We start from the raw sequence: 117,601 nt of genomic DNA on the forward strand, positions 1-117,601 counted from the left end.
ATGAAAAGTATTAGAAATATAAAATAATGCTGACTATGCGATTTTCTCATTTATTTGTGGATTAGCAATGTAATATTTTTTTGTCTTTGTTCTTTTTTCTCCCTCTTTTTGCCCATCTTTATGCTAGGCCTGCCTTCAGTACTTCAGATTTTCTCTTGCTCTGTGTTTTTTATTTCTGTCTGTTCTCTTCAAATATCCCTCTCACTTTACACAGTCATCTTTTTCTTTAAATAGCTCACTGAACTGTAACTGTGTAGGAATTGATTAGGAGTACATCAATGGCTTGGTGCTCCACAGGGAACTGCTGAGGGCCAAGTTATCACTATGCTCTGACACAGCTGGTTCCTGTTGAGTCCTAGACAATGTATACGTAACATTAGTGTAGACAAGCAATAAGCAGTGCTATGAGACCTTTGCATTTTATGGCTTTTACTAGTATTAGGGCAACATTAGGTAAAAATATGTATGTAAACAAAACAAGAGAAAGCACAGTAGTGGCACCTGTGAAAATCACTGCATTCCTGAATAAGCTGTTTTGCATCTTGAGGTCCTAAGGCTACCTGTGGTCTACAGTGTTTTGTTGGCTCTGAGGCACCTATGTGGTTGAAAAATTAATAAGTGGTGGAGTATTTTCATACACACCACACAAATGCAGAAATTACTGCTATTTGTTTAGGTAGACAATGAAATAAGTGCTTAGTTACAGCAAAAGAACTGTGTTTCTACTGTAACCACAAGGAAAAAACTGGGCTTTTCTAGATTGATGTCATTTTCTACTTCTGTAGAATGTTTTAACACAATAAATGTAGCATGATATACTACAGCAGAGTATTGTAAGGAATTATAGGTTTTTAAGTAATTAAATGGAGAAATAAAGAATAATGTTAAATCCATCCCTCTTTGATTTTCTAATTTGAAATAATGGGCTGGGGATGGGTTTATTGCATGATCCATTTCTGTTCAAGTGAAAAGATGAAACACAGGTTTGTTTTGGCCACTTCTAAAAGTGGTTATTAACATCATTTACACAAATGGTCTTTATCAAATTATTAAAAAAATGAGTGCATAATGTCATATAACAACAGTTTAATGAATAAGAGAAGCTATTTTGTTGTAGAAGAGTTGTTGCATGGTATAATCTAAGGAGGCTGGAGAATCATGGAAAGAGAACAATATCTGATTACATGAGACTTTTGGTTGCACTGAATTCTTCTACCATCAAAAAAAAAAAAAAATCCATTTATGAAAACATAGAGAAAAAAGATATAGTAAGAAGCACTTTCAAAAACTTTACTAGTGTGATGGATTATTTTAGCAATCTGGGCTCATTTTATTTTCAAAACTAATTCTTAATAGTCACGACTAACAAATTGCAAAGCCTTCCTGGTTGAACTTGATTGTCATCACTGTTTAGTCTTATCTTGCATAATTATTTATTATTTAGTCTGCGCTGGAGATTACTTTCAGTAATACTTATGCTTAGTAAGTATTAATATGCAGCCACATGCCTATGCACAATACCATAAACTTCACTTCCTCTATTTCATGTCAGAGCAAACATACTTACATAGGGGCGTTTGTCTTATTTTGGTATTTTTAGATCTACCCTGCTATCTGTGCCATTGGAAAATAGTTATTAAAAAATCAGAGATAAAAAGAAATTTAATATTACAAATAAATTACACAACATAAGGCTAATATAACAAACCTGAATTGGAAGAAGGAATTTGAATTATTTATTTATTTATTTTTACTTCAATTAAGTAGAAAAATAGGGGTTGAAAAAAGAGCATAAGGAATTCCAGGATATTGTCTGATTTTGCTTTTAAATGCTCTCGCACATTTACATTTTCTTGCTTTGTAAGATGCAATTGTCCATGTAAAACAATTTGTTCTGAACATATGGCAGTAGAAGGATAGAAAACCCACCAGAATAATCCTGTGTATCACCAGGGGGATTGTTTGAAATGACATATGGCTAACACCTATGAAGACAAAAACAAAATGAAAGAATTCTGACAGACTTGGAAAATCCATCACGCTTCTTGTGTAGAATCATTAGCTTAAGTTACTAGCTTGTAAAAAAATGTCACCAGGATTTAGTGAAGATAAAACAATTTTGGCTCCTAGGTTGTGAGATCAAGTGACTTTTCATTTGTTCAAAATTTTAGCTTTAAATTGAATTGAGCTGTTTGTCTTGCTATATTTCTCTATCCATACCAGATATGTAATTAAATTCATCAGGTTAAAATTAAGCAGACAGACCACATTTCATTCCACAATTTAAGATGCATTTAGGTAAAAAGGAGTATGTGGACAGCTCATAGGTGTTCCATAGAGAAACCTAGCTCCTTAGTTCAACCTTTCTTCTGACTCTTTCTGAACCAAAATAATATTTAATTCCAGTTAAATATTAAATGATATTTAATGCACTAAAGTGCTTCTATTCCATTTTGGCAGCTACACTGTGTAATGATCCCCAAAGGAAAATGGTGGCCAATATGCTGAAGAAGGTGGCATCTTAAATTGCCCAAGTTGTTTGGTTAAGTGTTTAAATGTCAAAGTCTGAACATCATTCACAAGGATCTCCTTGTCAGCTGAACTACAGCTGCTTATCTTACAAAAGTAACTTGTTTGGTTGTCATATTCCATTTTGATTTGTTCATGTTCCAGTACATTTATACATATGCATTTATACCTCACTTTTACCAAGGATAATAACTTTTTATTAAGGATAATAAGATGTGTTTAAACAGATGTGGACAAGTTTTACACATAACAATTTCTACATACTTATCCCAAATAAATTGTATTTCATGGCCTAGCAGAGACACCTCCCTGGTTTATTGTATGAATTAAATAAATGAATTTTATCTTCATTCTTCTCCTTTCATTATGAGTTTGTGTGGTACTTAATGCTGCAGTGGAGGGAGATAGTCTGACATAAATGCTCTCAATCCACTTCATTTACCTTTAAAAGATTGCACAACCCAGCTCCTAACAGCTAAGACAAAATAACTGCTTACTATGTAAGTTGTTCAAAATACAATACAAAATACAACCCAAGTGATAAACCGTGAGCAGAACCAAAACTATAGATAGATATTTTAAACCTATAGTTCTTAAATGTACAGTATGCAAATATTTCATATTTTCCTATTATTGTAAGGTGTAAAATAAGTTATTTTCTCTAGGAACTAGGAAAGCTGATTTACAAATTATAACTATATCATCACTATAATCATAACAATAACTATACCATATTAAACAAGCATTATAATTAAAAATCTGTGCAAATAAAGAAATTAGCTGCCTAGAGCTTGTGAGATTTTTGGAAATACTGCTAATTATCTGTCCAAACACTTTATGGAAAATGTAGTAGAATTTTTTCATTCTCTTTTCCTGCTAATTTTTTTCCACTGTGTCAAATGCTGAAGTTTCAGTAAGCCTACCAAGATGACTGTGCTGTGTTTTCCCTTAAAATTGCATACAGCATGCTGCAGTTTCCTACCATAAAGTTATCTATGATATGAATCTTCTCTGAAAAGAAAAGTGTTAGTCTGTAGGGATTGCAATTCTTGTAACTGTCAAGAAGTTTAAAATGTTTCTTAGATTAAAGCAGATGTTCACTTATACTTGAGGATGGTTGAATTTTGATGGATTAAAATATGTATTTTCTGAAACAAAAATAAAGTATATGTGTGAAGTTTATGTGTTCTGTTCTCATTAAGAAATCGTAGCCTAAAAACTGCAAAGTCCAGCACTGATTCAGGTTTTAGAATATTTTAAAAGAAACACTTGGAATGCTGCAGCACTGCAGATCTATTTCTTTCTCCTTTGATACATTGCTCATAACAAAGAATGAACAATTAGATCAGTAGTTTATTTTAATTATATAAATAAATAATAACATGTAAATCTTTTGATTTACTGCTACTTCAGTGGCCAAAGATGTCACTTAATACTTTGTGTTACTTACAGCCAAAGACTACTAGTCCTCTATATCCCTTCTCTAAATATTGTTTTATTTTTCCTTTTGTAAATCTTCTTTCTCTTTCTCATTTCAGAAAGTTTTATCTTTTTTTTTGAGTCATGTTAATAAATAACTTTACTTTTGACTGTACTAGGCCCTATAATTGCTAACAAAACTCATATGGTTTCATCAGTGGACTTAACCCTGTCTCAAGTTGTACTTTATTCAGTGTTTACTGGTGCTGCCTCTTTGCAAAGACAAGTGTCATACAAAGGTTTAATTGTTCCATACTACATTATACATACAACATTTTTTACTTTTTTTTCTTAATAAAAAGGAGAAGGAAAATGCAGTCTTTATTATCTGTAATGTTCCTTGCTTGCATAGTTACATTTTGAACCCTTAGCAAACACTATTCCTTTCATTCATGCAATGCTTTTTTGCCCCATTTACACCGGTTTTTCTTAAGAGGAAAATTTGAAATTTTGTTACTAAATTGGGCTGAAAAACAGAGAATTTAAATGCTAGAACTGCACATTAATTCATCTTGCCAAAGATTGATCTCTATGCATAGTATGAATGAATAAAACATTGTGAAGTATATCATACAAAATAAATAAATAAATAATTTTTAAAATCTCACTTCTACTAAATCATGACTTTCTTAGAAACATTGTAACTGTATCCCATCTTTCCCATCACAGTACCCTATTCTGAAACTTTTTCCTTTTCCCAGTGTTAGAATCAAAATACACTTTCTGACCCTTGTATGTATAGTATCATAAATCTTTTATTAAATCCAGGCCTTTTATTCCCAAGTCATATTAAAAAGGTTAAAAACTTAATTTATGTCAATATCCTGAACTAATTAAATTTGAAATCAAGTAAGATAGCCCCTAAGTTTTACTGAATCTCAATTCAAACATTTTTTTGATGGAGAAATTCTGCTTCTGCAGAATAATAACAGTTTTGAATTTGGATTCCTGTTTAATTCCCTTCATGGTATGTAGCATTAAATTATCCTAAGAAATGAGAGTTTCTCTGTTCAGTAAAGACCAAATTTGGACTAAATCCATAAACAAACACTATCATAAGAGATGTGTTGATATTTTCAACATTTTAATCGAAATATGAGTCTTTCTACAAGAAGGGTCCCAGTTGATGGTCTCAGCATTTGTCTCATTCTGCTGTAGCTCATCTCTGTGTTGTTATTGTACATGACAATGATTGCACCTGAGCAGAAAGTGAATAAGCTTTCCCCAGTTGCTGAAGTCCAGAAGTGCAAGGATTACTTCTATGATGCAGTTATTATGGTCATCCTAGCAGGTGAAATGAGAGATTGGATGTGGGAGTAATATAATTTGACAGCTCTTTTCCTCTTGTAAGCTTCAGTGAGATGAAGAAGGTCTAGGGTGTAATGGTGGAGCCATTCCATCTTTACTGAAAATATTGGGAGTGGGGAAACTCAAGGTGACAGATTTAAAAATTGTGTCAATTAACTAGTAGGCTTGACATAAAAATCATACAGATGGAAAGATACCTAAAATACTATCATCTTAGGAGGAATTCATTTTGATGTTTCAAGAAGATACAAGTCATTTCAGAGCAAAAGATTACAATGTTAATTAAGGAGAGTGTTTCAAAGCAGAGTTGAACAGAAGAGCAGAAAAATATAAGTCTTCATCAGGTGATGCCATTAGTTGAAATGATCTCTGACATTCATTAAAAGCATTGTTTGAAGAACTTGGATATTTGCAGTCAGAAAAAGAAATTGAAATGGCCTTCAATAGGGTATTTAAAAACAGCAGCTGGAGCAGTCCATGAATAAATGGCTTACAATTCTCTGTAATTTTCTGATTTAAGACAAGAAATATATATTGACTCAGAACTCCAGGGAATGTGGTATTAATAGCCATAGTGGGACTGAAGTATTCTTAGCTGGAACAAGAAATAAAAGACTACAAAGATCACAAAAGAATTAAAAGATTTTATTTATTTATTATTTTTTTTACCTGTTAGAGAAAAGTTATGTTGAATTATGTGAGGATACTCATTTCTACAGTATATTTCCCTTAATTTTTGGACAGAGGAATTTTTTTCTTTCTTTCTCAATCACTTTTCTTTAAAATTTGAATAAGGCTACTTATTTATTTCTAGAGGCTGGCAGGAGAAATTCACAGCCCTGTAAAGTCCTTGAGTACTAGCATGATACCTACATCAAAGCATGAGTGTTGAGTGGATAAATGGATGGGTAGATGGATGGGCGTTTTACACTGACATTAAAAACAATTCAGTATATATTTTGTATGCTTGTAGACAATACAGAAATTGGAAAGCAAAGTGAGCTGATTATTAAAAAATGAAAGAATTCAACACCCCTGAAGGATGGGCATCTGTGAAGGCTTCAAAGAGTGCTTCTTGATTACAGATAAGTGATTCTGGGGTAGTTCACATCACCCACGGTATTTCAGCACATAGAATTTTTCTTCTTCAAATAAATTTTATAAGGGTTAGATAATTTTTGCTTTGTTCTCTGGGATTCAGACATTTATGTGGATGATGTGAATTTGAAATGGTTCAGGCAGAAGAGAATGACTTTCTCTGCAGTATTTTGCTTAGAAAATAAAAATTAAAAAAACCTCAACAAACAAACAAACAAAAAACAGAATCAACATGTTTCAAAAGAGTAACATAACCTTATAATCAGGGAAGAGTAAGTCCCGGAGATACACGGGATTTAAGGTACAGTTCCATTCACCTAATTTCCTTTCTGGCTACTTCTAAGTAATTGCTCTTTATTCATTCTTGTAAATACCCATCTGAAACAAATATTTTTCTGCATCTTTATCCCAAGTGTTGCCGATAGAGCCTACAGCTCTGCTTTAGGGCACACTTTATGAAGCTCAGCATCATGGCTTCCAACACACTGGGTTTGAAATTACTTTTCTGTATGCAATATGAAATCACAGTCTCAATCTCAGAGCTGGGCTGGTCATTTACATTATTACTTTTGTTACAAAACACCTTTGGTTAAAGGTGAACTAGTAGAAACTTTTACACTCTGCAATTGCATACTTTGTATGTTCTGATAAAACTGTATTCCATGTTGCACTACAGGTACTACTAGTAGTACTATTATTTACATATGAACAGGTGTGTCTTTCCCCTGTGCCCTAAACCCAACTCTATCAAAAGCAACTCACTTCCTGTAGTAGAAGAAATGGAAAGGAACAAGAACTATGTGCTTCAAAGGAAAGTCATAGTTACCAAAGTGTAGTAGTGAATAGTTAGCCTATCTAATCACAGACATTTCACGTTATCTATGGCATTCTGAGTATATTTCTTTTATTAAGTCTTTTTTGTTTAACAGTGTACCAGTCTCCCTGTCCGAATTGAGTTACAATTACAATTACAATTACAATTACAATTGAGTTACAGCTGTGTGTTGTTATAAAATGGAAAGTTTCTGCAATAGTTACAAGGTCCCAGTGTCATTTTTTGAATCATCATTAGTCAGTCACAACTAATGCTCTGTCTGTAAATCTCAAAAGCTGATTCTGAGTCACTTTGCCAAGGAAGCATGATGTGATTACATTTGAAATGCTATGGTCATCTTACATCCTCTGAGACTGTGTTCCAGAAATGGCCTTAGTACTAAGCTGTTAGAAAAGCCGTGGATCTGCCAAAGGTTACGTATGCTGGAAGAAGACACTTGCTCTGTGACTGCACCCTCCCAGATTTTGGAAGGTAGAGTAAGTGAACTCAATTCCCAGAACAGATAAGGGGAACTGAGATGCCTTTTAAAATAAAATATTTTTATTTAGGTGTTTTACATACATTAGTTAAATATACTTAAATTAAAACACTTAAGTAAATGCTTTACTTCAAACGTCTACTTTAAAAAGACTACAAGTAGAGGAAAATTAAGATGTTTTTTCATCATTTTGTCACAATTGAGGTCTATAAAATTCAGCAAGTTCAGAAGGTATTGATTTATTTCAAGTTAAAATCTTCTGAGACATCAAAGTACTGTTTTTCATTATGGTACACACTGACCCCTTCAACATGACCTCTAAGTACTTCTCTTCAGAAACAGCTATTCAAAAATCCCCTAGTCCTTTTCAAGAGTATGAAACTTTACATCTCTGTAAAAGGTTCCTGATGCAATCTGGAAATACCTTGCTAAAGCAGTAAAAAACTATTTAGATATTTTTAACATATTACAATTCAGGCCAATGGACTAATCTCTACCTCTCTTTTTACACTTTTCAGGAGGGAATCTGTGGTTTCAGAAATTGCTGTAAAATATGCAGCTTAACTTTCTTATTATCAGTTTACCAAATCCTTATGTATCATTCAGAAATATGAAAGAAGATACCTAGTCTTCTTGCTAATTTCCAGCATGCAGGAAGTATCTGGTGCCCAAAAGAGTAAAGATGATTCACGATGAATTATGAGGTATCATTAAAGGAGTTTGAGTGTGTTCTTTAGTGACAGAAAAATATGTATTTATAAAAAAATTTACTGACACCTATCAGAAACATAAGTCAATAGGGAAATAGATAAAGGATATACGAGGATAGTTTCACATGCTTATTAAAACATCTGCATATATATAGAAGTAAGTAAACATACACATAAAAGTATGTAGTGTCTAGAACAGAGTACCACAAGAATCTGACAACATACAGCTCTGCATTGCAATAGGAAACTGTTATATATTATATATTTGTAAAAGTGCTGAGGACTACAGACTTTCAGAATGTATTTGATCTGGAGTTCAGCCAGAAAACTGAGGTTTGCCACTTTCATATGCATCCTAAAAGAGCATGTGCAGTGATTTCTGTGTGGTAAAAGAAAAAGCTAGTTAGACAGCAAGGCATAAACACTTTCAATAACCACAGCAAATGGCACATATTTTCCTATGTATCTCCTTGAACTCAGTCTAGATTTAGTTTTCCTTTGTTCCTAGCTTTTTGTTGTACTTTTTATGTTCAAAGGAAAAATCTTGACTATTAGTGATAGAGCACTGTTTCCTCCAAGGTGTTTCTCAGTTGTTTTTGGTGAGAAGCAACAGGCTCAGTCCAGGTTTCTGAGTCTTAACATTAAAAAAAAATGAAATCTCACAACAAACATTATGCTACTAGAAGACTGATGTTCTGATTTTTGGAGGACTGGAAAAGGCAGAGAGAATAATTAGTTTACTGCAAAATAGCGAATATTAATTCACCATCACAAAGAATTTGGCGTGTATAATTGGTTGGTTGAGTTTTTATTTTTGCTTTTCTTAAAAATAACTGACTACTGGCTTTCTTATTTTCTGGAAACAAGCCTTTTTTTTTTTTAATATTTTGGATTACATTTACATTTTTACTGAGAGAACAAGAAATAAAAAATTCTGAGCACTAGGTCACATTATGACTTCTGTATTACACATTCTTGGCAGTCAGAGGCTTGTCATGATCTTCTCTCCATCTGACACCTGACATCTGCTTTAACACAGGAAGTTGAAAGCTTTCAGACCTCTAAAACTAGCTACACAAATACAGGTATTTATCAATATTTTCTATTATTTGCAATCCAGAAAATTATCTGCAGTTTATTTTGTTCTGATTATAAACTCTGTCATTTTGGAATCTTTGATATCCTCTTCATGTTATGTGATCTCTCCAATCTTTGGATAGCTCACAATGAATCAGTAAAATACCATGCAATGTCTCCTACTGCTTAACTACCTAGCATGCCTCTAATTATAATTACATTGCCATATTTTATGATCTTTCCTCCTCAAAAAACAAATATATTAATGTTTTCTGTTGTACTTTCTTAAAATAATTAGTGCCTTTCATGAGTTTTGCTTCCTGATAGGAAAATCTGTGCTTTGAAAATACTGTCAGAACTACACTTCCCCCCCGACCCCTCCCAGAAAAAAAAGGGTCTTGTTCACAATTATGCCTTTTTCAGGCCTACTGTCTGACTCTGAAATAAAACATAAAAGTCATGAAATAGCTGAGTAGAAATTGTGGCTGTGTAGAAATAAAAGTAATTTCTAGAGGGAATGCATGGGCACATGGCACTTTTTGAAAGAAATGAGTCCGATCTCCCTGTCACAACATCTTCCAGGATTCACCTCTTTCTTTCATGTATTCATGTTTTATGACAAGTTCTGCCTTTCAACCTCTACACTAGAAAACTATGAGAGCAGTTTCTTCAATCTGAAATATACATAGAAGTTATTTTGTAGTAAGGAACTACCTTCATGCTGTCATGAGCTCCCATTGCCATGAATGTTGCACTGCAGAAATGTGGAACAATAGACAGTGAAAACAAATTAAAACGTCACCTGCTGTGGAAATCTGTAATTCCTTTTCCTCTGTACACAGTGGCTGTCTAATAGCTGATCATCAGTGCTTAACTCCACAAAGTAACACTAAAGCAAAATCATTATTCTAGATATGCGCAAACACATACAAAACAAATTTGTATGTCATTTCTTGTTATACAGCTTCAGGCATAGCTGCCTTTGGCTATCACTGAGAAAGCTCTTTGGATCTGAATGTGATACCAGTGGTACAGCGGTCAGATAATTGTCCAATTTTAGAGGAGATACAACAGTTACATGAAAAGGTGGTGCTACTCTTTCTGCATTATTCTCATCAAGAGCTTTGATTTTGATTGCAGAAGGGAAAAAATGACATCAACAACAACACTATTAGTGTAAACAACTATAATGTTTCCATCCTACTTTAAAAAAAGGTTTTAAAAAAAAAAAGTAAAAGCAGAAATAAAGTGAAAGGCAAATGGAAAGACAAAAGGAACAGGAAGAGAAAGAGAAAGGCAAAAAACTACAAAGGGAAAATGAAAGAGAAAATTAAGAAAGGAATAAAAGAAAAAGTGATAAAAGTAAGAAAAGGGGAAATCTGAAAAGAGAGAAGTGCAAAAACAAGAAGAAAAAAGGGGGATCTTCAACATCGCCATTTTCTGTCACCTGCTATCAACATTGCCTTTCCAAAACAACAAAACAAAAACAAAAACAAAAACAAAACAAAACCCAAACAAATAATAATTAAAAAGTGAGAAACAAATCTAGAATACTGTGAATTTGAACTTCTAATTTCAGATCAACTGAACCTTTTGAAAACTGAAATGCATAGCTTTTGCTGGACTAAGGAATCTGGAGCCTGGTGTAATACTCCTTGAACTTCTGTGCAGGCTTCTCCTTCATTACAAGGAGACTGCATTAGGCCCATGGAAGCCTTTGTTGTTTTGGCATCTCATGTTGTTTTCCTATTTAGCACTGAATTTTCAGAAATAAAGGATTAAAGATTAGGAACACTACCAAGAAAAAATTGACTGTGCAGATGATGAGGATTGTAAATTGTGTCAATGTGTGCTGTAAAGCTGCTCACAGCTCTCACATAAGCTGCAGAGATGTATCTTGCATCTCCAGAAAGGATGCATTCTCTGCCGCAATTTTAAAAAGAAGTACTTATCAAGCTATGTATTGTTCAATCACACAAATACTTCTTTTCTCTCACTTTCCAGAAATATATTTTTGCTCATTCTATTAGAATGATAATGCTTATCAAAGCTAAGCCCTCAGCAGAGTGATGAGCATCTTATCTGAATGTGGAGCACATGTATAGTCACTGCACAAAGCATCATTTTTATCTTTGTATGTCCCCTGGATGTTTGCTGTAATCATCCAGCAATACCATATTCAACAGTAAAATAGAAGTAGAAGAAACACTTGTAGATTGGAATCTTGCATTAAAAAAAGAAACGAGAGGGAGACTTGAACCTTTTTGATATGTGTTGTACATTTTGTACACATACACAGATACAGACACAGACACACGAGCCAGGCACTGAATGGGCTGTTTGATATTTAATCTGAATGCAGCTGTTTAGATATTTGTTTGGTCTCTATCTGAATTTTTCATTAAAAATATGTGGTTAACAGCAGCCAGCCTGATTTGCATGTGAGTATGTCTGATTTGTTCACCGCTATGCCTCCTGTGTCCTACATCTTAATCACATCCAGGCACCCGCCCCATTACATTACCAGAAGGGAAGTGATGGACATCCCTTGACTCTCTTCATGACCCCCTGATAATCCTGTTTCACACACAGGCTCCCTGCTGTATGAAACACAAAAGCTGCCACTGTAGTTCTTTACTTCCAGTCGATATTCTGACAGACTTGATCTAGCAAATTAGTATGCTGTGGTAGGGGCACGACAAAAGACCCTTTTGACACACTCTGAATCGATACAAAGGCCAACAGAGAGCCATTTCACTGTAGTTCTGTTATTTTTCCCCTTTTGATGACCCTTCTTCTTCTTCTTCTTTTTTTTTAGCTTGCATGACCTTGTCAGATTTAAAAACATAATGTTAGAAAAGTCATCCTTGCACAGGAGAAGAAAAATCTGAACATGCAGAAATACAAGAATATCAGTGTAAAATTAAAATACAGCTGGATCAGAGGAGTAAAGGATTTCTTCTGTAAATTTGTTTGTCCTTCCCACTGCTAAAATCTCTACATGCTTCTGGTGTCAAACCAGAGAAGTAAACAGACTGTTCTGATCATGAATGCTGAAACACATCTGAATATTATTCTTTTTTATAATTGGGTGAACAGCTTAGTGGATTAAAACAGATGTCTAACTCATATTTCTTGGTATCAGTGATCTTGTAATAGCTCCTTGTGTCTTACAATTCAAAAAATTGCAGCCACCTTTACTTAATACTCAGTTGTTTATGTTGTGAACTTGAACTGAATTTATGCTGATTTGCAAAGAAAAAATACTTTTCAGCATGTGCTATATATAAAAAAAATCTATAAAATACAGCATGATTTATATCTGAAAGTTTATCTGCAGATATGATACTTGTTCAAAATGATGGTTTGCTCTTACAGATGCTTCAGATTTAAATGACTTGCACTTTTGAGTTACATTACTCTGTGCATTTCTCTGGCTCTGTAGGAATTACTCACTTGTTCAGAGTCACTGTCATTTTAATTAGGTTTATTCCTTTATGAATTTAATCACTTTTACGTTGACCAAGTCCATATAATAGTTTTACATGTTACTCTTTAGGAAACAGACGTAAAGATGATAACTATTGATCTCACAATAGATAGTTATGTGTAACTACATCTAGGTACATGTAGATGCTAAGAGCTTTATCATCATCTTAGACATGCAATTATGTCATAATAAAGCCTAATGCTTATAATTTACATGCTTTTATGTATTTCTTAAAGAATGATCCATCCTCTTAAAAGGAAAAACAAGCATTCAGATAATCTATATTTATTTTTCAAACTAATAGATCAAATAAATGCCTACTCAAAGCTACTTTTTAAACCTGATTTTCAAATTTAAAATTTTCAAGCTGAAAGAAAACTTATGTCAATAAAAATGAGATATTTTGAGCTTTAGAAAGTACTTTACTGTAAATCACAAAGAAACATTTTCCAAAAATACAGGTGCACAAATTACTCCTAGTATTTGCTGCATAGTATGTACATTTGACCTCTGCAGCACTTCAGCATTTTTCAACACATAAACCTTGTTTTCTCGAATAGACCTACTATGTAGACACAGGGGATAAAGCATATTGTGCAAGAAATTCAGGCCACTTCAGACAACACAACTTGAGAACAGAGGCAAAATTATACTAGCTGTTGCCATTTCTCTAGCTGCTTTATCTAGCCCAAGATTATCAAATTCAAACACAGCACCCTCCCCACAAGGCCCCCAAAGCCCAAAGAGTGACACACACAGCTAGTAGAAACCAGTGGCCCATGAAAGAACTTTTAGCATTTACTCCACCTCTGATCCAAATTGTGAGGGAGTTCTGATGGGAAATATATAATGTTTCACTGAGACAGAACATCCTGAATGAACATAAATATAACAAAAATGTTTATGAAGCAAGAGCAATCCTTAATACTATCTTAGTATCCATTTGTACATGATTTTTATGAGGGCCATATTTGCAGAGCAATATGTTGCACTGTAACTCCAAATCATTAAGATGGAGTACTGTTAATATGTACAGCACTCCTCTGAAACATATAAATATTCTCCCTTCTAGGAAAAAGAGCCCACAGTATATCGCAATCATTTTAGAAGAGGTCAGGCTATCAGCTGCAGTATGGCTTCATATCAGCAGTGACAACAGATGCATCTCGCCAATGGGATTCTCTTTTAAGTAAATAGGATTCACTTTCTCCTGTAGATAACAACCAACAGAAACAAATATGGGTATTTGCCTCAAGCTGAGTATCCAAAATGTTCAGTGGCAGGAGAAGCTCTCAGATACAGTGCCTCTACTGTAATAAATCTGAGGTGGTAGAATTGACTTATTACTTTTAAACAGCATGATTTACAATTTCATTTGTTTTGTTTTTTTTTCAACTCAAGCCAAACCTGGGTTTACAAGCAGCTTGCCTCAGAAGCTTGCAGAATGACTAATGTAGGATCTGGAAAGAGGGAAGAAAGATAGGCAAAAGGAGGAGGGTAAGCCCTGGCATTATTTCTTTATGCTCTTGTATTTTAGAGCACACTTTATTGTACAGATCTAATAAGGGACAGGCTGCCACTCCTCCCTTTGTTCCTTCCTTAGCCTTCTTCTTTGAAATCCACCTTTTGTAATTTACTCTCACAGGGTAACTAACAGGTACCATCTCTTTTTTCTTAACTGTGATTTTGTATCACAAAAACATGACCTCTTGCTTTGTCTTTGACTAATTCTACCACTCCAAATTCTGCCTCCTCCCTTGGGTAGGACAGTGTTATATTTTCTGTCTGTAAGGCAGGACAAGGAACTCCATCATACAGAGGAATAAACAAACAAACAATCAAAAAACCTAAAACTCCCATACAGTTCTGTTCTGACATACAGAGGGCAAGTAGCATATCAGAGCACTTAAAAATGCTTCAAACTCTTCATAAGTACACAAAACAAATTGGTCAGGTCTGTGAAATAAATATGCTTCCATCATTACGAGTGAGTTAATATGTCCTGAACATTTTCGGAAATAACCCCAGCTGCCATGACTAGTAGACATCTGTAATACTGATAGGAAGGTAACAGAAAGGATGCTTTTTGGGAAAGCTGTCTGGTCATTGTTTCTGTGTCAGGGAACTGTCTGGGATATATTTTTTTGTCATGGGCCAGAAATATAGAAGGAATAGTTGTAATGTATTGACAGCATGGATGCTGACAAGATCTTGCAACAAGCAGTATTTCTGGGCATTATTTAATGGTGTACATATTATCTGATATTCCTATAACTCATCTAATCCTGGGCTTTTGCACTTCAAGTAATATTTCCCAGGTGGCTCTCCTAGACTATTTTTTCACATTTCTGAATAAAAAAAGAGAGGAAATGTACCCAGTTAGAAATACATCTATAAGTCTCACTGTGATTTACCAGGAGTTTCACGTCTCAGTAGCTCTGCTGACTTCAGGACAGTCAGTTCTGATTTGTTTTTGCTTGAAATCAGAATCAGCCCACTACTCACTAATACCCACTGCATGAGCATCAATTTTTAACTTCTGTAAACCAAGAAGGAGACTGTGTGTTGGAGCTTGTCTTCTCTTCAACTAATCACTGACCTCAGAGAGAACTTCACTGAGATAAAGATAGAAGAATTAAACCCAGGAAATGTGAAGGCTATTATTTCATTTAATGGATAAAGGTAATGTGATATGGTATTCCCATAAATATGTATTTTCAAATTAGTGTATTTGCACTTACTTTTTGCCTCTTCTGCTATATTATTACTATCTGTATATTTATACAGCAGTCATATTTACCTCACCTAAGTACATCATAGTTTACCTCTAGCATGCTGCCTGTACAAGAGGAAGGGAAATCGTTCCAGCTTAAACCTTTCACTTCTTGAGAGACCTTTTTCTACAGCTTCAATAAATGAATCATGATGTTTATTTTATTCTCATCCCGGAATCTCAAGCAACTGACACAGTGTGTAGTCAGTTAAATGCCAACCTCTATTAATAGGAACATGTAAACATAATCCAATATTTAAAAAACAAACACTCAAGAGCTGCTGTCTTGCTGTACTTCTAGAATAAGCTCCTCAGCTGGTATGAATCTACATGGAGAAAGCACAAAACATGTGTCTATGGAGAAGATACAGTTCAGTTTTTTAATTGATAGTATTTGCAGTGAGCTTTGCTAGAGCACACAGATGAAAGCCTCAGACTGACCAGAAGAAATCAGGAAACACTGTCAGAGTTACTTTTAAAACAGATAAAAATTGTGAGTCCCTTCTGCTTATCTGCAAGATTTAGGGAGGATGAGAGGCTGGGAGGAAATAGAAAGACAGACAGTAAGGAGGGGAAAGGCAACAATAATGAGGAATCACCATTTCTTGCCAGTATTCTCAAGCACTCTTGATTGTATTTTTACAGTTCACAGTACAGTTTCCTCCTTACCATAATCTAATTGTGCATCAGTCCACAGTTTGGGTACTGTTAGCATGCTGATCTACTTTGAAATAAAATGAGGAAAACTCACAATGTCCATTCCAGAGAAAGTGAGGAACTCTACTACAAAATTTCAGCAATATGTGTCAATATACTATTTTTCTCCAGAAAGTGAGACAGAAATATGCCAGCGGGGTGGATGATTTTGCTCTGATCCTTTGACAAGCTGCTGAATGGCAGGACAACAGGAGGCTACTCCAGTGGCTCCAGACCACATCCCACCATTTAATCACCAGAGATGATATCTACTGGGGGGTCATCAAGCAAAAGCTTTGTGTGGACAAAGTTGGGCAGCATTACAAAGCCAAATATGAAGAAAAGGTGTGAAATTTTCAGGCAAATTTCTTTGTCTGCACTTCATTTGTCAAATTAAATATTTATTTAAATATGATTTCATTTAAGTCTTCCACAGTATCTCTCACAGTTGCTGGCAAACCTATTCTGCATTCTCCAATCCCTTCCACAGAATGAAAACAAATAGAATTCACATTCCTTTTGTCTTCAAGAACAATGAGATGAAAATCAAGGATTTGTTGTTTATTTCTTGGGGGGTTTTTTTGTTTGTTTTTTGTTTTGTTTTGTTTTGTTTTGTTTTGCATTGTCAAAAACAGGATAGGAAAATAAATAATCTCAAAATTCATTTCAAGGAATATGAAACATTCCTTGCATGTCACCTGTAAAACTTCAGACTGCCTTTTATACTCAATTGTACATATATTCACTTACTAATCTCCTCACATATTACAGATTTCACAAGTGACTTGTAATGTTGAATTGCTATAGCTGTTTGTATAATTCCCATGTTATTCATTGTTTGCCTCTGTGCTTTACCCAAATTGGAGAGAACGCGCTTTCAGAGTAGCTGTCAAAGTGTGACTCATCTGGGAAGTCAGTAATTACTCTTCATAAAGTAATAGGTCAGAACACACAGGATTCATAAGATTTGTGGAAGGTACCAGTACTTATGAGCATAGATTCCTACCTACCACTTTTCGTAGTTCAAATAATCAAAAAAAAAACAACCCTGAGGTATACAACCAGACACAGAGATTCAGTGCTGAAATGCAAAAGAATAAATACACTTGTCAGAACATATTAAGAAAGCTCTTTCAGGAAAATTTCTGAAAAAATAATCTTGTACTTCAAGTATATTTTGAAAGTTATAATATTACAATAATTTCCTAAACTTTCTTTTCTTTTAGTTTTATGTATTTCTTTGAAGTAGAACAGTAACTGCTCATTACTTCTCTTTAGACGAACATTGGGTTAATCTGGACAAAAACCACATTTTAAGAGCAGAGGATTTGAGCCTATAGTCCTTATTCTTAGCTAGAGTTCACAGATTCCATTCTGTTATAGCTTCTTAGCGCTACATCTCAGCCACAGACTACAAAGCACTAGAGCATGTACTACCAGTGCTACATAGCTTTGTGTCCAGAAGAAAATAACATAAATAATATCAGTGCTTTCCTTCATATCTATGCCTTTAAACATATCCAGGAGATAGAGGTGGTAAGCCATTCCAATAATTGATTTGGAAGTAAAGAAGAAATAAAGGACATGTTTCATTTGCCTTATCTAAACAAACAAAAAAAATGCATTTACCTCCACAGAATAGCAATGGCAGGAAAGCAAACCTGTTCAGTTACAGCTCACTGTGACACATATAGTATGCATCACTAGGGGAAGCATTAATGGGGATTTATGACTATACAACCCCAGCCTTAGATGCCCTGATAAATCTGCCTTGGAGTAAATGACAACGCTTTCCACAGTTATTTTACTGCTAGACAAAACAGCAAAAGAAAAGGGAAATTTTTGAATAGAACCAACATCATCAAAGGTTATACTAAGTCAAAGATACAGATTGTAAGGAGATTGAAAGCACATTGGAAATTAACAGGCTTTAGTTCTTCTGTTTCTCAATAAATCAGGTTCTGACAAGACATTGGCTTAGGTCCAAAACTTCTCACCAGTAACCAGGGCAATATTTTGCTCTTTGGAATTATTCTAATTCATCTGAGATACTGAATTTTTTTAAACATACAGCAGTGCAAGCATGCAGTGAAATTCTCCATCATTCATCTAAAGATTGCTTTCCAAAAATAGTAAAAATAAGTCATTAATCTCCAGTCTGCTAAATCTCTTCAAAATGAATGTGTTTTATTGTTTTATTGTTTGGTTGTTTGGTTGGTTGTTTTATTTTCTTCATAATTTTACAGCTTTCATTTGCCAAGTGCATCAATTCATATGTCTACATGGACTCTTTCAGTCTTTAAATCTCTAAGTATCAAGTGCTTATATTGCCTCTTTTCTTCTTCCTCTCTGTCCTTGAGCAATCAGGTCAATAGCTACAGCCAAACTTGGCAGCTGTTAGAGCAAGATGTCAAATATTGAAATATATATTCTTCCTGCAGTGGCATCATGGCCTGTGGCTAGTCCTTTGTATGGATTCACTGCCAGCAATGTGGCTGTGTTCAGTGCTGAATGCTTGCGGGTGTAGGACTGCCTGTAGGGTTATATCAAAGTCATACTGTTGTGTAGCTGACTATGCTGCTTTCACTCCTTAGATGGCATCATTTTCTGGCACTGATTTAGCGGCATGATGTTTTCTCACATTCATTTTTTTACTTTGTGCCAGACCACCTCACAAGCCCCATCAGCATACCTCTCTGAATTAGCCCTGCAGTATTATTTCCTCCTTACTTCTAGGAGAAAAAAGTTAAAAAAAAAAAAAAAATTTAAAAAATGTTATTAAACCTAGAAAGATATAAATAAAACCAGGGAGAACAGAGAAGTAGAAGAATCATTTTTTAAAATGAATACATATCCTACTAATTTTTAGACTTTGTCTCCACAAAGGCCTCCTAGCTCTTCTGTTCAGATTATGTTGATGAATAATTAAGCAGATAACCTTGCTTTTTTTAGTCATCCAAAAGTAAAATGCTGAACTAAAGTGCAGAAAGTCTAGTTTCCTGGTTCTTTGTTTTGTTTTGTTTTTTGATACTTCTTAGTGCAAATTTATTTTTGAAGCATAGAGATTGCATTCAGGAACATATTAACAGTTGACAGTCAAGTCAACATAAACAAATATTAAAAGTTAAGTTAAAATCCACTTGCACAGGACCTAAAAATATTGACATTTTCAATCAAAATCTTTCAGAAAGGTTGTAAATACTGTTAGGGCTAGAATTTGTCTCAGTGCTACTCTGGAACAGTTTGCTTTGAAAATATCTTTATACCTGGGATACATTCACTGACTGAAGTAACCATCAAAGACTTCAGGCAAAGATACAGAACAGCTACAGAATATAGGCTATTACACCAAGGTCACTTTGATAACACTAGAGATGGAAGGTAGCATTTCTTAAGAAAAAATGAGAGAAATCTATTCATCCAAAGACTTTTTTTTTCATGCTTTTGAGATGTGTGTATATAGGATGGTACTATAAGTAGGCCCTAAAACCAATTTTTTACAAGCTTACACTATCTGATGCCAGAGTTTGTTTCCTATGAAGACAAAATTCTTCAAGATAAAAAGTGGCACAACTTTCCTCCCTTTAAAAAATACTTTAAAATCTATTTCTGGGAAATATATAAACAATAGGAAATCCAGCTAATCCCTCAGACCATACCCAGACAGAACATGAGTTGTAGATGGGGGGGGGGGGTCCTAGCCTGTATGAGACAAACAAGTTGGCTGGTCCCAGTTCTGAAGCTTCTTTTCAGAAAAAAGAATATGCCTTTACAGCACTCAACATTTAAGAACGTAATGCAGAAGACAAACCACGGTGTGAAAAATTAATGGGAATCGAGTCTGTGAGCCAGTTAACTTACTTCAGTTGGGACATTTGGTAACAAGTTCTCTCTTTTCTCTGAAAACATTGTCTGCCTGTCAAATGATTCTTATCTTGTGGCACCTTTTGGCAAAATCAGGAAATCCAAAATCTGATGTAAAAGTTGTACATACCATTTCTGCACGCAAATATTTTCTTTAAAATTTGTTCTCAAATTATAGTTCATGAAATGGAATCTTTCTGTAAAGACTCAGCCAATATTATCTTCACTGGGGAAGATGTTTTCAAAAATTACCAGGCAAATGTCTTTCCCACGGGATATATCAGAGAGTTGGAGGGCTTGTAGCTTGAGTTCTCTTGCCTCTTTCTCCTTCTCAAAAAAGCAAAGCAATTCAAAGCAAAGTAAGCATAACAAAACAAAACAAACAAATAAACAAAAAAAAACATACAAGGAGAAAAGTTCAAGAAAATATTCAATTTGTTACTATATTCATTTTTATTGTCTTCATTTTTAAGTGCAGGCTTACTGCTAAGAAGTACTGCAATGAAAAAGACATATCAGTCATAAGAAATACTCCCAAATTTGCATATATTTTGGGAAAATGTGTACATTTTGTATTATCCTGACATATTTCTCAGTCTGACAAACTCAACAAATTCAGCCAGGCTTTGTACAAAACACGCTACATGAACTCTACGATGTGTCATAAAAATGATATCTACTATTTTCCTACCCACTATTTCTGCATATCTTCATTTCAGTTTGAGCCATCAGCTTTCCTCCTGTGGGCAATTTCACTCAGTCAAAAATTAGGCTCTTTGTTCCTGTGTTCCTGTAGTGGTGTGTGCCCATGTAGCACTAAGTTGAACTTGCTTTATAAATCTCATTAATAAAGGTAACAGATGAAAACAAGTGACTAGTAAACAACTTTGGTTTAAAACACTTATTTGACATGTAAGTGAATTTTAAATCTGTTGAAATCAAGCAGTTTATAAAATAAAATGTAAAATGTGGCAGTGAACAATTTCATTCTATCATTGGAGCAAAAATAGCACAAACATTTTTATATTCCATCTCAAAATGCTACCGTAGGGATCTGACCTAGATTTAAACTCTTATCTCCAGAGATCTTCACATTAATCTGCTGTTGCTCAAACATGTGGCTTTGGTGGGGGCAGATCACAAAGTTGAACTTGAGTTGCTTATCTTTTGTCTTTCACTGTAGCAGGGTAATGACATGATCCCTCTCCTTTCTCTTCCCATCTCCCCCCAGAAAAGGTAAAGAAAAGAAAGAAGCTTTAATCCTCTCTGATACAAATTTCCCTAATATTCAATAAATGCTCCCTGTCTCCTTCCCTGTGGGAGACGTCTGGTAGCATCTGTGCCAGCATATGTTAGACATCTTTGAGTGGGTCACTACCTCATTTTGTCACTGACTCCTCCATCACCTAGAGAGGCAGCAACAGCCCTCCACAAGACACAGCACTGTTATGTCTTTCTCAATACACTTGGTTCAGTACACTTTAACCTGATGTCTGCACACTTTAACCTACTAACTGTGGTTAACCCACTCTTAACGAAATCCTTTTCTCAGCAAGGTTAATATTATTGTGTGAAACTTTATCATGTGTGTTGCTTTAAAACTAGTAAATTCTCCAGTACTGATTTCAGAACTGTACGTACAGAGAAAAGAAGGAAAAAAATTGATTTTTATACATCAAATAATTTTCTTTAAATGCCTTGTAAAATAAGCACGTAATTGGAAAATAGGCAATATTTCAAATGTCACTTGTGATTAATTTCAACAGCAATACTTTTTTGAAACTTCTGTGATAAAGTCTGCTTTTCCTTAATTCAGCAAAAATTAACATCTGTCTGCATTAGTACTTGGAAGTTATTTGTGTGTTGCTTTTCTTGTAGTATGATGTAGTACTTCAGCTTGTAGTATGATGATATATTGTAGGGCTGGTTCCAGTAGAAGTACTGTTTTCAAAGTGTTCACCCAGGAATTTCCAAATTAATAGCTCTTAAACAAAAAAGCTCTTTTTTTCAGGCCTAATTTTCTTGAGCTTGTCTGTACTCATGGTTGAGCCTCAGAAAGTTTCCAAGATAATGATGGGAATCAAAAACAAGGTATACACTCAATTTTAAAGCTTCAAAATAGACAAACTCTTATTAGGGTTGCTCTTTTAATATTCCTATTACCTAACTGAGGTGATGTAAATCACGATGTCTCATTATATGATAGAATATATATGATAGAATATTCTTTTTTTGACATTGTTTTCCCATTCAGAGAACTAAAAAGCATTAAATAAGGAACCTGTTAAAATTTGATTAAAGCCATTTTAATTCTGTGAGCACTTGTATTATAGGTAGAAAGAAGCTATTCAACACCAATTTCACAAGAACAAAGCTAAATAAATGTCTAAGTATAATCCTCCATATTTGGCCCCTGCTTCAACGTGGATAAAAATAAGTAGATGAAGTAGATGTATCTCAGTCCTTATTTCTTAAGCGAGGTTTTTCTTTTCTTTTGTTTTTATATTGGTCAGAAAAAATATAAAGCACATGAATGTGGATCTCAATATCAGTTCAGGTTTGTCACCTGAAAGTACTGAAAGTACTTTATGCAGGCTGGCAGATCTAGAAACATAATTCATCTTAGCTAGTGGCTTCTAAACTTTGAAAGGTAATTTTCTAATTGGAAAAAAGCTCACACTTCTTCCTATCCTTCTGAAACCTTTCTGTGTTTTATTAAAGCTCTGTCCAGTTCATCCATCATCTGTGCCTCATCAAGAGCTAGCTCTTCACTATCATTTCAACAACTTTAGCACATAAAGAAATGCTAATCTAGTGACAGGTGTACCATGTTCACCCTATTATGTTCAAAAATAATCCAATCATTACAATAGCTACTGGCACTGCAGTACTTTCTTCATCTCTGAAATCACCCGTGTTTAAACACTATTGTGCAGAACTGATGATTTCATGTGGAATGTTTAAACAGAATTATTTCTTAGAAATATGGTCCAGAAAGATTGTGCTCTGTTAATACAATATTAATCCAGATTTCCAGCAGGATAATCATGATCAGAACACCACCCAAAGTATCATAGTATCATAGTCTCATGCAGGTTGGAAGGGACCTTAGAGGTCATTGAGTCCAACCCCCTGGGATTTGAGCATCCTGTGTAGCAGAGCGGCACTTCTACCACTTGCGCCACAGGGGGGATTCGAACCCAGGGCCTTCAGTATTGCAACACGGCATTCCTACCACTTGTGCCACCGGGGCACACATAAGTAATAAGTAAGTAATAAGTAATAAGTAATTAAATGCACATTCCTTTAAGGACTTAAACCTTGAAGAATAGCTGATCTTGTGGGTACCAGCTTCCTACTGGCTTTGAAAACCTGTGAAAATGGAGGCTAATACTGGAAAACCTGACAGACCAGTAAGTATAGTAACGCAAACACAGCACTGCTTTAATTGTTTTTTTCTTTCCTGTTATACAGCAATTAATCAGTATCCCAGGAGACACAGAATAAGATTTTTTTTATTTTTTTTTTTATAATTTTTACTGCTCTCCAACAGCTTTATGAATTTTTTGACTGTTAAGTCAATTGTCTGATTCAAAATTATTACTGGATTGTTTTATAAGTTGTGCATTAAAATTTGTCTGAGAAGGTATTTTCAAGACAAGGATACTTCGTAGTGTTTTCAGGAGCATGTTTTAATAGTCACGCAGAATTTCTTTTTGCTACTGAGTATCTTAATGAAGAATCAATACCGCAGCCAGCCTCACACAATCCCTGCACAATCTTTTGCTTGGTTCAGATGACACTGAGAATATCATGTAAAGATGTGCACAAGCATTTCAGCTGGCTTGTCCTTTTACTGATTAGAACTAGGGAGATATTTGATTACAGAATAGATGGGCCATATGTTTTGCTATCTCTGTCCAATCTAATTTTCAATTTTCTTACACTACAAGATGTGGCTGACAAGTTATCATAATTTTGCATTTGGAGGATAAAGTATAAGGTGAGATAAAATAAAAAAAAATTAGAGAAAAAGAATGAAATGCCAGAAAATAATATCCTCTTATCTTCACAATTGTAGAGTACTGTAGTGGCAATCAGATCTGATGAGAGAGGGTTTTCTGTGAAGACATACTGATGGTTATCATAAATATATTTGAATTGCCATTTATCTACAAGATGTTGTTTATGCCTATGCTCTGCAGTTTCATAAGTCCATACAAACTTCTCAAAGGAAGCATTTGATGATAAATTATTGTAAGTTAATTTACACAGTTTCAGTCACAGAACTTGTTTGCTCTGCCTTGTGAAAAATTGAATGTCCTTACATACTGGAGCTTACATACTTTTGAGATTAAGAGGTATGTGCTCTAAATAAGTAATTGGAATGTAGATGGATTTTTCATTCTATTACTATTTCAACCTTGTTTCTGTTCTCCACAATTAAATAAACAGAAAATGGAGGATGCAACAGGGAAAATGTGTAGAAGTGTCATAGGTCAGAAGGTATGTTTTAATGTAGTCACTCTAGAATGAAAGAGATAAAGTCTGTAGATCTTTGCTCTGATAGAAAAAAAAAATATATGTTGAATTGTAAAATTGAAAGTTGTTGCATGAACTCTATGTGCACCTCAAAATTAGTTCAGACTCTATACTGCATTTCCCATTAGTGAGATATCACACTTTTTGCTAAGTTTTCTTAATACTTTTCTTTCTACTTTTCAACAGAAAGCTATATAGACTGCATGATTGAGTTTTTGTGAAGTCTTTTATTGCTTTCTTAAATACAATTTTGAATGCATAAAATATTGTTACTCCTCTCCCTGTGAATACTTTACAGGAATACAGCAGTATTCCTTTGTTGGCCATGAGTATTTTTCTTGTATTTCAGAGTCATTTTCTATCTGGGCATTACAAACCACAACCTCTTCAACTTTCAAAAAAAAAATGGCTCATGAAATTTATCGTTCAGTTTAGATGTCAAAGAAAAGTATTACAATTATGAGTGCTTCCTGTCAGGATACTGTGGTTGTAGATTTCTACACAATGTCTATATAATGTACTCTGTTTTCAAGATGCTGCTTTAAAAGCATATTGTGCACTAAGTAATCACAAATAGCAGAGAAGAAGAAAATTGAGTGCATTCTTATTCCACACCATTTTTTATGAAATATTCAACTATCTGTAGAAATGTATTAGGAGTATGTTGCATACTTATTATATCTGCAAACAAATGAGATTTTTCTTTTAATCCCTGACAAAAAAATTTTTTGAAAGTTTCCACACTCTCATCATCTACTCCAGAACATTATAGTTCAGAATTGAATTTCCCATTCACCTCCCACCCAGCAGAAGAAATTTTTCTCCTGTGATTTGCACTCATTAAGAAGCAGGAGTGATCACTCATTCTCTGTTATGGCAGCCACAATCCTCACAAACATCACTTCTGAAATGGGGGTTGGGAGGGAAATATCACTAAAATGCTGTTTCAAGAAAAACTGAATTTGTTAATTTTGTAAATAGCTTTCCAATAGAGACTAACACAAACTAAAGGACAGGTCTTCAGACTACATTAGTCATAATATTGGACCAATGCATTATGCAGCTTTTTTATCATTATAAAGAACATATACCTCAAATGGACCTTATGGTGCACTACAGCTTCATTTTAAACAAAAACAGTCAGACAAATCCCATAAACATTCTCATTTTCCTTAACTCCGTAGCAGCAATAATCTCACTATATTAGTCCTTGGCAATAATATTTATTTAAAACAAAAATCCTTCTCGGTGTCATGGACTGCTTTTTAAGTTCATCATTCTTTCTTTTTTCCAAAATGCTTAGAAGAAGATATGATAGAATCAAAATTTCAGTGCACAACTTCCACTGTTTTGGAATTAACAATTTTTGAACTAGTTATACTACACAGAACAGAACCCCACAACTGCACATACTTTTGCATTAATGAGACAGTTAGAAAGAAAATCAGGCTTACAGGATATTACCTATATCATTCCTTTACACAAAATAAATACCTACTCTAGAGCTGCATGCCTATTTTACATAACATTCCTTCCCACTAAGTATTTGTTATTGAAATAGTTACGGGGTTGGTGATTTTAGAGAAAAATAGAAGAAAAAATGTAGAACATATGACATAAGAATATTTAAACTCACGGGACCAACTGTTATCAGAGTGGTTGCCTTCCCAATGAAAACAGTAGAAAGGATGGATTGTATTTAGAGATAGTTGGATTGTACATAAAATGCACAGTGTTGTGAGCCAAATGGTTGAGGAGCGCTGAGTTGAAGGGAGTTAAATATGGCTCAGTTAAAATGACTGTGGAAGTCTTTCAGCATTTGTCCTTTCTGCTTTCCCAGGAATCATTCTAATCAGTCATCTTTGTATACACTCTATTTTGCATCCCACTTTCCATTCCAGCTCACATCTTCACCTTCTGTGCTAGAACCTACCCTCAGCTTGGCCCCCATGTTCACTGTCCCACTTAATGGCCAGTTATTATTAATTTAGGAGTAGTCTATAGAGAATCAGTGACAACATCTCTATGCCAACTCTATACCACCTCCCCTAAAACAGCATAACATACAGCTTTTGCAGCAAACAGCAGAACACTGCTGTTTTTTAAGACAGGGCTCAGCAAAGCTTTACACCAACTGCATGTCTCCTGCTGTGATTCATACTCTGCCTGTGGTAACCACGTTGCACTGCAAGGCTCCATCTCATAAAGGTCCATAAATCACTGTAAAGTCAAGTGATTCAGGTTAATAATAATTAAAAAGATATGTCCATGTGTAGAAGAGGGTTCATGGCATTTTGGAGAATGGTTGAGGTCTGACTTGACTTTAAGGCTGTTTGAAAGCTTACTGAGTGAAATTTGAGTGGAAGATCCCCAACACTAGGATGGAGTCATTTCTGATTACCTGTAAATTCCAACTATGAAACAATAAGGCTTTCAGCTTAGCAAATACTGAAAATTTACACTCAACTCACCAGCCTGAAAATGCATCGTATTTTTCTCATTAAGGCCATGCTGTTTTGTCAGAGGAGATTTTCTGCTGCCACTTTTAAACTGCACTGCAATTCTACACCTTGCCTCAAGATGACTGACCTGAAAAGTATGTAAGAGTAGACTTTTTCTAAAAAATTATTTTCAATAAATATATTAATTCAGCTTAAAAATCTCACAATAAGAGAAGGAGAAAGAGGTTCCTATGTATATTTATACATATTCATATATATGTTGTATATTAATATGTAAATTTAGATGCCAATTCTGGGTTATTCCAGTTACCATCTGTGTTTTCATGTCTGTGCTCATGTAGTTCCTCTGAAGTAGTTTCACTCATTTCATCCAGTACTGAAAAAAAACATGTCTCAGGAGCTGCAGCAAAATTTCAACAGAATGAAGTTTGCTCAGTTTATTATCTTGTGTATTTCCTACTCAGGTATGTGCAGAATCTCCATGTAAATTGACGGGTAACATGCAACACCAAATCTATACTAACACTGAATATGTATCCTGAAATGCTGCATCTTAATCTGATTAACTAGTAGACACAGAAGGCTGAGAAATGCTCAACAAATATAATTTCTTCTGCCTAACTCTTCTTACAAAAGCTTTTATTTTTTCAAATATAAAACACCACAAAATAAAACAAAACAAAACAAGCCTAACAGTGCAAGCCCACCACACTAGATCTTTCTGGCAAGATAGCTCAATATGACATAGCTTCACTTTGGTGGTATTGACAAAACAGTATTTTCATCAATAAATATGTCATCTCCTGTGCTCTGTGATTCTGCTTGTCCTGTAAAGATTCAGTTTCTTGGATGAACATACCTACTGAGGGACTGTATTAATGCTTTGCGTTCAGAAAGTAATCATTAATCATAGGTTGTAAAAACTGCTTAGAAATAGATAATCTCTTAAAGCAAGTCTAGTTCTGAAGTCTAAAAGTCAGATTAATTGATGTCAACAAGTCATACATATTAAGATCATACTACTTCTTTGATTTCTTTACTTATCTTTGATACAAGAAGCTTACAATTTTCTGCATACAGAAGTCATCTCTTTTACAAAGTCTCCCCAATTTGAAAAGAATGTGTACACAAAGTAGAAGGGCAGTATACTTATTAATGTAATAATGGAGTTTTTTCTTCTGCTACATGGAAGGTTTACAGCAAGGCAAATAACAAAGAATCACAGAATTTGGGACTATTTAAAGGTCATCTAGTCCAACTCTGCCGCAATGAACAGGAAGAAGCCCAGAGCCTGACCTTGAAAATTTTAAGGGCAGAGCATCCACTAAATAACTGGACAGCTCTCAACAAGATCTCAAATCTCAGGGATGAGATTCCCCTGAGTACACTGCTTAGCCTGTCTAGATCCCATGACATCCTGTCCCTGAGGCACACTGACAGTACCCCACAGCTTAGTATCATCATCAGACTTGTTGAGCATGCACTAGACCCCTCTGTAGGTGTAATTATGTAGATATTAAGCAGTATCAGTCCAGGACTGATCCCTGGGGAAAACTACTCATCACTGATCTCTATACAGACATGGAGCCATTGGCCACTACTCTCTCAATTTAATCCTGCAGTCAGTAATATGTCCATTGAGCATCCCACCCATCAAACCCATACCATTCCAATTTAGAGAGATGGATGTGGTGGCCGGTCATGAGTGGTGTCCCCAAGGGCTTGGTACTGGGGCCACTTCTATTTAACATCTCTATTAACTATCTTGATGAGGGAATTGATTTCACCTTTAGAAGGTTTGTAGACAATACCAATCTGGGAGGGAGAGTTGATCTGTGTGAAAGAAAGGCACTACAGAAGGGCCTGGATAGACTGGACTGATGGGCCAAGGCAAACAGTATGAGTTTCAACAGGGGCTAGTGTTGGTCTTGCATTTTGGCCACAACAACCCCAGGCATCCCTACAGGTTTGGGGAAGAGTGGCTGGAAAGCTGCCTGATGGAAAGAGACCTTGGTGTATTGATGGACAGTGGGCTGAATATGAGCCGGCAGTGTGCCGAGGTGACCAAGAAGGCCAAGGGCATCCTGGCTTGTATCAGGAATGGTGTGGTGAGCAGGACTAGGGAAGTAATTTTGCCCCTGTACTCGGTAAAAATGGCTTTAAGTTGTGCCAGGGTAAGTTTAGGTTGGATATCAGGAAAAACTTCTTTAAGTGCTTTGCTAAGCACTGGAATAGGCTCCCCAGGCAGGTAACTGAGTCACCATCCCTGGATGTGTTTAAAAACTGTTTGGATGTGGCGCTCAGGGACATGATTTAGCGGAGGGTTGTTAAGAGTTAGGGTAGTATGGTTAGGTTGTGGTTGGACTTTTTTCAGACCTAAGAAATTCTACGATTCCATGATTCTATGATTTTGTGGAGTACTGTGTCAAAGGCCTTACTGAATTCCAGATAGATAACATCAGTGGCTCATTCCTTGTCCACTAGTGCATTTACATCATCTTAGAAGGTCACTAGGCTGGTAAAGCAGGATTTGCTCTTGGTGAAACCATGCTGGTTCTCCCATATCACTTTTTCCACGTGCCTTATCATAGCTTCCAGGAGTAACTGCTCCATGATCTTTTCTGGAACAGAGATGAGACTGGTTGGTAGTTCCCAAGGTCACCCTCTTTACTGTTATTAAAAACAAGTTGTCCTTTTTCCATTCACCAAGGACTTTACCTGATTGCCACGGCTTTTCAAATATTGCGAGTGGCCTGGTGACTACATTTGTGAATTCCCTCAGGACTTTGGGATGCATCTCATCAGGACCCATAGACTCATAGATGTTGAGTTTCCTCAGGTGATCATGAACCTGATCTTTGCTTATGGTGTAGGAACACTGCTTCCTTAATCTCCTCCTTCCAAATTGATTACTCAGGGTTGATGGGTTTAGGGCTGTGTGATGACCATTTGCTATCCAGCAAATTTCTTCACCATCAGTATATTTGGAGGAAGAAGCTGAGTACTGAGATGTTAGAAGTCTCATGGAGACTTACTAAAGGTAGCTTGTGAAAACCAGAATTGGCATGATTGACACAGCAATGAATTAATTGTGGTCAGAATTAGAATATGACTCTGGAATATGACTCTGCCAATGACAGAGTTTGGAACGAGATGATCTTTATGATTCCTTCCAACACCAATCATTATATGTATTTATTTAAAATTAATCAACTGTGATGAACACCTCCAATATAATATAGCTTTCAAAAAGCACATATAAAGATATGTGTACTCAAAACAGAGAAAAAGGAGAGAGAAAAGTGGGGAAAGAGAGAAAGAGGAGAGAAAATACCTCTTGAAAGTATGATCATTATACAGAAACTTGCCACTACACAGTACTAAGTCAGCACAAGTCTGACCTCTCTAATGCCAGAACTTTTTCCCATCATATTTGATAGCAAAGGATCTGACTGACTAATGCACTTATCTGCCATGTCACTGACACAACACTTAGATTTCTTTTGACAGTATTCAAATGGTGATGGAAGATGACACAAGGGTTTCATAGATGAATTTGAACTTCCTGTAGTTGGTGAACAGGAGCCAACTAGAGACACTCCAAAATCCTTGGTTGTTCAAGTCATGGAGAAAAAATGGAAAAACATTTCACTTTGCTTGGAATTTTTTTCATATAACTGATTTGAAGTTATCTGTAGTGTAAAGAAAGAAGGGTGGATTATAAACAAAGAGAGTAATAATTTGTTATAGTAATTGGTTATTGCCAAGTTAAAATAGTGTAGCTAGTGAACAAGTTGATTGTTCACTTTTTTGTTTGATTGTTGATTGATATATGCATCAGAGACAAAGCAAAACAAAACAACATATCACAATGTAATTACTTTTTAGAAGTTTGCTTTTTCTGTATGACAAAAGTACTTTAGTGTACTGAAAAAATCAGTCTTAAGCTTTACGGTGTCAGGACAGAATCAAAGAACCTCAGGGTGGAAGCAAAGCAGACCACTGCCTCTGAAGTATATTGCAATCAAGATGACAGCAGTGAAGAGGGCTAGGTACTCAGCTGTGAGACTGCTTGTGTATTTTCACTGGCAACTTAGAAGATGTAAAGAGTATGTCTTTATTCAACAGGTTTCTAACATCTTTTGGGCATGTTCACAATGCAGTTACATCTTCTCTCACTTTGACTACATGATATTGTAGTCAAAGGATGGGGACAGACAATCTGGGCTTAGATAAGTGAAGCCACAAGAAACTGGTGATGCGATTTTCTTTTGCTTTCAAACCTCAGAAAAGCAGCAAGTGTTGTTTGTGGCTTTAGTGACCAAGCATTGTTGAGACAACAGTCTCTGTTCATGGACCAGTGCACTGCTTACTCAGCAGTACCTCTAGCAGCATAGTTGAGAAATAAGAGAACATGCTATAGGTACTTGCTGGCTTATCCACTGTAAACCACTGCTGCTAACTGTCTCCACGTTAGTTAGTTTACAGTTAAGTTAGAAATAGACTATAGTGTCCATATAGATCAAGTAAGAAGTCTCACTTGCTCCAGCACAGCACTCAAATGACATAGCTGAAGCTGCCTTAGAGTACAGCAGCAAGTTCCAGGCAGTACCTTCAACTGTTTAGGACCTCATTAAATACACTTTCTGGAAAATAAACTCTTTGTAAGTTTGCTTCAGTATAGAGAGAAGGAAAGGACAGAAAAAAAGGGATTTCTTCTGCTTCCACTGTGTGTTTACGACTGCTACAGTTTTAAAATCTTCCCTTGATTTGGGCATTGGACTTCAGTGGGAATCCCTGGCTTCCCCCTTGTTTTAGAAATATGTCCAGTTGCTTCAGAGAAGGTTAAGATTTTTATTCTTGTTTTGCCACTTCTTCCTCAAGTTTTTCATATTATTATTATTATTATTATTATTCATTCTGGAAAATGACAGTATTTTTAGTAGTGATAACGACTGCTTAAGAATAGCTTTAAAAACTAACTTTTGAAAGAAAACATGAAAACATAAGACTAATGTAATTTTGGAAGTAACAGTATAAGGAACTACATGAAGCAAATATAGTTTAATATTTATGTCAATAAAAGAAGAAACAGCAAAGTCTGTACTTTGCACATAGGCCTAGTTAGCCCTGCAGCTGAGGCTGAGACAGGACAGCCTGTGTGCTAAAGCCTTCCAGGGGTGAGCCTGAACTTAACCTACAGTAAATCTTGTCATAAAACTGAATTTGTAACAATCTTTTGTTATTCTCTCATTTCCAGAAATTGCTTCGGATTTATTTGAACATTTTGGTTCCTGAAAAAACGGCTAACATGATATAATATATATTTATTAGCAGACAAACACTAAATTGTTGATAGTTCCACCTTTCAAGACAATTGTTGAAAGTAAAATAACAAGGCATTCTTGTCTTAGGTGTGACAGCTTCTGTTCCTGGCACACTAAGCTCTTGTTTGATAAGCTATGTTCATTTCATATTTGTGTAATACCCTGGAAGAAATTAGGTTGTAATAAAGTCCATTTTTGTCACTGCATGCAGCAATGAATATCACACCCAGCAGGATACAGTGGCACCTGGCTGTCCAGACCCAGCGTAGCACAAAGCCATCTGGGGGTAATTACAACAAGGTATTCTTTAAAGACCAGATGGGACCAAGGAACAGAAGCCCCTACCCCTCCCAGTCATTTACAACATAATTCCTTTCAATGATATACTTAATCCTCCCACCAGCTACGCTTTTCAGCTTGCTGTTGTCACTGTTCCTTTATGTTAATTCAGTTGAGAGACACAGAAAGAGAGAGCCGAGGGCTAGCCACCGGTGCCTCAAGGGACTAAAAGAAATTATTCATCCTTAAATTGTTTCCACTACACCAAGTACAGTAACAATTTTTTTTTATTTTTTTTTTTTAAGAGGGCTGAAATTATCCTAAAGAAGGTCAATGCTATAGCCCTGTGCAACACCAGCTGAGTTTTATTCAGCCACCTGTTAGCTAGGAGGGTTCTGCACACGCTCATGATGCATTTAACCAGTTTAAAGGGTCTTTTTATTGACTGGCAGCCTCCCTACATTCAGAGTGCTCAAGACATGGCCCTGCTTTGTGATCATATGTGGCACACAAGACTTAATTCAATTATGTTGTAAGCCTATCCAGTTTGTATCAGTGCCCTTTCACTTTTGTGTCATTTGTCTTGTATCTTGTAAAGAGTTGTATTTTTTTCTTTTTTTTTCCTCTTTTTTTTTTTTTTTTTTTGAGGAGAAAGGCATGCACTTGAAGAAAATTGCCTTTATTTCATTATTCAGATTTGCACTGCAGATGTACAGCCTACTCTTAAAAAAAAATAAAAAATGCTAATTTTATTAATAAAAAAGTGGGAAAACAAAAGCAGAAGTTCACTACAATTTTAAGATATAAGTATGAAATGTATATTTCAGTTTGAAAGAGGTCCAGGCAGAAAATCCAGATATAGTTCAAATAAGAAACAAATAGATACATGAAGAGTGAGGAAAAAAAACAAAAACGAAAAAACAAAAAACAAAAACAACAAATATATTTAGTAGATTGAAAATTACCAACATGAATGACTGTACATTGCAATCCTTTCATTAGAAATAGTTAATTGGCTTTAAAGAAACTGTACAGAAAGTGGTCTCTCAATATAAGCTAGCCAGAAAATATCTGGGCCTTGATTATATTACATATTTTTCCCAGAATACATGATCTAAGTGCAAGTGAATAGCAAATTTTCAAAGAGAGATTGTTTAAAAATGCAGACTTGTAGGATATTCCTTTATGACTACTACAAAAAAGAAAGCACAAGACCTTCTGATATTGAACCACATGAGTGAGAGAATCCTGAAGTTCAAAGTCAATTATTTTACTTCCAATTACTGTTCCACCATTTTATGTGAGAAAATGTTCAAGGGGGTACTGATCGCATCATTTCAACAAGCTAACAAGCATTTTCTTCTGTTCGTTTTAAATAGCTTCAACTGTATGGTAATTTCTGTCACAGCAAAGTGCAAAGGAAAAAACTTGCTGCATACAGAGACCTGAAATTCAAGCTAGAAATCACTCTCAGTGGTAAAGGAGCAGAAGAGAGATTGCGCTCTTTTTTAAACTTGATTTATAGAGATTAAATTAGTTTATGTTGGAAGCTGAAATCAATAAAAATAAAATGTGCTATGGTAAGTGCACCTTTTACCTTTTGTAATATATTTTACACCAAACATTAACGGTATGAAATCAACATTATATCTTTGTTCAAGGTACATGTGTGAATTCCATCATAATAACAGATAAATGCATCTTTGTTCTTCTGGGATAAATATTCATTGATATCTCTTCCCTCTCCTTTTTTTCCACAGAGCAAAAGTCAGAGAAAGGGCAGTAGTGCCAAGTTACTCACCAGTGTGCATGGTGAATAGGTATCAATTGCTGAAGTATCAGCCTCAGCACTGAAATACTCTGACCATAAAAGACCTTTCATCTTCCACCTTCATAGTATCTTCACTCAAAGTAGCTAAAAGAGCTTGTTGTAACTGTGAATCATTTACATTTTGCATTTGATTATTTTCTGACTCACATCATTCACAAATGGATAGGCTTTTTCAGTAATCAAAAAGATCTGAGAATGATGTTAGAGGGATTTTGAAAGAGCTTAACTGAGTTAGGAGCATTTTTATATATAATTCCCAAAAGTGGCTCTGAAGCAGGCAGATCAAATATGTGAGCAAATATTTTGCTGTCATTTCTCACAAATTCTTACATTTTAATGCATTGCTAAATGTATCTCATGTCAAAAAGCATAGATAGATATAAAGAACGGAATAATACAAAAGGCTTCCTTGTAATCTCTGTCCCTAAAGACAATCAGTTGACCTTTTACTTAGATGTAAGGATCTAATGCCAACAAATGTCTTTTAATTAAAATAAGACCTATACAAGAATCTTATCTTGTCTCCCAAGACTACTCAGTCTATTTAAAAAGGCAGACTATTTTAGTGCAACCTATTACTTCTACATGCATACTGACATCTGCTTCCTTCTTTACTTTTTTATTTTGTCAGCTTAGTTTCCTATGATCTTTTGTTTGCCTATAAGTGCCTCCATATAGCACACAGTGTTTTTAAAAACATATAAAGCAGAGGCTTTAAATCCCTTTTCTTCTACCATCTCCTCTTTTTTCTCTTGTAAGGGAGTGGTGACTTTTAAAGTGTAGTTTTCCACAGAAATCTCATTATTGCTGTTGCAACCCCACAAAGAAATGAAAGCTCCTTTCATCATAAATAAAAAAGCAAGCTACATGATAAGACACATCTTTAGGTAGAGCTGGGATAAATATAGAAAGGAAAAAAACATATTATATGAATTCAATTATAATCATCCTCACCCTATTTATTCTTTTGAAGCCTTTTTGTCATGTTCACCTTTATAGGACCAAGGAATTTTTTTTGCTAGTATGAGATGCAAGTGATCTAGTAAAAAGAAGTCCAAGCCTATGACAGGGGAGCTGGAACTAAATGCTCTTGAACGGTCCCTTCCAACCTAGCCTATTTATGATTCTGTGAACAACATTAAAAGCAGACTAAGGCATAAAACCATGGGGCATATTCATAAAGAAAGGAAATAAGTTGATGGGACCCAACCAGTGGCTCAGAAAATCAGACAAGTTTTTGGAAGAACATTCAAGATTATCTATGCTTGGTACTATTTTCCAATTTGGATTTATTATTGAACTTTTTGGCTAATGATTACTTGTTTTTCTGCTAGGCAAAACATGAGCAGCAGTAGTATCTATAAGCCCTCTCTGAGTCTGTATGTGATTAAGACAGAAACAAAACAAAACAAACAAACAAAAATAAAACAACGATAAAGGGGAAAGGATCGAAATATTAAACATACAAAAATGTAACTGCAGGATCAAAAGATTAAACATACAAAAATGTAACTGCAGGAAGACACTGATTAGAACAACTTTGAGAGCACCCACCACCCCCTAATACTTTCAAGCAGACTGTGAATACACTATGCCATCTGAAATATCCAACAGAGAATGAATATGGAAATAAGTTCCACTATTTCCTTCTGATCCTATGAGCGATTGGATCCATAAAGTGATCAATGAGAAAGTCCCTGATCACATGGTGACTCAGAAGGACAGGGAGGTGGGCATTCTGAACCTCAATAAGAGATTACAAGCTCTTTCAGGAGTTCAGCAAGTGAACTTCTCATTGTAGAAGGTACTATTTCCTTCTTGTGGCAGGATCAGTATGAGTAAGAAGACCTTGTGAACTGCACAATGAATGTGCTTATACCCTTTACTCCACAGAGGATTTTGCTACTTTGACTGTGGTAATGGAAATACTGGATAGTACATACTGGGGGCCTCAAAATATTCCTCACACTCCTCTAGTGAGAGAGGGATTGTCTGGTATTTGGAACTTCTGTTGCTTTGTGGCAGGATGGGAATGAAAGAAAGAGAGCAGAAGCAAGTGTTTCTGTTCCTAAGATAGCTTGAAGTGGCCTGATTAGATTCTTTTTCCCATTATTATATACTTTTCAGGATGAAAAAATATTCTAGAAACCAAATTTATTTTGCTTCTCTGAGGATCTGAAGGCATGTCCTATTATGTGCACTACTAACCACCCAAGGTGATCTGTTTGCTCACATTTCTTTCAATTGCTTATTCATCAGTTTATTGGAGAACTTGCTACTAGATATCTCACAAGAGCATGCCTGTGTTTCTGAGTTGTATGCTACAGAGACAGGGAGCTGGCCTTCAAAGAGCTGCCCTGCATTTTGAAGTGTAGAACGTGGATATCACTCTTGTTAATTTAAATTGATTTTTTTTTCAGGAGTAGTAAGGAATTTCTGAGCTCCTCTGCTTCATGCAGCTTGTTTGCAGTGCCTCCTCTAGTTCTGTTGAACAAAACATTGGTTTTGTTGTGCTTTGCAGTTAAGAAAAGTATGTGAACCAATATACACAGATAAATACAATAATGTCCAAAAGCCCTTGCCTTCCCTGCAAAAAGCTGAACAGCCCCTCTTCATCTTCAAAGCCAATGTAGGATGCTCTAGCTTACCAAACACTTTTAAAGCTTAGTCCATTCATGTATTTTTATTGACTTCAACTGAAGGATCAGTCTCACAGCTCTTTACTAGAAAAAGACCTTGTCGATAACACAGAGGTTTCCAGCTGAAAATTCACTAGTAATATTTACCTGGGTATAAATATGATGTAGTTTTGCTCTACTGTTCTCTAGAGGACACACTTTCTCTGTTCCCCATATTTTCTTTGTATTTCCCTTGGCAAGAGAAGAAAATTGCACTTAAAATGTTATCATACTTTCAAAGTTGATTATAGTTAACAGACTTTTATATGATGTTACTTACTGAATTATTTAATCCCAGGTAAGGGAGTTTAAAAGTAGTAAATGTATGAATCTGTTATAGGATTTGCCAAATAATGCATGTTGATGTGTGACATTATGCAGTTTTTCAATTGCCACAGTGTTTGTTTGTTTGTTTATTATTTATTTCATTATTTATTTTTGTTTTAAGTATGTGGCTCATAAATATTAGAGCACATCTCTCCTTAAAGGAAGAAAAGAAAAACAAAACAAAACAAAACAAAACAAACTGGAAAGAGCAATCTGGATGCTAGGACAACTAGAAAGAAGCAATAAATTATTGCTGTAATGACATGCTAATTAAAATTTTGCTTGTAACTCATGTAAGTGTTTGAAGCCCAGCAAATTTCTCTTTTCATTTGTGGAGTGTGAAGGTAAATTGCCCAGTGACAGTAGGACATCGCTAACAAGTACAAATTGAATAACATGCTATCTTGCTCTATTAGTCCTGACTAGCATGTCTGAATTAGATATTCAGCACACTCCCCATTGTAGGTCTGATTGATAAATGCTAAGGAGAATTTGTCAAAACAACAGGGGCTACACCCAGTGGGACATCAATATGCTCCATTTAGTCACCCACCCGGCACTTCCTACATAGGATTGTCACATAAAATTAAGACTAGCCGCTAACCAGCCATCAAGCTTGCAGCCGACATCAGGCAGCCTGTGTTCTGTATGCATATTAGTCACATGCTTAACAATTTGGGCTGTCATGACTGAAGCATGCGGTGACCTCTGGAGCAGAGGTTGAATTTTGCAACTACATTGAGACATCATGCTCAGCTGTTCAAGATTTTAGGCCATTTCCTGCCTGATCTGTGCACAGATGCACTGCCCTAAGCTATAATCTGTGGCCTAGTCCAAATGACAAATGGCACAGCGTAGATTATTGCATTATATATTAAGTACTACAAGTCTGTAAATTATAAGTAAACTACTGTTCAGCCTGAATGTCTCCTCTGGCTTTTAGAACACTTTCTTTCACAAAGCTTCTCATGTGCAGGATAAATAAATATTTGGAAAATGGAGACATCAAAGTTTAAGGACTGAAATATACTGTTTTCCCTGCAGTTAGTTGCTTGAATATGAAACAGTTTTGTTCCAGCTGTAATTCAGTAAGTCAGTGCTAGGCTTGCTTCTCTTCTACCCTTCCTCTTTTCACTGAGAATTATTAGCAAATTAAAATTTTCTATGGTCCTATATGTTGAAGTATTTATAACAGATAAATAGTTGAGGCCAATATTGTTAGCCACATAGTTACATAGTTCGTTCAGCATGGATTAGATATGCAATATGCAACGCTAATAAAAATGAATACAAAATCCAAACATCATCAGTCCTGAGGGATATAATTTGTCGTCTTACTATGCTTAGTCTCTATTTATGCTCTGAAGTTCTTGTTTATACATAAAACAGCTGTAAAGAGTACTGAAAAAACAAGCTGGAGAGAAATCCATTCACTCCCTTTCTTATTACTGAGCTGTAATATTTTGGTGATATAAACAGGATTTTTGGCAGAAAACGATTGTGTATTTCCTACGTGTAGTTGAAACTTCAACATGTCAGTTATCTAATATCAACAATTAAATTATTTATTTAAAGTAGGAAAGAAGAGGACAGGAGAGGAAAGGAGAGGTGAGGTGAAAAGAGGAGAGGAAAGGTGAAAAAGGAGAGGAGAGGAGAGGAGAGGAGAGGAGAGGAGAGGAGAGGAGAGGAGAGGAGAGGAGAGGAGAGGAGAGGAGAGGAGAGGAGAGGAGAGGAGAGGAGAGGAGAGGAGAGGAGAGGAGAGGAGAGGAGAGGAGAGGAGAGGAGAGGAGAGGAGAGGAGAGGAGAGGAGAGGAGAGGAGAGGAGAGGAGAGGAGAGGAGAGGAGAGGAGAGGAGAGGTTATTATATCCAGAAAACTGTGATATCCTTTAACTCACTGAGGTGGTGGAAGCATGAGTCTTCTCTTGTGTTTCTTTCATTGGCAGACATTAATAAATGTTACTCTTGTTGGGAGGATTAGTAATGTGCAGTACCATCCTGTAACCTAGAGGTATGCACAAAGCAAAGGACCAGAGTTGAATTTTCAGTTGTTCTGATGGCTGGATCAAACATCCATACCACATGTTGATGGTCATGAGTACAGAGGTGACCAGAAATATTTCATGATTTTATGTTTCCAATTCTTATACTCTCTTGTTGTGATCAGTAGTGTCACTACTATAAAAATGCTCACAGACTGTGTTGTGGAGGGGATGGAAGATAACCTTTCAAGCTCCCATTTAGCTAATGAACTGGATGACCCCACATAGTCTGTGAAAATGATATTTGTAAAACTTTTGTGATCTAGTTATTCAAATATGTATAATCCATGTTACAGTCACATACAGACCAGTTAACTAGTTCAGACTCATTTACAGATCAGTGTCACACTTGTGCTCAGACTGACAAAAATGAAGTTGTCCTGTCTGCTGTGAGGATTTCAAGGGATAAAAATTAGGATCTATGTGAGTCAAAGAGGGTTTTGTGAGTTTTTGTGGGGTTTTTGTTATTTATGTTTTGTATTTGGTTTTGGTTTGGTTGTTGTTGGTTTTTTTTCCGCTAAAATATGCAGGAACCTTCTAATATTTCTTGGTGCGAAAGGAAAGAGAATGTATGGAAACCAAATGACCTCAGCTGGGTGTTAAGAATGAGTGACAGAGCATCTGAAGCAAAGAAAGCAACTATAAGCGTGTGTAGTCATCAGGAAAAAGGCAAGATCAGGAATTTATTCTGGGAAATTAGAATCAGCATTGTGAGTATAAGTTGAGGTGGAAGTGTGAAGGAAGGCTTGATCAGTCTTTCCAATCAGGATGCAGGTCAGCAAACTGTACATTATTTCACCTCATATGAACAATGCAGTTAGAAACATGATAAAGGTCTGAGTTTCAATTATAAAAAAATATATATACAGTGGACAATAATTCCAAAAAAATGTTATTTCCAGTTACTCTGATCCTGGCTGTTGACTATTAGAGAGAAATTCTACCAGGAGGAGAGCTTCTATTGAAATCTAATTAAAATTAACATTGTCTTCCAGAATTGATGGAAAATACATGGCATGAGCTATGTACACAATATTACAAGTACTCAGGGGCGATATACATATAGACATGATCTCCAGTCAAAAATATGCATTATATTTTTTTCTGGAGAAATTTACATCAACATTAAATTAAAAGCTCATTAGCATATTATAAAATGCTTCAGTATAAGAGAATGAGAATTTCTATAGACATGCAAAATATGTCATATCAACCAATTAATGCAGTTACTCATGAAAACAAGAAATGAAATCATTTGTTGCTTTTATTTTGTTTTTGTTTTTGTGTGTATTCCTTTATTTGTCTTGTTTTATGGAGGTGAAATCCTTGTAATAAGCTAATTGGTAGGTTGGTAGGTTTACTGTTCAATTTGTTTATCATTCTTATGCTTGAAGAATGTTAGGTTGCTTTTTTTTAATTAATTCAATTTTTTATTTACTACATGTTAATAAAGATTTCCCTTTCCAGATGAACTTCTGTATGAAATATATCATAGAAAAAACTGTTTTTGAGTTACCCACATATGCATTCAGTCAGGCCCTAAAAAACATAGCAAAAAATTGTTTTTTTCCAAGCTATGCTGGCAAAAAGTTGTTCAAGAAGTTTCAACCCATATGAAGGCTAAAGTTACTCCTTAATAGCTGCAGCTCCACTGAAAGCAGCAGCCTGCTTCCATTGCCTAGGGCAACACACAGATGATGGATAGTGCAACAGATGAATCTTCTCCTCATCTCCATTCTAATCTCACTCTACTAATTGTCATCAATATCATCAGTGTCAGTAGCCTAAGCTACCACTCTGAGACTGCAGGCTTTCCATCAGTGCTATCCCTGCTGCTCCTCCTGGGGTTTACCCCTCTGCCTGTGCCATCTGTGGTAGTACTTAGTGCCCATCCCCTGCGCCTGTGTGCAGGCAACAAATGATGGAAATGGAGCCTGGGCTCTAATGGGTGGCCCACACTGCAGGAAAGGTTGTTTCAGCTGATGTGGCATGAAATGGATGCTTTAGGTGATGAATATCCTAATATCATTTTATGCTTGTAATTTCCTGCATATTCTAAGAGATCATTAAGATTGCAGTAATCAAGCATTGAAAGCCTAGGAAATGTAAAGACTGAGGCAGTTCTACAGTCTGAACACTAGCTCTTGTGTGATACCACTGTTTATTACAGTGTGACAGAATCACATTTTCACAAAATGTGCACTTTCTGAAGCCTCAGGATAGGCAGGAAGACTTGTCTGCAGTGTCAGAATTACCCTTATCATTTAGCAGATAGGTCCATGTATCATTTACTGTTCACCGTGCAACTACTCCTGAACACAGGATCATTAATTCCTTCTTAGATTTCTCTTTGATGATCAGACTTTAGTATGGACTGTCCACAGACATTAATGAATAATTGTTCGATATCACATTGCAGTGAAATGATGACATACCTATTTTCAAAGAAGAGTGATACTGAAGCACAAAATAGTGTCATGTATCATAATTTACTGTATCTTGTTCTAAAAATTAGTGTTTTTATTTTCAAATTATATTTTTCTCTCATAGGTGTCTGCATAGGGACAACCACAGAATTATAATCACTGAGTTTGTACTGAATATTGTCAATGCAGGTCATTACCACATCAGAAACAGATAGCAGTGTAGTTGTGTATGCCAAACAAAAATCTTCAAAATCATTATTTTTCATGTAAACATCTTCAAAGTGGATACCAATTTGCTTTATGTCATGAAAAAGGACAAAGATTCAGGTGGCCTGAACACATGCAGCTAGCTGGGAAGTACATAAGACAGAGTTCAAATAAACAAGATAGTATCTCTATTGCAAATAGTGGTAAATTCACAGACCTGCTCATGACTGATTCAGGACATAATTAGATGAGGTTGTGCATGCTGACACAATTGCGTACATTCCTATTACGTCTATTTAAGTCTGAGTGTACAGAAACTTGCAGTTTCTTCTTTATCACAGACTGTATTCACAGCACCTTCCCCCTCCAGGCTGCCAGGAGCCTGCTCTGCCATCAGCAGAAACAGCATTTGCTTTGCTGCTTTCTATACACTCTTTCACGCAACTTTAGTCTTCTTGCTATGGCTTCAATGTCAGTGCAAAGCAGGAAAAACACAAACATAAATTCACCATGAACTCAGCATCATGTCACTCCTAATTTTTATTCCAGGCAGTCTGAGCTCATATCTCTAGCTATCACCTTCCCAGGTAGGCAGCTGCCACTTGGACCTTAAAATGATACAAAATGTGGCACAAATCTGTTGAGTACTGAACCAAAGCAGAAGTGTAAAGCAAAATGTTCTCACACATGGACAACAAGAGTCAGAAATACTATTTCAATAAGGAATATGCCATTGTTTTCAGTCAGGATGGTAGCACTAAACTGCAGCTTAGGAGTTGAAGAACATGAGTAAAAAATCTGCCTTATAACTACAAGATGCTGCACACAGCTGAAGGAAGAAGCCAGGAAATACATGTTTAAGTTTCATGTGTGCTTGTGGAATAAAGATATGAAGGAAGGAAAGTGGAGAGGAGACTGGCAGCTAGTGGGGCAACAAGGCACTTCAGACTATGGGGAGGAGAGTCTGGCTGAAGTGTTGAGTTGAGGGCTGGAAGTCTTTTGCTAGGAAGCAGTGGCCTGAGAACAAAGAGGCAGAGGGAAAGGGGACTGAGAGGCTGGATGGAAAGTGGGAAGGGGAAAGCTGGCAGGTACAGTGTGTGAGGTGCTGAGAGGAACACTAGTGGAGAAGCTGGTTTCTGAACTTTAGTATTAGGGGACATAAAATGCTATAGGATGTTAGTATGGTGCATGGGGACAGAAAAAAAGAGTAAATGTCATGTGGATTAGTTTAATGGCAAGAAGCATTTCATCTTCCATCTGTGGAAACACGGGCTGGCTTTTTCCATACAAGGGTTAAAATTTACATCACTACTGGAGATCTGTTTAAGAGTGCGTGCGGGTTAAATACACTGAATCCTCATCCCATACACAGTAAGGCAGCTACAAGTCAAACATAATGACAGTGCTGATTAATTAGGTACTCCTACCCCCAGCACTTGAGAGTGATTTATTGAGACACATCTCTAACCTGATCCATTGTGCTGACTGGATTAATGGAGTGAGCTAGAGAAATTCACTGGCAATGTTAGATACAGAGCAGGAAAGCATTAACCCTTGGAGCTTTCTTATCTAGCCTATTGACAGAATATTAATTATGACAAAACATACATGTCTCACCTAATTATCTTTTGATAGCTAAGCATATATTTTTATTCATTCATGAGGAAGATACTGGAGTGAAAATCATTTGCACATAAACATTGTAGAAAAATATGGAGATAACAGTGAATTTGCAGGGTCCACTGTAAACAGGAGACTATAAATGTCTTCCTTTAATTATTGACCATTTACTTTAGGTTATTAGAAAAACTGATGTAGCAAGCAGATGAAGTTGTTTTGGAATATAAATTGGAGCATCATTAGATTGCATATATACAAACACTCACGATGCACCATAAGTGCTGTTATTTTCTGTTAAGTCTGTCTCTAGCAAGCTTATCTTCTCAAGTCTGGGCCCATTTTTGAAGTCGTGTAATGCTATTTACTAACCCAGACTTATACTCCAGTTTACTGGTGTACTGAGAACTTGATACATCAACTCTGCGTGATGGGAAGGCATGGTACTCAAGCTGATTTTAATACCTAACCTATCTACTCACTGAAGTGGAGCAGGTGCACCCCACAAAGTTGGAAGAGCTAACAGAGTCTCCTGGTAGACTACAGAGGCTTCAAGGATTTATTCTCTTCTTCCTGGTGAAGCAAAATCACTGCACCTCACAGAAAGTGTCTGCTTCCAGCGCTGAATTGGCTGTGAATGCAGTTTGTCTAGTAATGCATACTGTAGTTCACAACTGCAGGATGATACTCTTCAGTCGCCACCATGGGTAAATGTGAATGTATATGTATTCAGTGAGTTTTTTCCAAAACGGAAGAAGACTTCTGAACAGGAAAAAAAGGAAGATAAACAATCATTAAGAGCTGAAAGACTTTCATACAAAATTTTCAAAGTGAAACATAACTAATTTTAGTTCTGGCCTGAAAAACAGAAGAGAGAAAAGTAAAGTGAATTAAAAATGTCACCTTTTACCAAACTAATATTAAACTCACAAACATTTTAAAGCTCCAGATTTTTATGGATTTAACTAATGAAAAGAAGAAACATAATAAAAACCTCCCCTTTAGCCCTATCTTGAATAGAAAATATGTTCAATTAATCCAAGAAGCAACTATTCTCATTGCGCTGATCACTGTATCTGTATATTCTGGCTGAGCTGTGTCTAAACTTCGAGGCACTTATGCTTTCATACTGCAATTTGCAGTTCTGGTTCTCCATATCTGGTTTGCCTTGATGAATCCATTGCCAGATTAAAGGAAAAGGGATGCTTTGCAGAGCCATTCTTCTCAACACAACCAACAGAATACTTCTAGTTACATTTGTTCCATGTACACCATAAAAATATAGATCAGCACCATAAGGACAGTCATTTCCGTCCATAACTGAGGTGCTATTTCAGAGAGGAAAGTAAGTATGAAGCATCTCTCTTCCTGTTTCCTGCTCTACTTTGCTTTCCTTCATCATCATTCAAAGGGTCTACAAAGCAAGTGCTTTTTATCAGGAAGAAAAAATTGTCCAACTTAAAGCCATGTTGGTTTTTGCTTGTTTGTTTTTTTTCTGTAGTAAGATTTTTGCTTCAGGTAGATTGTTTAAATTTAATTTGGTCATCAAATCTCCACACGACAAGCATACTTGTGAAAAAAACATAGGCATATCCCAGATGATCAGCATAGATGACAGAGATCTGAATAATAACACTTTATTTTGTATCTGACCACAGGCATTTTTTTTGTATAGTTGAGGTGTGCCTTCCATGTAATCTCTTGCTATTAGTACAGTCAAGGAGAACAAATGCTCCAGTACTCAAAATGTTTATTGCTTTCTGAGCAAGGGGAAAAATAATTCATCTTTCTCTTTGCTTTCTCTATATAGATATTTAAAATAAGGGCAGGGCTGCAATGTCTTTGTTGATAGTTTTATTCTGTATTTTTATTATTTGTAGTCTGGTCTTTTCACAGACTCTTTCTAGGTATGTGGACCAAAGACAACCAATAGTGAAAATTTTAGACTTAGAACATTTCTAAGATGTATGGTAGTCATTTTAAGCAATCAGAAACTCACCAGGACTGCTTTGGAATTTTACCCTTAGGAAACAGAAGAGGATGAAAAAGTACTTTTCCAGACTGGAAATTGTCCTTGTCACTCTGCAACTGAACCATCTGCCAGGCAGAGGAAGGGGCTGTAGGAGCAGTTGCTGTAGAGTGGTCTTGTTCCTGCATCTCACAATGCAGCATGGATTTCTCCTGATGTATAACTCTTAAAACATTTACTGACCAAGAGTAATGTGAAAGATGGATGCTCAGTGCTTAATTAGGATGCTAAGTTTCATTAGCAAAACTGATTTATTTCCTTTTTTGTCACTTTCCATATTCTATACAGCATGACAACAGTTTGAAAGTATCAGGACACTTTTTCATTTAAAATATTGACTGGGGATTTATTATCTATTGGCCTGAGTCATATGTGCACTGCAAGGAATTACTTGAGTCTACCAGTATAGCTTCTGGAAGAACAGAACATGAGAAAACAAACATTAGATTTAGGCAATGATGAGAAGATTTAGGTTAGATACTGGAGGCTAGAGCAGAAGAATGTTTAAATGACTCAAGGTCCCTAATTTTTCTTTGATTTTGTGAATATTACTTTTACCTGCTGGTTTGGTTTTGGTATTTGTTATTTGGGTTTTTTTGTGTGTTTGTTTTGGTTTGGTTTTTTATTTGTTCTTTTATTCACAGAAATAAGCATAGGCTCTGAAACAAAAGCGGGAAAAAAAGTGAATACTGAAAATTGCTTGTTTAAATTATTTCTCCTGTTCAAAATCGATCTTGAATTATTCATAATAGAAGTAGGGAAGGAAGAAAAGTAGGAGGCTGAAAAATGGCATGATTCAAGCTGTGCCATTTTGTGTAATATCCTCTCTAACAATAAAGCCAAAGGTAGGAATAATGCTGGTGGGAATGCTGCAAGGAGAAGGGTTCCTTGCTGTGTGTCTCATACTCTTTCCCTTAGTACTGCTAAAAGTCAGTGTTAGGTGAAACACAAGGCTGTTCTTGAATAACATTACTTACTTATAGACTGAAAATAAAAATATTTTCAGGATACTTGCAGTCTTATAGAAAGTTTATATGCGTATAAACATAATTACTTTATACATACTATCTGATAGATAATGCAGAAATCACACATATTTAAATAAGATATAAAATATACGTCCTAGATGAACATTTTTAAATTTCTGCCCAAATTCTCCTTATGTCAGACTGGTTTATGGTTGAAGTACTGAAAATATTTTATACTGGAAAAACTCTGTTTGCAGGACAAGATTAGTGTTTCTTCAGATTTCAGTTTGCACTCCTCATTAGTTTTAGCTTTGGGCAAGCCTGCTCTTCAGTCTCCTAGGCATAAAGCCTAATGTGTTCTCCAGTCCACACAAATATGATACATGACCCAGAACCATGTCAGATATCATGTTTAAACTCCATCTCATCTCTGCTGATTCTTCCACTTTCTCTGTTCTTGCTCTTATGAGCAATGGACGCCATTTAATGAAAATTTGTCAGCTTTTGTTCTCACAGCCAACTCCACCACTGTTCTCAAAATGGTTTCTAGTAAGATGTTGTTTTGATCCTTATCTCAAAGCAATACATTTTGTTATACTCACAGAAGATAACAGCTAGTGTGACTCTTGGTACAGCCAGAACTGTGAGATTGGGATCTTCAGCCTCAGTTGTGCAGTTGCATGTGACAAGGGCTAATTGGTGGCCAGCTGCATAGGGCAGGAAAGTGGAAAGTCAATAGATGCAAGGGATAGAGCACATATATCCCCTGTGTGATTGCATTTAGGGTGAGAGTCAGGAACAAAAACAGGGAACCAGGGACATTAGACAATTTAGGGCATCTGAGTTATCTGCTGAAATCTGATGTATGACAAACAACAGAAGTGAGACTACTCCTTAGTGGAGCAGCACCTGCAGACCAGGAGATGTGTTCAAAACATATTGTGTGACACTGGATAGCTAAGCTAAGCAACTGTCTTGATCCTTCAAGGTCTATATGTGTGTAATTATATACATTATATATGCACCTATGCATATGCTATAGAAGCATATGGATGCATACGTGGATATGTACATATATGGATATGTATGCTTCAATTTCATGTTCTCTGTAAAGTAAGTCAGTTGGAGAACATTATAAAACAACTTCTGAGTTTTATCTCATGTGTCAAGCTCTTCAAGCTAGTTTGAAAAAGTTCATGATATTGGAGTAGGATTTAGCATTTTTGTATCTCACAGGACAAACTAGTAGAGGAAAATACACAAGTACCTATGTACGGCTTCTACTTCAGCGAGATTACAGTCATAATGAAGTTGTCATCTATGATGAGCCCCTAGGTGCTGCCACAGTACAAATATTACTTAGAGAAAAATAAAAACAAAGATAAACTCAGGAGCAATTTACTGTGCAGATAAAAGAATATTTTGTATCTGAGTGAAAGAATGGGCACAGTGCTTTTAACTTGCAGCATAGAGATTATTCTATGGTAATTGCTTGTATGCACACATTCATCTCATAGACAGTGCTTGGTATCTTGGCTTTTTTTCATGAATTGGAAAGCTACTACTCATAGCTTTGGTTCAGTGTAGACAAAGGTCATGCACACAGGTGACATGGCAGAATAGTGGACACACTGTACATCCTAGCAGTGATATATTCAAGTAATTATCATGTTAGAGGATGGAGGATGTTTAGAAAACTGTCCTGATCCAAAATCTCTCATCTACCTGACAGACAGTGGGATATAAGACCAGAACTAATTACATTCTGCATTGAAAGAATATTTCCATGGAATGAAAGTTCTTTTCTGGAACTCTGGCCTGCTATTACTCATTACTAACAACACTGACCTCTCACAATTTTTGCTGACCCTGAATTTGTTTTATCTATGAGTAACAATTCCATATGTTATTTCTGTTTACTCCTTGAAAACATGGGTACATCCTCTTAAAATATTTAAGCAGATGGTAGATTGTTTTAAGCTGTTAATATCATGCTTAGATTTAAGAACATATTGGAATGTACCATGTTCCCTTTAGAAAAGGATAGTCCTAAGTTAAATGGGATTTGAGCTCTTACATTCCTTCCTTATTTGGAGTCTTTCTGAGCTTTATTCAATCAAATGCAAAATCTTTATTCATGTCTCTATAAAACACATCTATTTTAAAGCCCAGATGAACTACTAGAACATATAGCCCAATCTGCTCCATAATAAACCAAAGAACTCTCTCAAACATGCCGATGTAAGGTAAAATATACTATATAAACTACAAGTATAAAAGAAGTAAAGCACTTAAGTAGCTGAGGAAGCAGAATCTCATTTTAACATGATACATTAAGGCAATATGATATTGATATAAAATACAAACTTTATATGAAGCTCTTATTCAAGTAGTGAGGCATTTTCAAATAGTGGATAGTAATAATTCCTGCCTAAATGGAGTCTCTTTGCACTTTTTAAGCATTAGGAAAGAAAAGAACAGAGAATGATGTAGACTAAAAGTCTTTAGCAGGGAGATTTCCTTTCAGATGCCACTGCAACTTGCTTTGGAAATAAAAAAAAATTCCCAACTGGTGCAGCATTATTTGATAAGCACTTCTTTTTTCTTCAGATTCTTCTAAAGTCATCTATGTGCATTGTTATAGGATGAGATCAGCTTCCAGTTGTGCAATTAGGAATGTGAATAACATCTGCCACATTTGGTTTGTTCACTCATGTGAACACCCCAGAGAGTGAAATACATAGAGGACTGCTTTGTTTGGAGAAGAGTTAAGGTAGCACATTTCATAATTTTATTATTTCGATAGCTAAGACTATAAGTTTACACTAGAGAAAGCAGGATGCATAAATATACTTTGCATCTGATGAGAAAATGATACAGCTTATGAAATCCTCTGTTATTCTAGATTTTTGTCTCAAACATAGACCATTCATCACTAGCTCATCCAAAAGTGCAACTTTTTGAAGGAGCAGGCAATTTGTCTCAGTGACAGTATCATGGGTTTTTTTGTTTTTGTTTGTTTTTGTTTGTTTGTTTTTGTTGTTTTTGTTGTTTTCCATAGGTTGTTATGTTGCTTTTTTTTCACTTGAAGTGCTTCAAAAGTGTTGTGGAGGTAATTCAAATTGAATTAATTGATTCTACAGAGGTATATAAATCAGGAAGGTAATCAGTTGGAGTTATAAGCAACAATTAAAACTATTAACAATACCAGCACACAGTGCCCTTTCTGCAGTCAGTAAACAAGTTCAAGAGTGATTGCATGCCAAAGAATCCATAGCATTTCCATTAGTGTTTGACCTTCATGTTTCAGGAAAGTTACAAGGGGCAAATATGATAACTGTCAGAAAATTCTTCCTTCATGGATAATAAAAAGGGATAAAAGCAGAGGGTGTTCCAACAATGTAACAGTGCTTCATAGTATAAGAAGGATGTTAAGATGCTTGAAAGTGTCCAGAGGATGGTAACAAAACTGGTAAGAGGGATGGGAGGCATGTCCTGTGAGTAGAGGCTGAGAACACCTGGGTCTGTCTGGAGGAGGCTGAGAAGTGAACTCATTGCTCTCTGCAGATCCCTAAGGAGAGGAAGCTGACAGATGTGCTGGGCTCTGCTCCCTGGAAACTGATGGCAGGATGGGAGAAGCACAAAGTGTGTCTTATGGGAAGATTCCGACAGGGCCATAGGAAGCATTTATTTACCTTGAGAGTGATCAAACACATGTATGGCTTCCTGGAGAGGTGGTTGATGTCTCCTGCCTGTCAGTGTTCAAGAGGCATTTGAACTACTATTCTACTCTATTCTGTTCTGTTCTATTCTATTCTATTCTATTCTATTCTATTCTATTCTATTCTATTCTATTCTATTCTATTCTATTCTACTATGTTCTGTTCTGTTCTATTCTGTTCTGTTCTGTTCTATTCCGTTCTATTCCGTTCTATTCTATTCTGTTCTGTTCTGTTCTGTTTGTTCCAGTCCGTTCCGTTCCATTCCATCCCACTCTATTCCAGTCCACTCCATTCCTTTCTATTCCATATTTTCATTTATATATCTGTACCTAGAAACACAGTGTCACAACCAACTTATTTTCAATGTCATCTCCAAGCAAGTGAAGTTATCAAGAATAGCCAACATAGATTCTTCAGGGGGAAATTAGTTCTTAATATTTATCTGCACATCTTTTTCATCCTTTATCTTATTCTTAGTGATAAAGACTCAGTTATGAAAGTATAACACATATCTGGCCAAATATATCAATCTCTGATTAAAATGACATCTCTACAAAAACCTTTCAACTCTGTCTGTGCAGCTAAAGCACTGGGCTATCCATCTTCTGAGATTTGCAAACTGCTGTTCCTGCTGGAGGAGAGAAGCTGGTAGACAGCAGAGTGCTAGACCATGTCAGTAGCATGGGTAAGGACAGCATGAGGAAGCCTGAAGTGGACTTTTCTAAATTAGAAAAAAGCTGCTCTTGGTCTGTAGCATAAAACAACAAATTAGAACCTTTAGATTGTCACAGTAATTTTTTCTACTAATCCAGTGGTTACTAAAATCAAGTCTACCTCAAGTTGGTTTTTTTTTGTTTTTTTTTTTTACCACTGGTAATTTAGTCCTCTGATAGGTTCTCATATGATCATAGTACTATGATTTCTATGTGATCTTCATGTACCTTTCATGTTGTGATTGACATGAAAAAGCCTAAAGGACTATATGAGCACTGATAAAATAGCACAATAGAAACACTCAAAGCAGCTGGAGTAGTCACCTTAAAAAAAAGACAATTTCTTTATAACAATTCCTATTATTGAAGCGTACATAAGTTAACAAATTTTATTCATTCAGTAACTGAAGAAGTAGTTAGGGAGTGTGACAGCAAGTTAAAATATATGTTTCACATATATTTATGTACTGGTCAGATGTAATTTGTTGTATAAAATTTGGCTCTGTTGTGGCTCAGAATGTATGTGTGCTCATATGCAGTCGTATCAATAAGCGTAAAAAGGCATTACAAAGTAGTTATACAATAATCCTTTGAGTTTTTGGAACACTAGTAATGTATACCATGACATATCTTAATCAAATTTTGATGTGGGAAGGAATTTTGCAGATATGGTATGCCTACATGATTACAAAATAAAATAATATTTTTGTAAGTTCCGTCTGTTCTTTAAAATGATACTCCTGTTTATACAGACAGATTTAAATGTCTTCATTTCAAACTTTTTTTCTTTAATTTAATACTTCAGTCAGTGATATTTCCCTTGCAATGATATTTTATTCCCCAGCACTGAGCTTTATCTTTCAGTATTAGGCTACTTGATTTCACTGGATGTGCTCTCTAGCCTTTCAAGTTTATTTGTATTGGGCAAGAAGCCAATGGTGTTAATGCATGGAAACCAGGTAGCTGTCAGGACTACTGCAGCAGCATGTCTAATTTTGTTATATTAAAGTTGTCACAAAACATTAAGTAAGAGATTACATGAAGTATGCATAGGGCAAATAGTTTATAATGTAATAAACCAATAAGGTTTTGAGCAAGATAAAACATGATTCTTTCATGCTATTTTCTTCTTTATTTCCCATTTTGTTTGTGCTATTCCCCATTCTTTTCTAAATAATTGCTGAAAATCCGAGTTGCGAACCTGTGTCTGCCTATTTATACAAATCAATTTTAATTTTTTTCTGTAAATGCCACAAAGATCCTTCAGATAGTCCTGCTCCCCTGCATATCTTTTTAATACTTACAGGGAAGAAACTAATTCTGACAACCCCAGCCTACAGTGCCTACAACAGTGAAGTTTTAATTTTGCTTAGGTCCTCCAGATGTTACAGCATCATTGTTATATACAATAAATTTATAAATGGAGATACCTCTCGGGCCCTAGAGTGGACCAAATACATTTTGAGCTCCATTTTATGAATAAAATATTAATCAGTAATAGAGCATTATGCCATGCCCATTTGAGAAAACAGAAGCTACAGGAAACAGTACATTCTAATTGAGGAAATATGGAAATGAAGGTGCTTGATAGCCAAGATGAAACAGGGGTACAATTCCCTAAAATGTCCCAGGAGGTAGCTCTTCTCTGTGGAGCAACAGAAATCAAAACATAGAATAAGTGGCTGCATATCTATATGGGAGGATGCAGCTAGGTATCAATGAATCTACCCATACTATTAAGTTGATTTGACTGTGATTTTCTACCAGTCCTACTGCCTCATCATTCACATCTCACGTATATTACTTCGCACGCAGGAGGAGTTGAGTGGAGGCTGAAGGAAAATCCCATTTCAGGTTCGAAGACTGTCAAGATACCTCACACTTGTGACTTTAATTCCAGTCCAGTGTTTCATAAGTCAAAATAAACAATTTTTAGCACAGGAGGTGGTCAGAGTACCCATCTCTCTGATGACTACTACTTCTTCGTTCTTAATAAACTAACTCAGGTATTTAGAGACTGTGAATAAACCTTCATTTCTCCTGCAAAAACTACATGAAATAGGGACTGTGGTAGGGTGTTTGCTCCTAACTCACTGCTGTTGTGTTTTACTTTTGAATTTAACATGCAGATTTAGGCTGATTAGCCATGATGAGCTATGACAGGGTCAAAGACATATGGTGGCACATGAAAGGACAGCTGCCTACACAGTTTCAGTGAGACAGTATTTGCAAGAAAGACCCCAACTGTGGCAGTGTTGCAGATCTTTCAAGGAGGTCTCTGCTCCTCTCTGTTCTCTGAAAGGCACTCTCAGTGATTTTTTGTTAACCCTCAAACAGTATTGTTCTTTACTTGATTCACTGACAGTTTCTTCCCAGGTTTTCTTCTATTTCAGTTCAAAAAGGAGCTTTTTCAGTTCAAAGCTAGTGCTGTTCAGCCTTACAATAATGAGGGGGTGAAAATAAAGTTGTCTTTTCTCTTACCACGTAAACTGTGGTTAAAAAAGAAAAAGAAAAAGAAAAAGAAAAAGAAAAAGGAAAAGGAAAAGGAAAGGGAAAAGGAAAAGGAAAAGGAAAAGGAAAAGGAAAAGGAAAAGGAAAAGGAAAAGGAAAAGGAAAAGGAAAAGGAAAAGGAAAAGGAAAGAAGAGAAAAAAAGAAAAGAAAAGAAAAGAAAAGAAAAGAAAAGAAAAGAAAAGAAAAGAAAAGAAAAGAAAAGAAAAGAAAAGAAAAGAAAAGAAAAGAAAAGAAAAGAAAAGAAAAGAAAAGAAAAGAAAAGAAAAGAAAAAAAGAAAAGAAAAGAAAAGAAAAGAAAAGAAAAGAAAAGAAAAGAAAAGAAAAGAAAAGAAAAGAAAAGAAAAGAAAAAAAGAAGAGCTAGCCACCACTTGCTTTTTGTCTGAAACTAAAATCTGACAATATCTGTTGTATATGCAGTGAGAGAAAGGAAACTAAAACCATATTGGAACAATTCTATTTTACATTGTGTGATTCCTACTGAAAGCATCATGGAACTCAGGAAACTAGGCAGCAAGAGGGTGGAAAAAAAAAAGAAGGAATTTTTCTTCATGATGCTTTCTTCAGTTCCCTGATACCAATATCTGCTGAATGGCAGCAGCTTGCAATGGAAGAATGCTGACCATGTTTAATTTGTTTTAATTCTTCCTACCTTGAAAAGGGGACACAACTCAGGCAACCAAAATGTTGCCCTGGTGTTTCTGAGAGTGTGTCAAGTTAGAGCTATTAAAAAAATGAAGATGCAGTATGGGTCTCAAGAGGGGATTTTGGCCTGTACCTACCATTCTGTTGTTTGAGCCACAGTCAGACATGGCACACCTACAGCATGCTTAGGACATTAAAACTCTCTTACCTATCTTAGTAATGTAAAGGTGTTAAGTAATCAAGAAAATGATAATAAAAAGTTATTTACTAAATTTAGACACCCCTAGGATTGTTAAGAAAGACTCTTTAAGATCCTTGGAACTCAAACATGTATTTCAGTTCAACTTCTGCACAAAAGCCCATTAATTGTGCAGAATTTTGAACATCCATGGTTGGAATTTATTTCATGGAATTTCTGGGAAAACACAGAATTCAGAGTCACTTCAGTTTACCTGCTTATTTCCCACAATGGTCTCCTCATAGTGTTGTCTGAACCATCACTAATCACATCTATATATTTCTTTTTGATAACTTTTCAACAAACTTTAATGAAGGCTACACAACTGGAAATAGAAAATATAGGCTTGGAAACATGTTCACCTTTGCACATTTAGGTGGATGATTGACCTTTGAACTGCTTCTGATAATGCAGATTCCAGAAGTCAACTGACATGAAAGCATCTAACAAGGCTACAAGCCTTGTATAGAGAATCACCATGCCCTGTTGCTGAAATAGTTACCAAGTAATTTGACGCATCACTGGGAAGTAAATTCTCTTATTTGAGTGGGGCTAGAGCTGGCATTCAACCTTGACAAAATATTTCATTCACAAATCTGTTCCTAGACTTTTCATATTTAAAAGAATGCATAAACTGTAATAAAGCCATTTCAGCTGAAGCACTGAAATGGAAAAAGAGACTTTTCATCCTGTATTCATCTACCTGTGTAGAAACTCAGAAAATTCATTACATTTTACTATCAAGTAAACTACATAAGTACTAGTCTCGTTTAGAAGAGGACTTGGTGAGTATTGTATAAGACACTTGACAGTTGGTTTCCTTCAGGTACAATGATTTTACATTTGAATTTGACCATGGTGATGTTAGGAGAAGTATTCAGCTGATAAAAAAAGAGTCTTCTGTGAAACTGTCATATTTTTGGCTCATTTTAATCAGCAGTGTTTTCATGTCAAAGAGACACTTCACAACTGTTACAATTGGCAGAATGTCTTTTTTTTTTTTCTTCTTTCTTTCATTTTTCTTTAAGAAAAAATAATGTTATAAGGTCCTGATTGGCACTACAGCAAGCTTGTCACCAGAGACAGTCTCAAGGCCTCGCAGTCATACATGTCCTGTGCAATTTGCTTGGCAGGAAGCTGGCACAAAAACTGTGCCACTGAACTAATGAGAAAGAAAAACTCTGCGAAACTAGTGTAATTTTGGACACCCTCATGTTAACCATTCAGACAGAAACTACTGCATGACTTCTATTTCATATTTAGGCTTCAGACTAATCCTCCTCAGAGATGTGGTTTATGCAGTTGAGTCATTTACCTGTTTTCCCTGCCCTAATACTTGTTATTGGCCATGCTCAAACAAATTCAAGAGGTAGAATAGTGATGAAAAACTTAAGGAAAATTATATTTCTGTAAATTTCTTGAAAATCAATGAAAGCACAGGAGAGATCCAACTCACGACTCCTACTGAGGAATTAATGTTATATACTCTTCCTGGCAGTAGGCTGTTGGCCAGTTGGCACAGGAGTCCTGGCTACCTAATCAGTCTCCGCAAAGCTTGAAACTAGCTGTAGCATGAGCTGCTGCTTTGAGTGAAGCTGTCCTTGGGGCTAAGGAGGGGAATGGAGTTAACTGTGGTTTAAGGATAGGAGTGAAGGGATTTATGGGACAAAGGACATAAATCTGTGCAAAATCAGGCTTTGTTAATTGCATTGCTCACAAACAACTTTATTTTACCTAGACCTAAATGTGTTAAAGCAGAGTGAAGCTTTAAAAACATAGTAATAAAAGGAGTGTGTAAAGTGAAATATACTGGATATAACTGAAACAGAAAAAAAAACAAAAAACAATAATAAAAAAAAAGTCCTACTCTCCCACTTAGAAAACAAATAAGAGATACAAAATGAGCTCATTGATTTCATGCCAGAGCTTCATTTGCTGGGTTAGCTGGGTATATATGAGGCATAATTACATTAAAAGAAAAAAAAAAAAAAAGAAAAGTACTATCCAATAATTCCTATGTTCAGATATTGTTTCTAAAATATGTTTCGAAATCTCAATTTAAACTCAGTCTGAAGCTATTCATAATGTGTTAAAGGCTCTTCTGCATGGCACATGGCTTAGAAGTAGTTTGTATTTGTTAGGTAATATGAAGTCAGAAAAGTTTCCTTTGTACCAAGTCTGTGTGGAATGAAATGATCAGAGAAGACAGTGGTAAAAATCTGGAGGGGCAACACATTCAAGTATTCCTACACTAGCAAATAATCTTTGAAAACATTTGCTGCAGAGTCATTATTTCCTATGAAGGTTGATTAGGCACATAACTCAGGTTAAATCCCTGCAAGTCACTGCCATTTGGCAAGGCACGGGAGTCTAGCTGGATGACAGGAATTTACCTTACCTACATTGCAGTTTCTGGAAATGAGCTGCCTGCAATCTTCCTGAATGTGTAAGCTGCTTGCCTACTGCATTAGAAAATAGAGCTATGTCCATGACCCTATTTCTACTATCCTTTCTGAAGTCTGAAGTAAAATCTCACTAAACTTGGAAGTCATAGCTATGAACTTCAATGCTTTAGCCTGTATTTTTATTGCTTTCATACATTTTGTGATCATAGTCCATTATCAAATTCCTCTTTGATATTAAAAAAAAGAAAATATTAATGTTAATATAACCTTTAGGCTATATTTTAATATTAAATATTGTTTGGAGGTTGTTAGAACCACATACACATCTGCATGAAATCACTAGGTCTTTTCATTATCTCCAGGATGAGATTATGAACTGCTGAAAGAGGAGGAAAGAGTAGTTATGGATCTCAAATTTCACTACATATTAAAAATTATCCTCCCCTCAAATACATTTAACAACAACAAAAAACAAAACAAAACAAAACAAACAAACAAACAAAAACCACAAAAAACAGTGAAAACATAGTCAGTTGGCTGATCTGATAATGCTTCTGTAAGCTTTGCTCTGAGCTCTGACTGAACTGATTTCAAGAATAAGATTTGCAGGATACAATCCATAAACTCCTAATGACAAATTTAGAAATTTCCCCTTAGTATTTATGCATCACATGACTCAGTTTTCATTAGTGTGATAGCTGTTTCACTTTAAATGCACTAAATACTGTAAATGGGTATTTTAATGTTAATTTTATTGATTTAAAAAAAAGAAGAAAATCTTAACTCATTTACCCACTAATTACTTAACAAACAGTATACAGTGAAATGAAGAACGGGTGTTCAAACAAAATGGCTTATAATACCTGGCACAGTTCCCAGAAATCAAGCCATTTCACATTCTTGATGCACTGCCAAATATGTTTTTGTTGTCTTCCTCCACCACTGTAAACAAACATGATGGTGGCAGCTGGGGGAAGCCGGAAGGGCTCAGGGTCTGACTGGCTTTGTCCATGTCTACAGTGCATCTCCACCCCCTGCTACTCCCAAACGCTTTTACAGATCTGATTTCCTGCACTACAATTGCGTAAAGGAAGTTTAAAAGAGCTGCATGTATACTTCATAGGAAGGTAATAAGGCATTGCAAGACTAACTTCACACTTCGCTCGTCTGTCAAGGGGGTCTCCCCTTCCCAACAATACCCCAATGTTTTGGTAGGCAGGCTCCAGCCCACTTAGCCAGTGAGGAGGCATGGGTGGAATGCCAGGTATGTCTACAGAGCAAAGTAGTGCAGGCAGCCTGACGCCAGGAGAGAATAGGCAGGTACCTATTGAGTTACAGGATTTCTACAAATCTAATCCACGTGTAATGTGAGACTTATTACAGAGTCAGCCTCTGCCAGGGCTGTGAAAAGTCTGGGGATATGAACAGCCCCAGGAACAATGATCCCAGTTAACTCATTGCAACCCAAAGTCAGTTGACCAAAACTAATGCTCTTTTATCCTTGTAATTCATTTTTTGAGCAGTGATTACAAGCTGTATCTTATCAACTATTTAATAACAAAGGCAAGAAAATAATGATAAGACTCTGGGTGACATTGTTGCTACTGCAACACTGCATATTCTAATAAGAATAACGTTTATTGATTGTTATAAAGAATATATATAATATATTAAGCAAGACAGATTAACATGAGTAATATTTTCATACATATAAACCAGTAAAGCCATTCTGAACTCCTAATAATACACAGAAAAATAATTAAATGTTTCCAAATCTTATTAAAATTATAAGATTCTTTGCTGATTTTGGGAGGTACACTGGGAACAAACTGCAACATTAAAAACAAAAACAAAAAGCAAACAACAACAACAAAAAACATGACTATCTGATACACCTCTGTTAATTTCTTCAGTCACTATAACACTGGATGGGACCTATGATTGCACATTCAGTATCTACTTGTTAGGCGCCATTTTAGTCATAAACTTCTTGCATTACATGTTATTTTCATCACATGATATCTTAAGTAACTTTGTCAAATAACTAAGCACAGCCTTTCTCAATCAATTAGTTTTTAATTTGGATGTTGCTGAATGCAAAAATGATATTCATTTTATACTGTAGTTAGTGAATGCTAACATCCCCCAAAACAGTCTGTAGTTATTTGGGATATTTTTAAATACCAGAAATTCAAAAATGGTAATCTATGATGTTAAAACCATATTCATAGTTGCACCTTGCAACAGAATTGTGGTTTTATTCCTTTCCTTAGGCTGCTTAATGGCCATATGACACCTTTAGAAAAGGTCAATGGCTACAGGGTCTGACATTATCACTTTATCAGTGATATTCATCTGGCTATTTACTGACACAAATATTCTACTCTAGCAATCAAAAGTAAACAAGGTTTTGGAAGAACAGTGGCCCAGTCATAACAGATGCTGAAAGCTGATTCAGCCTAACATTAGGAATGATTGTTTTGCCCAATTTGTATTCATTTTGTGACTGATAAAAATCAGAAAACTAGAAATTATTTGTCATTGTTTCCCCTTGTTACTAGAACTGGAATTTAAATTATTTTGCTGATTTATAGAGGGAACAGGCATGCTGGAGAGTACATTTTATATTGATATATTTGGCACAAGCAGTGTGAATAATGTGTCTATTTTTAATGGATCTCCTTTACCTAAATTTGGAGGAAACTGCCAGAACATAAGGAATTCAAGATGTCAGACGGTTAAGTAGGAAACCTAAAAACTGCATTGGCTGCTCAGATGCTGAACGTGAACATCTTCTCAGGGCAAATCAAAAAAGAGTTTAAAATTTGCAGGAACTAGCATTGTAATCTCAGCATCAGGTCCCAGTATGAAGGTGATGGATGCTCACTGACTGATGTTTGAGGAAAGCAGGTTTCTCAGAAGTTACAATGGTGTGGAGGGTGCCATGTAACTCAGCCAGCTGGAAAGTGTTAAAGGCTTGAGTGTTTACTACATCCCTGTCAAGGAAAGGTCTTTGCTCAGTTCTAGCTGGACAACTCACTTGTGCTACATACACTGGAAACATAGCATCATAGCAAGTCTCTTATCTTGTTAAAAATGAAACAAGAATTATCAGCTTCATAATTTATGCCACTGGGCCTGTCTCTAAGAGCCATTCCTCATGTAGAAGCCTTTCCAAATCTTAGACCATATGCAGTTTCAACTAAATCCTGAACAAAACATGAAGTTCTGCAACATCATTTCCACTGTTTACAAACAGATCCATTCATCTCAAACAGCAGGAATAATGTTACTGGCTTCATTAACAATGCTATATATTTCCTTCTGACAAACAACAACAAACAACAAACAACAACAGCAACAAAACTGTAACGAGAAAGAAAAACAATTATGTTTCTAGATGCTTATCTTATAGTAGTAAATGCTTGTGTATTTCCTTTCTTACAGATTACTACGCAATATGCCTGTAGGAACTTTTAAGCCCATGTGATGCAGAACAGAACAAAAGTTGATGCTCCAGATTTAGGTTGCCATGTCATGTCTCAGTTTGTCTTGTCTTTTCCTTTATTTATCCTTTTTATTAATCTTATCCCTGCCTAGCCTACATGATATGTAAAAAGACATTTTTAATCAATGCATGCATTGCATAGGCCCCTTAAAAACAGCATTCACAACATGGAAGAGCAAGAATGTACAGGGTAATGAATGGAATGATAATGCAGCTTAAAAGGTAGAAACCTCCAAGATATTTTTCTTGAAAATCTAAGCACACTGACCTTTGAGAATGAGTTTGCATTTTAAAATACATATTTAAAATATATATTTTTTACATATATATATATTTTAAATGAGAAAAAAAGAATTTCAGTTATTCCACTGCTGGAGTGTGTGAAATATGGTGTCCACTTCTTTATAGCTAAATGGATAAGATTTTTCCACAGGTATTACTCTTTAAAACATTTAAAAAATAATAATAAAATAAAATAAAATAAAATAAAATAAAATAAAATAAAATAAAATAAAATAAAATAAAATAAAATAAAATAAAATAATAAAACATGCTTCATTATTTCTTTCATTTATATTTACTATACTCCACTAAATAAAATGTAAAAGCCATACATTACATATGTTTTCTTTGCTTTTTCTTTATTGCTCTTTTCTTTCCTTTCTCTCTCTCTCTCCCTTTTTTTTTCTCCTTTTGTAGGCAAACCTAGAATCAATTTCATATTGATTCAGCACCAGGTTTTAAAAATAAGTAAAGTTCAGTCACAATTACTTCAGCTCATGACTAGACATGTTTAGATAGCCAGTTTCTTTCAATTCTGTTATTCTATTTAACATCTTTGTTGATGATCTTGATGAGGGGATTGTGGGCACCCTCAGTGAGTTTGCAGACAACACCAAGCTGGGTGGGAGTGTTGATCTGCCTGAGGGGAGAAAGACACTACAAGGGGGACTCAGATGGACTGGACTGATGGTCCAAGGCAAATTGTATTACTTTCAATACAGCAAAGTGTCCAGTCCTGCATTTTGGTCACAACAACCCCAGGCAACCTAACAGGCTTGGGGAAGAGTGGCTGGAAAGCTGCCTGATGGAAAGGGACCTTGGTGTACTGATGGACACCAAGGACAGTTGGCTGAATATGAGCCAGCAGTGTGCCCAGGTGGCCAAGAAGGCCAATGGCATCTTGGCTTGTATCAGGAATGGTGTGGTTAGCAAAACTAGGGAAGTAATCTGATCCTGTACTTGGCATTGGTAAGACCTCACCTGGAGTAGTGTTCAGTTTTGGGCACCTCAGCACAGAAAGGACATTGAGGTGAAGGAACAGGTCCAAAGAAAGGCAACAAGGCTTGTGAAAGTCTTGGAGTACATATACTATGAAGAGAGACTGAAGGAACTGGGGCAGCTTAGTCTGTGGAAAAGGAGCTGAGGGGAGACCTTATTGCTCTCTTCCAATATCTGAAAGTGCATACAGTGAGAGCAGGGTTGGTCTCTTCTCACTGGTGACAGGTGACAGGACGAGAGGAAATGGCTTCAAGTTGCACCAGGGTAAGCTGGATATCAAGAAAAACTTTACAGAAAGATTACTTAAACACTGGAATAGGCTCCCCAGCGAGGTGGTTGAGCCACCATCCCTGGATGTGTTTAAAAACCATTTGGATGTGGTGCTCAGGGACATGATTTAGAAGAGGGCTGTTAGGTTAGGTTGAGTTGGAGAAATTCTATGATTCTTTGATTCTGTTCAAAAGTTCAATTGCTTATATAGAGTATTCATGATAATCATTCAAATTTGGTATTTCAAGAGTTCTACAAACTAAAGGCTTTTAAAAAGTAGGAAAAATCAGTCCTTTTAAGATCATGCTCTTCAACATACTGAAAACACATTTTATCCCTACATTTTAATTATTTTTTTAATTTTAAATGAAATTTGTGGAAAAAAAAAATCCTTTTCCTTTAAGATCACTACAAGAGATTTGAAACCTGATTTTTCTACTCCTAAACCTTTTGTAAAGACATAAATGATAAATCTCTTGCATGTTAATTTCCAACCCACACACATTCTCTTTCCTGAAAGCCTCTGGAACTTTTCAAATACACACAATGCAGTTTATAAATAACTCATCCAAACACACATGAGGAATTTGGCTCAGTGACGATTATACGTTATTGTTTGTGTATGTAAAGGTGGTGTTAGGAAGAGGTATGTGGGGAGCTGAGATAGCTGAATAATAAGAAAATGATACAGCTAAGAGTGAAGCCACACTAAGGTAGTCCCCAAGGCTATTTAACTGCTGACTACTTTTTTCATCCTTTCCAAGAAATTCATTGAATTTCTTGATTCCTAACCAACATCCTCAAGGTCAAGGCTCAGGTCATATCTTGGACCTGTCTTTTGGAGGACACAGATGACACAAACTGCTAACCAGTCTTTCCTGGTCTCACATTTGGAAGAACAGAGCTCAGTATCTTCTGACAAAGTGTGGCTTGTGGCACAGCCCATACTCAGCTTGTCCAGACTGTTCCATATCATCTGGCTTACCTACATCCCCAGCTCTAAGCTCTGCAGTTCAGGTGGCCTTTTGTGGAGGCCTGGTGGTCTGTGTCGATGGATGGCCAGTTTGTTTTTGAGGGTGTTCTTTGATCTGTCCAACATTAACTATCTAAGTGTACATAGTAGCTAATACTTAATGTCTTGATTTACAAGTCTGCTTTCTTTGACAATATTTTTCTACCACACTGTTGGCAGAAATTTAGGCTCTCTGGCTGTTTTTCTCTCAGAAATGAAACCAAAGGCTGAGGATCGGTGCCAATGTTTGCAAAAGTATGTTGTTCTGTTTTCTGTGATTCAATGAAGTTTCAATGAAAATGCTTGGGAAATATGAGTTTTCTATATCATGCTACTCATGGCTTTAATAAAAAAACTCATTGAAAAAACTGTTTTCATTCATAAATGCTAAAACAGGAGCAGGATGTGGTAATGTTGGCTATGAATTGCTTTCAACTGAATTGTTTGTAGCTTCAGACAAGCTGTGTTTTTTGAAGTCTGTGTTGGTCCTTAGCCATTTTAGGTCAGGAACAGATTCTATGAATAAAGAAAAGAAGTGCTCCACAGCATTGCCTTTTACTTTAGAATGATCTACTTCAGAGATGAAAAATCCCCAGGCACAAGGTTGTATGCATTGTAAGTGTCTTTCTGGTGGGTCTGTCTTCTTTAGCTCAGTCCAAAGTAGCAACACCTCTCCTCCTGCCCCAGACAAGCTTGAACTGTTCCTATCTGCATTCATGATCTCCCTCCAGGAGTGGAGAGGTATCTATGCTAAATCTCCATCACAGCTCATTTTCAGAACAGGAGTGACCATTCACTTCTAACTCATGGAGAGCAATGGACACCAGACTTGCCATTTTAGAGAAACGTAGTCCATCCTTTTGCACCACTATATCAAACTGCTTGCAGATTCAAGCATTGTTCAGTCTTCTTGTCTTTCGATTTCTGTTTCTAAACTCTGTTTTGCACTTTCTGTCTCTCAGTTTTCTTTTTATTTTATCGCAGGCTGATGTTATGGTAGGATCAAATTATTTGAGGAGCTAGGCTTCCCAGCAGAAATTGAAGTACCTTTGCCTTAATCTAGTCATGCTTCCACTTAACTCTGGCCATTTTGCATAGAACCTGAGTCAGCTAATGCTCAGCTGTTGTGTCAGGAGTGCTGCCACCTGCCCAGCCCTGGCATCTTGAGATGATAAATGTCACCAATTGCCTCCAGCATAAATGAACAGGACACTTCCCAAATTATTAACCTGAAAAACAGCTTATCTTTCTTGATGACAATCTAAAGGAGAGCCTTTTAAATTAGACCTTCTTCAGATTCACAATCTGATAAAGGATAACATTTACAAATACTAAGTAAAGACCCAGCCATAAGCATGAAGCAGCTAGATCCACTCCTCAATATAAGAAAAGGAAACATTATTATTAATACCATTAACATAGCCCAGCTCATCTAGAAGGTTTGCATTTCTACTGCTCAGCCACGGGAGTGTTTCTTCCAGGAAAGCTGTGATAACTAGTCATAAAATCTCTTCCAATACTGCTTGAAGGTATTGGCAGTCTCCCAGAATATTCCCAGCAAGTGTAAGACCAGATACTCACCACGAAATGGCAGCTGGAAAAGGCTAACATAAAGCAATAGCAGCATGTAAACTATGAATGGGAATTCTTGCTTATAAAGGTTAGTTGCACTTATCTTTCCAGGAGTAGAAGAATTGCAGGGAGCCTAGCAGCTGAAACCTGAAATGGTCTGTTAATTTATTTACTGATTTACACATAGAGCTGAGTTTGGCTAGAGCTTGATTTGCTGCTAGAGGGGAAAAATCATGAGTGAAATATACATCCTTTTGTATTGAAAATAATGATAACTGTTAGGAAACTCTGGAAATAATGATAAATCTCTGCTCCAGACATAGTAGTGTGATCTGGTTTTATAATTAACTAAATAATTCATTTTGACTTATACAGATTGCTTCACTTTCAGACATAGTTTAAAAAATACAGTAGTATTACTTACAAGCACTTACTATGTATTTGCAAATTAATACTCTCATTTTTAATTTTCTTGTAGTATGTAGAAAAATGTCATCACTTTGCATTACTTATTCACCCTTTCTACAGCCTAAAGGGAACAGTTCTTCCAGGTGTGAGACAAATTTTCAGCCGTTTTTGATCCTGGGACTTCCTTTCTTTGGGTGGGAGAAAATTTTCTGAAAGATGAAGCTACATTCTTTAGTGAAAGCTAAACTAAAAATCTTTGTTTCATCAGGAAATACACTAATAAATTCATTCTTTCCTGTGCTTAATCATTTCATTAATGCTTTTACCAGGTTTTAAGAACACTGGTACTAACAGAACTGCATTTATGATGTATGAATATTCAAATTAATTCACAGGGTGATATTAACAGTGCTAGCAACCCTCATCTTAGGATTTGTCTTGGAGTGTTGCTTCTCCTGTTAAAAGTCCTCCTGGACTGTTATTTCCCAAAAGAATTAAGACTGACTTTGTTCTTAGTTTACATCCTCATGCTTGCAAATGAAACAAAAAAAATTAATGATAATAAAAAAAATATGAATTATGCGTATTTGTTAATTAAAGCAAATTATCCCACCATGTATGTCATTGATCAGTCACATCTACATTAATGTATATATTTATATTATGTATTTATTTGTATTTATGGATATTTTTCAACCATCCATTAGAAATAAAACTGTTTAAGAATTTAGGTTTTTATCTGAAAGACATTAGTCTAAATGGAACTGTTTTCTAGCTGAGAATGTCCTGAGTTTTTCCCTTCTGATTCTTATTTTATAAAATCATTTGAAAAGTGTACTTATAGGCTTGATATATAGGGTTTCGGTTCACAAATAGTGACTGTACATTATTTTTTAGAATTTTATAAATATGACCCAGGTGAGGATGTACCCTGATGTTATATTTGTGCTGTTAGCATAAGCAAAACAGACATTTGCTTAATCTGCTTAATCTCTGTGGTGGTTAAACAGCAATGTCTCAGGCTCTGCTTTTTACCCTGTCTTGGAATGACAGACTGATTTTTCCTGAGAAGGGTCAGTGCAGCAGGGACAGTGACTGTGCTGAGTAGGTGGCACCACCCCAGCCATCCATTTCTTCAATTGGAAAGCTTAAATCTATCAGCAGATCTCCTTCCCACTTCCTTGTCTCTCCATCAGCACAGGTTCTGTGCCAGTCCTGGGGAGCCACATTTGGTTTTACTTATAGTTCTTTCAGGTTTTGTGGAAATCCTACTGACTGCGACAGCAGTTTGGACTGTATTTTGTTTGAATTGTCTGGTATGCAACTGGATTTAAATATTGTTGTTTATTTCCTAAAAGGCAGGATTTAAGACAAATGCTTGAAACAAATGTTTGAGCACTGGCTTAATTTCCCTGTCTCTTGCCAATGTAAATAAATAGTTTTTCTATGTAGCTGAGGATGCATTACTACACTTAAAAACAGTTATGGAACAAACTGAGTGAGATACATTTACTCTGAAGTGTCTGGGGAAGAAAAAAAAAAATTAGTCTTGTGTTTTAGGCATATATAATTGCATATGCACTTAATTGCTATTGTGACGGTTCCACTTTTCCCACTTGCACATGATGGACTATGTTCTGACTATGCTCAGTGTAAAGAAAGAATATAAAGCTTCTGCCCTACATTTTAGATCTTAAAGTGAGTTCTCCCACACATCTTAGAATAATGATTGCTACACAGTCCCTATCCAGAATCTAGAGTATTGGTGTATCTTTATATATTCCAGTAGTTACTTGAAATGTCACAGACTACTTTATGTTTAAGAAAGTTGGTGAGTTTTTTCAGGGGTAATATATTTTTCTGTAAAGGCAGAGTCAGTGAGTCTCACACAGTGGGTCTCCTTTGATCCCAGAACATTAGAAATAAAAAAATCTGTTTCAAGTTTAGCTAAAATATATTTAATTCAAGTTATGGCACCTCAACCTGTTTAATTCTGAGATTATATTTCAGATCTAATGCACTGATAAAAGCAGCCACAGTTCCAGCATGGGATGATGGCGTTCCCCTCCCAGCTGTAATAAATCTGGCATTTGTCTAGATCATCTGTGGACTGGCTGTGGTCAGCAGAACATCAAGGTATTTTCCTTGTCGTTATTTATTTGTAGACATGGAGTAAACACATCCATAAAAGTTGTTGCATGAGCAATAGTGTCATCATAGCAGTCTTTCTGATGGCACTTCATATATTCAGTGAGTTGTCTACTCCTGTACATATGAAAGTCATGAGCAAAATTCTAACTTAGACATCCCTGACAGTGGTACAGTTCTGCCCATATGAATGGCAACATAAGCACACAGAGTAAATTATATGAAGTGTATCTTTGTCGCCGTGTGTAGAAAATGAAGACAATCTGTACTATTTCCATTGAAGTTTCAATATTCTGCTTTTATTTTGAAAGCATCAGTAGAACAGCCATCTCTGTTTAGCTCAGTTCCTATTTTGATCTGAACAGTGTTGCATTATTCTGCCAAATTATTATCATTTTTCATTTCTTAAAGTTAACATATAAACTAGCAAGATTTTTTTTTCCATGGTATCTGACAGGAGTAACGTTAGACTATGATAAACATTCCAAAATGCAGCTATTCTAGGGAATGTGTAACAGGGAACATTCATACACTCTGTGCTTTCATAGACAAGTTAGGCTGTTATACTGAGAATCATCTATACTTAAACTGTATATTTTTATCAGTGTAAGATTTTTTGTGAATAGACTCTTCGTGTTCACATATAGTTTTTTTTCAGTTTTTCTTGTTTGATCTAAAGAAACTCAGAATTATATTCACTCACATTCTGAATGAGGATGTCAGGACAGAAGTCATACAAGCACGAATATTACTGATAATTTTTTTCCCTGGAAACAAGCCATGCATCTTTCTTGACTTAGAAAAGCCTGTATTAAAATATTGATGGATTAGATTAAATTACATAAGTGTTCACGCTCTAAAAACATTATTTATGATTAATATTTATTAGCATCTTTATCAGAAACGTGTGAGTAATCTGATATATTTTTTGTTAGGAATGAAAAGTAAAATAAAAATAAATAAAATCTAAGTCAGACATTTTCAAAGCTTTCATACCCCTTGTGCTGTAGACCACCAGCAAATGGCCTTGGAAACTCACAGGCCTTGGCTTTTACATTTAGTCTTCAATGAAAGATTGAGACAGTAAGAAGAAATATCTCAGGTAGGGTGCTTTTCTACCTGCAGCCCTCACTAATAAGAAACCAAACAATTAATTTTGGTATTGGTTATCAGGTTAAATCATACTCATATAGAAGATGAAAATAACTTCACTCCTGCAGCAGTACTGACACAGCCAAAACTTTCCATATTTCAGACCTTAGAATATGGGTCTCAGTAGCACGGAACAATTATATGACTTGTTCTTGTTCTTGAAAATTTTGCCCCAAAATAACAAAATAAAGGGAAGACTACAGTAGTCCTGAATTTTATGAATACAAGTATTTTGTGGTTATGATGTGTTGTTTTTATAGCTTTAAATTAGAAGTCTAAAATGGACACCATTAATTTTGCACTAGATTTGCCTTTTTTTCCCTGGTTGCTGAGAGAGATAAGATGCTCAACACTAGAACCTGAGTAGTTCAAGTTAAATAAAATAAGGCCAATTTGTCCACCTTCATTTTCAACTATTATTGAAAATGTCTCTAAAGTAAAGAAAGGTGAGTACTCAAGATTCAAATTTCAAAATTGTGAAGGTTTGGGCCTTTTTCTTTTGTCATATCTGTATTAACAAACAGGCTGTTACAATCTTCTCTCACATTGATGGAGAAACTGGAAGGAAACAAAGAATGACAGGACAGAATGAACTGAAGACTCTCAGGCAGTTGAAATTTTATAAGTCATCACGGGGAAGATGAATTGGTAGGCAAAGGGCAGGTGAGATGGTCAAAGGTGAATATAAATAAATGGGATGGTACTACAATTTATCATGTAGCTATCGCCTCTACATACGCTATATCTGTCCATCCATCTTTTCTTGGATCTAGCTACACTGCTTGTATATCTAAAAAGATAGGATGAATCAAATGAAAAGACGTACGCTTGTAAATAGATGTCTACTCTTTCTTATGCTAATCTTCTCCTGGGTCCCAATCTGTATCTATCCTGAATAACAGGATAACTACATAATAACTTTTAGCTACTATCACACTTAGAAATCACTAAAGCCCGCCAGCTCATTAGCCCAAAATCTTTTAAGAAAACAATTTGGTGTAGAAAGACTAGCACTGAAAAGTCTCTAAGAATGAATACAATTATTCAGTAGGCAGCAGTGCTGAGTTGAAAGGCTGTAATCTTTTCTAAGTTTCCTGAAATACTGCTGAAAATACATGGTAATTTTTTTTTCTGCTAATCTGAAATTCAAATATTATTTAGGCATTTTCTATAGGTTGGAGAGCCTTAATAATCAAACCCTAGCAGGATTTCCAAATTTCAGAAGTTTACTCAAATATTCTATCTGAAAAATATTTTAGTTCTAATCAGTTAATTAGTCTTTAAAAGGTAATTACTGGAGTTGGCATAATTTCAAGTTAAAAGCTATATAGAAAGAAGTTTTTTTTTGTATTAGTATTATTTTCCAGGTTCAAAGCAGCAAAACAATGTTTCAGTCATTTCTATTTCTCAATTTCCCTATTCAAGATAACAGTTCAAAAAAGGTAATGTAGATGTAATTAATAATATTTTTAATAAAAAAATCCCAAATGCACATGGTGCTGATCCATACAGAAAATATTTTACTGTCTCATGTGGATTTTTGACAAAGAGCAGTAGATTCCAAAATCTAAATACTGAATTCCATTTTGTTTCTTCCTCATTGCAGAGCACTTGCTGTCATGGACAAATGAAATTACATGGACATTTAAAAGAGTTATAAATCTGACTTCTAAAAGGTAAAGCACAAAGAATTGAGAAAGATGATCAAACTATGCTGCCAGGTGACTTTAGTTCACTTAGTTACTCTTATTATTGCCCTCCACGAGAGCTATTTTATCAGTAATTCTTAGAGATTCCAGTACTGCCTCATCTATAGAAGCGCAAAAATATATTTCAGAAACATTTGTAGTTTGACTAACCGATTAACTCGCCAACTTCCTTGACTGGCCAGTAGGATGTTCATCAAGCTAGGGAGACTACCCATAACGGGTGTTCAGTTATAACTAACACTAAGATACTGAAACTGTTGCTATGCAAGCCTCTTCTCTCTTTGTAAAATACATCTTACTTTCAAAACTTCATGAAGGATTAGGCCTTCAAAGATCAATATTCAGCTCATAAAGGTTTCACTGAGAGCTGAGAGCTCTCATTGGTTATTACTCTATTTCCCCAAAGATAATCAGAGTCATCGAATCACCAAGGTTGAAAAATACATCCAAGTTCATCATGTCCAATCATCCACCTACCATAAATATTTCCCACTAAACCATACTCTTTAGTATAACTTCTAAATATTTCTGGAACACCTTCAGGGACAGTGACTCCTACCTTCCTAGGCAGCGCATTCCAGCACTTACCCACTCTTTCAGAGTTTTTCCTAATATCCAAACTGCATCTCCCCAGGTGCAACTTGAGGCTATTCCCTCTAGTCCTATGATTAGTTTTGAGGCAGAAGAGGCTGACTGCCACCTCCCTTTCAAGCAGTTGCAGATATCAATAAGGTGTTCCCCGAGCCTCCTCTGTTCCAGACTGAACAATTCCAGCTCCCTCAGCAACTCCTCTTACGACTTGTGCTCCAGACACCTCATAGCTTCATTTCTCTTCTATCGACACGCTCCAGGACCTCGATGTCTTTCTTGTAGCAAGAGACCCAAAACTGAATACAGTACTCAAGATGCAGCCTCAACACAGCTGAGTGCTAGGGGACAATCACTTTCCTGCTCCTGCTGACTGCACTATTTCTAATACAAGAAATAATTGTCTGCATGTCCCATCCAATCCGTGCTTATGTAGGGAGTTCACTAGAAGTCTTTGTAAATTGTGCAGGCATGCATGCTGAATACACCACTTGCATGCTAACAATATACTGGAGAAAGACAAAACTTCAACTTCTCTAGAGATTGATTAACACCAAATGAGTACTTGTTTAGAAATCTTGATTAGATATTTATTGTTATATTGGTTGATATTGAATGGAGACAGAGTACCTTTCACAGATTAGCCTAAGTAGTTTCCATGAAAAATGTACCCATTACTGTAGGTAAACATCTTCATTTTATTTATGAAGTTATCCCAGGTAATAAAAAGACAAAAGAACACAGGAAAAAAAAAATAGTAGAGTATATATGATCTTAAATGAGAAGGACACCTTTTTTTGTTTCTTGTTTAACAGTACTATTTCATACTGTAATACAGAAAATCAAGGAAAAACTTATTCATAAGGATGAGTTTAAAACACAATGAATGATTTGCCTTGACATGGACTCAGGGTTACTCCTCAGTTTAACCATATTTCTTAAAGTGGAATCACTTTAGTTTTCTTAGCTAATCCCTTTTGTTGTGGTGCATGTATAGTGGGATGGTTAGAGAAGGTTGAGGACGGAGGAGAGAGATGGTCATGTAGAAAATGATTCAAACCTGAAAACTCTTTCTAGTCCAAAACATCCTAAGATTTGCTTAATATAACTTTGTGCACATTTAAACACTTAAATTGTCATTTTAAGGTTTTCTGTTTTTCAAACATAGCTGTATTGTTTCTATCCTTTTCTTGGTATGTCATTAACGAATAGATCGTGATGGTCAGTTTGTAATGCCATGAATGAAAGACTTAGGACCACTAATCTTAAGAACACTGCTTGGCGCCAGTAGACAAACAATGCACTCCCCAACTTGTTATCTCAGCCATACTAAGCTTTCACTTCTTACCTGCTTTCAAAGACTGTCAGTTCACCAATGTAGTCCAGCAAGTAGAAGGCACAATCTTCTCAAGAAGGTGTTTTGTGTTTCAAGTTTTGTGTGTGTGTGTATTACTTTATGTTTGTCTGTTCTGTAGCAAAGCTGAACTGAAATGTTTGCATTTCCAAAACCAAAATTGGTACACAAAAAAAAAAATCTACTTTTGTCAAGCCTTTGCAATAAAACACAGCTTTTTTTTTTTTTTTTTTTTTTTTTTTTTCCATTGATCTTAGGAGTTTCAGGCAAATGATAGTATAATGGATTTATATATATATAAGTATAATATATATAATGAGCAAAAGAATACCTGGATATATGAACAAGACCAATAAATTATGGTAAGTATAGATGCATGCAAAATATCTCCTGGTTAAACTGATAAGTAGGTCTACCTTATACTCTCTCCTTCCTGCAGAGTGCCTGGTTAGGTTAGGCATAATTTTTGCTTTGCATCATGAGATGCAGATTGTTACGATTCAAGGCTTTGCTGTGGGTTGATGCTGAGATCTTTCGAGATTTTGAGGTAAAAGCTGAGATTCATTTTAGACTTATATGTCTGCCCTATAAATACCAGCTGTATGTACTGAAATATTATCAAAGTAAACACTGCTGCCACAGATGTTTATTCATTTGAGATGGAAGACACTCAAAAGACATCATTTATTTGTTTAAATTATACTAGCTATATTATTAAAGGGATCTTAGGCTTCTATTGTTGCAAAATTTCATTATACCTCAATTACTGCAATTTATGCAAATTTTTGGCAATAAATACATAGATAAAACTGAATCCAGGAATACGTATAAATTGAGTCTAAAACAAAAAACTTTTTTCTAATATTAAGGTTTTTAAAGCCACCTCTATGTGGCCCTGCCCAAGAATGGAGTTTGGACCAGATGACCTCCAGAGGTCCCTTCTAAACTCAGTTTTCTGTTTCTGCAAAAGCCTTTGAGGATTTCTGTTGTTTTGGTTTCACTTTAGTTTTTGATTTTAGATTTCTGAGTAGATTTCTTCCCATTAACAGCAAACACAATCCAGCCCTCTGAGACAAACTGCATTGCTTTTGTTTAGATTGACACTCAAACAGTTGAGGTTTGGAAATCTCCCTACACAATTAAATTAAAGAAAGACAAACAATATATCTTTTATTCATGTCTTTACTAGCAGGTACTCTTCTGCTATGCCTCACTTGTCAAAGATGAGGGTCTTCAGAGGAATCCTTAGATTTTGTGCTGCCTTAGGGTATAATATACATGCAAGTCCAAAGTCTGAAAATCAAACGTGACTCTTCAATTAAAAATAAACAGAAAAAAGAAAAACATTTAACAAATAGGTTCAAGTGTATTTTGAACCAATTCAATGAAAATTGCTGTTTATTTTTTGAGTATATCATGATGGACTCTGCTTGGGGCCTTTTCTCTCACTTTCCTGTTTTAAGATTTTTTCATCTATTATTATTATTATTATTATTATTATTATTATTATTATTATTATTATTATTATTATTATTATTATTATTTCCATGCTTTCAAGTGCTGTGTTTTTATCAATATACAAAAGTATACCTGAGATTTAATTGTCAGCACTGATTTTTCTGTAGCTTGTATTTATTCATCATATCAAGTCTTTCACTCCTTTAATTAAAAACTTGATTATTGCTATTCACCCTTAGTCAAAGAGGAAGAGAAATTTACATAGCAGCAACTAGAATACAAATTTAGAGGAAAAAAAGTTTGTTGTTTTTTTCTTTTCCCTAACCAAATGAGTATTCATTTGGATTTAGAAAATCACCCTGATTTTACCTCCTTTGTGTAGTTTCTTTTCTGTTCATTGATTGTTGCTGTGTTAAGTAATGGAGAGAGATGCCATTAACAGGGCTCAGCAAGTAGAACAGCAGTAATTTTGGAAGTACAGGAATTCTCAGCCCACCTATTGAAATGAAAGTTTTTCAAATGGAAACCAGGGCAAAGTCCTGTGGAGAGCCTGGAGCAGGAATTGCCATGATAGCTAATTTAAAATGAGCAGCAGGGTAGGGGAAAAAAAGCAGATGTCAAGTGTTTATATTAAGCTTTATTAACCACATACCTACCTAGATCACCTTCCCTACCATTTTACCATTAAAAGCCAATGAACCAATATAAGCATGAATACTAATCTTCTCCAAAGGTAGAATTATCTACAATGATAGCTGATTAATTTTGCAACTTTTGCTGAGTATTACTTGCAAATTCAAATTATTGTAAGAATTTCATAAGGAATTAATGCAATTTTATTCTCGTTTAAAAGATTTAAAAAGGAATAGTGAATTTTTCAACAATATTAATCAGCCTAGAAGCTAGGGGGCTTTTTCAGCAGTGCTTCCATGTCTTGTGTCAAAAAAGCATAATCTCCCCAAATCCTGATCAATGAAGTTTGTGCCAACAGGTAGCCAAGTTCCCACATAGCCATTCACTCACAAAACCTTGCCAGTCTTACTAGAGAGAAAGTAGGAAGAATAAGAGAAAGAAAATTATATTCCTTTCCTGCCTTCTCACTGCCCCTCCGAGCAGCCCTTCTGAGGTGTGCTGCTATATCATGGGTATCTATTCCTCCCTCACTGACCTCAGTGTTTTCATTTGTGTTACTCCTTATCTCTCTCTCTTTGGTGTCTTCTGCCTTTTCTTATATACGTTTTCACAGATGCCAGCTGGCCCCAGCCACGCTCTGTGGTGGGGCCAGTGAAGCTGGCTGGAACCAGCTGCATCCTGACCTCTCCTCAATTATACCAAAACATAGACATGGATGCCCAATATACTAATGAATAAAGCATAAGTTATTATATAGAAGAAAATATACATTGCTGCTGGTTAAATATATAAATAAAATAAAATAATAATAATAAAAGATAGATTAGATTGGCTACTAAAGCTGGAACTTCAGTGGAACTTCAGCAACTAGCCACAGATAACATCTCAGAGGTGTATTTGGAATGATTTAATGAATAGGATGTGACTGTGTTACCTCAGTAAGCATCTGCGCTTTGATCACTATTAAGCAGAAATGCCTTCTTTATGTGAGAAAAATCCTGAAAAGAGCTAATGGAGGAAAAGAATAAACAGAGGCTTCTGATACAATCTGAAGACAGAAGACTAAATGCCCCCAAAACCTTGGTAATCTGCACTCCAGTATGGTGGTAAAATGGTAAGTTCTTTGGCTTCAAGCAGAATCCTTTAAGTGCTTCCATGCCATATTTTCAACTTTGTAGTAGCTGTTTCTTCTCTCATGTGACAAATAAGACACTAATTCTATTAAAACTGCCTTTCACAACACAAAGAATATAATTGCATGGGCATACATATAAGTGGATCATAAAAAGTTAGTAAGCATCAGCAATCTATTCAACAGTAACTGTTCCTATGTACATGATCCCTGCTTTTATGAATAATAATAAAAAAAAACAAAAACAAAAAACAGAGGCATAAGATTTCTTCAACTGGCTATCTTAATTGACTCCTTTAAAATGTTCTTTCAGTATAAAGATATCATTCTTAAGTATTAGCCTGTACAAAGCACATTTTCAGATGTCACCATGACATAGGAATTTCCACAAAAATTGGGACCCAGAGTAGATCTAACCTTGTAGCCATTTTCAATTCTCAGTGTTTTCATAGTCATCATCTGTAACAGAAAGCTGAGACCACCCTCCAGGTATATCATTCCAGCTTCAGGACATTCTAAGTCAATAGGTTGTCTTTGCAACTAATGTCTCTGCCAGGCCTCTTTGGTCTAATATTTATCTTTTTCTTATTTTCTACCAAATCGCATTTTCTTAATTTATTTCCCTTGACTTTAGCTCCTGATAGTACTGACTTGCAAATTCCCCATGTGGGAAACTATTACCAAATCTCTAATTCCTTTGGTCACTAGAAGGAAGAAGGGATATGGAGAACAAAAAAATCTCACTTATTCACTGGTGCTTTAGTTTACTGTTTGAGATTCTGCAAGAGTTGGGGATCATTTGCTTGCTTGATCCAGAAAAGTTGTCTATGAATGTTTAAGTACAAGTGTCGGAGAGAAGACAACTATCTCAGTAAAAAAACAGTGCAATTGAGTGATTAAGATGAAATGCTTTCTAATCTTAATTAAGCCCTCTAATCTCAACAGGACTGCTAAAGAGAAAAATTCACCATCCAGGATAGAAAAACTTCACCTTTCAGTATGACAGTGGTAAAAACCTCTTGAAATATATGGAAGGTTTGCTAGAGACAGTTTGATTTCTTTCAGTAGTACTGGCCATTTAAATCACAAGTGTTTCTCTAACTGGGTTTAAATATCTCTACAGGGAATTCTCAGCACTCTGTCTTCTTGTCCAGAAGTCATGCTGACACATATTTTCATCAAGTAAAAAAAATTTGTCCTTTGCTTTCCTTCAAATGTGGTTGCTTGGACTGGGAAGTCCCCCCTTACACTGTCCCATTCCCATGCTCATGTCATATGTAATAATACATTGATAAGACCTGTGAGTAGATATTACATGTATTTTACAACTTGCACTTAGTCAAGAATTCTTCTCCCTTTCTCAAGATTGGATAAAAATGAGATTTGAAAAGGACCCCAGAAATTCCCCTCTTGGAAAGCCCCTGTATCTGTGATGATCAGCTGGGATGAAAATACAGATCACGTGGTGTAAAAATGCCAATAAACTTGTTTTCAGACAGCATTCAGTAAACCATGTCAATATTTTATTTCACAACATCAAGTTATAAATTTTTAACACAAACTCAAAAATTACATCTTTAGATGAATGCAATAGGTGGCTCCCTCCCTGATCAAAATTCCTGTGCAGTTTCTGCAAGGAACACTGCCCAACGTATATGCATTATCATCCTTTTAAAGTCTCAGCCCAACTTCTGCACAGACTTGCACCATATTACATGTGTGAAAATCTCAGCTCTGGCAGAAATACTTTTCAAAAGCCATTTACACCAATCAATATAACATTTTCTAGCAAATGTGACTACTCTCTAATAAAAATGTCTTATTTTACCTGCTTTTACCAATTTTATATCGGTATATATTTTTTATTTATATATATATATTGCCAATAGAAGCTGAATTTGAAGAACAGGGAAATAACTTCTAGTGACAATGAATTGGTCATACTCTGACTTTTCCCCAGATGTGTGGAGGCTTCTAGCAATGAGAATGAGAACGGATTTTTATAAGCCAGTTCTGAAAGACTCTTAATACTATACAAATACTTAAAAAGCTATATTGTCTCATCAGTAAGTAGAGATTTGTAATGAAGAACTCACTGAATGTGGCATCTAAAATCTAGGCATTCTTCAATTGAAAATAAAGCTAAACAGCGGTCAGATTGACGGAGTAAGAATTGTAATGCTTGCATTGGCCATCAAGTCCTCCTTTCTCTGGGAAGGAATTAAAAAGTTTCATTCAGTGCAAGCTGATCAAGCTACAGGACAAAGAATACTTTTCCCCACATCCCTAAATCTCAGTTCTCAGATTGAGATTGTACTTCTACAAGCCATATGTAGAACAAGGAAAAAAAAAAAAAAAAAAAATGAGAGAGGGAGAGAAAGAAAGGGAAAGAAAAAAGTTACCTACTTGTAATTTTGATTTATAAGAAATGCATATGCCTATCTAGAGAGTACATAGTATATATTTGAATATATAAAATTTTGGTTAAAGTGAGATGAGGGAGAGAGAGAATCTTTGCGTATAAACAGTTTACTCCAGATTAAAATACAAAGAAAATACTTTTTTTTTTTTTTTCCTTTTCATATACAGAATTATAGCTGTGACCAGTGACTGTGTCCTATTCAAAGACACTTGACATTTCGTTCCATAAATATTGTTTCCAGCCATAACTTATGGCTTGCATTATTAGTTTTAATGTAGCGCAGTTCAGATTCATCACTGATTGATTGATAGTAACTTTGACATGTTAAGACACAATCTAACAAATAACATATATGTGAACTATTTTTGTGTAACAAAGGGTATTCTAGTTCAAGAGAAGTCAATATGATGTTGGTGATATAATGGATAGCAAGTAATTATAACAGCCAATATGGTCTTTTTGAGTATGTGCCATTTAATAAAAAATACAAACAATCATTATATTGTTTTTAAAAAAGCTTCAACTCTGAGAACATATTTTTAATATCATAAGAGCATTATGGGCATAGTCACTGCTTCTAGGAGACATATATCTTCTGTCAATAAAGCAGTAAAGTGGTTAACTGCATATTTGTTGTTCTTGATGTTAAACTCATTCTGGCAGATCAACTTTGGCTTCAGGAGATACCTACTTTATCTTTAAAGCATCTTGCTTTGCTTTTTTTCTGCTAATATATTTCTAATGCATTGAGTGAGTGATTTAAAAAACTGCCAGAACAAAGATTTGCCAAGAAAGATTCAGAAGCTGACATAACTTTGCTTTTCCCCAAGTGCAGTGAACAGCTCTGTATTTGTCTCCTATGTACAGGCAAGGAAAAGATCCACATAGAAGACTTTACAATAATTTTCTCCATTTTTGCAACTCGTTAAAACATGTCTTTCCAGCCAACATAGAAGAAACATATCATATGTTTCTTTTCCAGTACAAAGCTTTTTCCTTCTGTTCTTATTTTTATGTAGGAAATTTTTAGTTAATGTGAGATTTATAGTCTTACAGTCACACAGATATTATTTTCCTACCTGTTTTGTTCTTAAATTGAGCAACATATGTAGGCATATATATATAGCTGAGCACTATGTATATATAATTGTTCCAATTCCTTTTTCTTAAGTGATTAGGCATAATTAAAACAACAGCTTTCAGAAAACACATCTACTGGAAAAAAAAATATATATGACCTTTCTAAGTACTACTGCAACAGATGGATTTTATGTTCCATATTGACTTGCCTGACTGTTCTGGAGATTCTACTTTCTGGGTAACATGATAATAAAATCTTATTAATTCTGTGCTCTTTCCAGTTTGACATGGAAGAGACAAAGTGATACAGGGGAGAGGGATATTTGTAATTATTATGAATACAGAGAAGTGTTTTTCCATCAAATTTTTCCTAATTTTTAGATATACTGGTTAGCCACTGGAACAAATCTATTCCATTGAATTTTCTCAGTGTAGAAAAAGCGTCTAGTAATTCTTCATTTAACAAACATTTATGATAATGAAGAAAATTTACCTGTCACACCATCAAACCACTAGTATTTTCTGACATTATTTCTGAGTTTACCACTTTGCAAATTGTTTTGAAGCATGATTTGCTGTATGAATTAAAGAATGGATAATCACTGTGTGGTCAGTAAAATCTCCTCTGTCATGTTAAACTTCACCTGAGGTAACCCAAATACCTTCTGAATTCAGTATATAACTCAAGAACTATTATAGTCACATTCAATTTATATTTTATGACGTAAATGATATACTCTTGATTGTAAGGTAAGTTTCAAGCAGCTGCCTTATAGATTTTTTTTTTTTTTAACCTCTGCTTACTCAGCAAATGCATGTTATTCACAGATAACCTAGTACCAGCAATTTTATAGAGTATTACCACATTTCCTCCATGTGCATCTTCCTGTTTCCCTCCCAGCCAAGAAATGTTCTCTTAGCCATTAGTTTATGTTTCTTTTATGCTTTTTTGCCAGTTCACATAACAATTGTTTGAATGAGATTTCAGTGAACTCTCTCATTATTCTTTCTGATGATAATTGCATTGGTTCAGAAACTCTCCTCATTCTGAGATCCAAATTGTATTGTGAAATTTTCTGATAGCTCAGTACGTAAACACTGTGTATTTTTTATCCTAACTGTTCATAAGAGAATGTTGTTTTGCTCATGATTTTTGAAGGTTTGTTCTAAATCTTATTAAGTATGCAAAGAACTCCTGGACTGTTCGTTGTGACTCTTTACAGTTCTAAAGCTATAAAGCTCCATTTATTGTTTTTGCTTTCCAAACAATCCTTGAAGTTTTATTAATATAGTGTAAATCCTTTTACAGCTCTCCAAAGCTACCTCTTCATTTTGTGTGTGTGTGTGTTTATTTCTTCTAGATAGAAGATTTGTTAAAAATGGAAATGTGAGTTGGAAAAATAATTGTTTTTAGTTTTAAAGCCTAGCAGTTTTAAGTATCTACATAGCAAAAGTTAGAAGAAAAGAAACCATAGTATGCTTGTGGCACTGATGCTGAAACTAATTTAGCAAAAAAAAAAAAGAGAAAGGGAGAGAAACAGAACTTCAGACCAGGTGTTTTACTTGACAGTGACAACTGTTTTTAAAACACTGCTGACCCTTTAAGCCTGTATCCTAGCATAATATATGTTTATGTGATACATTGCAAATAGAAAAAGAGAAGATTCTCTAAATATTAGACTAAAATGGGAACTTACTTAGACAGAAATATTATAGCAAGATTTACCAAACAATGTGTGAAAAAAGCACAGTGACTACTACAACATCATGACAGAAGTGGAATAGTTTTCTTTAGAGAGGCATATTTTCCATATGGACTTGAGCTGAAGCTTACTGAAGTCAATGGAAAGTCTCATTTGAGTTTTGTAGTTTAAAATAAAAGGCTTTTCAAAGTGTTTTTAACAGTTTAAAATGTTCTAGATGAAATAGACGAGTTGCTTTATTTTACTTTTATATTGTCTAACTGTTTTAATCACCAAAGCGGAATGAAACACGGGTTTTTGAAACATGTTAGAAGTTTCTTAAGAACTCAGAGAGGAAAAATAGCACATATGTTTAGAACATGCAAAGGCAATTTTGAGTAAGAATAAAAATAATTGTCATAATTCTTCAGGAAATGGTTTGATTTTCTAGATATTTATTTATTTATTTATTTATTTATTTTCACAGGCAATGAAGACAACCTAAGGGTTTCTTCTGATTTATGTGAACCTAAATTTCTCTGCTGCTGTGATGAGGATAACTGTTATTCAAAGAGTGGTATTCACAGGAAAGACTCCTTAGGTATGGCTATGCTCTGTCTTGGAAATGTCTTCACTATAGCTGATGGATTTAATCCCAGAATGAATGATGTTGAGAGTGGGTTTGCTCCGGAAAACTTTGAGGAAGTGAAAACCTTCCACACTGAGGAAAACAGAATTTCACCCAATACCCCCTCAGTGACAGAGAGGACTGCTAACAGAAACAAGCCTAAGGAGAGAACTCTGTTGCAAAAACTCTGTTAATGCAATTTAATGAAAACATAATAAGAGTTTGTTATGATTTTCTTCCTCCAAAACAGTACGTCACATGTTCAAGCCAGTAAAAATGTTTTGATACTCAGCAAAATTTCTTCAGTGAGGTTTTAGTGACTCCAGTATTTTTTCTCCAGAAACCCTCTTTGAATCTTTCATAAGCGTGCCAGTTTTCTGGTGGGAAAAAAAAAAAATAAACCTGAACATAAGACAAATTTGTTGGGGGCCAAGTAATAGTGTCAGCACATAAGCAAGAGAGCATCAGAGATAGAGCTGGAATGAACAGAAAACTGTTGGAATGTGTTTGCTACATTTCTTATGGTAGGTTTTGCCCACTCTTCTGTGAGCAAACACCTGATGAAATAACTGATAATCAATAACAAATGATGCTTCCGTATTTCATTGCATATAAGACACAAAAAATTCCAGTACTTTGCTGACCACATTTCTAAATTTGTAATACTGAACATGTACAGATTAATTCACTTAAACACACAGTGTATGTTTCAGCTTAGGTGAATAACACATTCTGTAGTGTACATATTTGCAGAAACAGAATAGCCAGCCTGATTCACATGGCCAAATTCATACTAGTAGTGAAACTCTAGCTTTTGCAGTCCTTGATTTTTTAGGTTTTCAGGCATGTAAATACATTTCTGCATTCATTTTCCTATTCTTTTTCCCTAAGTCTGTAGGTTAAAGGAAGGTCACGATACATTCCTCCATACCATTGTACAGTCATGCCATTCACATAGGATGAAACCAAAGGATGAAGTGCAGAACTTTGGTGCATCAGGATCACATGTATTATATGCCACTTTTTGCCATGAGTGGTATACAAGAGAGTGATCTGGCTTTTGATTATATCCCTGCCCTTCGAAGACAAAAGTCCACTTGCATTTGGATCAGCAGGTTTTACTTTTAGGACAAATCCTACAAAGGTTCAGATGCACGCTGTAGCAAAATACATGTGGAAAGCCAAAGTCAGATGAAAATATACATGTGGATGTGGTATAAACTAAAACAGATTTTTGAACTACAGTGTTCGTGCATGAATATTTAGGATCCCAGTCTCTAAGATCAGAATGTCATTTGTTTCAGCACCTTCAGGAGTACTCTCACATCTGTTAAAGTCACCTCACTTTGTCTCTGAAATCCAGCCTGTTAAATACAAAAACAATGTGCTAAAATTCACCTTGCAAAACAAGCTGTCAGGGAAAGGAAACAGATGGTCACTCATTCTGTAACATGCTTCATATTGTGTAGGCACTGTCATCCAGATATTACCTTCAAATCATGCAACATGAAATTTCCAGAAGCCCAAACCAGATGGACAGCTCCACTATTGCTCAAGTAGGGAGAGTTCTCTTTGCCTCATAGAGGGGCCAGGTTTGGAACTGCTACTTTGAAATCCATATATTTCCATACATCCCTCAGTGGATAAGAAAAATCTGGAAAGATTTCATTTTACTCAGGCCAGAATTAAATCAAGGGAAATAAGGGAGTAAAAGATGCTTTCCAGAAATAGAGTCAGTGACAAAAAGAAAAATAGTTTTACATACACAAAAGAGATCAGGCTTCATACTGGCTTCCTCCTTGCTTTCTCATTCTATTCAGTAGTTCTTATGGTGATGCTTTTGGGCTTTCATTCAAAGTATTTTACAGTTTATTTGCTCTCATTTATAACTACACATTTCCTAAGGTCTTTTTTAAAAAAGTTAAACAAAATTATGAAAGCGGAAGTCAGCCTGAAACCTCAGAGGTGGAATTCACCTTTGAAGTGAGCTTGCTCAGATTTTGATGTCCCATATAACCTTGTGACCATAAGATCAACCATTTGAAGAGTCTCTTTTTTTTTTTTTTTCCTAACCTGCAATGTATACCTTTCATGGTATAAGTGAAACAGTGGAGGTATAAACATTTCCTACTAACTTGTTCAGTATCAGGGGGTAGAGGGTAGGGAGGGTAGGAGAGAAGAGAGGGGGATTGTTAACCCTGCTCCTCTTTTGGGACTCTTGCTATTTTTCACCCCATGAAACTCAAATGTCTTTATGCTTTATACATCTGAATTACTTAAGGTCTATGTGGGAGAAGTGGATTCAACTGTAATTCATAGACAGTCTCTAGAGGTGCATGACAGCAAAAAATATTGTAAGGTGATGCCAAAAGTATAATTGCAGATTTATAGTTAAGGTTGAGAAGGAAGGCAGATATGGAAACTGTTTAATAATCTAAATATTTTGCACTACGGAATTTAAAATAGAAAAAAAATAAATATTTATAAAATTGATTTTTGATTTTGAGATGGAATCAGATAAATCCAATAAAAATGTGGTTTTCCACTCTTCACAAAATCTCATGTGATCTCTTCACAAAAGAGATCACTCTTTCACTCTTCACAAAATCTTCACAATTGGGAATACATTTTTTAAAACCAAGAGCTAATTGGAAAGCCTTTTTTTTTTTTTTTTTTTTTTCCCCCATGAAATTTCAGGTCAGATTTTCAATATAATTTCATTTTAAAATAAAGTATTTTCTTATTTCCATAATTGCATTGTGCACACTATTACGATTCAAAGAGATGCAAATACAATAAACAGCATTCAATTCCATTTTTTATTATGTTTCCAGATGTACTTTTCTAGGATACTTGAACTTACCAGAAACTTTTTCACTTCTGTGCTTTGTCAGATCTAGAAGTACTCTATTTCAATATCTTATTAGGCACGTTTACTTCCAAATTGCTGTTATTCTTACTCTGATATGAAAGCATGGTTTTCACTTCCCTCTCCTAGCTGTCTAGTTACCACATTTCTGTCATCATCATGGAAATCTTTGCAAAAATTTTTGAGACAAACTTAATACAGTTTTCTTCCTTGAGATGTAATTCTCCAGTTTAGATAGGCAACTGTGACTTTTCTGTCAAGCACATTAAATAGCCAAATGATAGTCCAAGATATTCCTTCTTACCACCAAATTTGGAAAAGCGGAATACTGAGTTAAGCTTTTAGTACAAAGTGTAAATATTTATTCTTCCTCATAAATTTAGAAGGAGATCCTCTCAGTATTTCAGGAATTAACTCACAAAAATATTAAGAAATCATTCCAGTTCATTTTTACAGATCAATTTGATCCCTTTTAGTGATCATCTGATCATTAAATTTTTAATTATTTTGAATTTTAATTAGATAAAAAAGTTTTCAGAAGAGTAAAAATTATTTATATCAAATAAAGTGCAGTTCCTACACTCAAGTGAAAGGCTGAGTTTAATGGAAGTAAAGTTTCTTCAGATCCACCGTATTTTATATTAAACTGTTGAATGCTTCCTACCTTACATTCTAGAATGTTCTTAAGAGTAGGCTTTTACAGACTATGCTTAATAATGGGAGCAATCTGCTCCACCATGCTTTATTTCTGCAGCAAAGACTTCCATCTGAACACCATTTTCTCCCAAGGAAGCTGACAAGAACTTAGAGAACATGACATACCTGAAAGGATCAGATCTGGAAAGAAAATGCTGTGCGTGTGGAAAAGAGAAAACATAGTGGTATAAGGACTCAGTCTTTAAAAGTCTTGTTTACATCACAATTACTGTTCCTTAGTACTAATAATAATAACGACTGCACTCAGAAGTGTTTGCTGGGTTAGCTTATATTAATCTCTTTTTTTCTCTGCAAGAAGGGATTACAAAATCTACAATGGATTACTTTTACATGCATTGCTGAAAAAATATGAAATATTGCTACTTAATAATTTGTGAAGCTATCTTATTTGCATCATGTGTTATATTCTTTTTGCTTTGTGGTGAACACAGCAAGCTGAAGAGGGGAGGAAACAAAAATTTTACCTCACTTTCAGCATTAAACATGCAGTAATTTTTGTGTGGCTCAATTTTCAGTTGTATCAAGCAAGTCACAATTATTTCTACTGATCATCAAATATTTAATGGGGTATTCATTAATAAAGCTTATCTACTTTAATACAAGGACATATCCAAACTTACAATAGCTTCTCTGTCTCTCTGGATGCTACAGTATTTGGCCAAATTTTAGGTACATGTTGCCCAAGCATTTGATACATTGCATACATATTGACTGAGGAAAAGAGCTATGTGGAAGCATCATTCACAAATCTTAATACCCAGGAGAGGAAAAAAAAGGCCCCTTCTGGTTTTGGAAGTTAAAAAAAGTCATACCTTTTAAAATACCAATTTGTCTTCTATTCCTAATCAATACACTGTTTACTTCAGTACTATACTATTGTCTGTAAGAATGATACGGAAAGGCTTGTATTGTGTAGTACATTTCCACTCTGACTGTCCTTGTTGATATTCAAAGCTGAGTAGCTGCTGGAAAAAACAAACAAACAAACAAACAAACCCCATTGTTTATGTAGACAAGGATACAGAAAATAAATCCAAGAAAGCAGTAGAATTGAAATTAAAAAAAAAAAAAAATGTAGCACCTGCCAGGCAGCTTACTTACAGTATAAACAAGGATTAACACAATCAGTTGTGCAGCTAATACTGGCTTTAGCACATATATGCTTAAATATCAAAATCTGGGTACACGAAAAATTACTTCACATATTTGGTATTTCAAATTACTTTTGCATTTAACAGCTACTCCCAGAACAATAACAGTACTGGTTAACAGGGACACTGAAGATATTCAGATCAGAAAGCAAATAGGCTAGAAAATGTGTTTTACTATCCCAGCTTTTCCATGGTTTTAGATAGATCAAGATTCTAGACAAGGTGAAATAGAGGTCTGCCACAATGTAAAAAAGTATTTCAGGTAATCTGTTTAACCATTAGACTCCAGACAACAGACTTTCACAGGTTTTCCTGAATAAGTTACTGCTGTTTTCAGGGATGTTAATTATTCCATAGAATGGTCAGGTTACAAGCAAAGATTTTAAACTCAGCTTCCCTTTTAAAATAAACCCAAGCTCAGTTGCTTGTGATCAAAGATCAGATATGACTTGAGAACTGAATGGTCTTGTTGCTGAGTTCAGGCTGCAGGCATATGGCAACAGATGATCACCATTAGGAGCGTTAATATCAGGTTAATTGTCTGGGTCAGGCCTCTGCTGGCAGGCACTGGCTCATACAGCTGTGTATACTATCATCAGTTGAACAGGAGCCGACTGAAACAATCTGTATTCTCTCCCCTGACTACCTGTCCTCCCCAGCATAGAAGGAAAATAAGCCAATGAATGATTGTTTGAATGAAGGTTTTTTTACCAAAAACCTTTTGGTATTTTTATCCTCAACTAACAAGTCAGAGTCAATATTTTTTGTCCTTTGACAATTTGGTTTATAACCTATGATAAGGGATCTCACGATATCATTCTCCTAACTTCTGCCTCTTCCTGAACTGAAATCAATACATAGTATCTTTAGAGTTATCTTTTCACCTTTTTCCCATGGTTGAGCTAACAGGGAGGAAAAGCACCACCTGGACAGGTGGATCTGCTTATGGACCACGTGGTTTTTCTGTACCAAGGAACAATTATAAATGTTCTCTTACAAAGAGAAATAATGGAAATGGTTTTAAGAAGCAATATTCAAGTACTGAGCAAAGGAAGGGATGGGAATTCAGGCAGTTCTATTACCTTCTTAGGGACCTTGGAGATACAGGCAGGCAGTCATACAGTGGGTGAACTTAAGGCAACAAACAAACAAACAAACAAACAAAAAAGATAGGTATATTATTATATCCACGTTATTATCCACAGTTTTCAGGTGTGCTGGCAGAGTTGCTGACTATTCCAAACACATTCACTATAACTTCCCTTCCTGTCCATTTTTCTGGAACACTCACACGAGGCCATAATTAAGCAAAGTACAGTATAGACACCTCATACATTACCCCAAGATCACAGTAAAATAGGTCCAAAATGATCTTAATTTTGAATATGGTTTCCTGGAAGGAAGCATGGAGAGAGAAGTCTGGGCCCTCCTGGAGAAAAAATGGCTTTGGATCATTGCTGAAATCTGGAAATACATAGCAGAACTGGAGAAAATACTGTGTTTTGATGTTTTTCTACAAATAGTGGCAAATCAGGAACGTTCTACACTATATTCAACTTATGGACACTATATACAGTATAGACAACTTATATTTGGACCCAGTAGTAAGCAGAATGTCTATCTCAATGAGAATGCAAGTCAAATAATAGTCCTCTCAGAGCAAGAAAAATTAATCGTGGATAAAAATTGACAACATTTTCTTTCTGGGAAAGGAAAGGGAAAGGTAAGGTGTTTGTTTGTTTAAATTCATCCTGTTTTTAAGTTACCACAGTCAATTTAGTTTTACCAATATGTAGTCTGGCTTGTTAAAGCCTTGTAGGTAAAATGACCCCTAATATCCTAACTAGAATAAGGAAATTTTGAAGTCTAATCACATGGTTTCTGTGTTCAAAGTCTAGAATTTTAATATGCTGGTGGTTCCTTTCTTTTTTTCTTTTTTTTCTTTTTTTCCTTTTTTTTTTTTCCCCAGGGGGCTGGGGGGGGGAAGGGGGGGAGAGAGAGAGAAAGAGGAGGGAAGTCTTTCTGTAATTACTTTAAGCTTTTAGCATTTCAGTTAGAAACAATTACATTTACTTAGTATTGAAAAGTCTAAACTGTACTTTAGTTGTAGGCTGAGTTTTACATAAATTTAGCATGGAGTAAGCTGTCATCCCAGAAAAGAAGTTACATTTAAGGGAAAAATATTTGTGGCTCTTTTTTTCCAAATATATTTGAACAAACATCTAAACATTATCCTCTTTGTGTTTGGCTCCTTATAAATTCTTTCACCTCCCCATGGTGTAGCCAAAGTACTGACTTCTTTGCTCCATGCAAACCTGAGTAGTGTTGCTAAACATTTTAGTCATGCTTGCATAAAATCTCCCAGAAAGACTAACCTGAGCCCCTTGAGTTCAGGTGATGCCTCTTCTCCCTGACCTCTTCTGCCAAACAAAGACGAAGGGGGAGGGACTCCTTAAAGGAGTAATAGCCACTTTGCTTGAGCCTAGCAAGAAAACGTACCTGATTATTTAGGATGTGAAATATGCACTGGCAAAACTAAAATATTAAGTGCATATACATGAGCTTTTTGTAGCAAGAGAAACTTTATTCAGTGAGGATACAATTGTTAGAATTTGGACATAGGCTGTACACACTAGTAGAAATTAAACAAAAAGGGCAGGAGAAAGGGAAGGAGAAGAATCACAGTGGCAAGGCAAATGTCTGATTGTACTTCTCACTACTCACTTTGCTTAAGCAAAAGATACAAGTGATTTCATTAATCCAAGGAAGGTGCCATTATCAACTGGCAGTCTTCTACAGGCACCACAGTAGTCCAAACTGTTAAACAGCCCCTGAACTAACAAAATCTGTCAGATTCCCACAGGGAGCATAATATTGTTCTTTTGTGTAAACAGTCCTCTCATTCCCTAGTTTATGAGCAAGGCAACTCTCATTAAGTCAATTATCAGCTGAGTTTGACCATCAAGTGGAAAGGAGAAAGCAATCTACCACTGTGTAGGCACTGAGTCTAGACTGATCTATTATCTTCAACACTCTGAAGCTCAAAACATAACTACTTAGATTGCTCAGATAATAACTGTGGCCAGCCAGCTATTTGCAGTGGCCATAGCTGCTGGCTTCAGAAGGCAGATAAATGTATTAAATCTCTATTAGAACATTCCATCATAAAGTGCAGTCTGTTGTAGTGCCCCGCCTTTTCTCTTAAGAGCTCTAAAGAGATATATGAATGCTTGCATGCAGTGTGTCATGGGTGATATTGTCACTTCATTATTTGCACCTGCACTATAATGTTATAGAACTTATATCTGCTATTGAAAAACAATGCAGATAAATATAGTATAAGGCTTTTAGGACAGCTGTTGAGGATAAATGTATATGTTTACTGTTCTTTACCACTTTGGATTTTTAATATTATATTCGCTACATGCTGACCCTGCTTTATTTAGTAAGACAATTTAAACTAGGCAGAAGCACAATGTTACAGCCACCCTTGTGTTTGCCTTCACATTCATCTCCAAGTCTGAATGACCAGCACTCTGCTCTGTGTCTTGGTATCTTGCTTCTCAGTAACTTACCAGAATAAGTAATGCTTAAATCATGAGGCATCTTTTTTACCTCATATATCAGGACACAGAACTCCAGCCATATAAGGAAGATTGCTCTCTAGATTTTATAGATTGTATAAATTTTCATATTTCTCTTCAAATCACAGCAATCATGAATTTCTGGAGCTTTTAAATGCAAATTTACTCAGAAGTAGCAAAGAACAATTCATAATGTGCTTCAGCCCATGCCCTGAGATAATATTCTTTTTGCAAAGTACTGTTCCATGTACAACTAGCTTATGCTTGTGGGCTAGAATCACAGAATCACAAGGTTGGAAAGGAGGAATTGTCTCATCACTGCCATGAGTGCTGTGACTCAGGACTGGGACTGCACTTAATCTCAGCGTGAAAGGTTCAGGGATGGGTTTTGTCACCACTCTTGTGCAAGAATGAGGGAAATTCTCACTCCTAATCTGTGTAAAGCCCAGTATTATGTAATACACACATTATATATATATACATACATATATATATATATGTTAGAACTCTGAAAAATTCTATCTGTAACAGCATAATTAAGTTTGAATAATCACTCCAGATTTTTACAAACTTGAGAGCCTAGATCAGAAAAGCAGATGAGTTTATACTCAAAATGAAGTGTATGAGAGGGACCGTTTAAGTGTGCTCACATACTTCACTTTTTGGCAGAATAGCACATGAACATGGTCAGGATCTTGCCTGTAGACAAACACAGATTATGTTGCAGTTCTTGCGTTTGTATGCAATGACTTTTGCTTTGAACAGTTTATCAGCACAAAGTCTATGGATTTTATTTTGCTTCTCCTACATTCCAGTTTCAGTATGCAAATCTGGCTTGTGCTATGATGACAGAGAGGTCCATTTACAATAGAATTTTACAAACCACAGTAAATCTTTCTTTATGGCTTTGTTTTAATAGCTACATGCCATAGCATTATAGCCAGAGAGTGTCACCTCTCCATGATCAAACCTGCTGTATCAAGTAGTAAAGAATTATATTCAACAACGTGTTACACATGAGGGAATTCTTGAATGCCTAGGTATTCATCATGGACGTTTGTGTGTCTGGACACACAGACATGGCCAAATAGACACACATAAAAATATTCCAAGGCCCAAGGTACCAATACAGGGTAATGGGCTTTTTTGTTCTATTTTCCAAATCAAAACAACTGAATATTCTCATCTTATCTGTAATATCTTAATAAAAGCCCAATATCGTTGTGCTTAATGATATTACTGTCTTTTACCTTTGCTGCCTAGTAAGCTCAGGTATGCAAACAGATCTGGGCATGTGTATGCACATCCCCAACTGTCCCACAAAATTTTCAGTTCAAATCCTCATTACCTATAAAGCATTAAAGGTACGTATCTCTGTCAGAGTCCCAGTTCTGGAATGGAACCTGGTAGGTTTACATTTAGTTATCAGAAGTGGAAGTATGTTGTTTGTCCAAATGGCTAAAAAAGATTTGGCAGTTCTTTAGTTAGTTTGTTTTTAATCAAGGAAAACAGTTATTTAAATAAGTAGAAGTAAAAAGGAAAACAGTTATTTAAATAAGTAGAAGTAAAAAGCTATTTTGCATAAAATTGCAGAGATTTATACTTAGAAAAATCAGTTTTGTTTCTGATACAAATGCATAGAAAGGCTCCTTCAATATACTGTTCAATTTATTTATTTTTTTAAATACACATATGACCTCATTTAGTTCCCTGCACAGAATATTTGTTTAATGCTCACAAAGACAACTCCTTCAAAGTGAAAGCTGTGTTTGAAAACATCATCTGCACAAGATCTCACCTTCCTTCAGGAAAGATTTCTACTGAAAAATGCATCATGAAGTGCTTTTCTTGTTGTCATATTTTCTATCTGATTGTTGATCTTCCACAAGGAGATAATACAAACAGGTAGAGAGCTTTTTGTAAACTCCTTTCCAGAAGAAATGAAAGACACAGTAGCAGAACCATGGTCCATTCTGCTTCAATAAGTTATTTTCTCATAGTAAAATCTTGAACTCCTTATAAAATCTGTTAATCCCATTATCTCATTTTCCTGAAAGAGTGGAGAAATCTAGTTTGAAATAAAGTATGAAGTCTCTAATTATTGAGTGACTCTGTAGTTTACAAATTTTGGCAATGTGACGATATAGTGATAGGTACTTTAAATATGTATTTGAGACTGCTAGATAGATACAAAGTTAGAAATAAGCTGGATTCTTGCTGGATTTATCACTTCTGGCAAAACCAATGCTCCTCATGTTGAGTCCATAGAAACAGGCACCATGTGGGCACAGCTTGACCTTCCAGATCAGGCAGATTAAGAACATAATATTTAAGACACAATTAATGCTGAGATGATGTTAATGACTTAGCAAATCCTAAATCCCACATTGATGTTTTGTCATTTTAACTGAACAAGAAAATGATATGACCAGTATGGAAATGCTGGCAGAGAGCTGACTGGCAAGTTTTCATGATACTGCACAAGCAAGGAAAGAAAAATTCAAATGTCATTTTTTTATTTTATTTTTTCCCAACACAACCACTCTTCAGTTGTAAACTGACAGAGAAATCAAGTCTTAATAGAATAAAGTCTGTATTGCTCATTTCTAAATACTGTTGACAACTTGAAAGGCCCTGAGGTGCTTTTAGTGAATTTGATGAAGGCTTCTTTTTTAGTATGAAGTAAAGCAAGAAAAGTTGAATCAGAATCTGCATACTTGAATAACAAAAGTACAGCTCCTCCATGAACAGACATTTCAAAATACTCAGCCACACGTGTTTCTGTGAATAGACATTATTTTACTTATTAAAAAAAAAAAAAAAAAGTTAAAGAAAAGAAAAAAGAAAGAAAAAAAAGTTTAAAAAAAAAAAAAAAGAAAAACCACTTGAGCATATCATCAGATTGTATATTATACATTCAGGGAGTAACCAGGCTTGCACTTTGAGAGATGAGAGCACCACATGAACAATCCAAGGAAGTGCTATGAAAAGAGTACTGTTATATCCATTCATAATCCAAAGCAAAAATGGCACAAGGTTCACATCATAACTTGACTATTGCAGAAGTTTAAAAAGCCTTGGTTAAAAAGGTTGAAAAGTAGGTCTTACAGATTCATTGGAAATTTGGAATTCTGTACTCTGTCCAGATTTCTGGACTTTTGTTAGTACATAAGTCCAACACATATTTTAATATGCATGGACTCATAAGACTGCAGGTCTTATGGAAAGCTTGAAAATACAACCTGAGGGCACTCTACTGATTTAAAATATTAAAAAAAAAAATGTATGAAAAAAGTCAAGTGATATTTTTGAATTACATGATTTTTGAGCCTTTCCCAGAGTTTTAAATTCTTGGGATAGCAACATTAGCATAGTAATTTTTTGCAATATATTATATGTCAAAATACTTCCAGTTAAGAAAAGCGATTTTAAAACACTTAAAAATAATTATTTTTATCATACTCATATAATTTAGACATCACTTGAAGTAGAAACTCAAGAAATTATTACGTGAAAAAAGAATATTTCTTGAGCACCTAAGATGTTCTTCCATTTTATCCTTGAAAAAACATGCTGTAAAAAAGAGAATGTAACACAAGTAAGGAAATTAGCACCCTTCACAAGAAACCAAAGCACTGCTTATCAAAGATTGATTTTTGAACTAGGCAGAAATTCTCCCACTCTTCAAAATATTCTGTAAAATAAGTAATATTTGTATATAGACGAAAATAAGTTGAAGATGGGGAAGACAGAAGTATCTGTGGACACAAAGCTGGAGAGAGGTTAACATAGAATCTCTAAGAGCAGGTAAGTAAGAAAAGATCTAAACCAAATAAAAGGTCTTCAACCTTTTACCTTTTCCTTCATTGCAGTTAAATGCACTGATCGCCAGCTATGTTTGTCTGTAGCACAAAAGGTCAGAAATTCTCTAAATAATTTAACAGAGACATTGGGCCAGAAAATTAGAGACACTGATTCATTGGTCCAATGATCAAGACATTCAGCTTCAGACGACCTAGTTTGAATTATGGCTGTTAGTGAATGAAACTGAATATAGAGTTCTGAAACAAGCACATGAGGGCTTGTTTGGGGCTCCTTGCAAGGTAAGCAACATCCTCCACAGCATCTTGTTGAGGCCTGGGTTGAAGAGGCAACAGTAGAACAGCTTAGAGCTTAAACATGAGAGGTCAAGGTAGAAATTTTTAATCCAAAACTGAAGGGGAGAGTAAGCAATTTTCTTGACATTTATATTTTCCCCCTTTGATAACTTTGAATCAAGTGAAGTAACATTCCGCATAATTTTGAATTAAATGACTTTCATTCTTCAAGAGCATCCCCTTTTCAGATAAATATTCAAAACCTCCATTTTTGTTAAAAGTAGAAGCTTCCATAGGGAATTTGCCAAATTTGAATGTAGTCTTTTATTTGTTTTTCTCATCACTAAACTAAGAATAGCACAAATCTGTGAGTATATGTGGAAGTGATGCAAAAAGCCTGTTCACTGCACAGATGAGGGGGGTGGTAGCCAATAGGCAAGTTTGGGTCTGATCCTATGTGTCCTATAAAGAAAGAAGGAAAAAATAATCATACCACTTAATCAACAGAAGTGCTTATGCAAGCACATCCAGACTATAATGGTAGTGCACTTTAAGGCCAGTCATGGAAATGTCCAGATCACATTACTGTCAAAGTCAATAGTACAACTGTGGATAGATCTAAACATAATACAACACAGCAATCCAATAGACTTTTAAAAATGAATAAGGACATGGTCATAAGATGCTCGTATCTTGTTACTCCAGATCTCTTAAAACTAAATTATAGAATAAAAATTGGATAAACTCTGAAACGTTCATATAGTTAACTCATTTGCCCAGTTACAAGCTCCTCCTAATCACTAATGCAAAACTTCTGAAAGGTGGATAGCATCTTGCACGTGGTACAAACAGGAAAAGAGCAAAAAGGAAATCTTTCTGCTGAAAGCAGCACCTTTTTGTTAGTTCCAACAGAAAGATATACACAAATAAATGCATATGTTTACATTTACATTTATGCACAGATATATATAGGCACGTGTGTGTATGTATACGCACATATTTCAAATTTTTTGGTGACAGAAACCAGAACATGACACACTGAGACTTACAGGAGTAGTGTAAAAGTTTGGAGTTTGGAGCAGCTGGATTCATCTGGAGAGCTCAAAGTGAACCAACAAGAACAAGAACAAGCAGTCATAGAAATCAGAATTCAACCCTCAGTAATATTCAACATAAGCAAACATCAGTAGTTATGGGGAAGGCTGCTTCCATTCTTTCCTGGACAGGGTCTTTATTAACTTGGATCTTCCATTCATCTGTTTATTTAGGCTTGGATCCAGCAAATAGAACAATGAATTGGATCAGAGAGCACAAATCTGTTTTAGACTGCAAACATTGTACTGTTACTAGAGGTATAACTATTAATGAATCAGAGTGAAAGCTCACACATTAAAATAACATGATAGTAAACACAGAGGCAGTTCCTGTGTTACCTTTTGCAGCTCAGAAAAAGGTTTAACATTTCTCTGTCTCAGAATTTTCTGCTAGCTGGACTCTCTTATCCACTTACTATGTGTATCTAGTATTGAACTTCTTTCATATTTTCCATAAAACCAGAGCACATTCCTAATTACAGCATTTATTACAGTTCTGTGAATGGTAAATTATCAAAGAGTATCATAGAATCATGGAATTGCACAGGTTGGAAGGAATGTTAAAGATCATTCTGTTCCAACCCCCCAGCTGTGGAGGTTGAACAAGACTATTTTCTCAACCTTTCTTTGTAGGAGAGGCACTCCACTCTCTGATCATCTCTTTGGACCTCCTCTGGACCTGCTCCAAGATCCCCACTTCTTTCTTATGCTGGGAGCCTCTGGCCTGGACATAGCACTACAGATGGGGCCTCACGAGGACAGAATAGAGATGGACAATCACCTCCTTCACCGTGCTACAGATGGCCACCCATCTGATCCAGGCCAGGACAGCACTGTCCATCTGATCTACAGAAGCACAATATTGAATTGTGTCAAAATTTTAATCCACCATAATCGCATAATCTCCATAGGGGTTCGTCTCCCAGTCTGCACACTGGATATCTGGGATTGCCTCAGCCCAAAGGTAACATGTTACAGTTGGCCTTGTTGAACCTCATTAGATTCATGTAATCCCACTTCTCAAGTCTATCCAGGTCCCTTTGGTCAGCATCCCTAACTTCTGTGAGTAACAGAGGTAAAATCTAGACAAGAGGACTGAAAGTAAGCCAAAATGATTTACAAAGAAGTGTATATTTTCTCTGTGGTCTAGGTGTTAGAATATTACCCTTGGAGAAAAAATCATTTTTAAAAAGGCCAAAACCAATTCCAAAGACTACTTTTATATTTAATTCAATTAATCCTTGATGGAAAATCCATCAGTGGACAGATTTTCCTTAGCTACCAAAAGAAGATTTTGCTCACACACAGGTTTGTTTTTCATGTCTCAGTTAAATATTTTGATTATTTCTTTCTTTCATTGTTTAAAAGCAGAGTGGAACAGTTTCAAGAGAAGATGAGAAATCCTTTATCCTTTATCATTATATCCTATAGTTAACAGTGATTTTAAAAAATATATATACTTTTTAATTTATTATTATTAATAAATGGAGATGGAAGATATAAGCTCTTCTTCCTTCCTGAGGAAGAGGAAGAAATTGAACATATCTTTCCTAATCAATGTTTAGCTTTGAATTATTGCACAAATAGCAGGAAGGATTTCTTGCTGTGTTAGTTGGAAGGGATTTGACAAATGCTCTTGCATTTTGTACTGATTAATGGAGAATGCTGAAGCACAGACTGAGTATCTCTGAGATCCCAATGTCCTAAGAATAGCACAAGTCAGTTTGTTAATTCTGATGAAGCAAATCATAAAGAAAAGGTAAGCTCTGAAGAGACATTAGTTTGACTGGTTTGTCTAATACGCAATCACATGGAAATCATTAAAAGCAAAGTATTATGTTAGATATGACTGTCAGCTGACTCGATACAACCATTCCAAACTCAAGTTCCAAACAAAAATTTAAATGTGTATTATAAAAGAACTGAAAAGCACCAACAACAAACAAAAAACCAAATACTTAAACACTACTGTGATGCTACTAAGTAATGTTTTATGATATAAATGCCATTGGGCCTTTCCGAACACCTCCTTCATTGTTCTTCAGCCTTTTTAAATGTAAGTGGAAAGCTCTTTTTTTAGAAACACTGGTGTTGTACTCTCCTACTGTTAGTTGGCAATGAAACTCAGTGCAGGTTTTCCTTCAATAAACATATCAGATTAATACTGCATCTTCACTGAAGAAGTTGAACTGGTTGCTATTTTCAAACCATTAGAAGGTATCATGAAACTATGTTGCTTATTTTAAATTTGTACTCCATAAGACCTTATTAACTTAAAGATTCATACTACGGGTCCAGAAATGAGGCTGTGTTAGAGATTCAATTTTTCTGACCCTAGGATGCTAAAGAATGTTATTAGGTGTTTTTCACAGATGGAAGTGAGTACATGGCTGGGACATCAAAGATGAACCACAATAAATATAAACCACATGTGCAACCATTTGTTTGTATGTCAGTGGTTATATAAGTTATTGGCATGCTTCAGCCATGCTGGTTAAGTAGGCCTTCCATGTCATGGCTGAACAGACCTGGATTTTCTACTTCAGTAATGCCCATGTACAAAAGTAGTGCCCTTAAAACCAGTTATACAAGTTAATAACAATAAGATGATTCATGCACCAGAAAGCTAGTAATTGTACAATACATGAGACATCAGGTAGATCCAGATACATGAAAGTAAAAACACAGAAAAGACAGGAAAGAAGGGGGATAGACTCTTTAGCATGGTCTGTGGTAACAGAAAAAGTAGCAATGGCATCAGGCTCAAACAGGGTAGAGATAGGTTGGACATAAGGAAAAAGTTTTTTACAATGAGGGTGGTGAGGCACTGGAACAGTATGCCCAGAGATGTGGTTGATGCCCTGTCCATGGAGACTTTCAAGGTGAAGCTGGATCAAGCCCTGTGCAACCTGATCTAGCTGTGAGTCTGCCAATTGCAGGGCAATTAGACTAGATGGCCTTTAAAGGTCCCTTCCAATCTAAGGATTCTATTTTGATGATTCTGAGAATCTGAATTTGAGAGTCTGAATAACACTAGAGAAGGCTAAATAAATTAACACCTAATCTCTTATTTAGTAAATTAACTATAAAGAAATTTATTTTTATAGTGATTAAAAGACATTGTAATAAAAACTATTGTATAGTGTTTGGATATATTAGTGAGATAATGTTGAAGAATTTTTCATACACTTATCAAAAGATGAGTTCTTCAGAATGAAGACTGTTCACTGAACATAATTCTATGGAGACAAAAAGAAAAAAAAAAAGTAATTTCTGAGGATAGATGTTGAATGATGAAATATGTAACTTAAATAATAGCAGATAAGATGTCATCATGCTGGCTGATGTAGTTGCTCTGTAGGCACTGCTACTGCCCAGGGGATCCAAGCTGTCTCTGAGATGATAGCCTGCATGTGATCATACACCTGTAGTATCAGAAAATTCCCTAATGAGTCTTTATTGGAAGCAAAACATAGGTACAGGGGAAGATGGTCGTTCACTTTCTCATTCTCCTATTTTGAAATCATCAGATTCTGTAAATCTGTTAAAGTTTTTAAAACCTTATATTTTCTAGAAATGAAATATTAGCTAGTTCTGCTCCATATTTTGTTGTTGTTGTTGTTTTGTTGTTCTAACTGTCAGTGAGTTCAAAGACCTTCTTGAAAATAGACATAGATTCAGTATTCACTTTTAATCTACTGACTTCTCAGATTCTCATAAACTTCTCCAGGCAGAAAGTACAGTAATGCTCACTTCATTTCTAACAAACAATTTCCTCTTGTAAATAACAATTATCAATAGCAATAGAATATCTGAACTCCTGGAATATTCTATATATCCTCCTGCTGTTGCTTCAGATGGCTGATGACTGGTTTTAGTTTTTTGGTTGTTTGTGTGTGTTGTTTTTGTTTGGTTTTTTTTGTTTGTTTGTTTGTTTAAAGTCAAATATGAACAATATAGAATGAGGTAAATACAGCATCAATTAAAACAATATTGCATAGCTATATATTTGCATGTTGTTGTTTAAATCTATTGTATTCAGAGTTCATAACAAATGGTCTGCTGAGTGCTCCCCAGTTGATTATGAAGTTATAAAGGCATTCCCTATGGCTGCATAATTTCCTTCAAACCTCTTAATGAATGGTATACATCTCCAGTTTAATCTAAACAAGAGCTCTTCAAAAGCAACATATAAAATACCTAGCTCTCTGTGTGTTGAAATAATAGATAAGGTGAATCTAAATGTTTTGGTAAAGATTTCTGAGTTCACAGACAGAAACAGTTTCCCCATAAAATCAGTCATCTGCAACTATTGCACTAAATAAAATATAAGAAAAATAAATTAATTCTTCAAAAGATAAGACTTTTCTGCTGAGTACTCAACAAGTATAAGACATATCAATAGTAGTCAAACCACTTTGAATTTCCTTTTTCTATCAGGATTTGCTTTTGGAATGTTTGGAACTTCCAGGCAAATATACTGACTGCATCTATTCCATCCTGACTTTGCATTTGGGTGTCTAGATGACAGGTATACTTTAAAAAGAGCTCTGGATAAACAATCCAAACCTTTAATCGCTGTTGCAGGTGAGCTCCCATTGCAAGCCTGCATTGAGCTATGCCTCCTGACTCAAATCTATCCTCCTCCCCCAAGAAAACACACACAAAGAAAGCAATTCTGAGATATGCTTATCTCAGTGTGTAGATATATTAGCAACACAGAAATGTTACTAATGTCTACTTTAAAATAAAAGATGATAATGTTCCCTAAGTAAAAATAACGCTTGATGCAGCTGCTTAGAACTACATTTTGCAATGTATTTGACCCACTGATTTCAAAAGTATATTATACATTTATCCTGCTGCTGAATTTTTTCACTGTTGGAAACTATAGATGGCCTAAATGACCAAAGTTGATAGTGAAAAGAGGAGCTAATTAAACCTAGCAATTCCCATCCAAATTGCTTGCTGTACCAGTGTAGGTGTGAAGACCAGTTTTTTAACAATCTGTTTTTCAGGACTAATTCAAAGATTCAGCACCAACATAAAAATAATCTTTGGTGTTAACTGTCTTTGACAAAATTTTCTTTGTTAACAATTATTTCTCAAACTTGATACTGAAAAGACTCACTGAGGTATAAATATACATTTACATTTTGTACAAATGCTTATGGCAGTTCTGAAGTGATGATAGTCAATGTTGTTTATAGTTTTTCTGTAAAAGAAGCATAAAAATATCTAGTTCCAATACTAGTTCCAATCATAAACCAACAGGACTACAGATGGTTAACTGAACACTCTTTTCACACAGATATCTGAAGAAAAGTATTCATAGAAAAGCCCTTAAAGCAAATATTCAGAGCGTAGAAATGACATAATGATGAGTAGACCCAGGAAGTAACCTAGAAAATGTTCAATTGAAGAAGGTAAGGAAGGGATTGGGACACTTGAGTTGTTTTGAATTATCTTAACTAAAGCTATTCTAGGGAAAATATTTAAAGCTAACAACATTTCTCTCTTTTCATTCATCTCTATGCTGTGGACTCCAAAAACTATTTTTGGCTTATGTAAGAACACAAGCCACCAAAGTCCTCAGCCTCTTAGGTCTCTGAGTCTGTGGTTGGCATCGAGAATTGCATCATTTACTTTTCTATAATTAGAAATTTATGTGCTTTTACAGATTAAAACTACTAAATCCAGGTCTGCGTGCTACAAAGCATAGTCATAAAGCACTGTTAGGTAGGACTGAAAATCTTGTGAAAGCCAACATTTAAGCAGTGAATTATTGTTTTGTGGAAATCTCACTGTAGATGTATGTCTAGCTCAGATTGCCTTTGTTCTTTTGTTCATTGTTACATTCTATGAAAAACAAATAAATAAATAAATAAAAATAGTTCCACAAGAAGCTAAGCTTGATAGCACCTAAGAAATGTAAATTTAACGTCTCTTTATCTGATGAGTAGACATCTCACTATAAAGACTGTAACCTACATATTCCATTTCAGTATTTTTTTGTTGTTGTTGTTTTGCGCGCGTGTGTGTGTGTGTTAAGAGAAAACCACACTTTCTGAAAAAAAAATCTCAGTGTTATTTCCAATATATCACATGAAATAAGTTGTTCTTCCAGCACAGTGCTGAATGGATTCTGACTCGAGTGGAGTGTTAAGTTAGACTGGAAAACAAATATACTCTATAGCTAGAGCTTCATAAGCAAAAAGCCTTTTTTAAAATTATTATTATATATTTTTTTTTTTTTCAGAGCATTTCAGCTTCCTAAATGCTGATAGAATGTGTGTGTCTTCAAGATTAGTACAGGCAGGATGATGCAGACATGGACTAATATACAGGATTTAAGAACTGTATCATTGAGGAAAACAAACAAAAAAACAAAAACCAACCCAATAAGAATCTGATATTAAATAAATCAGGGACCATCAATCTAGAATGGTTTTTCTTAGATCAGTGTTGATTTTCAGTCTGGCTGGCTGAACATTGGACAGGAAGCTAACTGACAGGAGCAGCACAGTTTTGCTACATGAAAAGTCACGTCTGCACTTAGATCCCAGAGACAATGTCTGCACAGATCTGTGTGGGTAGGGCTGGAAGAAGTACAAACCTATGTGGTCTGAACAGCCTGCAACATGTGTGTAATGTAGTTTTTGTCAGTGAAACATTGGCAAAGGGCCAAGTCGAAAGTCTTTTCTAGCGGACTTGAGAATCACAGAACAGAGTTGGAAGGGACTTCTGCATCTGTCTCGTCTAAGCACTCCATTCAAGGAGGGACACTCAGAGCAGAGTGCTTAGGCCCATGCCCCACAACTTTTGAAGATCTCCTGTCCTGGTTTCAGCTGGAACTGAATTGATTTTTCCTTCACAGTATATGTTGTGATATTTTGTCTTTAGGAGAAAAGGCAGTGTTGATAGCATACCGATGTTTTAGCTGTTGCTCTACAGAGCCAAGAATGTTTCAATCTCTCAGCTTCTTACACTGTCCTGGCAGAAAAGGGACTGGCACAAGGAGTTGGAAGAGAACAGAACCAGGGCAGCTAATCTAACTAGGCCAAAGGGATAATCCATAACATATGGCATAATGTAAAATGACTATAAGTCTGAGGTCAATTGTCCAGAGGGCTGCTGCTGTTTGGGGAATGTCTGGGCATTGGTCAATGGGTGGTGAGTAACTGACTTGCGCATATACTTTTTTTCATTGCTATTATTTCTCTTTCTTTCCTGTTTTAGTAAATAATTTTAATCTCAATTTGTGAGTTCTAATTCTTGTCTTTTTTTAATTTTTTTTATTCTCTCCCCCTGGGGAGAGAGTGAAAGGCTAAGCAGTGCTTAGCTGCCTTCTAAGTTATACCACATCTCCAAGAAGGAGCCTGCACAACATGTGCCAGTGCTCCATTACATTTGCAGAAAAGTGTTTCCTCGTGTTGAGATGGAGCTTGTGAGCTTTCTCACTTCTTGCAGATTAAAGCAGTTTCCCCAGTTCTAGACTCATCTCAGTGAGATGCTGTATCCATTGCCTTCAGATTGAAAAAATACATTTCAATCTCACTGTAAAAAAATAAGCAAAAGGTGATGCTGAGGCAGCTGTGAAAACCACAAAAACAAAAATGCAACGTTTAGATGAGTGGTCCTCTTAACCCAGTGTCTTATTTCCGACACTGCCTAACAGCAGAGAATTGGGGAAAATTATAGGTAAAAGACAATCATGTAATGATGCTTCCCCAGGATAACCTTTACACTTCTAGCATTTTTGGTTTAGTGATTCTGTCAAAAATTCATTGCTGCCCTGAGTCCTGGAAAGTAGCTTTTCCGTAGCTTTTCATGACACCAAACTGTACACCAAAATTATTTCACTCGTATCTATTTCTTGCCTTCACCTTAGTTCATTAGATGACAAGGGTATTCAAATCAAATCTGTGTAGATTACCTTAATAGATGTAATAATATCTGTCAGAGAATATAAAAAGTTCCCATTCTGTAAGCATCCTCCCAGTTTCTGTTCTGTTTTAGAAAACAAGAGCCATTTTATGCAGTTTTCCCACTGATGGCAACACGGTTCCTCATTTGTTCTAGAAGACAAGTCCTTAAGGACTTTTCATAATGTTTATCAGGATTGTAATACTTACTTTCTGTTGTGTTTTGAACATCCCTTAAGCTGTTGTAATTCCTCGACTGAAGAGAGTCAAGGATGCACTGTGCTCATAGTTTAAACCTTTGAGGTACTTGTAACATATTGTGGGAAGAACTAATCTTATTCAGCACATGAATCCTGCAAATATTTTGTAATAAAAGAATTTTAGCATTCATGCACCTGCTTTATCAAACTTAATGTAAGCAGATTTTTGGTTTTTGTTATTATTTGCAATGTAATAGGGTGCATTAGCGGAGTCTGTAGAACTATTAATTCTGTGGAGCCTGTAAAACTATTAATTCTGTTATACAGTAAAACTGCGTATTTATGTGACTAGTGAAGTATCACACCAATGAATATAAACACATATTCATTTTGGATTTTTTGTTTGGTTGGTTGTTTTTTGTTTGTTTTTGTTTGTATGTTTGTTCTGGTTTGGTTTGGTTTGGTTTGGTTTGGTTTGGTTTGGTTTGGTTTGGTTTGGTTTGGTTTGGTTTGGTTTGGGTTTTTTTTAAGTAGAGATCAATGATTTGCTAAGTTAAATGTTGTAAATCTTCAGCATGATAATAAAAATTAGGATTTTTACAAGTATGGAGTTAGAAGGCATTGAAAATTAAAGCACAAAAAAAAAACAGATACCTAAAGTAAGGCATGTTTCTGCTTCAAATTGCATGTGCATCAAAAGAATTATGTAGATCTTCATTTTTACCATCATTTCTTTGGTGGGAAACTTTCCTCCTATATAGGTGGTATAAAGAAGAAAACATAGGAAGAACATGGGCAAGAAATGAATATATAATGTGGAAGTTATGGGTGCTGCACCTTAACATACTGGAGAAGAAGGGATATTAACAATCAGTTTTGACATTTCAGTGAGATTCCAGGAACCGTGTTATTGTTCTTAATGTTCTTGTTGCATAGCGAAAGATCCTGCAATACCTCTTGTGGAGGTGCGAACATTTTCATCTATGTTAAATGTTCATCAGATGGCCCTGTATGCATTCTTTTCCTGACATCCCAGCTTCAGGAGTGACATGCACACACAAGGTGTATCTCATATTCAGTTATGGGAATTCTAGGCCAAATGGTAACAAATGTCCATGTACTAGCATTTAAACCTGTTAGATGACACACATGCACTGTGACATCAGGAGACAACTAAGAGATTAACAGATAATCTGGCCCTGATAACCAGCAAAACAATGTGGACTACTAGTGTGACAGCTGTTTCAGGATGCGGTATCCACAGCAATTGCATTAGAGTGGATTCAGATCATATCTCAGGAAACCTACTTTCAAAGAAGGATTAATAATCTATGATAACATGACATATTATTTACACTAAAAGAAAAGTACAGATTCAAGGCAGTTTAACATGATGTAATTCCTGCTAATCCACAGCAAATGTTATGTGTAAAGAAATGTTGACTTCCCTTCACTGTGAAATTTCATATTCCTTGGTCTATCACAATAACTCCAACAGGGATAATCTACAGTTATTTTATATATATATATATACATATATATATACATTATATATATACAGTTACTAATTCAACCTATGTTCTGAGCTCTTAATTTTGCTCCTATAGTAAATTTAATGGGCTTTTGAAACTCTTTGCTGGATTTGTGTTTAGTCTGCTGAAGAAGGAGTAAGAAGTGCATCACAGCACTCAAGGAATGAGATCAGTACTGCTCGAGAGAGACTAGCTAATTCCACCCTAAACCCAAAAGACTTTGCCATTTCAAAATTTCACCCTCTTACAGCTGTGCCTCCTTCCACTCTCTTTTTGTTTGCTGTGCATTTGTGCAGAGGGAATAGACATGTAGCCTACTTGAGGAAATCCAATATGAAAAACTTCACCTGAACACCTTTGTATACGTGTGACATAGCAGTACATCCTCATATCCTTTTTGCGCCCTGGCAGGGATTCTCTGCAAATTATAATTTCTATTGAGAATGACCCAAAGCTGCTCCTTCCTAGGAAAAGGTGTGGATAAATTCTTAACTTTATTCCAAATTCTTCCTTCTTTGTCTGCCTCCTTTGCATACTCTCATACTGCTGAACTCCAAATATAATCATGAAAAATGTTAAACCTACCTCTTATTATCTTTTTTTTTCTTTTCCTTTGAGGTCTCCCAAGATATCAAAAATCCCAGAAAATTCAAATAAGATTTGCCAAAATATAAAGAAAGGATACCATAATTGTCAGTCACAGATAATTTTATTTCTGAAGATATAACTATGTTAAATTTATACTTTTGTCTCAGAAGATTTATCAGTTATACTCCATTACTTCAACAGAGATTAAAAAAAAAACAAACAAACAAACAAAAGAAACCCATACATTTAGAATATAATACACCAAATTCAAACCTGGGTGAAAACTTCTAGTTTCTTATTCCAGATTTAATCCATTTTTTTTATAGAATCTGTCCACAAAGTTCTTATGGAATATTATCACTGAATCAGCAAAAATCTTTGTAGTCCAGCTGAAAGCTTTAGCAATATTTCTAAAGGAAAAACTTACTAATTTAAAATTAAAATTTCAAGAATCTGAAATATACTTTTAATTTAGTTTGCAAATATTGAATACATGGGTACAGCTTTCTTTGAAACATATTTTATTTAGCTCCATAGCTTGTAAATGAGCACTGAACTTCCAAACCAGACCTTTTGCTTTCTATTCATTACTTCTGTTGTACAGTACTTTGCAGTTCCTGTCTGTGCGATTTCCTTTTATTAATGTACAAACAAAACATGATGAATTAAACATGCTATTGCATGTACTTCTTGGCAAGCATCAAAGATGAGGTAATTGAAGATGGTTATTATTTCCAGCTGTACACTGCTAGCACATAGTGACATTTAAATAATTTGAGATAAAGTAAAATAGGTGTTTTGCTTTTAACAATACTGCCCTCTAAGTATCCCAACTAGCTAATTTCTACTAATTATTTGAGATGACACTATTGTCATACAAAGCTGTTTCTCAAACTATTTAAAAATTTCTCATAAGGAAAGAGAAACTGGAAAATGGTCTAATGGAAGGGTGTTCTGCTATAGCTAGATATTAGAGCCTAAACAAGTCATTGTATAGATTCATATTTAGAATATAAAGAATCACTTGCAGCACAAAAAGAAGACTTAATTATAAGAAACTCATATTTATTGTTCTGAAATCTGTTGTAAACATAAGACTTTTTGAAAAGTGTTATTTAGTAAAAGAGAGTTGTCAAGGTTTCCCACGGATTCTTCTGCTTAACCCCTAGTTCAAGATCATTTCCAGCAAGGAACTGTTTTTTCTACCCTGATCTATTGTCTGGCAACCTTCTACACGTTACACCTTTTCTGGTATTTTTTTTTCTTTTTTCTTTTTTCCTTTTTTTTTTTTTCCTTTTTCTTTTTCTTTTTTTTTTTTTTTTTTTTCTTTTTTTTCTTTCTTTTCTTTTCTTTTCTTTTCTTTTCTTTTCTTTTCTTTTCTTTTCTTTTCTTTTCTTTTCTTTTCTTTTCTTTTCTTTTCTTTTCTTTTCTTTTTTTTTTTTTCTGGTCTGTAATTATAATTTTTCTACCTTCACCATGTAAAGTGTATCTGAACATAAAGTAAGAAAAGACATTTTTTTCAGCTATATCATACTGTGCTAGAATTGTTAAGCTATGGCTATCTCTACAGAAATAGAGGCTGGTTTCATTTCCGTGCTTTCACTATAATGCTGTGGAATTAGCCACAGAATTGAACTTTACAGATCTGTGGTTGATTGCCATGTGTACATTAATTTTCAATTTAAAAGATAAATACTAGAAATATTTGGTTTGTTTCAAGACAGTTTAGAAGTCAGTTAATCATTCTGCTTAACAATGAGGAGTATTGATTATGTCTATCAGCTCTTTGTGTGAGTAAATTTGGGAAAAATTTAGGGTATAGATATGTGTTTTGAAGAGGTTCTGATGAGAAAAGGAGTCCACAAAAGTCACACTATCTTATGGATTTTCACTTGCAAAATGTATCCTCCTAGGTTTGCACACCTTTCAGAGAACCCTCTCTCTAAGGGCAGTGCACTTCAGTGCCTTCATGGACACAATGCTATTCTCACCAGCTCTTCAGTCTAATCCTCCAGTTACAGACATATGACAGAAGTGCTGAAACAAAGGACTGAAGCTTACCAATTAACTGTAAAATCTTGATTAAGACCTTATCTCATAAATAGTGAACTGTAGAGAATGTGGTTCTTGAAGTGTGAAAAATTCTTAGGTAACTGACTTTTACATGTCAGTATAAAAGTGTAAAAGTTACATAAATATGAATGAAATCCCTTCTAAGATATTAAATGACACCTTTTTTTTTTTTTTTTAATGGTATAGAAAATTCTGGCATTAAAACAATCTTAGTTTTGAGCCATATGGAGTAAGTTTGGATTTCCCTTGGCTTATTTTGTAGAAGAAAAAACTACCTAAGAAACAAATGTGATTCTAGAGCAAAACATATCTCAAGTTATTGAAGTCTTTAAATGATATAGCACATTTTACTTATTTAGTTAAACCATATCCCAGAGAGCATATTAGTATCAAGAAAAATCACATTCCTCATCTTACATCCCAAAAAGTGAATCATGTGCAGAAAGCTTTAGGCTGGCATATAACTCAGGTTCTATTTCTGTAAACAGTTCGGTCAGATAAACAAATTTGGAGAATTCTGGACCAGCAGTCTATTTGATCATCTAGTCACTATTTGAGTATATCACCAAACAATAGATTTTATTCTTTTAACACTGTGCTAAATCTCACTAACTTCATTTTAGTCAAAGCACATCTTTTAAATATGTATTCGAAGTCATCCTGTCACCTGAGAATTAATCACATGTAAGTTTAAGTGACTGATCACAATTCACTATTAAAAATATTTTTTATTTCCTATTTGGATCTGTCTAGCCTCAAGTACTTTGTACTGATCCTTGTCATTACATTCTTCATAGTCTCATTTTATGTCTATTTTTTCCCCATGTGAAAGCACCTAAACACCATGAGCAACTCAATTTTGTTTCCTTTTTGGTGTCTTAAACACATTTAATTTTTTTAAGCCTCCCACTAAGAGTCTTTCCAATCATCCAAACACACAGAGGCTAATACCTACCTCCTACCAATTTTTTCAGCATCCTTTTCCAAATGTAGACACTGAAATTATAAGCAGCTCTTCAACATCAAAAGTTTTTGTGAAAGTAACATGTACATGACTTGGAACACACACACAGTTCTTGCTGAATTAAATGGAACTTTAAAATATGCTTCAGAACTTGGACAGAGGGATTATTGCTCTGGAAATAAAAGGCCACCTTTCTGAATTATTTTGACATAATAGCCTTATTTTTCAGTCTTATAAAACACATTTCATGAAAATTACATCTGAAGATTCAACTTATTATTGTTGATACAATTGAGTATGGTGATGCAACTCCTGAACATGGGGAGAGCAGATTTCAGGCTGCTCAGGGGACTAGTTAGTAAGGTCCCCGAAGAAACTGATTTTGAAGACACTGGGATCCATCACTGCTGGTCACCTTTTAAGTATTGCCTCCTAAGAGCACAAGAACAGGCAATTCCAAAACATGAGAAGTCAAGTGGCAGAGAAGAAGGTCAGCTTGCTGAACAGCGATCTTCTTCTAGAGCTTAAGCAGAAGAAGATAATCAGTGCTTCTGGAAGCAAGGTCAGGTAACATGGGAAGACTACAGGGACACTTTTGCCTTTGCTGGTAGAAAATTTGTGTGGCCAAGGTTTAGTTAAATTTTAAGCTGGCCAATACTGTGGGGGACAGTAAAAAGGATTTGGAAAATAATAATAATAACAGCAAAAGGAGGGCCAGTGAGAACACTGATTCATTACTTGATAAGAATGTTCACCTTAGAAACACGGACATAGACAAAGCAGAAATATTTAATGCCTTCTTTGCTTCTGTCTTCAACACTGGTTATGGTCTTGGTGACCCCAGGCACCCCATGTGGAAGAACCATGACTGGTGTAACAATCAACTGCCATCCATTCCCAAATTTTCTTCTTCACCTGAATGCATTTAAGTCCATGGGGCCCAATAGGGTTCACCTCTACTCAGGCAGTTGTCTGATGTCATTGCAGGACCTCTCAGTTATTTTTTCAGGGGTCTTGGGAACATGCAGAGGTGCCAGTTAAGTGGAAGCTGGCAAATGTTTCAGTTTTCAAGATGGGCAAGAAAGTAGACCCTGGTAGTCACAGGCCTGTCACTCTTACTTCAGTAAAAATGTGGAGAAAATTATGCTGGAAGTTGCTGAAAAACATATGAAGGACAATTAAGTTGTTGATCACAGCCAAAAAAAGTCATAACAGGAAGGTCCCTTTTAACTAACTCAGTCTCATTTTATGACAAGGTCATCCATCTGGTTGACTGAGAATAGCAAGTTGATGTTCTCTTTTTGGGATTTCAGGATTTCAGTAAAGCTTTTCATGATGTTTCTCACAGTGTCCTTCTGGACAAAATGTCTACCATAAGGATAAACAGAAATCTAACATGATGGGTGAGCAACTGCCTGATGGGTCTGGCCCTAAGTGTTGTAGTAAATGGGCTTATATCAGTCTGGCAGCCAGTCACTAGAGGAATCCCCCAAGGCTCCATTTTAAGTTCAGTTTTCTTTCACATTTTAATGGCTTGCATGTAGAACTAAAAGGTGTTTTGAGCAACTTTGCTGACAGTTATAAACTAAGAGGATCTGTTGATTCCATTGTGGGTGGAGAGGCCTTATGGAGAGATTAGACATGTTAGGGTGCTGGGAAATCACCAACTGCATGAAGTTTAACTAGGTCGAGCACCGGATTCTGCATCTAGAAGTGGGCAACCCTGGCTACAGGTACAGACTTGGAGATGAGATGCTGAAGAGCAGCCATACTGAAAGAAATAATGGGGTTGTGGTTGACTGCAAGTTGGGCATGAGTCAACAGTGCCCCCAGGCCACCAGGAGGGCCAGCTATATCCTGTGGTGCATCAAGTACAGAATTGCCAGATGATCAAAGGAAGTGATTGTCCCTTCTACTTTGCAGTGGTGCAGCCCAACCTCAAGCAGTTTTGTGTACCATAGCACTAAAGAACTTAAAACTATAAAACTATCAGAGTATCCAAATGAGATCTACTAAGATAGTGAAGGGTCCAGAGGGCAAGACATACAATGAGAAACTGAAGTCTCTTGGTTTGTTCAATCTAGAAAAATGAGACTGAGGGCAGACATCATGGTGGCATACAGCTTCCATGATCAGCAATAGCACCCAAGGGAACAGCATGAAACTGCAATAGGTGTTGTTCAAGCCGGGTATCAGGAGAAGTTCTACACCGAGAGGGTGTTCAGGCACTGGAACAGGCTCCTCAGGGTGGTGGTCATGTCACCAAGCTGCCAGAGTTCAAGAAGTATCCATACAGTGTTCTCAGTCATATGATCTGATTTTTGAGTATCCTCTGTGGAATCAGGAGTTAGACTTGATAATCCCTATGGGTCCCTTCCAACTCAGGACACTCCATGATTCTATTATTCTGTTTCATTTTTCACTAAAATTAGTAGAACTGTTAGATATGCAATTACTTTAACTTTGGTGGACTGTAAATTGTTACTTCGATGTTTATCTTCCAATGAAAAGCAGTCTTCTCTTTTGGATTCTTTGCCATATCTGTGGACAGTATCTTTGATATATCTGTATACTTCAAAGACATATTACTGTGTAATATGTAGTAGAGGTGACGTGTTATACTGATGCTGATGACTTTCAAAGCACATTCTTCGGAATGCAAGATTTATCCTCTTTGAAAGATACATTTTCAAGCATTGTTGGTCTAAGGTAGCTAACAAGGACTCCAAGTTCTACATTACAATTGAAGTATAAAAATCAAAAGTACTTCAACTTCCACTGGTGCTTGTATGGTCATATCTATGGCAGAGATGTATGAATCAATCTATCAAGTTTCTTTTCACCACAAGTCAGCACATGAAGATGAATTTTCCAAAGTAAGCATATGCTTGAGAACTTAGCTGAAAAGCAGAGGTTTACTTACAGAGTTATTTCTGGTAATGATTGATTTAGGAAATGAAATCTAACTATTTTAAGAGTCACCACTTTCATGTGGTCTGATTCTTCTCTCCTACTTACCAGGTAAGATCTATTGATGTGAATCAGCACTCGTATCATTCATCATTGTGATATTAATAAGGACTATAGGATTCATTGCCTCAATCGGAATTTTTAGGCAAAAACATGCTGCTCATGAGTTAATATTAAAGTTAATGCCTTGAATTTAATGTGACTAATTTAAAGGTCATACTTGTTAACTGTTGCAAATTTTTGCCTATGGAGCCTTTGACATTATAAAATGAAATATAATCTTATAACACTCTAAAATTCCTTCAGCCAATGGATTCTGTTTCATACTCCGTGGTGTTTCACATCTTGAAAGCATAGAATTCTAAGCCTTATTTTAAGGGGAAAAAAAAAAAAAAAACAAAACCAAAAAACAGAAGCATATTGTGAAACTGATTATGCAGACACCTGTAAAGACTAACTGTAAGTGAGTATGCTGTAACCAGGACTGCAAAGAACATGAGGCTTTCTTGTCATTGCCATTTGGAAGAATAGGGATGTATTAACTCCTACTTCAAAATGAACAGGCTGTATATTGCGTCTTGCATCATCCGTGTAGCTAATTTGAGTAGCAAAGTACACCCCACTTTGCTATTCCTTGCTCATGTTGAATGGCACCTTGGCATTTTGGTTTGTTTCTCTGAAGTTTCTTGACTCAGACCTATGCTGCAGGATTCCAGGAGTTGATTAACCACTTACCATCAGTGGGCAGTAAGTTCTGATTGTTTGAAACAAACAAACAATAAAATAATGTATTTTAAAAAAATAAATTCTGTTCACAGTAGGTTTAAATCTGCTACAGATCCTTATTTTCAGACAAAAAAAAAAACTTTATGGATGTGTAAAATGCAGGCATTTGAAATCACTGTAATAGATGTTTTTTCTCAACAAGATATCTGCTTCACTAAAAATGTATTTGTGAAGTTCAAATTGTATTAATCCATGAAAATTATGCTAGTAGAGATAGTAAAAAATGCTGGATACAGTCCAAAGACCATCACTGATGTGTCAGGAGATTTTTTTGTCTGAAAGTTGGGGACACTTTCCTTTTACTTACACCCTCGTATTCCACATGCTGGCTTGTGTGCTAGTATTTTTATGCAGTAATATCTTTTAGATGACATGTTAAATCAAAGTTTTCCAGAGATTAGTGATTACATGGTACATTTTGAAAATAGAAGGATAATAAATCTGGTGTCCTGACAAATTTCTTCAGTAGTCTTCATAACCTCCCCTGCCTAAATAAGGTCATGATCCCTCTCTCTGGAAACAAGCATTTATGCTCAAAGAGATGTCCTGCTCAAAAAGCTGCTAAAAGATTAACAGATATCTAGTGCTCTAGGGCAGATTGCATATGAAATTTTTGGAATGCCACGGTTTCACGGTTGAATTTAGAAAATAATTTTATTTTTATGCTCAGCCTACAGATTGCATATGGCTCTATTTCACACTGGTTTATTTAAATACTGGCAATCTGAAATATCATAGTACAGTATATACAAAATGTATAAATTGCATATTTCTTTGATACTAAATTGAGAGTTTGCATGGAATGCTGGTAACTCAGTAAATATACTTAAATTCTATTTCAGTTTCATGTAATTTCCAGTAGTAACATTTGAATAGGATGTTTTCCAGTTCAGCAAACAAAGTAAAACATATATATGTATATTGCCAGTTCTCAAATATAAAAGTATTTGTGTGTGTGTGTGTTTCTCATTGGTCAAAATATAACTTATTTGTAAATGAAGACATAAATGTAGGAGTCCCAGCCACTATACTAAGAGGTAAGTAACCATAAATATGTGACACCATTTAAGAAAGAGATTTACTAACATGATTTTCTGACAGTTTAAAATTGAATATGATACATTTTGAAACATTTAGATTGCATTTTGTAACTAGGTATGTAGTAAGAGTTTTCCTATTGTCACAGTGGACTGTCTTTCAGACAGCTGCTGTGTGAAGTATTGCAGTCACTCTGACACCTGTTTTACCTGTAAGCACTGACAGGGTTATTTGTATTTCTTGTCTCTTTTGCATATCCATGTGATTAAGTGACAAGAACTTAGCCTCAAAATGTTAACTGGAGTATTATTATTGCTGAATATGATGATGATGCACTATTTTTAACCTGAAACATTAGTGTGTGCTAATAAATGCGGATATTGTGGTTACGTATTGGGGTGGGACAAATATAATATGTGACATCTGCAGTCTGCCATCACTTCATGAACTCAGAGACCAGCAGCAATTCTGTCCGCTTCTTACTGCTGGTTACTGAAACACCACTACTCCTCAGCAGTTAGTCTCTATTTTATGCAGAGTGACCCTGTTCCTGAGATACTGAATATTCTCTGATAGTTTCAAAGATCAGAGCTCAAGGCCTTCAAAACTGCAGATTAATATCAGTGCTGTCAAATTCTGTGGGGATATTAGATAAAGTAGTCTGCAGAACCTGAGTTCCTGAGATCCTATTTTGGCATTACATACAGTGCTGATATAGACATTATAGGTGTCATTCCCATTTACCAGCCATTCTTCTCAGAAATGACTTTAGACCAAGACTAAAATGTCATCACTTTTACAATTTTGAATATGAAGCACATTAGATAGAATAATTCAGTTATTCCACACAGTCTTCTATTTTCCATTATGAATGCAAGCAGATAAATTAACATTATTTGTAATAAGATATAGTGTTCACACTAATCTCGATGCCAAAGGGAATTCTAAAGTCTTTAGCAAGAACTTAGTGCCCATAGCAGTAAGCACAAAATAACTAGAAATATATACATAGAAACAGAATCAATGCAGTGTGCAAATTCCAGTCTTTGCTGCACTAGTGCATATCTCAATTAAATCTGCTAAATAAAAATAGATGAAGAAAGTTCAGAACTGGTTAAAATCAAGCACTGAATAAAATAGGTTTTTATACGTTTCTCTTAGAAATGTGGCTGCATAGCTAATAAAGATTAAAAAAAATAATAATAATTTTGGCTAAGCTGCTGTTGTGGCTCAGCCTGACAACAGTTCAGCACCAAACAGTCATTCTCTCACCTGCCCCTCCCAGTGGGATGGGGGAGACAATCAACAAAAATAAACATTAATAACATAGAACACGTGAGTTGAGATAAAATCTATTTACTAGAATGAAGGCAAAAATGAAGGCAAAAATAAAATAGTAAAAATAATTATTTACATAATAAGTGATGCACAACACAATTGCTTACCATGCACCAGTTTCTGAACAGTCTGCAGACTGCTCTTGCTGCAAAAATCCCACAGTTTTTTAATGTTTTGCTCACATGATGTTGTATAGTACATAATATCCCTTTGGCCAGTTGACGTCAGCTGTGCTGCTTTTGTTCCCACCCAGTTCTTTGTGTGTCCTAGCTCCTCTTAGGCAGGGCAGTACAAGAAGTTGAAATGTTCTTGGCTCTGTTCAGCATTGGTCAGGAACAACTAAAACACTGATGTGTTATCTGCATTGTATCCCACAGAGCCAAAACATAGCAACATATGAATCTCTGTGATAGAAGAAATCAACCCTGTCCCTGTTGAAACCATGACAGCTGTAAGCCAATGGCTTTAGAGACCCAAATAATCAAACAACTTAATTAAAAATTGCACTGATAATGTGATCAAGTTCTTCAGTTCTGCTTGATAAAACTACTCCACATCCTCACTGCAAGGGCATGCAGAAGTTGCAAAATAATCCAGATAATTAGAGTAATAACTGTGAGTGGAATTAAAAACTTCAGGATGGCTCTGTGGGTCATTCTACCACAAAGACCCATCTATATCCATGTGCTATGTCAATCTAAAATCATAAACCAATTTTTGTGGAAGAGTGTATGGCACTACTCATATTGTTCTAGATTTCAGATTTTCCGTACTTTCTACAGAACATAGAAGCAAAAATAAATAGATAAATAAATAAATAAATAATGAAAATCACACTGAGACCACAGTCTTGATTAAGTCAATGTCTGGGAAGTAAATCTTTAAGGTAAATCATCTATATGTGATCAAATTATGTCACATAATCCCTTAAGTAGAAAGGATACGCACTTGTGAGGCAGCTTTTAGAAACAAAACAAAGAAAAAAGATGAATAAGATGGCAGAGCCAAGGGAAAACAAATTACTCCATTCTCGGGAGCTTTATGATAACTGAAGCTGTGGAATTTCCAGATGGAAGTATATGAGCAAAACCAAAGAGTTATTTCCTCATCAAAAGAGAAATCTTGCTGGGGTCACGTTTCACAGGAAGAAGCCAGAATAACATCACAAAATAGTTTCTTCTGTTTCTCTAAATATTCCCATTATACTTAATTACAGATGTGGGATGGAATCCAAGAGCTCCTCCCTGGTTCCTCCTGGCTCCCTTTTGGATGACAGGGTTTAAACATCCACTACCTATATATCAAACTGTGATTTCCACACAAAGAAGTATTACACAAGGCAGCAAGAACCTGCGGCATGTCTCAACAGCCTCCTTTGTTCAGACTACTGGATCAAGGTCTGCTGTACATGTCCTCTTCCCACTGCAAACATGACACATGAAACTGAGTAGTTCTTTCCTGAGTAGGTGTTGTGCTTCCTCCAAAACACATATCCAGAGAAGGACACTGTTTGGCATACAGAGATTACTGACAGTTTTGAAACCTCTTTGAAAAAGTGGAAAACATTATCCGACACTTTCTTAGGCTGAAGGGGAGAAACAGGAGATTCAACTTATAAAACTGGTACTATAAAATACTTCATAATAATGAATCCCCCATAGGAAGGACAGGGGAGAGGAAAGATAAGCAGATGAACAGAAACTGTTGGAGACTGTAAAACACTTTTGATTGTTTTCTATCCCAAACAGCAAAAAACAAAAAAGTGGAGCAAGCTACATACAATGGTTAATATCGTGTTCTTCTATCTATCTGTCTCATATTTAAACTCTTATTTCTGCCTTTTTAAGGCAACAACACTATATCTTAAAACAAAAGGTTGTCCTTAAGCAGTAGAGGGCACTGCATGGATATGTCTGGAGAGGATCTCTTGACATACATTTAGAAGTTTGATTGGATAATTTTGACATCAGAATTTTTTTTATATATGAGAAAGGTAAAGGAAACAGACAGTGCTAGAAGCAATTAAATTCATAGGAATAAATATGAAACTGTCTCACAAATGGTGAAGAGGATATGGATAGCTATGGTCAGCCATAAAACACCTGATACATAAAGCAAGAGACACTCTTGGATGATAACTCTGTGACAGACAATGGTGAAAACAAATAGGAGTAAAAGCTAATGTTTTTTAATTCATTTTTTATCTGTCCTAAAATACACTTCTGTCATAGATGTTTTTACTTCAGGAAGCTAAGACTAAGCCATGAGTTCAAGTTAAGACAGGGTGAAAAGAACACTTGAAAGTGTCAGAAAGTATATTCAGCTATATATTATCAGTGGGAAAGTACTACAAGTAGTTATTTGTGCGAGTTGTAAAATAAGGTAACTAACAGATTTTTTTAAAATCAAATATCTGATAATATAACTTTAAGAAATTTATAACTAGCTCTAATTCTTACAAGTTTAATAACTCCAATGATGTAAGAAACTCAGAAGATGCATCCAATTGGTATATGGTCCCATATGTCTACATGCATAATGTATAAAGTGACAGATACAAAATAGAAATTTCATAAGTGAAGTAGACTTCCTATGACTTTAAATAATGCAGTATATTATAGTGTAATAAACAATTTTTTGTTCTTCTTCCATATAAAAATGGAGGTATATTCCACTGAAATAATACTTGCTCCTACTAATTTAATATCATATTTGCATGTAATAAAGGCAGGCTGTTCATAATATTATACTTTTAAGATTCAGTCCTTAAAATATTAAACAAGAAAACATCCCAAAAGGCTGAGAGTACATTGCATTGGACAAGGAATAGCTATTTGTCTCATCCCTGAAGTGAAATAACAAGATGTTAAGAGTGCAGCAAGACCAGAACTATCTTGAGAAGCCAGAGGAACTTGTATTAGGAGGGAGGAGGTTGGAAGGTTTTATATTGGACACTCTATACCAGCCCCCTCTGTCTCTTGTAAGCTGATGGCACTATTTCATAAGCACAGAGGTCTACTGGAAAAATGGCAGCTTTTCTACACGTTACTGCATCTTTGTTCTGTACATCAGGTAACTCAAAGCTTTATTTACAAAGATCAGTGAAAAACATATTTTCTCATTTGCATAGGTGAAAAACGCTCTACCTCTTCATGAATATCATGCTTGGGGAACGGTAATCATTGTTTCCTACTCTTGAGATGCACTGGGGATGGAGAAAAAAAGAATAGCCTTGAACTGCCTCTCCACTTTGCCTGGCAGGACTTCACAGCAGACCTCCATGGGTCATATTTCCCACAGTTATGTATCGTGATGGATGTGGTTATTGTGTAGGC

General features: G+C 35.5%; 1 long non-coding RNA gene across 5 annotated transcripts; it reads left to right on the forward strand.

The window, feature by feature from the left end:
- Positions 1–23,680: 23,680 nt before the first annotated feature.
- On the forward strand, positions 23,681–95,642 carry LOC107305975 (uncharacterized). Of its 5 annotated transcripts, none has more exons than XR_004305614.2 (6): positions 23,681–23,750; positions 70,261–70,330; positions 72,563–72,667; positions 75,368–75,510; positions 81,200–81,313; positions 95,486–95,642. It is a non-coding gene; the product is annotated as an uncharacterized LOC107305975 (long non-coding RNA). The 5 variants fall into 5 exon arrangements; XR_014939125.1 differs by lacking the exon at positions 95,486–95,642 and adding an exon at positions 84,964–85,512; XR_004305613.2 differs by lacking the exon at positions 23,681–23,750 and adding an exon at positions 67,371–67,490.
- The last annotated feature ends 21,959 nt before the right edge of the window (positions 95,643–117,601 follow it).

The sequence above is a fragment of the Coturnix japonica genome, chromosome Z (genome assembly GCF_054131305.1).
Source record: "Coturnix japonica strain WE chromosome Z, WE-NBRP24, whole genome shotgun sequence".
NCBI classification, from domain to species: domain Eukaryota; kingdom Metazoa; phylum Chordata; class Aves; order Galliformes; family Phasianidae; genus Coturnix; species Coturnix japonica.